This window comes from Delphinus delphis, chromosome 8, assembly GCF_949987515.2.
Source record: "Delphinus delphis chromosome 8, mDelDel1.2, whole genome shotgun sequence".
NCBI classification, from domain to species: domain Eukaryota; kingdom Metazoa; phylum Chordata; class Mammalia; order Artiodactyla; family Delphinidae; genus Delphinus; species Delphinus delphis.
The window spans coordinates 20,239,825-20,384,003 of NC_082690.1; the positions used below are offsets into that span (position 1 = coordinate 20,239,825).

General features: G+C 40.1%; 4 protein-coding genes and 1 pseudogene across 9 annotated transcripts in view; 3 read left to right on the forward strand and 2 right to left on the reverse strand.

The window, feature by feature from the left end:
- The first annotated feature begins 6,243 nt into the window (after nt 1-6,243).
- On the forward strand, nt 6,244-63,147 carry USP28 (ubiquitin specific peptidase 28). Of its 6 annotated transcripts, none has more exons than XM_069540913.1 (26): nt 6,244-6,448; nt 19,634-19,711; nt 20,724-20,856; nt 27,680-27,785; nt 28,702-28,861; nt 34,233-34,319; nt 35,028-35,165; nt 36,106-36,179; nt 37,719-37,795; nt 39,060-39,208; nt 40,953-41,080; nt 43,857-43,952; nt 46,969-47,148; nt 49,169-49,386; nt 50,580-50,650; nt 52,045-52,273; nt 54,138-54,332; nt 54,926-55,065; nt 55,227-55,412; nt 56,415-56,510; nt 57,195-57,373; nt 57,476-57,554; nt 58,362-58,441; nt 59,007-59,130; nt 60,581-60,776; nt 61,911-63,147. In XM_069540913.1, exons 1-26 carry the CDS (start codon nt 6,392-6,394, stop codon nt 62,084-62,086), a joined length of 3,432 nt encoding a protein of 1,143 aa, XP_069397014.1. In that variant the 5' UTR covers nt 6,244-6,391; the 3' UTR covers nt 62,087-63,147. The 6 variants fall into 6 exon arrangements, with proteins under 6 accessions (XP_069397014.1, XP_059873919.1, XP_059873916.1 ...); XM_060017937.2 differs by having other exon boundaries at nt 6,265-6,448; nt 37,716-37,795; XM_060017936.1 differs by lacking the exons at nt 55,227-55,412; nt 56,415-56,510 and adding an exon at nt 17,820-17,912 and having other exon boundaries at nt 37,716-37,795.
- An 11,315-nt stretch (nt 63,148-74,462) lies between these two features.
- On the reverse strand, nt 74,463-75,154 carry CLDN25 (claudin 25). Its single transcript, XM_060017165.1, is given in 2 exon segments — nt 74,463-74,833; nt 74,836-75,154. Coding segments are annotated over 2 exon segments (690 nt in total).
- A 6,991-nt stretch (nt 75,155-82,145) lies between these two features.
- ZW10 (zw10 kinetochore protein) lies at nt 82,146-115,060 on the forward strand. Its single transcript, XM_060017938.1, has 16 exons — nt 82,146-82,324; nt 84,971-85,105; nt 89,706-89,807; nt 89,998-90,075; nt 90,547-90,706; nt 92,221-92,373; nt 92,790-92,981; nt 99,990-100,153; nt 101,063-101,245; nt 103,945-104,183; nt 106,217-106,288; nt 108,344-108,513; nt 109,351-109,481; nt 110,049-110,180; nt 110,955-111,157; nt 113,856-115,060. The coding sequence occupies exons 1-16, from the start codon at nt 82,220-82,222 to the stop codon at nt 113,974-113,976; spliced, it is 2,340 nt and encodes a 779-aa protein (XP_059873921.1). The 5' UTR covers nt 82,146-82,219; the 3' UTR covers nt 113,977-115,060.
- On the reverse strand, nt 85,401-85,734 carry LOC132429332 (large ribosomal subunit protein eL42-like; annotated as a pseudogene).
- A 28,093-nt stretch (nt 115,061-143,153) lies between the features above and the next one.
- TMPRSS5 (transmembrane serine protease 5) overlaps nt 143,154-144,179 on the forward strand; it is a 10,491-nt gene continuing 9,465 nt past the window's right edge. The window contains exons 1-3 of the mRNA XM_060017609.1: nt 143,154-143,327; nt 143,519-143,642; nt 144,028-144,126. Of these exons, the coding sequence (XP_059873592.1) occupies nt 143,154-143,327; nt 143,519-143,642; nt 144,028-144,126 (397 nt within the window). The remainder of the gene's footprint in view (nt 143,328-143,518; nt 143,643-144,027; nt 144,127-144,179) is intronic.

The following is a 144,179-nucleotide window of genomic DNA, read 5'->3' on the forward strand; positions in this document are numbered from 1 at the left end:
CAAGAAAGGAAACAAAAATGTCACTTTAACAAACTTTTGCTTCAAGAAATATCTCTCAAGCAATCTCTAGAATTTGCTCTGAAGGTGTAGGCTTACTTGGTAATGTCCACAGGCTGATGGAATAGGGGCTCTTTACCCTATCCAGTTTGAGCAATGCATATTTAGCATTTGTAAAAATCAGAACATTCAAATGTCAGTTCATAATGTCACAATATTTTCATGTTCATCAGATGAGCTCAGAACCAGCTCATTCAGATACAAGTCAGAGTGTTGGTTTGCCCTCAGCCCATTCTCTTTGTCTTGCCAATGAAATAATGAGATTTAGCATAAAATAACACTCATTGGGATCACTGCTCATCTTTTCATAAAGCTGAAGGAACAAAACTTGAGAATCCTCTACTTCAAATAACATGACTAACAATTTTAAGCTGAAATACTTTCCTAAAGCTTTTTAACTCCTTGGTACTAGAGCTCCTTGATTTGCAGAAACCAGCTCTCTAATCTGCTGGCCCCAGTAATGCAATACTTAACCTGTACTCCCTAAAGACACTGTCACCCATTCTACAGGGCTGCAGCTCCTCACAAAAAATGGTTGGATTCCAGACAGTCTATTCAGCACCCCATTCTTTTGGTTTTAAGTTGCTTGCTATGGATTACTCTGGAGAAGTGTAAGAGACAATAAATACAATTGTTTCAGAGCTTCAGAGTTCCTACCTTTGACTCCTCAGGTCTGAAATTCTAAACTCTTCCTCCAACCAGATGGAAGTAAAGCCCCATTCAACTTCTGCCCTTAGCTTTTACCCCTCAGGCAGAGATCATCAATTATTACCTGCCCCCCCCCCACTCCCCCGCAACTCCACAAAGCTCCATCTCTTCGGGGATGGCCTTGAGGCACCTAGGCCTTAAGTGCCAGTAGAGGTTGGCTTACAAAAGTGAAAAAGCTACAGTCCCTTAAGGGCATGGGACTCAAGGCGGGGAATTCACTCACTCTAGGGTACCCTCCATTCCCTCTGGCTGTGTTCTTTAGAAATGAAACAAATTCTTGTGAATGAGGCATGCTTATCAGACTTAGCTAGTCTGAAACACTTTGGGAGATAACTATGGTAAAATTCTCTAGGATCACTGCTTAAATTAAGTTCAGGATAAAATGCTCCATAAGGAGGGTGAACACGTAATTTATCATCCAAACCTGGAAGTTTGAGGAGGGTGGAGCTACTAATAATCATGTGGGGAAAATAGGGGTAAATCAGAATTGCACCAGGCAAACTGGGACCTGTGCTTACCCCAACTATAACTGGTCTTCTGAGTGCCTGAACTCCCATTGTCTTTCTCGCAGCCTTCCCTGTCTTTCTCAATTCAAATAGCACCTCCTCAGAGAAGTCTTTAGAGGCTGTTTCTTCTCTAATTATTCATCTTTCCCAGACTGGGTTTCTCTAAGCCAGAATCTTCTTAACTTTTACCCAGGCTACAGAAAGAGAGCTAGATTGCTTTCGCTTAGAATCCTGGCTCTACCTTTATTAGTAGATAGACTTTGGGCAAATTAACCTTTCTGTGGTGGTTTTCTTATCTGTGAAGCAGGTAGTAAATAATAATAGTACTTACTTGTGAGGACAAAATGAGTTCATATATGCAAAGCACTCAGAACACCACCTAGGCTGTAAGTGCTCAGTACTGTTAGCTATCACTTCCTCTAAAAATATTTTTTTTTCCTACCAGAGTCAAGTATCAGATCACTAAAAAATTTGCATTTCTAAAGGCAAAATTGTATAAGTTACTTTTGCCTCATCTATTCTTTCAAATCCTAATATTTTGAGGAGCATATTTTCCTTCAGTGGTGGTCCTGAGTGAAAAAAAAAATTAAGTCACCTGGAGTCCCAATTTATGTCCCAGTATTTGCTACATTATACAAGTTTCTATTTGCTTTTCCTGGGTGGCTTTCTGGTTTTTATCCTAAGTCATGTCTTTGGTTTCTGTAGCAAGGCCCCAGCTTTGACACATGTGGAAAAGAAGGCCCCACCTGCCATTTCAGTAAACAAAGGATGTTGCAGCCATAAAGCCATCAGCCACTGTAGCCCCCCCCCCCCCCCCCCCGGTGTGCCCTCAGGGGAATTTAGGATGGAGGAAAACAGGGTACTGGCCCTAGATAGTTAAGATGTGTATCAGAGGAATAATTTCAGTGAGCCCAGACTTGCATCTTTCCATACCTAGAAAAGGACTAAAATCATCTTGAGATGTCTTTATTTTTAACTAAAGTAGAGTTGATTTACAATGCTGTGTTACTTTCAGGTTTACAACATAGTGATTCAATGGATTGTACTCCATTTAAAGTTATTACTAAATAATGGCTATGTTTCCCTGTGCTGTACAATATATCCTTGTTGCTTATTTATTTTATACATAGTAGTTTGTATCTCTTAATCCCCTTTTTTGCCCCTCTTCTCTTCACTCTCCCCACTAGTAACCACTAGTTTGTTCTCTATATCTGAATCTGTTTCTGTTTTGTTATATTCATTTGTTTTATTTTTTAGATTCCACATATAAGTGATAATGTAGAGCACTGGTCCCCAACCTTTTTGGCACCGGGGACCAGTTTCATGGAAGACAATTTTTCCACAGATGGGGGTGGGGCTGGTTCAGGCGGTAATACGAGCGATGGGGCGCGATGGGGAGCGGCAGATGAAGCTTCGCTCGCTTGCCCGCCACTCACCTCCTGCTGTAGCCGGGTTCCTAACAGGCCGCGACCGGTTGGGGACCCCTGACGTACAGTATCTGTCTTTGTCTGACTTATTTCATTTTTCACTTAGTTTAGATATGTGATTCTCAGCTGGAGGAGAGTTTCCTCCTTAGGAAACATTTGACAATGTCTGGAGACATTTTTAATGGTCCTACAACTTGGCAGGGGAGAGCTACTGGCATCTAATAAGTTGAGCCTCTACAACAAAGAATTATTGGGCCCAATATGTTAATCATGCCAAATGAAACCGGAGGTTTGTCCTAGATACTAATTTGTTACCAGTTATATGTATTGTAAATATTTTCTCTCTGTTAATATTTTCATTTTTCCTGTAGTACCTTTTGATGAAGAGAAATTCTTAATTTTAATGTAATTTAAGTTATCAACCTTTTCTTTTATGGACTGTGCTTTTGTCTGATTTAAGAAAGCTCCCCTCTGCCCTAAGGAGACGCCCCAATGAAGTGTCTCAAAAGTTTTAAATCTTGCTTTTTTACATTTAAGCCTTTCATTACATTTGTAATGAACTAATTTTTATACTAATTTTAAACTAATTTTATACTAATTTTAAACTAATTTTTATATGAAGAACTGAGGACCGTTTATTAAAAGTCCATCTTATCCCCACTGGGTTACAATGTTGTCAAAAATCAAGTTTACAAAAATGGACTTATTTCTAATTGTCTATTTTTACCTTTCCATCTGGAGGCTAAGGTTGTTTTCACTTTTTTATAAAAGGAAAATTGAATCCCAAGAGTTTAAGGTTTTCATGTATTTCATGAAAACATCTTTCGGTAGGTTTTTTTGTTTTTTTAGTGTTTCTCTATATTTTCTAGAGAAACAAAAGGAAGGAAACCTGATGTTATTTTGAATACCAGTGCCCAATACTTCTCAAATTAAAATGAACTCATTAACTTTACTGAAAGTTGTTTCAATTCTCCACAAAATACATTGCCTATAGTACACATTTCAGAAAGGTTGGAAACACATTTGTTTTGCAACCAGCAAAAGAGAGCCTTTTCTGAAACCTTTTTAACACCTATATTTAACCTTACACATCATCTAACTTTTTCATCTAGGGGTTATAACAGAAATACCCATATTCTTTCCTCCATAGTAAGAAAGGCCATTTTCCTAACTGCTGAGAAGCTGGCTCTAAGGACATTCCTGCCTAGATCATTCCTGGAAAGGAATCCATAGCTCCAACAACAGTCACACCTGTTAGTCAGCCTCAGCCATCAGCTTTCAAATCCAGTTGCTCTGAAGCCAGTGGCAAAACTATTTACGGAGTGAAGCAGAGAAGAAATGTAAGTACACATTGCTTTCTTTTCCCTTTTTTCCTTTCCTAACATTTCCCCTTCATTGTCATTTAGCCCACACAAGCTCCACACCAGTATTCAATAACATTGAAATGGGATCATTTCATTAAAACAAACTATACTTTGGAATTGAGGTAAATCAGAGGTAGAAATATAAATTCATTGACTCAGAAAATAATTTAGCATTGGGACGAGAAGATTTCCAGGAGAGGAAATTTTCTCTTTGGGAAAATACTCTGGAAACGATTCCTTTTTTAAACAAGTCAATTATTTGCTACTGCTTGTTATTCTTTTTTTCCTGAATAGTCTTCAAATGATTATCAACTAACAATGCAATTATTCTGGAGCCTTCAAGTATGGTTTTAAGGACAAATGAGAAGGGGTTTTCTGTAGTGACATTCCATGATAGCTACTTTTTATATTTGATCACCATGAAGATTGCCAACTGATGGCCAAGCAATGACATAGAGTATTCCTTAAATACTCTGGTTGGACAGGGGGTCTCTAGCTGATTACCACATCCAGGACCAAGTGGTAGTTAAACCCAAGGGGGCTAAGAGGATTTACCAGATCTACGGCTCTCAGATTATAACAAATTTATTAGATCTGGAGCCCTGTTTAGAACCATATAGCAGAAAGACACTTAATCAAAACTCAGGGGCCTGTATTTACAAAATGGCTATGCATACCTCTTTCAGATATATGGGTGTAGAAGGTCTCTGGAGGTCTTTTAAGGAAATTTTCATAAACAAGAGTTATAGGTTTCCACTGCATTTAAACACATTAAATAAGCAATTTCCTAAAATGAATGTGCAAAGGCAAACGAGTTGCTCCAGAGACATGGTAAAGACACACGGAAATAGAGCTTTCTGGCAATGTAGAAGTATGCAATGCTGCAAAGAAAGTGGACTGAGAAATCAGCTTATTTTGCTATGACCCCCCAGGTTGAGGCCAGGAACACACGTTTTGATTGCCCAGGAGAAAAAAAAAAAAAAGTCAAAGCCACAAGCATAAAGAGTCCTACAACCATCAGACATAAACACATAGCCTGCTGAACGTGGAAGATTATGATCACGCTGCCAGTTTACCTGCCAGGGAAAAGAGACCCCCTGAATCTCCAGGTGAAGGAAGTAGCAGCAGTCCTGGTCTAGGCTCCTGAGAATAATCAGGTCTCCCATGGGAGCTGCACCTGCTCTGTACCTGTTTCCTTATGCCTCAAGCTGTGCTTCCATGCAGACTAGAAACGCCTGCAGGTGAAACATCACAATCACATGAGCACAGGAAAGACCACCATCCACATAAAATTCACACTGAAGGTGCTGCCCAAGGGCTAGACCAGGGCAACCAGATAAGCACTACCCTCTAAAAGAGGCCCTTCCCTACCCAGCCTCCACACAGATTTGGACCAAAGTGTGCCAAGTGGATCGTCATTGCGATACATGTGAATAAACGTGAGACAGGGTTTAGCAGTTACAATTTCCATCAAATTGTTGAAAACACGACCCAATTGAGGACACCTTAGCTCTTAATGTGCCATCATAAGCATCTGGCTCAAACTTAAAACCCTATAAAATTTTAGTTTGAACGCCATAAAATCTAAAATGGGGAAACTGGGCAATTCTTGCTCCCCATGCCCAGGTCGGTGTTAGGGCACTTCCCTGAGCACCAGTGAATCCAGGCTCTGGTCCGTTTGGTTAGCTTTACCCGTCAGACCACTCCATTCAGCCTCTGCCTTTCCTTTTCTCAAGGATGATAAATTTTTCGTGTCACTGGACTTGGAAATGGCTCCACCGCCAGGTGGAAAACCCTCTATTACGCGGTCCCTAGACAGGTTCCCCAAATGCGGAGCAGCCTGAACTCGTCTGTGAGGAGTCTTGAGCCGGTGGTGAGTCCTAGAAATGAGCAGGTTTGAGGGACGACGGCAGAGAAGGAGACTTGCGAAAACAGTGTCCACAACCCACACCACCACTTCCTGGGCGTCAACCGCCCAGAACACACCGCTCGGGGGCAGACGCTGACCGTTAGGCGCGGGCGGGGCCTGGGTCACGTGACCGGCGCCGGGTCATATGCCGGCGTATGCGGGAGCACGTAAAGAGCGGCTCGGCCCTCGGCCGCGCGCTTGGCGTGCGCGCGCAGGCCGGGGGCGGAGCGTGTGGGCTGAGCCGCCGGCGCGCGGCGGGGTGGAGGCGGGGCCCTAGCGGGGTGGAGGGCGGAGGCAGGACCACCTCCTCCACCTCCTCCTCCTTCTTCTCTTCCTCCTCCTCCTCCTCCTCCTCCTCCGGCGAGGCTGGGCTGGCCGCGGCGGCGGGAGGCGGGTGACCTGCGGAGGGGCGCCTCGGCCATGACTGCGGAGCTGCAGCAGGACGACGCGGCCGGAGCAGCCGACCGCCACGGCTCGGTGGGCCCCGCGGCGGCGGGCGGGAGCCGGGGGGGCTGGCTCCGGGTCCCGCGGGAGTAGGGGGTGCGGGGCCGGGGCGGGAGCGGCGCGGGGCGCGGGCGGGCGGGCCTGCGGGGCTCCGGCGCGGGGCCAGGCGGGAGGGGGCTGCGGAGGGCTCCCGGGCCCGGCTGGGGAGAGGGCGGCGCGCCGGCCGGGGTGAGCCCCGGGGCTCGAGGAGGAGGGTGAAGTCTCTGCAAGGTTCGGTGGCAGAGATTGAGGACTCTCTTCGGGTTCGGGGACGGGCTGAAGTTCGAGGGAGATTAGCTAATTTGGAAAATCAAATATAAAGGGCTGGACGTGGGCTGTCTGCATCAGGGATCTCTAAGAAGAGCGCTCCTGGCCCCCGACCAAGGGTGAGAAACTTCCGAAAGGGGCAGCTTTGGTGGTTTTTGTTTTTTGTTTTTGTTTTCGAATCCGTTTTAGGGCAGTGCTGTTCTAAGAGTCTAAAGCAGACCGAAGTTACCTAAGTTAAAGCCAGGATTTATCTACACCGTGTGAAAGACCAGGGGTCCTTGTTACCACTTCATGCCTTCCACACACACCCCTATTTTTTTAAGCAGAAAGCAGCATTCCCAATTACTGCATTCATCACTCTAGATTTTTAAGGAAGGGGGAGGAACAGAACAGCGCGATGAATACAAGGTATGCTGATAATGCTTTCCCTTTTCTATTATCTAAGAAGATTGAAATCAATACGAGGATTTCTGGGCTAAGGTGGTGAGAGTAAAAGAATACTGGTTTGAGAGAAAATCAAACGGCTAATGTCTGTGCGAAAAAAAACTTGGGAAGTGGGCAATTTGAGAAAGTCTTCTAATGTTACTTTGGAATGTTATAACTTAAGACTACCCGTCACCCATCAAGTGTTAAGCTGTTTCAAGACAGAATTGGAATCCTGTACCACGTATTTAAATGCGAGTTTGGAAGTGGGGAATTTCATAAAATATTTACAGTACAGAGCTGTCAGATACTTCCACGTGAGAAACCTTTTATGCCTTTTTGTTTTTCCTCTTCAGGCACTCGGGAGACCAATAGTGTGTAAAGTGACCGCACTTACTTTTTAAACTCCTGTAGTAAAAGATACCTCTGGGTCGTGGACTCAAAAATGAAAGTAGGCAGATGGTGTTTCATGTGCTGATTTGTAATAGAAAAATTGTTAGGTGTTTACCAATGCCTGTTGGAACCTGAGTCAGGATTTTCTTTGGTTTCAGAGATCAGTTCTATTTGTTTTTAGGACAGTGAGTTAAAAACAGGTGGGAAAATCTTAGCTTTGAGACAGTCATGTTGATTTGGAGAAGAGACTATTTTAAGGGAGAGCAAGTCATTTAAATTCGTTGGTTGACACCATGTGCCTTTTGGTCAGCAGCAACTGCATTTACCTCTGCCGCAGTTTGATAGGTGACCATTGTCTCAGCACTCTCTGTTTAAGAGTTCGTATGTGAGGTGTTTGATGAACACTTGTATATAAGTCATAGCTATTTTTGGAAAGATTTGGAACTCCAGTGGCTGTGGCTAGCTGGAGGACCCTGATTCCTGGCAACCTGCAGAGTGATGACATTTACTGTTCTTCTCAGTGATTCGCCCCATACAGACAGATGATAAGCTTGGAATGCTTGATAATGTTTGCCCTTTTTGTTTTTGCTAATGTAAAATGCTTGAAGTTAGCAGGCTAGGCTGAAGGAGTCTTATATGAGGAAATTACCTTTCACATCTCAGAGGAAAGATTTTAATATCTTCTTCCTAATCTTCATAAATTTCATGTTAGAGTGGACTCTATTTTGAATTCTCTGAAGCATTCTACATTGCCCTTAAAGGATCTTTCATTGCTGTAATTGAGGGGAGCTCTCCTCCCCTGACACTAAATCTATTTAAAACCTAGAATGCTTCCCTTCCATTATTGGTCATTTGTACATGGAACAGGCAGAACCCATTATAGCCGTCCAAGATTCGAGTGCAAGAAAAACGTAGTACTCTTGAAATATGTTCTCAGTACGTACTCGAGTCTAAAAGAGGGTACTATTTCAATCAATTCTTGACTTAGATGAAAGCCAGCAGCAATGTTTACTGTTATTGTAGTTTACAACTTGAGGTCAGGTTGGCTCTTAGAAACCTGTGGTCCTTGGCAGCTAAACTAGGGCTCATCACACGTTCTGCTAACTGAAGCCCTGTGAAAACCTGTCAGTTTCCGTGAAAATTTAATGCTTTCTTTTGATTTTTTGGCTTTACACCCTCTTTTTTTTTGCGGTACGCGGGCCTCTCACTGTTGTGGCCTCTCCCGTTGCGGAGCACAGGCTCCGGACGCGCAGGCTCAGCGGCTGTGGCTCACGGGCCCAGCCGCTCCGCGGCATGTGGGATCCACCCGGACCGGGGCACGAACCCGTGTCCCATGCATCGGCAGGCGGACTCTCAACCACTGCGCCACCAGGGAAGCCCTTTACACCCTCTTTTACCTTGTCTCATTAATTGTGATTTTTGGAACATCAATAAGTCAGTGCTTGGTTGGCTTCCACAACTCTCATGCCTCCAGCTACAAACAGTTCCTATTCACACAGTACTTTTAGTAAATTTATAAAACACATTGGCAAGTAACACCTCACCAGGCAAGATCTTCCATGTATTTTGTTTCATCCAAGAAATTTAAAGCAATAGCCAAGTGAAACATTTTTCAAGGAAAATAATGACGCTGATAATAGTAGTAGATAACATTAATTGATCATGTACTGTATGCCACACTCTGTGCTACGAATTTAACATATATTATCTTAGTACTTATGACAACTCCAGGAAATTTTGTTGTTAAATAATTTGCCGAAGGTCACCAAGCTAGTCAATGGTACAGCCAGGATTGAACCCAGGCACTTCTGACTCCACGGAGCCCAGGAAATCCCTGATCCTACTTCTTAGTCAGTGGACGCATTGTTTTGGGTCAGATCCTTTCTATTACTCTCTAGAACTCTCTTCCTGATGTTTTAAACTTTCAGTCCTCCCTGCACTCTTTCTAAATAGATAACCTTCCTTTCTACTTAACTGAGCTTGCTGATACCTTAAGAGCTCTCTGTCTCATATTTGGGGTTTTTTTCCCCCCTCTTCAGCATCCCTTTTTCTCTCAGTGGAAGAGATACCCTTCCCTTCTCCCTTCATTTCTTAGAGATGAATCTAAATCACTGGTGTCTAGAGACCTTTTTGACTGTGACTACTGGGGGAGAATGCCCCAGTAGAAGCCCGGGATGCTGCTAAACATCCTACAGTGTACAGGAGAGTCCCCCCTAAACAAAAAGCTGTCTGGCCCAAAATGTCAATAATTTTGAGCTTAAGAAACCCTGATTTAGATGTCTCTCCTCACATGCCTAAGTTTTCTTACATCTTCCTTATCCGAACCTAACCCCCAGGCACCTTCACTGACTTCTGCTCCCTTGCGACTCAGAACATGGTCCATGGACCAGCAGCATCCACATCACCTAGGAGTTTGTTAGAAATGTAGAAATTTTGGGTGTGGTGTAGCCACCTTGTACTTGTCCTGCTTCCAGACTTTTTGACAGTTTATGAAGCACTTTAACATTTATTCTCATTGACTCCATGTAGCAACCCTATGAAGTAAAACTTAGTGCGACTAGGAAGTAGAATTTGCAAAGTGACACAGCTAGGAAGTGCTAAAACCAAAACCCTGGCACAGGCAGTTTTCTCCTAGGATATCAGTATTTTTACTACAACCTCTAGATGAGTTTTGTTAGATGGGCAGGTCACAATAGTTTACATTTAAAAATCATTTTTTCATTTTAGTAACAATTACTGTATGCATTACTTCACTTCATAGTCACACCAGTGCTGTCAAGGCTTATGGTATACTTTAGTTTCCAGGTGTGGAAATTGATGCTCAAGAAAGTTGAAATTTGCCTAGAGGCTAATGTGTGCTAAGAATCTGGGCTACTTAGTGCTATTTCCACCATCAAGGCTTTATAATAAAAAGGGAGGTCAAAATACCAGACATTCAAAGGCAAATTAAAGATCTGCGGGAATAGGTGCTGGCAGCTGCTGCGTGATGGTTGCTAGTCAGGTTAGACTTGAGATGCCCTAAACAAATATGTCCTTTTTCAGTATTCCAGCCCAGGTTAGTACTTTCCTGCTGTCTTTTTTCTTCTTGTGTGTGTGTGTGTGTGTGTGTGTGTGTGTGTGTGTGTGTGTGTACGTGCGTGCGCGCGATTGTGCAAAGCTTTCCCTTTTTATTCAGTTGAATAAATTCATATAAAACTATTTTAAAGTGTACATTTAGTATATTCACAGTATTGCACAACCACCACTTCTGTCTAGTTCCAAAATATTTTTAACACCCCAAAAGAAAACCCACTAAGCTGTCACTCCGTATTCCCGCTCCCCCTGGCAACACCAGTCTGCTTTCTGTCTCTGCATTTACCTGTTCTGGATGTTTCATGTAAATGGAATTGTATAGTACGTGACCTTTTGTGTCTGGCTTCTTTGACTTAGTTTAATGTTTTCGAGGTTCATCCAAGTTATAGCATGTATCAGTACTTCATTCCTTTCAATAATGGCTAATATTCAACTCTATGTATCTATTACATCTTGTCTGTTTTCCCATTGGTGGACATTTGAGTTGTTCCTACCTTTTGTTTTTTATGAATAGTCCTTCTGTGAACATTCACGTACGAATATTTTGAGTACCTGCTTCCAATTATTTTGGATATATACCTAAAAGTAGAATTGCTGGATTATAGGGTAATTCTATGTTTAATATTTTGAGGAACTGCCACACTTTTCCACAGCAGCTGTACCGTTTTACATTCCCACCAGCAATGCACAAGGGTTCCAGTTTCTCCACATCCTCCCCAAACACTTGTTATTGTACATTTTTGCTTTTTTTTTTTAACATCTTTATTGGAGTATAATTGCTTTACAATGGTGTGTTAGCTTCTGCTTTATAACAAAGTGAATCAGCTCGGTACATATACATATATCCCCATATCTCCTCCCTCTTGTGTCTCCCTCCCACCCCTCTAGGTGGTCACAAAGCACTGAGCTGATCTCCCTGTGCTATGTGGCTGCTTCCCACTAGCTATCTGTTTTACATTTGGTAGTATATATAAGTCCATGCCACTCTCTCACTTCCTCATTTAGTTTTGATTTGCATTTTCCCAATGGCTAATGTTGTTAAGCATCTTTTCTTATGCTTATTGGCCATTTGTATCTCTTCTTTGGAGAAATGGCTGTTCAGGTCCTCTGCTCCTTTTTGAATTGGGTTTGTTTGTCTTTGGTGGTTTGAATTGTAAGAATTTTAATATAATCTGGATGCTAGACCCTTATCAGATTTATGATTCGAAAATATTTTCTCCTATCCTGTAGGTTGTCATTTCACTTTCTTGATAACGTCCTTGGATGCACAAAAGTTTTTAATTTTGATGAAGTGCCACTTACCTATTTTTTCTTCTGTTGCTTGTGCTTTTGGTATAATATAAAAAGAATCCATTGCCAAATTCAAGATAATGAAGATTTACCTTTAACTTTCTTCTAAGAGTTTTATAGTTTTAGCTCTTATATTTAGGTTGTTAATCCATTTTGAGTAAGTTTTTGAATATTGTGTGAAGTAGGGGTCAAACTTTACTCTTTTGGAAATGGATATCTAGTTGTCCTAGCACCATTTTTGTTTGTGGTGTGTGTAAATTTAAGGTGTACATCATGTTACTTTGGAAAATTTGTATATTATCATATGTTTGCTCCTGTAATGATATTTATCATATAATATAGTGCAATATTATTGTCTACATTCAATAAACTGTACATTAAATCTCTGTGACTATTTTAGTACTTGTTACAAGTTTGTACTCTTAAACACCATCAATCTTATCCCTACAGCACCCCCAGTACCATTTTTTGAAGAGAATATTTTTTCCCCATCAAATGGTTTTGACACCCTTGTCAAGAATCAGTTGACCATAGATGTATAGTTTTTTTCTGGACTCCCACTTCTTATTCATTTGTCCATATGCCTGTCCTTATGCCAGTACTACACTGTCACGATTACTGTAGTTTTGTAGTAGGTTTTGAAATCTTAAAGTGTGAGTCCTCTAACTTTGTTCTTTTTCAGTATTGTTTTGGCTCTTCAGGGTCCATTGAAATTCCATATGAATTTGAGGATCAGCTTTTCCATTTCTGCAAAAAAGGTCATTGGAATTTTGATAGGGATTACACTGAATTTGTAGATCACTTTGGGTAGTATTGATATCTTAACAGTATTAAATCTTTGTAATGATTCGTTTTATGTGTCAGCTTGACTAGACCAGAAGGTGCCCAGACATTTAGTCAAACATTATTCTGGGTATGTCTTCGAGGGTGCTTCTGGATGACATCAGCGTTTGAATTGGTAGGCTGAGTAAGGCTGATTGCCCTCCCTAGTGTCTGTGGGCCTTACCCCTTCAGTTGAAAACCTGAATAGAACAAAAAGGCTGAGTAAGAGGAAACTTTACCCACCTGACTGGGTGCAGGTCTTCTCCTGCCCTCAGACTGGAACTTATATCATCAGCTCTCCTGGTTTTCAGGCTTTCCAGATCTGACTGGAATGACACCCTTGGCTGGTTCTCCAACTTGCCAACTGCAGATCTTGGGACTTCTCAGCTTCCATAATCCCTAGAGCCAATTTCTAATAATAAATTTCTTAATTCATACGCACAGGAAACTAGGAATACAGGGTCTCTTCATGTGCTTGCACACACATGTGCCCTATTGGTTCTGTTTTTCTGGAGAACTCTGACTGATACAGTCTTCCAATCCATGAACTTGGATGTTTTTCCATTTATTAAGGTTTCCTTTAAGTTCTTTCTCAGTGTTATGTAGTTTTTAGTGTACAAGTCTTTCACCTTCTTGGTTAAATTTATTCCTAGGTATTTTATACTTTTGGATATTATTGTAAGTGTAATTGTTTTCTAAATTTCCTTTTCAGATTGTTCATTGCTGCTGTATAGAAACACAACTGATTTTTGCCTGTTGATCCTGTACTCTGCAACTTTGCTGAATTTATTTATTAGCTCTAGTGACTTTTTTGTGGATTCTCTGGAATTTTACATATCATGTCATCTGTGAATAGAGATAGTTTTACTTTCTCCTTTCCAGTATGGGTGTCTTTTATTTATTTTTCTTGCCTAATTGCTCTGGCTAGAACCTCTAGTATAATGTTGAATAACATTGGTGAAAGTGGGCTTCTTTGTATTCATACTGATTTTAGGGGGAACTCTTTCAGTCCTTCACCATTGTGAATGATGTTAACTGCGAGTTTTTTTAAATAAAGGCTCTTTATCACGTTGAGGAAATGACCTTCTCTTCCTAGTTTCCTGATTGTTTTTATCATCAAAGGGTGTTGGATTTTTTCTGCATCGACCAAGATAACTGTGTTTTTATCCCCTTCATTCTGTTAGTGTGGCATATTACATTGGTTGGTTTTCACTTGTTTCCTTTCATGTCTTCATCAGTCATGTTTTCTTAGGCATCCATTTTCAAATATTTGGCTAAGCTTTATCTCTTCATTCTTTGAGATGTGCAGAGTATACTCTACCTTTCCATTTCTCCTGCCAGCTTCCTACCTCTGTCATCACACTTGGTTTATTCAGTACCCCTATAACTCATGGTTAAGCTTTCTTTCCCTAGTCTCATCCCACTTTAAACTAGTTGTTGACATGTGCTAGATGAATCCCCTTAAAGTACCTTTTTTACCCCTCATATTTCTTCCCTGCTGAGGAACCTGTAATAATTTTTTATTGTTCATTAGATCAAGTCTAAACTCATCCTGACATTTAGAACCCTTCATAATCCAATCCCACATCACCTCTCTGGTCCCTGTTATTTACCTTAAATGGAAACTACACACTGAGGCCCATCTAATAATAACTTAAAATTTTACTGTTAGATTTCTAAAATTATAACCATGTAAACTTGATTTCTTATATCTTTTCCCATATTTTCTTAGTTTCTCAATAAACCTTAGCTGTAGATTGCTGAATGACATTTTCTTTAATTTTTGAAGATACATTTCATAAGACCTTATTGTAACAGTTTCCTGGCCTCGTTTCTTGTATTTAGTTGGGGCACATATGTATTTAAAGAAGTGAAAAAAATATTGTCTTAATGTATTCAAAAGTAAGAAAAAAACAAGGTGCAAGACATGATATATAGTATGAAAGAATATATTTGTGTGCATAGACCATTTCTGGAAAGATATGTCAGAAACTATTAATAGTGATTACTCCTGGGAAATGGGACTGGATGGGAGGAAGAGGGAAATTTCCCTTTCATTTTATATCTTTTTGTGCTGTTAGAATTTCCTACTCAGTGAATGTGAAAAAAAAAAAAGATGAAAAAATTTGAGTAAATAATGATCAGTTCTTTTTTTTTCTTGCTTTTAATTTTAGTTTAAACCCCACTATACCATTTAGAATTAGCTAACTTTTAAAAACTTTTAATGCTTTTTAAAAACTTTAAGCCAGTTGATGAACTGAAACAGTGATTTTCATCATGTACCTAATTTTTTGCACCATTAAAATAAGTTATCAAGTAGCCCATTTTGGGAGATTTAGTTTCATCCACTAAAGAAATGCTATTTGTCAATTGTAGAGTCATAAGGCACTTTAGATTTCTACGTTATGAGTAAATTGGACCAACATGGAGTTGTTGCTGGGAGAAAAACTGAAAAAATACCAGGGCTTTTGTGGACTTGTTCCTTGTTTCGTGGAAGTTGGAAAGGTTAGTGACAGTCTCAGACTGTTGTTAAGACCCTGTTGTATAAGTTGGGTTTCTGGAGTTGCTGCTGTATATTTTCTTTGACTCCTAAAGTTATTCCTTTGCTTTCCTTGGGTATTTAAGTTTTATTTTAAAATTAGAAAACCAGATCTTTAACTTTGGAGGGAATTTTATTAGGCACACCTTGGTAGTTCTTTGGAGTAAAGTAACATTTATCAATTATGTACTTAGTTTTAAATTTAGAAATGGCTTTGTAAAAAGAGACAGTTGAGATCAGGAAATGTGTGCATGAGAATGATGAAAATAGCATCCCTGTTTGAAGGAATGGAATAATCTAGAAATTATAATAAGAAATAACTATAGCATCACAGTGCTAAACTGGGTATTTGAAGATTGTGAGATTAGTAATCTCACTAATTTGCTGATCAAAGAGTTTTAGTTTAGTTGCAGTAGGATTAGGACTATAAAACTTCATAGTTTAATGTTTCACTGGGTGACTAATCCTGTTTATTGCTTACTAGAAGGTGAGTTATTGTCTTTGCTTTAAGAAAACCTCAGTCCTGAGAAGTTTTGCACCAAAACCACGGAGTAGTTGAGGTCGGAAAGCTTGAGTTCCTTCTTTCTAGAGATTTCTGTGTGCCTGTCTTTTTTCACTGCCTCTGGGCAAGAAAAGAGAGTACTCTTTGTTTTATGAAAATAATGTGTATTTAGCTATAGGGAAGTGCAAACATGTTGGCTCTTGCCAGTTATTTGACCTCATTATGACTGGAGCACAGGCTTTGTCTTGTCTCATGTTGGGTGTGTACTTTATGTGTAGCATCATAGTTAGGGTGAAGTTAATATTTAAATCAGCTTCCTGTAAAGTTCCAGAAGAAACTGTGAGTTAGTAATACCGTAGGATCCTAATGAGCTTAGCTTGTCTGTTGTGGTAAAATTAACATGTCATATATAGTACTGATTGCGTTGTCTGTGTGAGAATTTAGGTTTACCTGAATATTTATAAAACTGAGTCATGTCATAGCAGTTGTTCATGTGTATCACTAGCATAGCTTAATCCTTGTGAAACTTGTTATTCAGACTCTTAAGTTATTTTTGATTAATCTTTTAATTCAAGACACTTGATGACAAAATAGGTTTTGTAAACCTTAGTTTTCTAATTTGCACAATGAAGATAATGATTCTTAACTTTTTTAGGGTTGTTCCAAGGATTTCATGTGTGTGTGAGGCATCTAAGGTTCCTGACAGAAAGGCGTTCAGTAAGTGTTAGTCACAGTTGTTAATAGCACTGTCCTATGGCTAATTCAAATCAGCTAGTGTGTTGTGTGATTCTTGCCTTTACAGAGGCAGGAATTTCACTTAAAACAGTTAGGAAACCACATGGTTTCCAGATAAAGCCAGTAAGTCCTATTCCTTTGCAGGCTCATTCGTTCCCTCAACATGGGAGGGGGAGAGGATAGTGAGGGACCAGAGTTCTTGAAGGAGGTAAGATGAATATAATGTCGTTCTTGACACTGTACAAAATGATTTTATGTAGCTGTCATCTCTGCCCAATAGCTTTTAAAAAAGGGAAACGAAGAGTTTATTTTCCTTTCCTGAGTGTATTATTCTAGATGTGTTAATGTCCACTGCTACCTGTTACAAAGTGGAGACAGAGGAGTGGGACTTTAACCCACAGCCAAATGTAATGGTTAGTAAATTATTTATCATTTCCATACCGTCTTTCATTGATTAGCATTTACTTGGCATTCTGAGATCTCTGAAATTGAGATGGTCCTTACATTTACTATCACCCAAGCAGCACATGTGGTGTAGTTACCATAGTCTGCACATGTGTGGGCTTAGTCATAGCTAATCCTGCCGTCATGGCAGTCGGGTTATATGCACTCTTGGTACCGCGGGGTTAGTTTACTTGCCATTTAAAAGGGCTTTAAAAAGATCGAAAAAACTATGAAGAAAGGCATAGAAATAGAACAGCAGGGTACAGATTTGATTTCATGTGAAGTAAAATATTTGTCATTGGAGGAATGATTGCAGTTTCAAATTTTCTTGCAAAGCTACAATCAAGTGCATTATGGGACCTCAGAAAGGAAGATACTATAGGTGTTTTAAGCTTTTTTTTGTTTTTGCTGAGAAATATGCCAAAGAATTATCTATTGCATGCCAGGCAGTGCACCTGGAAGTAGGGTGAATTGCTCTATTTCTCAACATAAATGAGACATTTTGGAGCTACAAGAAGCTGATGTGACCAGTTCATGTGTCTCCTAGGACTGTCATGAAGGACTTCGTCACACTTCACTGTCATGAAGGCATTTAAGTGGCAGCCGTTTTTGTCTTTGGTGGTGCATAAAATAATGGTGCTTTTTATAACTGATGGCACCTTAGATTCTGTCCATTATAGTGTTTACCTCTCTACTTCCTGATGGTAGCTTATTTGGAACTGATTGTACTACTAAGTAATCAAAATTGTGATTATATAAGGGCAGCTAAAATAGGAAACTTGTTAAGATGCAGAGATCAAGGTCAAAATATAAGAATAAAATGTTTGCATTGTTTTGCATTAAATAGGTATTCTTGCCTGTTTTCTTTGTTTTCTCAGATACAGCATGGCATAGAGGTTAGAGTGCAGACTCTGGAGTCAGGCAGCCTGGGGTCAAATCCCAGCTCCACCCCTTACTAGCAATAACTTTGTGTAAGTTACTTAACATCTCTATGCCTCAGTTTTCTGTCAAATGGGCGCAGTGTCTATCTCACAGGTTTGTTATGAGGGTTAAATGAGTTAATACATATGAAGTGTTTTGAACAGCACCTGGCTAAAAGTAAGCAGTGGGTGTGAGCTATTATTTTAACCGGGATTGTCTTCTGTGACTCCTGCATCAGTTGGTACACAGAGTAATTTGAGGTGAAGATGTGATTGTCTATCCCACTCTTACCTTCTTGGTTCCAGTGCAGGGCTGATATGCTACCCATTTCCTCTTCCTTTTATTCCACCCTTTTTTGGGTACATTGATTTGGATTTTTTAGAAAATTGGTTATGATTGACCTATATAGATTCACACACTTACACAATACGATCAGTGGAATTAGAATTTATTTGGAAACAAACTTTTTAATACTTTATTTTTCTAAAAATCATATGCTGTGTTTTCAGTGTTTTCCAAGGTTAAATCTGGATACCTCTTAGTGTGAGAGTCACTCTAGCAGTGCCCAGGCGGTGACTGCCTTTGACAGACTCACAGCCTCCAGGGCTGCTGGGCTCAGCAGGGTAGGGTTCCATTTCTAGCCTATGACGATGACCTGTGACTAGAACAGAAAGACTGTTGATGCTTTTCCAAGGACTGTACAGGGGTGTTTCAGTTCGTTATTTCTAGTGGTGTGCTGCTTGAGTGTTGCATTGGGCCCTCAGCTGTTGAAGAACAGAGGATACTGTTTCTGTTACAGCTGGCAGTGAACTAGACTGCCTACTGCCTCTTGGAGACATAGTACTAACTGAAAGACAGTTAATGGTCAAGCATCAAGTATTGAATGGGGGCTTCATTCTAGTACAATGTTAAGAATAAATTAGATTTCTTCTCGCTGGATTAAATTTGAGCTATTTCGTTTTCAGTATTCATCTGTAAGATCACTGTGTCTTCACTTGGGCCAGCCAATTGTTTAAATTGTTGAAAAGCTTACTTGTAAATAGGTGTTTTGTGTTAACTTGTCTGTGTTAACTTGTCAGTTGAAGACTTTAAGGCTGAAAAGGGTTATAAACTGATCTTGTAGCTGGAAGTTAATAAGAAAGGTTTTTCCATGATTCAGATTAATGAAGAGAAAACATTCCATACTTTATTCCCTCTGCAATTGTATTTATAATTCAGAAAATTCTAGCTTTATCTATACATTTTTTTAAGCAATCAAACCTAAAGTTTCAAATGTAACATTGGTGGTATCGTTTGTTAATTACATGATTGGAAACTTAATGTCAGTGAAAAATGACACACACAAATGGCATGTGCAGTGAAGCTTAAAATAGCACATCTTCACATCCATGCAAATTCCCTGGACTCCTCATAATGACCTACTTACGTACTGCTCACAGAGAGAAACCTGAGGCACTTGAAGCATCCATTAAAGCTGGAATATTACATTTAAATGTTTTATGTATTTGTAGTTTTGCTATTTACTCATGTTTCGTCCACAAATGCCAAAAGCATTTTCCATGATTAAGCTTTTAAAAGAGCAATACATTTGGCATTTCAGAATGTGTCTGACAGTCAAGTACCTTGTTCCTTGGAGCTTGTTGGTTTTTTAAAGTAAACAATGCAAGTCTCAAGCCTGTTTACCCAAGATGCCGGTGTCTATTCTTTAAACGTGTCCAGGTTTACTTTCCGATTGACACGTGTGTGTGTTCTTTCTGTTTCTCAAATACAGAGCTGCCAAATGCTGTTAAATCAACTGAGGGAGATCACAGGCATTCAGGACCCTTCTTTTCTTCACGAAGCTCTGAAGGTTAGTCTCAAGGCCTCTCTTCAGCAGGTTTTAAAGCTGTTGTTCATATCATAGTTATGTCAGTTCAAGCTATATTTATGCCAAGATGAATGTGCATACGTATAGGACGGAAGTTCTAAAGGTCAAATGACCCAGTATCTTCAACATGTAAATTATAAGAGCAGGAAAAAGTTGAGGAGGGGAGAGACTCATAGTGCGGGGGGAAACCTACAGAGATTTAAGGTACCTGTCAACTAACTGCACCGTATGGACCTTTTTTGGATCCTGATTCGAACTAAAAAGTATTTGAGTCAGGGAAATTTGAACTGGTTATTTGTGTGAGGATAGCATTATGGGTTATATTTTAAAATATATTAAAAAGATACATTCTGAAATGTTGACTGATGAGATGATAAGACACTTAGAGTTTGCTTCAGAGTATCTGGGGGAGGAGAGGCAGAATAGGTAAAATAAGACTGACCAGGGCTCGGTAATTATCGAAGCTGAGTGATGGGCACATGGGGTTCAATTATACATTCCCTCTCCTGTTGTGTATGTTAGAATTTTTTCCTAAGAAAAGTTTAAAAAGTTAAGATGAAATAGAAGTGTGGTCATCACTTCATCACTATAGAATATGATAACTGTTTGGCACCTTTACCGTAGGGGCTGACTTCACTTAGAATCTCTGTGTTAATCGCCAGCCCCCTTCTTGATACATCATGCCGTAATTCTGTGAAATCAGGCGGCACAGTATCCAAAGCAGTGAGATTTCATTCTCGTTTGCATGTTGTGGGAAATCAGAGCATGGCAACTCCCTTCCTGTAACTAGGAGTTTAATGGCAGTGCTTTAAGCATAATAGACCTACTATCCTCCACTGTACTCTGTTTCCTCCTTTATACCCTAGAATTATGCCTAGACTTATTCAGTATGTCACCAGGGTAGTAAGAGTTATAACCCCCAGACTAACTTGCTGCTTATTTTAAATGCTGTGATGCTTTACTTTTGAAATTTCTATTTTTTTCCTCCCCTCAGGCCAGTAATGGTGACATCACCCAGGCAGTCAGCCTTCTCACTGATGAAAGAGTTAAAGAGCCCAGCCAGGAGACTGCTGCTACAGAACCATCTGAAGTAGCGGGCAGTGCTGCCAACAAAGAAGAATTAGCAAGTAGGTATATCCTGGCTTGGTCCCGCTCTGAACTAGCGGAGAGTAAGAGATGAGTTTACGTGAGTGTCCTTTCCATCGCATCAACCCTTCGGAAATAGTAGTAATAATGACTAATTACTGAGCCATTACTAGGCGCCAGGCACAATTCTCAGCGCTTAAATGGTTCCATTCATTCAGCACTTATTTAATGAACCCCTATTATGTGCCAAGCACTCTTTTAGGCACTGGAGATGAACAAAAGAAACAGGAATTGCTGCCCTGTGAGAGATGAGGCCATTGAGGGAACAAATGGGAGGCAGATCTTGCAGAGCCTTCATAGCTGCTTGGCATTTACTCTGACTTAAGAGGACTAGCCATTGGAGAGTTTGGTGCAGAGGAATGCTGTAAACGGGTTTCCTTTGGCTAAAGATCATTCTGGCTGCTCTGTTGAGAACAGAATGTGTGGGAGGGAATAGCGAGCGTGGGGCAGAGCAGGGAGCCCAGGACGACTCAGGAAGCTATTGCAGATGAAGGCGGTGTGGGCCAGGATGCAGTAGTGGAAGGGTGACAAGTGCTTGCTCTACATGATTTGCTTACAAAGGATCTGAGAGTTGTGAAAGAGAGAGGGGTTAAAGATGACTCCAGGTTTGTTTCCTAAGGAGCTGAAAGGATGGAGCTGCACTTAACTGACGTGGGAATAATTGCAGATGGAGCAGATTTGGGGTGGAAAATGAGATCGGTTTTGGCAATATTAAGTTTGAGATGCCTGTTAGACATCCAGGTGGAATACCAAAAAGGCAGTGGAGGTCCAACTGTGCAGTTCAAGGGAGAGATCTGGGCTGGAGGTGGATAAAACCTGGAATCATAAACCTGTAAATGGTACTTAAAGTTATGAGAAGGGATGAGCTCTCCAAGGGAGTGGGTATAGAAAACAGGAAAGGTTCAGTGACTCAGCAGTAGATCTTCCAGTGTTGAGATGTCTGGGCGGGGGGCAGGGGAGTAGGAGGAAGACCAGGAGAGTGGTGCTATGGAGGCCAAAGAGGCTTCCAGGAGGAGGGATCTATCAGCTGCGCAAGGTGGTGTTAATGGATATTTGAGCTGTTGGCAATTTTGAACTATTCTGAATAATGCTGCTGTGAATATTCTTGTGTATGTCTTTCGGTGCACGTAGTGACTTTTTCAATCCACATTTTTCTTTTCTAGACGCATCCATGTTGGTTGTACCTGTAGTTATTTCTTTTGACTGATGTGTAGTATTTCTTGGTCAGAATATACAACAGAATTGATATATTTGTTGATTGACTTTGGGGTTGTTTTGAATTTTTTTTGCTGTTGTAAACAAGGCTGCTGTGAGCTTTTTTGATTTATGTTTCTTGTGCATGTATGCAAGAGTTTCTTTAGTGTATATGCCTAGCAGTGTAATTGGTGAGTATTAAGATGTGCTCATCTTCAACTTAGTAGCTATTATTAGTGACATTATTTTCCAAAGTGATTTTTTAAAAAAATATTTATTTGGTTGTGCCGTGTCTCAGTCGCGGCATGTAGGCTCCTTAGTTGCAGCCCGTGGGCTCCTTTAGTTGCGGCAGGCAGGCTCCTTAGTTGTGGCACACAACCTCTTAGTTGCGGCATGCATGTGGGATCTGTTTCCCTGGCCGGGGATCGAACCTGGGCCCCCTGCATTGGGAGTGCGGAGCCTTAGCCACTGTGCCACCAGGGAAGTCCCCAAAGTGATTTTTTTACATATTTATACTCCCACTAACAGGGTTTGAGAGTAACTCTTGCTCTCAAATTTGTTAGATTGTAAAATTGTTGCCTGTCTTTTTGATATGAAATGATAATCTTGTTTTTAATTAGAATTTTTAAAAATTAAATTATGAGATTGAACATCTTTTCCCTTTTGACTATTCATGTTTCCTCATGTGAAGTTTCTTTTCATGTCTTCTGCCGGTTTGTCTGTTTGTTTGCCTCTTTTTATTGATTCTTGATATTCTTATTGATAATGACTTTATATTCTTGATATTAACCCATTTTTCTGGACTTGGGTGTTGCAGATATCATCTCCTTATTGATGACTTGTGTTTTTACACTATGGTGACGAACTAACAAATAGCTTTCATTTATTAATCTTCTGCTATGGTTTGTGTTTTTTGTTTAAGAACTCCTACACTGTGAAGTTATAGGATATTCTGTTATATTTTCTTCTAAAATTGTAATGTTTTGCTTTTCACATTTAAATCTTTAATTCATCTGAAATGGATTATCTTGGTAAGCCATAAGATAGAAACATAGTTCGATCCACCTCCTCACTTCCTCCAGCTATTCAGTTGGTTCAGGACCTTTTATTGAAAAGACTATACTTACCCACTGATTTACAGTATTAGCTCTGTGTTATATCAGATTTTCATATTTTCCATTCTATTTCATTGAGTATCTGTTTTTAATTCTTTGGGATATATACCTAGGAGTGGAATTGCTAGGTCATATAACAATTCTGTGTTTAACTTAAAAAAAAAATTCTAAAACAGGACTCCTTTTTCATAACTGCAACAATATTATCACACCTAAAAATTAATAACAATTTCTTAATCTCATCAAATACCAGTGTAGAAATTTCCCTGATTGTCTCACTAACAATATGTTTGTAATTGGTTTGTGAGACTAATGATCCACATAAAATGAAAACATTAAAGTATGTTTGAAATGGTTTTTTAAGATCCCTTTTATCTATATAGTCCCCCTCTCTTTTTTTCTTGCAGTTTAATGTTTGAAGAAATAAAGTCCTTTGTTTCAGGATTTTATTTGACAGGATTTGCATGATACCACATGATTGCATTCCTGTGGTATCCTTTAGTGGATTTTTATGTCCTCTGTGTTTCCTATTAATTTAGATGCTTATCTGGCATGATAAAGTCATAGGTAGTGTTGTGTGTATTTCTTCTATTTTGTTGTATCAAGAAGTAAATAATGTCTGGTCCCCGTCTTTTTGTGTTGTTAAAATTGTTAGTGTGTTCAGATTGTTAGTTTGATTAATTTATCATAAAATTCCCTACCTAGTATTTCCAGCCACCATTGGTGATTATTGCTTAGATTCTTTATTTTACTGGAGATTTCAAAATGGTAGTATTTTATCTATCATTACTTAATAATTTATTAGTTGGAATTCTTTTTTTTAATTGTAGTTAAAAAACACATTAACATAAAATTTATATTTTAATCTTTAAAAAAATTTTTTCATCATGGATATTTTGGGGGGGGCATCAATTTTAATTTATTTATTTATTTATTTATTGGCCACACCACGTGTCATGCTGGGTCTTAGTTCCCTGAGCAGGGATTGAACCCTGCCCGCTTCAGTGGAAGCAGAGTCTTAACCACTGGACCGCTAGGGAAGTCCCACATTTTAACCATTTTTAAGTGTACAGTTCAGTAGTGTTAAGTATATTCACATTATTGTATAAAAGATCTCTAGAACTTTTTCATCTTATAAATCTGAAACTTTATTCCCATTAAACAACCCTTTTCTCCCTCCCCGCCCCCAGTAACAGCCTTCTACTTTCTGTTTCTGTGAATCTGACTACCTTAGGGACCTCATATAAGTGGAATCATACAGGATTTATTTTTTTGTGACTAGCTTATTTCACCTAACATAATGTCCTCAATATTCATCCATGCAATGGCATGTGACAGGATTTCCTTTTTTTTTTCTTTTCAATTTTTTAAATTATGGTAAAATGCACATCACATAAAAGTTACTGTCATAACCATCTTTAAGTTCAGTGGTATTATGTACATTCATGTCATTGTGCAACCATCACCACCATTCATCTCCAGAACTCTTTTTTTGTCTTGCAGGACTGAAACTCTCTACCCATTAAACAGTAACTCCCCATTACCCCATCCCCCAGCTCCTAGCAACCACCGTTCTACTTTCTGTTTTCTATGATTTTGACTACTCTCAGTACCTTATGTAAGTGGAATCATACAGTATTTGTTCTTTAGTAGCTGGCTTATTTCACTTAGCATAATGTCTTCAAAGTTCATTCAGATTGTAGCACGTTAGAATTTCCTTCCTATTTAAGGTTGAATAATATTCCATCGTATGTATATACCAAATTTTGTTTATCCATTTATCCATCAATGGATATTTGGGTTGCTTCCACCTCTTGGCTTTTGTGAATAGTGCCATTTGAACGTGGATGTGCAAAAAGCTCTTTGAGACCCTGGTTTTTCATTTTGGATATATCCCCTGAAGTGAGATTGCTCGATGATATGGTAGTTCCACTTTTAATTTTTTAAAAAGTGTGGGAACCTCCACACTGTTTCCCGTAGCATTTGCACTATTTTATAATCCTGCCAACAGTGCAAAAGGGTTCCAATTTCTCCACATCCTCGCCAGTACTTGTTATTTTCTGGTTTTTGTTTTTTGATAGCCATTCTAATGGATGTGAGGCATTATCACATGGTGGTTTTAATTTGCATTTTCTCTGATGATTAGTGACATTGAGCATGTTTTCATATGTCTGTTATCCATATTATATCGTCTTTGGAGAAATGTCTCTTCAAGCCTTGTGCCCATTTTAAAATCAGATTAGTTGATTTTTTGTTGTTGTTTATATACTCTGGATATTAACCCTTTATCAGATACATGATTGGCAATTATTTTCTCCTATTCCGTAGGTTGCCTTTTGACTCTGTTGATTGTGTCCTTTCATGCTTTAAAGTTTTTAAGTTTGATTTAGTCCCATTTGTTGATTTTTGTTTTTGTTTGTTGGTGCTTTTGATGTCATATCCAAGAAATCAATGTCATGAAACTTTTTATGTTTAACTTTTTGAAGAACTGCCAGCCTCCATTCTTCTAACTTCCACAACAGCTGCGCCATTTTACATTCCCACCAGCACTACACAGGGTTCTAACTTCTCTACGTCTTCACCAACATTTGTTAGTTAGCCATCCAAGTGGGTGTGAAATGATAATCTCATTGTGGCTTTGATTTGCATTTCCTTAATGGCTAATGGTGTGGAGCATCTTTTCATGTGCTGATTGGCCATTTGTGTATCTTCTTTGGTGAAATGTCTAATGAAATTCTTTTCCTATTTTTAAAGTTGGGCTGTTTGTCTTTTTATTATTCAGTTGCAGGAGTTTATGTAGTCTGTATATAGGTTCCTTACTAGATACATGGTTTGCAAAATTTTTCTTTCATTCTGTGGGCTGTCTTTTCACTATCCTGATGGTGTCCTTTGAAGCCCAAAGATTTTTATTTGACGATGTCAGATTTACCAATCTTTTCTTTCACTGCTTGTGCTTTGATTGTCATCTCGAAGATGCCATTGTCTAATCCAAGGTCATGAAGTTATACCTGTTTACTTCTAAGAGTTTTGTAGTTTTAGCTCTTATCTTGAGGGCTTGATCCACTTTTGAGTTCCTTGTTGTAAATGATGGGAAGGAGGGGTTAAAAGCCACTCTTGCCCTATTGAATTGTCTTGGTACCTGTGTTGAAAATCAGTTGACTATAACTGTGAGGTTTATTCCTGGACTGTCAGTTCAGTCCCACTCATTCTGTTCCATCGATCCATATGTTAGTTCTTATGCCAGTAGCACAAGGTCTTGATTTTTTGTTTTGTGTTCTTTGTGGTTTTTTTCCTTTATAAATTAAGTATTTCATTGCTCATATATAGAAATTCATTCAACTTTTGTTCATTGATCTTTTATCTAACCATCTCTTATTTTTTTTTACATCTTTATTGGAGTATAATTGCTTTACAATGGTGTTAACCATCTCTTATTAATTATAACTGTTTTCTATAGATTATTTTGGGTTTCCCTTGTAGGTGATCATTATCTGTGAATTATGACAGATTTGTTTCTTATTTTGCAATCTTTATTATTTTTAAAAATTTATTTTATTTTGTTATCACACTGCCTGGAACTTTCAGAACCATGGTGAATAAAAGCCCTCAACAACAGACATCTTTGTCTTAGTCTTGGTTTTAAAGGAAATGCATGTAACATTTCACGATTAAGTGTAAAGTTTGCTGTGGGCTTTCCATGGATATTCTTTCTCAGTCTAAAAATACTCTTTTCTCTTTCTACTTGGCTTGGAGTTTTTATTCCTTAATGGAGGTTGAATGTTATAAAATACTTTTTCTGTATCTATTGAGATGATCATTTTTTCCTTTAACTGTTAAGATAGTGGATTTTACTGGTCTGTTTTCTAACATTAACTCAGTATTTCCTTCCTACAGTGAACTCAGCTTGGTCTTAATATATAATCTTTTTTGGTGTGTTAGCAGGATTCTGTTTGCTTTTGTTCAGGCTCTTTGCATCTGTGATCATGCGTGAGTTTGTCATTTTTCCTCTCTCTTACTGTTCTTGATTGGTTTGTGATATACCAAGGTGTTATGCTGACTTCGTAAAATGAGTTGAGGAGTATATCCTCTGTTCTCTAGAATAGTTTGTGTGAGATTGAAAGTATCCATTCTTTGAATGTTCAACTTTTAGCTGATAGTTTACAATGGTAAGTAAAGAGACTGTTTAACCTACAGGTACGGGATATATTTCTGACTCTGTGAAGTAAGGCTGCAAAAGGGGGTATTTGACTCATTGCATTTTAGCAGCTTGTTATTACTGCACTGTTAGCTAATCATAAGGTTACAGCGTAGCTGTAAGTTATTCATTTGATTCTAGCATAGAGTAATAAAGTTGTTTTTACACAGAAGAGCCATTGTATTGAGAGTTAGGGAGTGTATCTAATTTTGTGAATGCTTTTACCTTTTTTCCTACAATACGAACAGAAAGGCAATGTTTCCTGCATGTAGACTGATTAAATTTCTATTTATCTTACAGAAGTAATAGACCTTACTCATGATAACAAAGATGATCTTCAGGCCGCCATTGCTTTGAGTCTGCTGGAGTCCCCCAAAATTCAAGCTGATGGAAGAGATCTTAACAGGTTATTGATTTAATTTATAGTCTTTGCTCTGCACATTAGTGTGTAGGTCAAAGGCAGTATCTCTGTGAAACAGTTCTGCCAAGCTTCTTTAATTGCACCTAAATGAAATCTCTTTTATGAGAAAATTTAAATTCACATTCGCTTACTTACTCTTTGGTTCACTTTTGAAGAAGCTAAATATGATAAGGGTCTTATTGCAGCCTGTGGTCTTTGAGTAGAAGCCTGCAAGGTTTTGTAGTTCATATATGCTCGTGGGAAAAAACTGCCTAGGGCAAATATCCGATAAATATGTATTCTCTGTATTAACTTTGAGCCTTTGTAAACTTTGAATGTTTTGTTGTTGGCTATTGAAAATGAAAGTTATCACTCAGCTCCCCTAGGACTAGGAGGATATATGTTTTGAATTGGTACTGATTTGGTGCTTGTCTGGTATTGTTCACAGATACCCAGTTCCAGTGGTGCCCAGTCAGTTTCCAGACACGTTTATCCCCTCATACTGCCAGGTTGTTTCTTTCAGGGAAACATAGGGCCATGGTTTGTGTGCTAAGCAATTTCGAGGCCCTCATCTTTAGCAGAGTGTCTCTCTTGCCTCTTTCAATGGCAAGGGCTGAGATAAGGCACTATTGTTGAAATGTAAAACTTTTAATATGGTAGCCATAAATAGTCTTGAGTCTCAACTCAGTTCCATCAGGGCCCTTGTTAGTAATAATCTCTGTTATGGCAGGATTAACAACTCGATGTTTAAACCTTTTCACTTATGTTGCAACCTTATAGTTATTATATAGCCAGTGGTTACCCAGTAAATAGTGTATCTGGCATTTTGAGTTACCTGTGAAAGCTTACCTGCATCCTCCATACAGTAGATTGTTGTTTAACTCTTTTCTTTTTTGATGTGTGATACGTTGGCACAATATAGGATGCACGAGGCAACCTCTGCAGAAACTAAACGCTCAAAGAGAAAACGCTGTGAAGTCTGGGGAGAAAATCCCAATCCCAATGACTGGAGGCGAGTTGATGGTTGGCCCGTTGGGCTGAAAAATGTTGGCAATACATGTTGGTTTAGTGCTGTTATTCAGGTATGGTATTAAGAGACAACTGTGTCTTCTGGAAACGATTTTGTAATTTATTAAACTGAAATGTGAGGAACATAGCTTTAAAAAAAAGGAAACAGATAAATAAAACTGGAGGGTTTTCCCCATGGCATTATTGTGTTTTGGTTGCTTTCTTGTGTTTTCGACCTAGATGCTCTTGTGTCTAACTTGGTCAGTACTGAAAACAGAATCTTCTGTGGTTATAAATAGGTTGAGGAGGTGTTTTGGTGAATGCTGTATTACAGCAGAGCAAGAGCTAATAAGGAGAAATCAGTCTTTGGGAGGCTATCATAAATGACCAGGCAGGAAGGAAATGATGGTGGCCTGGAACAGAGAAGTGGCATAAGCCATGGAAGGGAGGAGTCAAAGCATTCACGAGGTATTTAGGAGATCAGATCTATAGGATTTGATAAACAACCGGGTAGGGATATGTGCAGGAGGGGCTGAGAAAGACTGCAAGGTTTCTAGCTTGAGGTACCAGGTGGACGATAGTGCCATTTAACACTGGAGGAGGAATAATTTGCGTGAGTGTTAAACGCGGGATTTCAGTTCGTTTTATACATGCTGAGTTTGAGGGTCCACGTGGAGATACCGTGTAGGCAGTTATCTATGTGAATCTGTTGTTCAGTAAAAAGATCTGGGCTGCAGATATAGTTCTGGGAATCAGTAGCATGTAGATGGTGATAAACCCAAGCTAGAGGATGAATTCCCCTGGGGAGCGTGTTGCCTCTTAAACTTAACGTGGCTGCAGTGTAGCACTTGATCCTGCCCTGCCGGCTTCTCCTTCACAGTACTTGACACCGACCCAGCTGCTTAGCCAAAAATGGAACCCTCCGTTTACACACATAAAATCCATGGGTTCCTTCAGCTTACTCTGTGCCTGGACTGTTTTAGCACTGGGGAAACAGCAGTGGATAAAACAAAGCCCTAACTCCCATGGAGTTTACTTGGAAAAGAGTGGGACCGACAGGAAACAAAATATATATCAGATGGCAGTAAGTGCTATAAAGATGAATGAATGGGGGCAAGAGGGGCTAGAACGGGTTCAGCTAGAGAGGGAAGGGGTGCTGTTTATATAGGGGGGTTACATATGGCCTTTCTGCTAAGGCGGGCATCTGAGTAGAGGCCTGACTTAGGCGAGGGAATGAGCCATGTAGTTCCATGAAGAATGTTTCATATAATTATATAGAGGACACTGCAGACAGGGAACAGCAAGTTCAGAGACTCAGGTCAGGAGCTGAGAAATAGGGAGAAGGCTGGAATTGAGTGACCGAGGAGGGGGAACAGACAGCTGTGAGTGCAGGGAGGTGGTGGAGGCGGGGCGGGGGAGGGGGAGCGTGGAGTCACGATGAGGGTTCAGGAATCACGTGAGGTGGGAAAGTATTGGAAGGTTTGGCGCAGACAAGTGCTGCGATCCTACTTCCATTTTAAGAGGCTCACTGGCCTCTGCATTAAGAATAGGATGTAGGAAGGTCTTGGGGAATGAGGGACACGAGTCAGTTCTTTTCCTTTTGAGAGAGAGGGAGAGATTGAGATTGAGACCGAGACCCTTCCCTGGATTCACTTCCCTCCTGTGAGAGATGGTGAAAGGAGCGAGCCTATGGAGGGGATGACTGAGAAAGGCTTCTGAGAAAGCATGGGAGGACAGGACAGAGAGCAGGGCGTGTGGGGAGGGCTTGGCCTCCGACAGCAAGAGGGCAAGAGGGTAACAGGGGAGAGGACAAGGAGGAAATGATGACTGCCAGTTAAAGTAGAAATAGTTCCTAGTAGTCGTTTTTTCCTCTGAAATAAGCAGCCATTTTTTGAGGCAGAGTGCAAGAGTGACAGAATCAGGTTTTAAAGGGAGTGAAAGTTTAAATGGTTGTTGTAAACAGCGGGAAACCAGTTGGCGCCAGAATACAGTGGTAGGATTTCTGAAAATGTGAAGGTCTCCTTGAGGTTGTAGACCTTAAATGTATAGTGGTACCCACATGTCCTGTTTGATCGGGACTACTTCTCTTAGCAGTTCTCCAAAACGCTTAAGTGGAAAATTAAATTCATTTAAGTTGGAGGATTTGCTGGGTATGGTGAAAGGACAAAAGAGCAGTTTGAGGGACTTCCCTGGTGGCACAGCGCAGTGGATGAGACTCCGCGCTCCCAAAGCAGGGGGTCCGGGTTCAATCCCTGGTCTGGGGAACTAGATCCCACATGCATGCTGCAACTAGGAGTTCGCATACCATAGCTAAGGAGCCTACATGCTGCAACTAAGACCTAGTGCAACCAAATAAATAAATACATAAATAAATAAAAACTAAGAGATTGTTTCAAAAAAAAAGAGCAGTTTGAGAATTTAATGAAAGATGGGTAGAGACCACGGAATCAAAGCTGGGGAGAGGGAGAAATGAAGACAGAAAGGGAGGACAGGAAAGAGGTCTGTTTGCTTGGGTTCCTGATGACGTCAAAGTACAGGTGTCCTGTGGGTCATTGAACAAATGAGCCAGAAGACAGGTTATGGTTCAAGAGGAGGTTTTTCTGAATTTGTGATCTGAGAAGCGGCAGTGTTTCCAGTATTGACATATCCTGGGTATGTAGAGATGGAGTGGAGGAATAGGTCATGAGACGTAAGATGCTCATGGGAGCCGGGGGGGGGGTCCCTCGGCTGAACAAAAGTACCTGTGTTCCCTCAGAAAATGTGAATTGGACTCCTGCTGTGTGCCTAGCACTGTTCTAAGCCCTTGAGATATAGGAGTGAACCAAACCAAGACAGAGACTTGCCCTTAGGGATTTAGATTCTTGTGAGGCAAGACAGACAAGGAACAATAAATAGAAAATAAATAGTTGAAATAGGAATCAATAAATAGTTGAAAAACTAACTAGTTAACTACATAGATGTTTATATAGTATGTTAAACTCTGGTCAGTGTGATAGAAAAGAGAGCAGGGTATGGGAGATCGGAATTGCCGCAGGAGGAACGGGAGCAGGTTCCAACATAAACTACGATGTTAGGTTAGGCCGCGTGAGGGGATGAGATTGGAGCAGTTGCCCTGGACGCAGCAGGCGAGGGAGTGAGCCAGGCGACTGTCGGGGGAGAGCATTCCATATAGAAGGGGAAGCACCAAACAATGGCCACAAGGTGGGAGTGAGCTTGGCGTGTTCACAGGACGTCAGAGTCCCCAGTGGCAGGAATGCTAGGAGCGGAAGCAAGGATCACTGGAGGTGGGGCTGGAGAGGTAACTTGTCTTTTGCTCTGAGTGAGATGGGGAGTCATGAGGGTTCTGAGCAGAGGAGTAATGGACTCTGACTCGAGTTTTAAAAGGCTCCCTCGGGCCACTGTGAGGAGAGCAGAATGGAGGGGCGCGGATACAAGTGGAGAGACCTATGAAGGGGGCCGCTGCAGTCATCACTGAGAGGCCGTGCTGCCCTGGACCAGGCTGGTAGCCGTGGAAATAGAGAAGAGGTTGGAATCTTGATTTATTCCCAAGGCAGAGCTGACAGGATGTCCTGTGGATTGGGTACTGACCAAAGTCACCGAGTAAGGATGGCAGAGCTCTCAGCATATGACAGTCTTCAGTGAATCAGGTGCTTTATTTTGGTTACATTAGAAAGATAGTTAGAAGGAGCTGTGTGGAGAGTGGGCTGATACAGAGGAGGTTCTAGAGGCAGGGAGACGATGTGCCGTGATCCAGGTGAGCAGTGATGGGAGTTTGATTAGAGCAGGTGATAGGGACTGAGAGAGGAGGTGGTTATGAATAAAATAGCGCCCCAGAGGCAGAGTGCAAGGGACTTCTTACTGGATGTAAATGGTTGATAAAGGGAAAGGAGTCAACGATTATTCTGAAGTTCTAAACTTTGATGCCTGGAGGAGGAGGATGTAATTAGTGATACAGAGACTACAGGAGAAGAAGCAGATGTTGGAGGATCAAGTTGATATTGGTTTGGGAAATGAGTAACATCAGCTCACACTGTTGTAGTTTTTAAGAATAATAGCATCTTTGGGAAAAGCCAGATTTTGGTGAAGGTGAGGAAGTGGAGTGAAGGGACTTGAGAACGTAAGGCCAGTTTTCTCAAGGTAGACCAGAAGTGCTGGAACATGTTACGGGATAGTCAGCCGAGTAGGGATGAAACCAGGAGGAATGGAGATGCGCTAGGTAGACATGGGAGGTGGGAAGAGAAGAGATGGGGCTGCTTGTAGAGCTGAGCATCCCAGCCCCGGCTCCAGATAGAACTTTGGTATCACATCCTAACCCGACGTAAGTTCCCAGTCCAGGTGTACACTCCTCCTATTGGCTGAATCCCGGTAGAGCTTGCCGTGGAGTGGGGGAAGTCGGAGGCTTATAGTCCACCCAGGATGCTGCTTCAAGAGTTCCAGTCTGTGGGCTGGAGGGCTTTTCATCTGAGGATTATGTTGGGATGAGGAGTTATATTCATACAAGGGGTTTTTTTTTTTTTTTTTTTTTGCTGTTCGCGGGCCTCTCACTGTTGTGGCCTCTCCCATTGCGGAGCATAGGCTCCGGATGCGCAGGCTCAGCGGCCATGGCTCATGGACCCACAGCCACTCTGCGTCATGTGGGATCCTCCCAGACCGGGGCACAAACCCATGTCCCCTGCATGGGCAGGGGGACTCCCAACCACTGCGCCACCAGGGAAGCCCATAAAGAGATTTTTTAAAACATTAACTTTCAAAAGATATTCGTAGTTGGAAAAATGTATGATTTACAAACAGTAAAAAGGAATTCCTTTCCCTAATTCTGCTAGCCAGAGATATCTGTTAAAATTTCTTAAAATACAGTATTTAAGGCAAAGAGTGGAGAACAGTAAAGCTTTAGAAAGAAATGTTTCAAATCCCTGTACTGTTAAGTCCCCATTGTACCCATCGCCCGTCATACCACCACCCCCTTCACACAGATACAACCACAGGTGTATGTAACCCTAAACAGTGTATCATGTTGTTTTATATGATTAAACTTCTTATGAACAATATAATACTCTATCTTTCTACACCTTTTTCTCACACAGAATATTTCTGAGATACATCTGTGTTGATACATGTAGCTCTTGATCACTCATTTTTACTGTGTAGTTGTCCTTCTATGAAAGCATTGTTTCTACAGTATTATTTTAATGACTATATAATAATCCGTTATACAGATGTACTGTAGTTTATTTAATCTTTTCCTGCTAGCCATTAGGTTTTTTCTAGTTTTTTCCTAAAAAGGATTAACATCCTTTTGGCGAAATTTTTATGTGTAGCCATTATTATTTCCTTAGACATAGTAGAATTACTAGGTTGACAGTTATACATACTTTTAAGGTAAAAAATATTTTTTTGCTGCAGTTATTTTGAAAGAAAGGCTATTAATCCATTTCTTTATTTCAGTCTCTGTTTCAATTGCCTGAATTCCGAAGACTTGTCCTCAGCTATAGCCTACCACAGAACGTACTTGAAAATTGTCCAAGTCACACGGTAAATTGGTGTCAAGGAATCTTCACTGTTGTTTAGTCCCATTCTTCCCAAAGGCCTTTTAATTTTGGTTAAAGCTGGTTACTGTGATGCTCTTTGGCTTGTGCAACATTTGTTTTCATTTCCAAATGGCTCTTTTTCTTTCTTTGTGACAAGAAATAATGTAAAGTTAAGCAGGAATAAAATTAGGAAAACAGTTCTAAGAAAGGGGCAGGTCACCCTGATGGCCTCAGCTTTTCTGCCTCTGGGTGGGAGATTTAGAAACCCCTGTCTGTCTGCGCCTTCTCCAGGCTCCTTTAGTCGCTTGCGCTGAGGGATGCGAGTGGATGACATCATGCCGGGAGGCCTGGGCCTTCTTAGAAGAGTCTTTAGTCCACTCTTGCCAAAGGATATAGCCTCCTGCTGAGATGTAACCCTTCCCAGGATTTCCCTTGGTGATGCCTTTCCCAAAAGGAGGGATGGCAGCGGTTTTAGAAAATAAACACTTTTGCTTTCTGACATTATTCTCTCTCTGGCTTCTACATAGATATTCTCGAGTTTAGGGCAGTCCCCTACACAGACTTTATCAGAGTACCTATAACAGTTTGAGACCTGATTCCAATCTAGAACTTTGTAAATATAAATTAGAGATTGTTGACCACTTTTTTCTTTATGTGTTCAAATTTTCCAAATATGAGGTCATAAGAGTACACATCGCTATCTTTCCTGCAGGAAAAGAGAAATATCGTGTTTATGCAGGAGCTTCAGTATTTGTTTGCTCTGATGATGGGATCAAATCGCAAGTTTGTAGACCCTTCAGCAGCCCTGGACCTCTTAAAGGGAGCATTCCGATCGCCTGAGGAGCAGCAGGTACAGGAAGCCCATAGTCCTCCTTCTTTCCCTCGACTCTGGAGTTTGCAATGATGCCTTGTTACTACTACTGTGATGTTGCCTTGTTTCAGCTGTGTAATAAGCTACGAACGTGACTATGCAGGACTCCGGGTGCCTGCTTTTGCCCTTTGTAATGCCTAAGGAACAAGTAAAAAAAAGTGTGTGCATGTACGTGTTGTGTGGGGGAGGCTGGCTGTTTTAAAGGAAAGAAGAAAAAATAGTAGAAAGAATAGAATTTTCCAGGGGCTGTTGAAGTAGAAAGGAGGAGATTGGAAAATATCTCAGTAAATCATGGCAGAGGGTCACCGAGAAAAGGAAAGTCTGTCCTTTGTCTGCACCTTTGTCTTGGGATGGCCCAAATAGAAATCCTATTTTTAAAACGATCTAAACCTGAGTTCAGTAGCTTTTCTGAGCAGTCTTTCTCTTCTAGACTCTAGTACGTTCCTTTCCCTACCTCTTATTCAGATCAAAGCTATCACTATTAGAGCAGCTTCTTCTTCATAAAATTACATTTTTTATCTATTTGTCTAAAGGTCCTGCAGTTCTACAAAATTCTCAAAACATTTCATAAAGGTTTCCTTTCTCCATTCAGATCTCATATTGTTCTAGAGAACTTCAGTCTGTTCTTTGGACCTTTTTTTCAAGGCCTAACTGGAAGATTTTGTTAGTTTGTTACAAATAGATGTGGCTGGAAGGGGTAGTGTTCCCATTTCCTTCTAATCAGAAATCGCCCAATGGGTCTTGTGTGTTGTCTGCAGCAGCTGGGTTCCAATGTTCCTTGTATCTTCACGACATTTGGACCTAAAAAAGAAGTCCTTTGTAGTAATAGAATCTTAACCATTGGTGGGATAAGGGCATATTTTCATTTCCCTAAGTATACTGTTGGGTCTAACTCATGCAATTTGTGCGTCTGTTACAGCAAGATGTGAGTGAATTCACACACAAGCTCCTGGATTGGCTAGAAGACGCATTCCAGCTAGCTGTTAATGTTAAGTGAGTGTTGAGGATTTGTTTCTACATCCTTCCTACTCACAGCGGGCCAGTGAGAATTATGATTTGGGGGGAAATTCTTCTTCTCAATTAGAAATTGCTGATTTTTACCAAACCCTGTGGGGTAACCACTCATATTTGTCATTGTTTATCCCCCTTGCCCTTGGTTTTCCCCCTGTAGATAATCATATTAATCTGTAACTTTTTTTCTAAAAGGGTCATAACTGTTAACTTTTTAAAAGTCATCACCTGTGCTGTAAAAGTATTGAAAGATAGAAATCAATCCTTGATGTAAGAATGGAGGTATAATATGAATACATTTAATTTAATTATTTCAATCACTGACAGAAGTAAAATTCAAAGCAAAGAATATAAATAGCCCTTGCCAAATACAGATGCAGAGATACTTGCTTCCTAAGTTTTTTTTTTAAACTCATAAAACAGCTTTACAAATAGCATCTTACATAGTTAATTTAAGATAGGCTTATAGAAATAGGCTGTTTTCGTTCCATCTCTATTGTGCCACCAGGAAAACATTTTCATATTCATTTGGAAAACTGAACAAGAGGGTTCATTCTTACCTTTATATGACTTCTATACCTTATATATTTCTGTCACTGGATATAGATGTATATATTGAATGTACACACACACATGTATTTGCATGTATGACTCCCCTGTTAGACTTGCAGTTCTGTAAGGCCAGGGATCATGCCTGTATTGCCTTTGTGTCTCCAGAATTTGGTACAGTGCTGGGTATATACTTGTTTAATGAGGGGTTTTTTTGTTTTTTCATTTTCTTTAACATCTTTATTGGAGTATAATGGCTTTACAATGGTGTGCTAGTTTCTGCTTTATAACAAAGTGAATCAGCTATACATATACATATATCCCCATATCTCTTGCCTCTTGCGTCTCCCTCCCACCCTCCCTATCCCACCCCTCTAGGTGGTCACAAAGCACCAAGCTGATCTCCCTGTGCTATGCGGCTGCTTCCCACTAGCTATCTATTTTGGTAGTATATATAAGTCCATGCCACTCTGTCACTTCGTCCCATCTTACCCTTCCCCCTCCCCGTGTCCTCAAGTCCATTCCCTACATCTGCATCTTTATTCCTGTCCTGCCCCTCGGTTCTTCAGAACCATTTTATTTTTTTCTTTAGATTCCATATATAATGTGTTACCATATGGTATTTGTTTTTCTCTTTCTGACTTGCTTCACTGTATGACAGACTCTAGGTCCATCCACCTCACTACAAATAACTCAATTTCATTTCTTTTTATGGGTGAGTAATATTCCATTCTATATATGTGTCACATCTTCTTTATCCATTCATCTGTCGATGGAAACTTAGGTTGCTTCCATGCCCTGGCTATTCAATGAGTTCTTGAACTGAACTAATCCGTTACTTATTTTAGAGCATACTTAGATCTTTGAGGGTTGATGAAAATGTATTATTTTTGCTTTTGAATGCTGGTTTGGCTTAATGTATTGCTTATCTGATCCAAATGATACAGAATTGTTTCCTTGTTTTAAAAGCAGCAATCCCAGGAACAAATCTGAAAATCCAATGGTGCAGCTATTCTACGGTACTTTCCTCACTGAAGGGATTCATGAAGGTAAATTCTCTGCTCTAAATGTTAATTCTAGACTTGTGACCACATCTGTATTACTGTGAAATGGCTTGAGAGTCAGACAAATGCAGGTCTGAATACTGGTTCTGCCTCTTAGTATGTGTGTGATCGTGGACAAATTACATGAGATCCTGGATCCTCAGTCTCTTCATCTGTAAAACGGGCACAGTGTTCGTCTCAGAGTTGCTATATTGAATTGTGTAATATTTGCACAGCCTAAATCTGGTATTAATGTCAGACACACACTGATGTTAATCAGTTTTCTCTGTTGTTTTATCTAATCTCAAGGTTTCATTGAGTCAGGCTGCCAAAAGTGTGTCTACTCTAGGGGCTTATCTAAGCTGCATGTTGGACACATGGCCAGTCATTCTCCATCTAACACCTGTCTTCTTTTACCCCTCTGATAGGCTTTGTAAAACAGTCTAATCCAGGGACTTCCCTGGTGGTCCAGAGGTTAAGACTCTGTGCTTCCACTGCAGGGGGCATCGGTTCAATCCCTGGTCAGGGAACTAAGATTCTGCATGCCATGCCGTGTGGCCAAAAAAAAAAAAATCCAATCCACCGTCACTCCCAAAAAACAGCATTTCTTGATATCATATAACTAGTCAAGTGTTCAAACGCCCAATTCGTTTTACAATTTCATGTGTATATAAATATATAATTTTACATATGTAAAAATAAATACACTTCCCCATATGTATACTTTTTTACAGTTTGTTTTAATCAGGATGCAAATGTGGTTCATTTATGATTGGTCTTTTAAGTTCTTTTCAAAATCTGCAGACTGTCCCTTCCATCCATTCTTTCTTCCTTGAAATACATTTTTTAAGAAATTAGGTTGTTTGTTCTCTTATATTCTCTACAGAATAAAATTTTGCTGCTTGCGTATCTGTGATATAGTTTAACATGTTCCTCTTTGCTCCTCTTTTTGTAACTTGATAGTTGGATCTAGAGTTTGACCAGATTCAGGTAAGGCTTTTTAATTAGTCAAGACTAACTCACAGGTGGTGGGACAGTCTTTGACTAGGAGGCATAGTTGGTTGTCTTTCTTTTTGTGATGTTAGCAGTTGTTAATGATCTATGCCTGGATCCGCTGGTTCATTAGAGGTAGCCATCCCGGCTAAGTATACTTGTAACCAGTTCTCAGCAAGTTGCTGAATTAAGAAGATACTGTCTGTGTGGTGCCAGGAAAAAAGCTTTCGATAGCAGTAGTGATGTCTTTTAAAAAGCAATCTGTTTCTTTGCCTAGGGAAGCCCTTTTGTAACAATGAGACCTTCGGCCAGTATCCCCTTCAGGTAAATGGTTATCGCAACTTAGACGAATGTTTGGAAGGGGCCATGGTGGAGGGTGACATTGAGCTGCTTCCTTCCGATCATTCAGTGAAATATGGACAAGAGGTGAGTTGGATATTTTTATTTGCTTTGCCAAGACAAAGCCAGTTAAATAGGACTGAGCTTTTGGGCAAAATGTTTTCACATCACATATTAAATAACTTTACACTAACAGGACTTGAACTAGTCTGAAGTCTCTCATGAGTTGATAAGAGTTAGTGAGTCTTAGTGTTTGATGAATAAATTCTTGTATGAATTTGAGTTAATCGTATAAAGGTTGTATGCTGCTTCTGACGTTTTAAGTATGATCAAGTTTCTCTCTTTCTGTTGAAGCCTACCTGTACCTGAGTAGGGAGAACCACTGCCTCCATATTTTCGGAGGGTAAAAGTACAGTGATTAACTCCTATGGTATGCCATTTAGAATATTTTCCCTATTATAGTGTTTACTTTTCTCAGTTGTAAATTCTGCCTTTGCTTTAAAATTTTTTAAATGTAAGATTCATTTATTTATTTTTGTGGGTTGGAAAGAAAGGGGGAATTACAAGCAAGGGTAATTAATATCTCAAAGTTCCCGTTAAGAATTAGTTACATTGTAGCATAATTGCCAACACCACACAGCTTGCATTATTCTCCTTTCATCATACATTTTGAACAGAATTGTGCCTTATATGAGTCCAACTCAGTAATTACTTATAAGAGAAAGAAAATCTTTCTTGAATTAAATAGGGAGCCTGACTTGAGCCTTGTTAAAAGTGTATTAGCTGTAGAGCAGTGTTGGAACTGGGAGAGAGCTACTGCCTCCCTAGCTTTCCAAGGAAAGTATTAATTCCTGATTGGGAGGCATATCATCTGTGCCATCTGTGCAGAGCTGATGCTTGCTCTTACAAAAGGCAAGGAGTGTTCATTAGCGACTTAGACCTCTGGAGACCTCTATTCAAGAATGGGACCTCTCTATTAAAAAAAAAAAAAAGAAAATTGTGCATATTTAGGTATAGCTCTGAGGTGGCCAGACAGGCTGTCTGGATTCTCCTCATGCTGACAAGGGTATGTGGAGGGAATATAGCTATTTGCATCTTTGGTAAAGGGAACATTTTAAAGCTGTTCATACAGACCTCTGGCATACAGGTGAATTGAACAGAAATGCCTTTCCGGGTTTAGCTTCTTCCTCATCTACTATCAGTGACAGTTGAGATCTTCTTTATATTTTAGTGCTTTCTGTTCTTGAAACTCAAGGCAACATTATAGGTTGATTTGACTAAGTCCTTTGTGAGATCTGTAAATTCTTGGAATCCAGAGATTTTCTCAGAAACTTCAGAACTCATAATCATGAAGCTATTTCAAGTTTCCTTTTTAGAAATAAAGGGGATTCAAATTATGGTTAATAGACTGTAAATAAATAGTATATAGTATATGTACACATATTAATCTTTCTGGACAATTTCTAATTCTTTGGTTAGGCTAGCCATTTTCTCCAGGTTTTAAACCTCTTGAATACTGATGGTGCAGTGAATGATGTGTAGATTCTTGGTGAAGTTCACATATTTAAGGGTCGTCATATCTGAGGATGATAGTTGAGTTGAAATGTTGTTCACTGGCTTGTAAATTTGGAGTCTTGAGAAGTGTTTAACCATATTCTCTAAGAAGGCATGATTCTAAGTGGTCATTTTACTGTTTGGAGTAAAAAAAAAAGAACTCTAGTATGAGTTTGATTTACCAAAGGAAGAAAGTCTGGTGAGGGATAGTTTAAATCTGGCTGTTGCTATTTCCTAAAATTAACTTTTCTCTCCCGCATTTCTACGCCTGACATAGCGTTGGTTTACAAAACTACCTCCAGTGTTGACCTTTGAACTCTCAAGATTTGAGTTCAATCAGTCCCTTGGTCAGCCAGAGAAAATTCACAACAAACTGGAATTTCCTCAGATCATTTATATGGACAGGTGAGTTCTGTGGTTGATTGTCTTCTTAATGTGTTGTAGCAGTAGCAGTGAGCATATACTGAGTGTATTGTACATAGGACTCACCTGCAGCTCTTGATAATATACATATTTGGATTCAGTGGATCTAGGTTGCGACCTAAGAGTTTGCATTTCTAAGAAGCTCTCAGGGCAATGCTGTTTGATGCTTCTGATCTCTGGACCACAATTTGAGTAGCTAGGCTTCAGGTGAAAGCCCTGCTGTCTGGTGAACAGTATCTGGAGTAGCTGCTGTGTATTTCTTTCTCATTTAATACTGTTTGTATTCCTGAAAAAAGAAAAAAATCCTAGACAGACTTACATTATAGAATTTTAATCTTCTTAAAGTCTGTTTTATTGACATATAGTTCACATACAAAGAAATGTTACCATTCTTAGGTGTACAGCTGATGAATTTCAACGAATGTATACAGCCAAGTAATATCACCATCACCCGGAAGGTGATATAGATATAGAACATTTCCATCGCCCAGGAGGTTCCCTCGTGCCCCTTTGCAGTCAGTCCCTTCCCTCCACCTTCAGGCAACCACTTGTTTTCTGGCCCTGTACTTTTGTCATTTTTAGAATGTCATAATTAGGGACATTAATATTCAGTATGAGCCCTCTTGTGGCCGTCATCTTTCACTTAGAATAATGTATTTGGAATTCATCCATGTTGTTGCATATATCAGTGATTTCTTTCTTAATGTTATTGAGTAGTATTACATTGTATGGAGGTACCACAATATTTTTTCCATCAACTAGTTGATGGACATTTCATATGTATCCAGTTTTAGGCTATTATGAATAAAGCTGCTGTGAACTTTCACATAGAAGTCTTGGTGTGGTTTTTAGTGCTTCTGGGTAAAATACCTGGGAGTGAGATTGCTGTTGTATGAAAAGTATATTTTTAACTTTATAAGAAATTACCAAACTTTTCTAAAGTGGCTGTACAGTTTTGCGTTCCTATCAGCAGTGTATGAGAGTTAACATTTGCTCCAAATCCTCAACAATACTTGGAATTATCGGTCTTTTAAGTTTTAGCCATTCTCTTGGGTTTGTAGGATTTTATTTTTCTTTTGATTTATAGTTCCCTGATAACTAACAATGTTGACCATATTTTCATGTGCTTAATTAATGGTCATTTGTATATTTTTCTTAGGTGAAGTGTCTGTTCATATCTTTTGTCCACTTTTTAATTTGGTTGGTTGTGTTCATACTGAGTTGTAAGAGTTCTTTATATATTTTAGATACAAATCCAAATATTTTCTAACTCTACTTGTCTCTTCCATTTCTTTACTGGTATTTTTAGAAGAGTAGGGGTTTTTGGTTTTGATGAAGTCTAATGTATCAAGTGCCCTTTTATAGTTTGTGGGGTTTTGTGTTCTAATTAAGAAATCTGCCAACCCAAGGTCACAAAGGTTTTCTTCGATATTTTTCCAGAAATTTTGTAATTTTAACTCTTATGTTTATGTCTATGACCCATTTAGAGTTCATTTTCATATATGGTATGAGGTAAGGGGATTTTTTTTGCAGGGTGCGTAAGGCGGCATGCGGATGTCCAATTATTCCAGCATCATTTGCTGAAAAGACTCTTTTCCCCCATTGAATTACCTTGGTACTTTTTTCAAAAATTAGTTGAACTTGTATTTGTAGGCCTTTTTCTGGAGGTTTTATTCTGTCTATTGTATAATCTTATGCCAGTGCTACATTGTCTTGACTACTGTGATTTTTTTTTAACATCTTTATTGGAATATAATTGCTTTACAATGGTGTGTTAGTTTCTGCTTTATAACAAAGTGAATCAGTTATACATATACATATGTTCCCATATCTCTTCCCTCTTGCGTCTCCCTCTCTCCCACCCTCCCTATTCCACCCTTCTAGGTGGTCACAAACCACCTGACTACTGTGATTTTATTGTAAATCTTGACATCAGATAGTGTAAACCTCCCACTTTGCTATTCTTTTTAAAAAATTGTTTGGGCTATTCTGATCCATTTCTATCTAAATATTAGAAGCAGCTTGTCAAAACCCCTAATAGCTATTAGGATTTTGATTGGGACTGTGTTGAACCTATAGATCAATTTGGGGAAATTGACATCTTAACAATTTTTAGTCCTTCAATCTATGAATATGATATAGCTCCATTTACTTGAGTCTTTGCTAATTTCTCTCAACAGTGATTTATAATTTTTTGTGTACAGTTCTTGAACATATCCGATTGTTTATCCCTAAATAATTATTGCTTTTGATGTTATTATAAGGCTTTTTAAAAAACTTTACTTTTTGTTTGCTCTTTACAAGTATACAGAAATGCAATAGATTTTTTTCCCCTTTCTTTTTAAATTGACTTTGCATCTTTTGACCTTACTAAGAAATTCACTTATTAGTTCTGATGCATTTTCATAGATTCCTTGACTTTTCCTATGTAGATGATCATGTTATCTGCAACTAAAGGCAGCTTTACTTCTTCCTTTTCTATCTGTATGACTTTTACTTCTTTTTTTTACCTTACTGCACTGGCTATGCCTCCAGTAAAACATTGAATAGAAGAGGCAAGAGTGGGCATTCTTGGATTGTTCCTGATACTAGGGGAAAGCTTTCAGTCTTTCACCATTAAATATGATGTTAGCTCTGTGTTTTCATAGATATCCTTTGTCTGATTAAGACAGTTTCCTTGTATCCCAAGTTTGCTGAAACTTTGTGTCATTAATGTTTTTAAATGTAAATTGTGTTTGTGGGATTATTATTTGCTTAGGTACATGTACAGGAGCAAAGAGCTTGTTCGAAGTAAAAGAGAGTGTATTCGAAAGTTGAAAGAGGAAATAAAAGTTCTGCAGCAAAAACTGGAAAGGTAAGTCATAGACAGCTTTGTACTTAGAAATGTGAAAGATAGAGTAGGATATTCAAATCGGATAATTTGCTTTTATCTAAAAATTCAGAGTTATAAGTATTAACTAGTGTTATTTTATAAAATAGATAAGAAAAATGTGTTTCTACGTGTGAAACTGTCTTTAAGATGTGCAGTAGTAGTCCCAGGGAACATTAGTGTCCCAAGTCACACAATTGGCAGCGTACTGAAGGGCACCCAAGTTCTGATTTCACAGCTCTTTACTTTTTCTGCTCTCCTTGCCATCTTTTTCACAAACACAGGAGAGGTGACTGCCACAAAACTCTAATCGCTTTGTCTTGGGAAAGCGGTTTTGAGGTGCCTGGGGAAGGTAAAACAATGGTGTTCTCTCTAGAGTGGTGCTGACTCAAACTGAAGGCTTGTATTTGTGACACATACCAAGTCCTTTCTCCTGTGGAGGGATCTTTCCCTTTTTGTTCTTCTGTTCTTCAAGGACTGTTTCTGTGGACTTGCCACGTGACTTCCTAAGGAGGAGTCATTGTCATTTCTCTCTAGTAGAAGAGAGCCCATTGATTTAATGTGCAGGAAGGAAATCATAAGTACACTGTCAGTGGCTTTTCCCCCTTTATCTACTTAGCATTTTTGCTGCTACCACCCCACCTCTACCCACTTCATTGCTAGCTCAGTAATTTCCCTGACGGGCAGAACCTTCCATACCAGCCCGAGAAAGACCCTGTACCTATAGGTGCCCCTCTCCAGCTCCCTCTCTCTCACGTAGGAAGAACTTATCCAAGAGGTATTATGATCCATCATCTAGTTGTCTAAATACAGACTTAAGCTGGGGATTGATTCCTCACATACTCCTGGAAGTGACTTATGGGACTTTATACCTGTGGCAATATTTTACTTTTAAGATTTTAGTGATACTTTGTAAGATTGGAAAGTTCTGTGTTTATACAACCAGATATACGTGATGCATTATAGCTCGACAATGCTCAATTTTCCAGTAACCAGCAAGGCATTCTGGCTTATTTAGATTTTAAAATAGTGTACAGGAGCATTTTCTATAGTATGATACTACTTTCTTTTTAAAATAAAGTGACTTAAAATTTCAGATAATTTTACTTGGGTAATTTTTTTAAAAATTGCTTGTCTGTGTGTGACATAATCCTGGGAATCTATACAAGACACTATTAATGGATACCATTAGGTGGTAGAAGTGAGATGGGGGTGGATGGCTTTTGTGGTTTGTTTTACACATTTTTGTAATTGTTTTCTTACCAGGTGCATGCATGACTTTTACTATTTAAAAAAATAAAAATGTTCACCATTTCTTCTATAAGGTACTCTAATATTAAAAATGAGATTTCTTGTGTACAGTGTAGACATCTTCTTTGAAACTACTTTTGCTCTGATTCTACTAAATTAATACAAGTGCTGCATTGTATGAAGTAGTTGGCCTAGAGGAATTCAGAAGAAGAACAGAAAAATGATTGTCATAAAATTGAAGATAAGTTTCTTAGAGAAAATTTTTTCCTGAAATTTTGTAGAAGTATCACGTTGAAATGCAGCAAACCTGAGAAGAGTTACAGATGTAAAAGAATGACTTAAAATCTTATGAGATTATCAATGCTGCAGTGCCAGTAAGAAGATGTTTCTTTTGGTCCAAGCCAGTGCTGTATTAATAACTTCTTTCAACAAACACTGAAAGCTTAAGAAGACATGTTAACCATGTCTATGGGATAGACAAGAGGTTTAGTTCACGTACTGTAGGAGTTCAGAGAGGGGAGATCTTCCTTTGGCATTTGGGGGCATGGCATATGGAGGGGAGACTTCATGGAGAAAGTATATCTTGAAAGACCAGCTGAGTTTAGGTAAACTGATAGCTGCAATTAAGCCAAGGAAATAGGAATGTAAGGAATGGAACAGTTCTTCAAAGTTCTTCTAGTTTTACATATTTAATATCCTTTTCAGTGAAAGCTGTAACTCTCTGTGGCAGGCAGGTCCACAGGAGAAATCATTCTAATTCTCCTTTCAATTAGAGTAGCTGAAGTGTCTTTGCTGCATACCCTCTAACGTGGTTGATTTTGAGTCGCATAATATTTTTTTTTTATTTCATAATGTCCTTTTTGATATAGAAACAGACAATTTTCCTTCTTCCTAGTTTTATGCCTGTTTCTTTTTTCACTTTCTTTAGAGAAGTGTGAAGTGACTCTATCCTTTTATAAATGGAATCCCAGGATTATAGTTTATCTGTACCAATGAGTCAGCTTAATTACGTACCATTTAGACTGTCTTCTGCAGTGAGCTGTAGAATTCACTGAAGTAAATCTCTTTACTGAGTGTAGCATGTGCTAGTAATGGCTGAACATTGGGTATTATTAAAATAATTAATTAGTTGTTTTGGTTACATATTGAAGGCATTTATTATTTACTAATCCCAAAGAAATCTTCAATAATTTATTCCTGGCCTGGCCTGTTGAATGAGTATGTGAATAATAGGGTACGTAGGACTCAGGCAGAAGAAAGATTTGCGTTTTCTTATCTCTGACCTTTGTCAATACCTGCTTCCCATTTCCAGATTTCTCTCTCTCATTTTTCCTGATTGCAGAGTACTTGATCTAAAGGGCAGTAGAGAAGAAACCGTTGGATACTAGTTCACCAGCATTATTTTCAGATTTGAGTAATGATAATGTATCCCTTTTGCTTTAAGAAACAGAATTTACTTTTATGACAAGAGCCTAAATGTGATATGAATCAAGAGGAAGCGTCACTGGCGTGGCTTTGACTAGAGCCCATTTTAAATGCTTTTTGCCAGGTGTAAAAATTTAGGTGATTGTCAGTTTTCACTGTTGTAGTTAGAGAACTTTTTGCTCTATAGATTAACGTATTAAATATTGTGTGGCATTTAGGAATAAGCCTTTCCATTGACTCTTCAGAAAATAACAGATCTTTTGTCAGCGAGCCTGGAAATACAAGGCAGCCTTGGCAGTAGAGTACCATTGTCTCTGCCTCCTAGGTATGTGAAGTACGGCTCGGGCCCGGCTCGGTTCCCACTCCCGGACATGTTGAAATATGTTATTGAATTTGCTAGTACAAAACCTGCCTCAGAAAACTCTGCATCTCAAAGTGATGCACGCATGACGTTACCACTTTCTTCTGAGCACTGCCCGGCTTCTGACCTGATATCCAAGGAAAGGTAATGCAAACAAGTTTTAAAAATAGTATGTAATGGGTTTTTTGGTTTAATTTGAACTGTGCACCATCTTTCCACCTGATTAACACTCACCCCGTAAGAGCTCAAAGGCCGTGAGCGCTTTGTCTTAAAGGGAAGGATTTTGCCAACTGTCACTTGGGTGAATTTTTCATAATTCCCACCGGTGCCTTCGTCTTGCCCACACGATAGTTGGGATTATTTCAGAGGCGTTTTGAGCTGTTTGGAATAGTGTTCATTCTCCAGCAGGCCCAGCTTGCTTTGAGCTTGCTATAAGCTAGGTGCCACAAAAGGCCTTCCTCAGAGGAAACCTCAGCCCCTGAACTTCTAAAACATCTCATTTTCTCTCGTTTGCTGAAGAAGTGTGCATGACTAAGTAAACATCAAGGGAAGGGGAACTTACTCACAAATAGAAAATTAAGATAAGGACAAGAACTGGCTGGAAATCGAAGAGGACAGCCTAGAGGGGTTTATCCAGTAAAGAGACAGGGAGGCCGCGTCACGTGAGCCCTTGATTCTCTTGCGGCTCAGCCGTGTACAGCACCCTCTGTGGCCTGGAGGAGCCACTGGGGCCAGCGTGGATCAAATTTGATGTGTGGGTCCTGGGTAACAAAACACTAGAACCTATAGAAAAGGTTAGACTCTGATGTTAAAAAAACAAAACAAAATAATCATTCTTCCAGCTCCCCCCGCCGCACACACACGTATTAATACTCATTCATTGATGTGTGTGCAGAAGTGCCTATGTGGATAGAACATACCAAATGGTAGGAGTGATTATCTCCAGGGGACGGCATGAGGCAAGGGGTGGGGGGTTCTTTTACTTTTATTCTCTACCTATGCGTATTTCTTTGGGCTTTTGTAGAATGTTTTTATGTCCTTTGTAAAATATAAACGGTTTTAATTTTTTAAAAGTGGTTTAATCTGTTTAATAACATAAAATAGGACTGCCTATATTAGATTTTAAAGTGCTCTGTGTGTGTGTGATCTTTTCTGAGATTGAGATGTCTGCTCGTTTGCTTATGTTGGGCTTATTTTTCCATCTGTATGGGTCCTTAGGGAAAAGAGGTTTTCTCCATTACTCTGTGTATGGGAGAAAGGCAGGTGGGAAAGGGAGAGAGGGTTGCTTTTAAGTCAGAGGTAGGAAGTTTATATTCTTCAGTTTTGGTGTGAAACAGAAACCTAAGTACAGTCACAGGCTTAGTTTATATTCCTGCTGGTTTGTCTATGTGCAGTTTGTTTGGCATTAGTTAATTAGTAGATAAATTAACATTTACTTTACATACTTTATTCTTGGTTTACAACAATGATGTAAAGAAGTTAACATCCCACATTTCATAGCTGAGGTATTAGATTACTTGCCTGAGGCTACTAACTTTTCCTTGGGTATTTGGCTAAGGCGCGGTAGAGCTGAGATTGTCTGCCTGTAAGTCCTGCACCCTGTGCTCTCCCAGGGGGCCACCTATTTGCATTCCTGTGAGTTGGATGTTGAGCTGATACTATTTTTCCTCTGTGTATTTTGTTCCTGCATCTGTCTATCCATCTCACTTTAGTCAGTTGCATCTTGGAAACACTATAGTTGATTCCTTGATTATTCCAGTCCCAATCTTCTCTTCTCCATGTTCCTTCTCATCCTTTCTTCAAGAAAAGGCAAGTGGTTAGAGAGCAGGAGGCATAGACTCTTAAACCCAGGCGGATCTGGGTGTAAATCCCTCTCTGTCATTTACTAGCTGGGTGAACTTGGATACGTTGCTTTATTTCTCTAAATCTTAGGTTTGTAGTTGGTAAAATAGGGATGGTCATAGTACCTGCCTCATGAGCAAGTTGTGTTAAATGAGATGATGCATGTAAAGGAAAGGTTTGGCTCAGTAACTCTGAAGAGTAAACGCTCACTAAGTTATAGGTGTACTTCTCCACGTAGCAGCTTGCTTTAGAAAGTGCGTTAATTTAGGCCAAGGCGTATTTTGGAAATCATCATCTGAGCATGTTTTTTATCTTCCTTCAGTACAAGTAAAGAGAGCACGTCTCAAGATGCTGAAAGTACCTTTTCTTCTGAAGGTTCTCTACACAAGTCTAAGGTGGCGAATCAGCCACTTACACCTTCCCGATCTTCCATGGAAATGCCCTCACACCCAGCTCCTCGAACGGTCACAGATGAGGAGATAAACTTTGTTAAGGCCTGCCTTCAGAGGTGGAGGAGCGAGATTGAACAAGATATACAAGGTTGGCTCTTTCAACACTTCCCAGTTACTCTTTGCCTTTTCTGTTTGTTTGAATATGTGGAAGTTAGGCACCTTGGGTACATGTCCTGCCATTGCCATGTATACTGTTGAATTTTGGGGATTGTGACCTCTTTGGTACTTTTTGTTCCCTGTGAGATTGGGTCACACACATCTGTTTTACAACCATGAAAAGATTCCCCCCCCCTGGATTCCCTCCTCAGAATTTCTGGGAAATCCTGGGTAGCTTGGACGCTCATGACACTTAGCTTTGGCTGAGAATTTTCTGCGTCTGCTGATTTTCTTTTCCCATAGTTTATCTGAACTCTGGCTTCAGTTGACCCAAACTTAGAATTTTGTTTTCCTGAATTACCACTTTTAAAGTCTTTTCCACATGAAGTATGCTTTATTGAAGGTTAATGAAGCAAAGGATATGTGAGTAATGCACGCAGTGTAAAATCGTATTGCTCAGATTCTGTTCCGAAAATCCTGTGGCCTCGTTGTCTTGTTGCTCAGACTTCCCCTCCTCCCCTTCTTTCTCCTTTTATCTAGGGAGCAGTAAATAAAGAAATAATACAAATCTAGATTCCTCCCAGGTTCTTATTCATAGAAACCTGGCCCTGCCTTTTGTTGTGCCTTCTCCTTTCACGTCCTGTCCCTGGGACATATATTGTACACCCAAGTGCCCCATTAAGGTCTTTTTCTAGAAACTGTTTTCTCGCTAAGAAATTCTGGTGTGAATTATAAGAGGTGATTTTTAAAAAATCTTAATGTAGTTATATTAAACTAAAAGCCTTTGTAACCTAAAGCTCCACCTACTTTAAAACTGCGTCCTGGGCTTCCCTGGTGGCGCCGTGGTTGAGAGTCTCCCTGCCGATGCAGGGGACACGGGTTCGTGCCCCGGTCAGGGAAGATCCCACATGCCGCGGAGCGGCTGGGCCCGTGAGCCATGGCCGCTGAGCCTGCGCGTCCGGAACCTGTGCTCTGCAGCAGGAGAAGCCAGAGCAGTGAGAGGCCCACGTACCGCAAAACAAAAACAAAAACAAAAAAAAAACTGCGTCGTTCTTCGTGGTTCATAGAGTGAAGTTGAACTGGTCAGAACCCCAGGTGCAGAGAAGCAGTACTCTTTGCAGAGCTAAAGCTGCCTGGGTGACGTGTAATGAAACCATTTTAACTAAGTATTCTTTTTCTTAACAGATTTAAAGAACTGTATTGCAAGCACTACCCAGACTATTGAGCAGATGTACTGTGATGCTCTCCTCCGTCAGGTAGAATGAAAATTGATGGGAAGGTAGTCAAGGCATGTTCTAATGGTGCTAATGGTAGATACAAAAAGAAAAGTTGATGGTTTTCTTTGAAACTGAATGGAAACTTCCCTGAGATATAAAAATAACTTTAGGAAAGAAATAGCTATTATTCTATATTTTAGGCTAAAAAAAAGCAATGTATCTTCTGTCACCAACAGAACCTAAAATGTATTTGTTTTGATTCTGCCACATGGTATTTTTTTCATGTATTTGAAAAGTTTGTCATTAAATATTAATAAAAACTTCTCATAAAATGGTTAATTTAAGTAGTGCAGTGGGGGAAACCTGACCAGGGACTGGTTCCCCATCCTTTCCAAAGTACCATGGTCCTTAGTGATCCTTTGTTTAGCAGCGTGCTTTCAAGCTTTATATCTCTAGTAGTTCCAAAAGGGAGGTAGGCAGGGCAGAAATTTTAGTTTCCACATATGTTTTTGTTTAGAGTCACATTCTGGGCAGAGAGGGGAAAGAGGCCCCAGTTAGGGGCACGCCCTCCACTGGCTTCTGTGTGAACGATAGGCCGCGGGAGGAGAGCTCTGTTTCTAGGGTCGCGTGGAGGCACAGTTGTGTTGCACAGCAGGAATGCATCATGTAAATCTTGGCTGTTCCCCATTTTCTCTCTTCTATTATTTAAAAAATTTCACCACCAGTAAAAACATGTCAAGGTACTGATTAAATGTAAGTTCACTTTGGTTCGATGGCTGACTTTCTTTCACCAGTACTTACTTGGCACTTAAGCATTGCTCTATTTTCCCCATATTGGGGGAAAAAAAGGCTTTTCACATGTTGAAACAAACAAGTATGTCGTTAAAAGGGTCTTCACCCCCAGATAAGTGGATGATAACTTGCAAGAAGAAATATAGAGACCACGAGACCGACTAATAATGAAATATGCTAACTTAGATTTTGTTAACAAATAAAATAGGCATAGAACAAGATAGCTGCTAAAGTTGTTGTAGGTACCAAGTGTGGTAAACATCTTCTCAACATGAGTAGTCACGGTGATTCTGTTTTTAGATAAACTGAGTTTAGAACTCAGGGGATAAATAGGTCTCAGTTATCTTTCGTTTTAGATGTATAATCATAGGAGTTTAGAGTTGAAAGAGGCCTCAACGAGGTCATCTGGTTCAATTGTCCGATTTTAAAGGTTCAGGAACCAAGACGTAATTAGGAGATTCCAAGGCTGTGTTTTTGTTAGTTCATCTTGAATCAACAAGATGTTTTGATGTGAACCTAACATCAAACACATGTATAAACAGGCAGTTTTCTGATGTCTGATGGTTGCGTATACTTTTGAATTTTAGTAATCTAAGTCTTGTCAGATTATTTTGCTTAACCTGATGCTTTGTGATTTGCAGGTGCCTTATCGTTTGCATGCAGTTCTTGTTCATGAAGGACAAGCAAATGCAGGACACTACTGGGCCTATATCTATAATCAGCCCCGACAAGTCTGGCTCAAGTACAACGACATCTCTGTTACCGAGTCTTCCTGGGAAGAACTTGAAAGAGATTCCTATGGGGGCCTGAGAAATGTTAGTGCTTACTGCCTGATGTACATTAATGACAAGCTACCCCACTTCAGTGCAGGTAAAAACACCTTAACAGAAGCCAGGGGTGGGGGAAATCTGTACTGCTCAGGGAAGGGAACAATCTTGTCGTTTAAAATAAAAATTTTAACTCAGATTTATTATAAAGTAATAATGTATTTAAAAAATACAAATAGTATAAAGGAGACTAAAAAGGAAAAATATATTTGCTCTCCTACTTCCGTCCTCGAGCCCAACGAGTATCCATTCTTAGGTTTCATGTGTAGTTTTCAAGAAGTGTTCTATGCAGAGGCTAGATTTTATTTATCGGTATCTCTCCCACACCCAATTTTTCCCCCCAAAGGGGATATTTTTCCATTCTGTTCTGCCTCTTTTTCATTAATTGTTTTTCTTAGTGATCTGTATATTTTTATAAATAGAACCAACTTATTCTTTTTAACAACTGCATAATAATTCCATTGCATGGAATATGTATATAATCTGTTAGACCAGCCTCCCATTGACAGACTTTTCAGTTGCCTCTAGTTTTTTTTTTCTTTTAGTGACATTCTTGCACACATATTTTTACACCCTTTGGAGAATAGCTAGATGTTACAGGTGGATTTGCCTGAACAGTTTCATACTTCTCATAATACTGCTGTTAATGCTAAGAGCAATCATAATTATCATTTATGTTGGTACTTTACTCCTTATTGCACACTTTCAAACTTTATTTCTCTAATAACTTATAACTCTAAAAGGGAGGTAGGCAGGGCAGGAATTCTTATCACCCACATTTTCCAGCTGAGGTTCTGCACTTGTCTGGAGTCTTATAGCCAGGAAATATTCTGATTCCAGGTTCTGTGCTGTTTTCCATTTATATTACTCTCTCTTTCTTTCTTCCTTTCACATCTGAGATCATGGAAGGCATCTTCTTTTAGCGTTCAAACTTCACTGTGTTGCATAAGTAAGAAAACACATAAGGCATTTTGTCCGGGCAGCAAATGATCTTTCTGATTTGTTAGCGTGTGCTTGAGGGATAAGCGATGGAGAGAATGATCACTTAATGGTAACTGATCTTCGTAATTGCATGTTTGCAGTGTGAAAGCAGGAACAGCTGCTCGTGGGAGTTACTGTACAAATAATTGTGCTGGCTGTTGGTGGTATCTAGGAGCCTTGTTGTTACACGTATGGCTCATTTTTATATTACAGAAACAGACAAAAAGTGGAAACTGTCATTTGCTTAGTGAAAAGACTAGTTAATAGCAACCAGTACATGGATGTGCTATTCTGCTGTAGGTTTTTATGTTTTGTTTTGGTCACAGGGTTAGAGATGAGATTTAATATGTCCTTGCTATCCTTGCCATTTTTCATCATAGCCTTTAGTGAACCAGGTATTACTGACCATCTAACCTTTGTATCAGTTTGCTTTCTTACAGCACTTGATTGTGTGAAACTTAAGGAGGTATAAGTGTCTTGGAATTCATCTCTAACCGTCTTGAGATGGATATTCTTATCAGTAATAGGAGCATTGGTTACACCGATAACACTATCTACCTTGAAATATCCATTGGATCTAATGATTTTCTCAATTTCCAAGAAATGTTTGGTTTGTTCTTGCTACTTTGTCACTGATTGGCCTCTATTCCAAATCCTTAGTCATGATCGTCGATTGATTCGTTTAACAGATATTCAGTGTGCCTGCCTACTAATATGCCAGGCACTGTTACTGGGGTGCTGTGACTGTTGGCCTGATATTGTCAGTACTTCAGATGGATTATGTACGTGTGTATGTATTTTTCATTAGGAGTAAGAAAAAAAGGCAAAGTGTCTTATTTTCTTTCTTTCTAGAAAGGACCTTTGGATTCCTTGAGACCTTTTGCTTGGTGGAACTTCGTTTAAACTCCGTCTTTGTTCTTCCTCAGAGGCGGCCCCGAATGAATTAGATCAGATGTCAGGAGAAGTGGAAGCCCTCTCTGTTGAACTGAAGCATTACATTCAGGAAGATAACTGGAGGTTTGAGCAGGAAGTAGAGGAGTGGGAAGAAGAGCAGTCTTGCAAAATCCCTCAAATGGAGTCTTCCACCAGCTCAGCATCACAGGATTTCTCTTCATCGCAAGGTACCTGAGAAGGGCATCTATGCCGGTGATCTGGTGGGATTCATGCTGCACTCCAGTAGCCAGTCCCGTGCACTTCATCTGAGTGAGCCGTGCCACGGTCTGCCCACTGGAGTTCAGATAGAGTTGGTGTTGCACAACCTGACGGCCTAGCCTGTGGCTCTAGACTGTCATTTCTGCTGAGCAGAAGTAAGAGCAGAAAGACTAGCTGCCTGTACTTTCACTCTGTTTAGTTTTTTGCTTATTTCCCAGGTTGCAGGAGAAACTACGTAGGATTAATAGGTAGATTTTATGAAAACTATTCTCCACAGGTGATCTTCCTAACAGATGGTTGTTTGTAGGAAGGCTTCTTGGCATAAAGAAATATGACAGCATCAGGAGCACATTAAACTTTACAGCATCATCAGTGGCTTCTTGCTAAAATAGCCATTTCTTTTAGTCACTAGTTTCTAGGGGAAATTTGCATAGGTTTTTTTAAAAAGGTTTGTTAGAAGGTTTGCACATGAAACTTTGAATCAATCCTGCTTGCCGTTTACAGAGTGTTCTAGAGGTTACTTCTCATCAGATGCTAATTCCTTTGTGTGGTTCTTTATCAGAGTCTTCAGTCGCCTCTTCCCACGGGGCTCGCTGCTTGTCCTCCGAGCATGCCGTGATCGTGAAGGAGCAGACCGCCCAGGCTATTGCAAACACGGCACGCGCCTACGAGAAGAGTGGTGTGGAAGCAGCGTTGAGTGAGGTGAGAATGGCTTAGAAGCCCAAGTGCAAGAGGGGTGGGCTCTTGGCAATAACGACCACAGTTTCTCGCATTTCTGTTATCCTGTGCCTGCTGCATTTAACCAATCCCTCTTTATTTCTTCTGTTTTTTTCTTACTCTTTCTCTCCATTCTGCTGCCACAGCTTAAGGAAGCTGAACCCCAGAAGCCCATGTCCCCGGAAACAGACCTTGCAGAGCAGCCCGAGCAGCCCGCACAGGCTCATGACGCAGAGTCTGCTGCCCAGCCTAATGCTGAGGTCTCTGAAGTCGAGATTCCCAGTGTGGGAAGGATTCTGGTTAGATCTGATGCAGATGGATATGATGAGGAGGTACAGAGATGAGTCAGGGTTTAGCTGTCTGTCGTCAGTCTTGTATTTCCTTCTCACGTGACTGAATATAGTTGTGTGAGGTGTTTGGCAATAGTTACTGTTTTCTCATTGACGCAAATAATGGGCGAGAGGGCCTATCTCAGTTACCACTGTACACTGCTGCCAGTATATATCTACCCAGACCTGTCCTTATGAGGGCCGCTGCAGAGTCCAGAGGGCTCAGAAAGGCAGAATTTAGTTTTTTGTTTGGTATTATGAGCAAAGAAATTGCCTTTAGGAGTCTTTGTCTTTGGTCATGTTAGTCCATTGTGTCTCCTCCAAATATAAAGTTTTCAGTTGTCCAGTGAGCAAAAAAACAGATGTGACTTGAAGGTGTTTTTAATTCTGAAGCTTTAGGGAGAAGCTGTAGAATCCCAGGTGGTTCATTGTCTGCCGCCTGTACAGTTGTCACCACACACTAACTGTTGGGAATCCTGTCCTCAGGTTTCTGTTTTTTCCTGTGGGGCATTTTTTTAATCATTGTAAGAGTTTCACTTTGTAAAGTGTTATTTGTGTATCCCCTAGTTTCCAGACTGTTTAAAATGTGCTCTTCATCCTAGTAAAACTCCAAAATACTGGTGTATTTAGGATATTCACCCAAATTATAGAACTCAGTTGGAACTCTCGCCTCAGACGCTTCCCCTCCGAGAGTTGTAATTTAACTCGATTCTGTAGCAGCGCCACAGCGCAGGTATTTTTAGACATACATCTTTATCCATTGGCTAAATTAGAGAGAATATGTAGGAATAGCTTGTCTTGGGCAAAGTCTTGACATTGTGCAGAGGGCCAGGGCTGTGAATGTGTGTAGGACCCGGTGTGTGAGCCTTGCCTCGCAGTGGGTTCCAGCCACGGAGCACGCTGCCATGCTTCCCTGCAGCTGTCTGTTCACCTTTCCTTCATACAGTCTTCTTTTGAACCTTTCTTCTCTCCTTTTTCTCTCTGTTTTGTGCCCTCTTGTGGTAGGTGATGCTGAGCCCTGCCATGCAAGGGGTCATCCTGGCCATAGCTAAAGCCCGTCAGACCTTTGACCGAGATGGGTCTGAAGCAGGGCTTATTAAGGTATCTCTGTTTTTTGAATTCTCATCCTTATGCCACAGGTATCATAACACGGGGCAGTAATTTCCTTAGATGCTAAAAAATGGGATTAAAAGGTTTTCATCGAAGTAAAACATAGAACTTCCTTTCCTGCCCAGCTAACGACCCAGCCATCTCACAGCACTGATGGCTTCTCCTCTCTTGGCACTGACGCGGCTTTGGTGTTCTGTGTTACACCTGGCCTGGAGGGCTTCTTGTTGTTCTTAGGAGCCATCTGTTCATAAAGCTGTGAATGGGACCTTGCCTTTGTAATTTGGGGGCCATAATATAAGAATGAAGGCCATGCTTTTTAAGGTACTTGAATAAAATTTAAGGTACTTGAAGAAATTGCATTCATGTCGGTTTTTAAATTTCAGGTCCTTGGTACTCAAGGATATGCCTGAAACAATTAAAACTAAATATTTGTTTTTCTGAGAACTTGATGAGGAAGATGAGTTTCTTGTGAGTATGTCTTTGGTGCCAGAGGAGTTTTATCCTTATGAAATGAAAGAAACTTTCAGATTCCATAGTTGCCTCTGTCATGTCTCAGTAAGGACTTCTCAAAAGTCTTCTTAGAGTGATGAAAACCTCTGTAGCGCTTAGGCGTCAGTTTCTGTGTGTAGAAGGTCACAGTGTGCGCTTTTCTAACCACAGTTCTGTCTTCAACAGGCATTCCATGAAGAGTACTCCAGGCTCTATCAGCTCGCCAAAGAGACCCCCACCTCTCACAGTGATCCTCGACTTCAGCATGTGCTTGTCTACTTCTTCCAGAATGAAGCGCCGAAAAGGGTAGTAGAGCGGACCCTTCTGGAACAATTTGCAGACAAAAATCTTAGCTATGATGAAAGGTGAGGAGGGGCTACTTCGGTGAACCACCCTTCCTTCTGGGTCTGGCTTGACTAACTCCTCTGAAGGGGGAGCTTTCATTGCTTTCTGAACTTCGTTCACAGGTCAATCAGTATTATGAAGGTGGCTCAAGCGAAATTGAAGGAGATTGGTCCAGATGACATGAATATGGAGGAGTACAAGGTGAGATCTTCTCTTTACGTCTACAAAGCAAACACATTAAGGCCAAACCAACAATTTTATATTATCACAGACTGACCACCCGCCGCCCACCCCCCAAAGAAAGCTGGGTGAGAATGAATGAATGATCTTTTCTTACCCTTAGAATGGCCAGTTTCTTTATTCCATTGTTCTGTTAGACTGAATCAGCACTTCATTTCTCTTAAATACCCACTTTAGCCCTGTTCTGGGCAGTAAAATTCTTGAATTCATGGCTTTGGTTTGCTTTAAATAATTTAGTTCTCTAACATTTCTATATCTGAAATTAGATTTTTACACATTAAAATGCATGCATGACTACAGATTTTCAAAAAAGGCATCGTGTTGTAGGAAAGACACTGTCCTGTGCCACCTAAAGTATGTCACCACCCCCACTGAGCTTAGTGTTGTTCTGTGAGGTTGGAATGGCCGTGTCCCTCCGTCTTCCGTCATCTGGATGGTTTTGTCAGAACTCGGGAGGCCGTTCATTTATACCAGAACTGAATGACTTTGACGTGGGTGTTGGAAATTAAGATCCTAAATTCTAAAGCTCATATGAAATGAGTATTTCTGTTCCTTGGTGGAAGGAGCAAGACATGGAAAATTAAGGTCGGCGGTAGACGTTAATTCTAAATGTCGAATACTTTATTATCTGAAAGCCTTTGTGTCTCCTGTTTTTGTGCCTGGCCACATGTGCTCAATGAGTATTTGTACTGAGTTTGAAGTTTACTGTGGCGGAAAGGGTACAAGTAGTCATGGTCATAATCATGAATGGCTGTCATTCCTTTTCAGAAGTGGCATGAAGATTACAGTTTGTTTCGAAAGGTGTCTGTGTATCTCCTGACAGGCCTGGAACTCTATCAGAAAGGAAAGTAAGTTGGCCTCTTATGTCACTGAGATTACTGGTCAGGACACTTATTTATTGATGCCTACCAGGAATTCAGAAGGTCACAGCACCTTCACCCCCCTTCTCACATGTACCCTGTGCCTCTACCTTTTTCCAGTGTTTCACTTCACTTTTGCTCTGAACATCACACATGTTTTTTCATCCTTTACATAATGATAGATTTCTTAGTTGAGAGATATAATGGCCAGGTTTTCTTTGTGATAAATGAAAATGAACTCAGAAAGTGAATTTTAAGAGTTGGTGTGGACCTTAGTGAGCCTCTCGTCCACTTCTTTGTTTTAGAGTTGGGAGAAACAGAAGCCCGGGGAAGTTCCATGATTTGCCTTGGGTTTCTCGGCCAGTTTGCAGAGGAGCTGAGACTGGCTGTGGTCTTTGGCCCTCAGGCTTTTCCCAGTGCTCCATGCTGCCTCCATCATTAAGACTTTTCCATCATTTCAGCCAGTTGCATTCTTGTATTAGGGAACAGTGGGGACTAAGCCCTGGATTCGGGGAAGGAGCACTGAGCTGTTTTTTATCTACCGCTTTCTAAGGTACCAAGAGGCGCTTTCCTACCTGGTGTACGCCTACCAGAGCAATGCCGCTCTGCTGATGAAGGGGCCCCGGCGGGGCGTGAAAGAGTCGGTGATCGCTTTATACCGAAGAAAATGCCTTCTGGTTTGTACTGATTGTAAAGCCTTACGACTTTTTAATTATCTATTGTGTTTACCTCTGCTCCTTGAAGCCGTGAAGAAATACAACTTAAAAAAAATCTCCAACAGGTTTTAGATTTTTCCAAACTCTGAAGAGTAGTTTTACATGGAAACAAATTATTTTAAGTTACTTCAGTGAATGTCATTCTTCTTCCACCCCTGGTAGAAGTTAGGTGAGAATCACTTATCCCCATTTCGGTGCCCTTTCTATGTACTGCATGATAGCTTTTATCACATGGCCTGTCTACTAGATTGTGAGTTCCTGAGCACAGATCCTCTTCTTATTCAGCTGTTTACTTGGTGTCTGGCCCAGAGTAAACATGTAAGAAATGTGTGTTTTTCCTGTGTTCCCTGCTAAGCTAGTAGATGAGCATTTTAGTGACTTCTAAAGAGATTCCAGTTTTTTTTTAAAAGGTATGAACCATCAGGATCGGTCCTGCCATTCTGTTAATATCCTCGTCATACACCACTGGAGATCTATCCTGACCTATTTTGCATTTGGCCGCCACGTGGGAAGGAGACCCATGTCCCCTCTGCCTCCTCAGGGGTTCCTGCAGGTGCTTGTCCTTCAGAAACTACAGAGGCGGCTTTCCCAGACCCACGTGCTTGCCTTTAGCCTCTCTGACACCCGGCAGGATCACCCTTCACGGGAGGAGTCAGGCCAGCATTTCTCCCACTGCTTCTGTTAATACCAAGTGGAGGAGATTTAAGTCATGACATGTATTTATCTCAGAAGCTTCATTTTCTGATTAGACTTCGGTTCCTGCATCAGTTATAGGTATGACAGGGCACTTTGAAGCTGAAAAAAGGGCCTTGTAGATTTGATGGACCCAAATTTTAGTAAAGACATGATTTTATTTTTTAAATCACCAAATACAGATTACATTTTGAACATCCCACTCAGCTGCCACAGGGAGACAGTACTAGGGATTTAGAGTCTTTCCACCTCTGGCTCTCAACCTCCAGTGTGCGTCAGAATCGCCTAAGGAGCTTTCAGAAGGTTGGGACCCAGGCGTCTCCCCAGACAGTTAAACCAGTCTCCTAGGGAGGCGCCTGGGCACCAGCTTGCCTTCTGCAGGTGATTCTGATGTTCAGTGAAGATTGAGAACCATTGAATAGGCCTTTTGATAGAAGCGGGTGTTAAATATGACCTTGACTTGTAAGTTTAGGCCACTGGGTCAGAGACTTTGCTGCATTCGGGTCACCTTGGGAGCATTAAAAAAAAAAAATCCCAGCGCCCAGGTCACCCAAATACCAGTCAGTCAGCTTGCTTGGGTTGGGGCATCGGTACTTTTTAAAGATCCCCAGGCATTTCCAGTGTACAGTGGAGTTTGGGAAGTACTTGTTTAGGCTCTTCTAAAATAGATATTCTCTTTCAGACTTTTATTTTTGTTCACTCTGTTTTTTATCTATAGGAGCTGAATGCCAAAGCGGCTTCTCTCTTTGAAACAAATGATGAGCACTCTGTAACAGAGGGTATTAATGTGATGAATGAGTTGATCATTCCCTGCATTCACCTTATCATTAATAACGACATCTCCAAGGATGACTTGGATGCCATTGAGATCATGAGAAACCACTGGTGCTCTTACCTCGGGCAAGATATTGCAGGTGTGCTGTTGTTGCCACTTCCAGTAATTTCTAAGGCCCTTGAGAATTCTAGAAGTTGCAGTGGACTCAGTTTGTAGTACCGGTTGTCAAACCATTTTAAGGCACTGGAATCCCCTAGAATATACAAGAGTCAAAAGTACATCTACTCTATTGAAACAAGGAATGGGAGCCTGCACCCCTGTCCTTCTTAGCCTCCCCTTACCTCCTCTGGGGCTGCTGAATCACCTCCACAGCCAGCCAGCCAGCTCTGTTTGAAATAAGTCACTGCTCTCCAGGAATGTCAGACTGCTCTTACTTTTTCGTCTGCCGAAATCTGAACTTTAATTTTATAGTTTAAAAATAAAAATCTTATTTATGCAGCTTGATTACCTGTTGGTGCCGTAATCAAATTTTCCTGTGACTTGAAGTTGCAAGACATAAACATATTATTAACTATGATGCCTTCAAGGTTAACAAATTAGTAAATGAAACATCTGTGCATGTCCAAAGCATTTTGGAGAGGGAGCCTAAAACTAGGTATTTTTAGGTGAGTTTGATAGATTTAGAAAGTTGCTACGTATCCTAATACGAATCCTCTTTGTTAGTTTCTCACTGATGTAGAGATATTCTGTTGACTTGTTAAAGTTCATAATATTTATTGAAAAATTCTATAATAATTAGTAGCTATGAATTTTGTTTTAATGTCTTCAGTTTTTACTTAGACCATGTGTGATACATAGCTTTACATAATGCCGTGTACACACTAGTATATTTTAATTACTTGAAGGAAAAGAGCAGCATTTTATTTACGGCAATAGTATATTTACGGTACATTATATTTATGGTACTTTCTCAAATTTTAAAGGATGATTGATTGGAAGACGTGTCCATAATGAAGTGAATATATAGTGTTATTCTGCCACACGTCACATGGCTTAAAACAGTGACCTAAAACTTTGGTATATTTGGCAAATAGGTCTTTGCTACTGGTTTGGCCTGAAGGAATCATCATTTGTCATTAGCTGACCAGAACAATGCTTTAACCTTTCAGGTTGGGTGATGGCTGTATGAAAGACCGTCTCCTATCATTGCAGACTTAGTTTTTACTCAGAGATTTATTTAGCTGTATAGTAACCATCCATTTTTCCTCCACAGAAAATCTGCAGCTGTGCTTAGGGGAGTTTCTACCCAGACTTCTAGATCCTTCTGCAGAAATCATTGTCTTAAAGGAGCCTCCGACTATTCGACCCAATTCGCCCTATGACCTTTGTAGCAGGTTTGCAGCTGTCATGGAGTCAATTCAAGGGGTGTCAACTGTGACAGTGAAATAAGCCCCCACGTGTTCAAATCCCATCCTGGTCTTTGGTTGACTGCCTGTTGCACAGAAGTCTGTTGTCACAGTGTTTACCTTGGGAAGGGGATTAGGTGGAAAAGTAAGATTCAGATCCAGACCCCAACCATACTGTGTATGTAAAGAAGGATTGAAAATAAAATTGCACTTTTTAGGTACAGAATCATAAAAGCGATTTCACTAAAAAAGGCAGGAACCAGTGTATTAAGGTATTGATTTATGGCAGAAGACCTGAAATGCCTCTTGTACCTACAGGCGTGCTTGGGCTTTTCTAAGCCTCTTGACACTTTTAAAATTATCCTTCAGGCATAAGTGTTTTTGACAGCAGAGTAGAAGGGTGATTCATCAGAACCTGAACCATATGAACAGCTACTAGTTATTTTATCAAATACAGATGACATTAAAAAATTCTTAACTGCAAGAGAGGAGAAGCATACACCTTGCCTGGCTCTTGACAGGAGATGACAAGATAGGTTGTTGATGAACCACTACCCTTTCACACGTGGGTAGAACATAAGGTCATGCATGTGGCAGTAAGATGTTCAAAAGTCAAAAGAAAGCTGCCTCTCCTTCCTTTCTTCTCTCTCTTTTACTTTATATTTTTAAATAAACCAGAAAACCTCATACTCAGTCCTGAGTGAAAGAAAGGAAGGCATTAAGGACGTCAGACGGAGTAACAACATTGTGAAACTTGACTAAAGATCACGTTTTCATAGTTAACCATTTAGGTAAAAATTTCTAGTGTCTGAAAATTGTCAAAACCCATGTCTAAGGCTGCTGCTGGCCCAGAAGAACATTTTGATGCCCCTCCCCTTTTTTGCTTCTAAAAAATAAGGGATGTGGGTTTGTAAAAAGAAAAAAAAAATCTATATATATATGTATATGTAGAGAGAGAAATATCCCCTCTTGATAATTTTTAAAAGGCTCCAAATTGGGTATCCAAATTTTAAGATTAATGAGGGAATCGTGGGAGGGAAAAACACTTACTACAACAATGCAGATTTTATAAATGTGCAATAAAAGTATTTGTTTTACCTTTGGTATGCAGTATGGCCTTTATTTAAATATATATTTTCTGTTTTGGAAATGGATGGACTCAATAAGCGTTTCTCACGTTTCAGTTTTTCTTCTTGAAAAGAGAAATGCAGATTAGAGCATTGAGAAGCTTGATGGGGATGAAAGGCAGTGGTCACTTCTTGAGCAGCACCTAGTGGTGACTGATCTCTTTTCATCTCATTTGCTAGTTGTATTGCATGTAAGTGTATCCACTTTGTAATTTTTCTGATTTAGAAGGCAAAAAAATTATTTTCTTGAAACCAAATTCTTATATTTTGGTTAAATTAATGGTTAGGCCGTCTTTTACAGATATTCAGGGGTGCTTTTGTGTTTTAAAGCTCACTGCAAAGATCTGTTTCATGGGAAATTAATCACTTTTCTTACCCATTGATTACCTTTTACTATTTAAAATTCTAGGCAGTAGCACCATTTGCCTTCTGCTTTTAAATACCTGTCATTACTGATTACTGTGCACAGTTATATAACAACCCTGGGATGAAAATGGGGACTGTGGTTTGTCCAAGGTCATAGGTGTCCTAAGTAGTGGAGCCAGGACACTAACCCTTGGTGTGTCTCACTTCATAGCCTGTGCTATATTAACAACTGCTTGACTGCCCTTGGGAGTCTTGTAAAATCTTTTGCTTTGTACCTTTCCACATTAGTTATTTCCTGATGAGCTTTTGAGAACCTGTAGTTGGTGAAGAAAGGAACAGCTGTACATCTGTAGTGTTGGATTCACTCAGACCACCATGGCGGGTACTGGTGCTGCCTTAGGTACAGCTTAGTTTCTTTCAGGGTCAGCAAACTGTCTCAAGCTAAGAGTGGCTTTACTTATTTAAAGGGTTGTGAAAAAGAAGGATGAGGGGAAGGGATGTTGGGGGTGGGGTGGGAGAAAGAACCAGTGTGACCCTTAACCAGAAGTGATTTCAAGAGTTTGGGCAGGGTACTTGACCTCAGCATAAATTCCCTGGAGACTGGGTTTAGCCTTTCCCTGGTTAACTGGAATTGGCAATCCTTTTCCATTTGGATTTGTTAATTAGCTCTTTCAAGAAGTATGGAGCATATAAACTCATTGTTATCCTACCCACTTCAAGAAAGAGGTGTGAAGTGGATACATAGAACAATTTAAATAATGAATGAAGAAGAGGCAAGGGTTGAATGAAGGGCTGGGATGTAGCAGGGGTAGGATAGAAGGGAGAATTAACTGCAGCTGTAGTTTACTCATTTTCCTTGCTCGGTTTATTATATCTCATTGAATGAATATACCTTACAATTTATTATGCTAATTGTCATTTGAGTGTTTCCAGTTTTTGGTTGCTACCCATAATGCTACCAGGAACATTCATGTACATGTCTTTTGATGCGCCCAAGAATGCGTTTCTGTTGGTATGTAATTCTGAGTGGAATTACTGGGTCCTTAGAATATATGGGTCATAGGAATAGGTAGATGTATCTTTATTAGGTTCTACCAAACAGTTTTCCGAAGCAGTTATACCAATTTAAACTCCTACCAGCAGTTTATAAGAGTTCCAGTTGCCCCATATCCTTGTCAAGATTTGATTTTGTCAGTATTTTTAATATAGCCATTCTGGTAGACATGTGATGATATCATTTTGATTTGCACTTCCCTGTGTCAGCTGAAGAAAAATGCACAACCTACAAGTTGCAAGTTATGTTTTATTTAGGGACCTTACTGAGGACTGTGGCCCTGGAGGCATCCTCTCAGATAGCTCTGAGGAACTGTTCCAAAGAGGTAAGGGAGGGAAAAACATGTAGTTGAACATTAAAAGACTGCTACTAATCTCAAAAACACCAGACATTTCAAGTTAATGATTTTAGTGCTTTTCTACCTATGAGAAGATGCGAGCCTCATTGAAATGATTCCTTAGATATGTACTTTAACCATCTAGGGCCAGTATCCTGTTTTTCTCTGTCCTGAATTCCCCTCAGGGTGCACCATCAGGGCTGGCTGCAGTGGCTGATGGCTTGATGGTAGGCAACATTCCTTTTTTTCCTGGGATGGCAGGCAACATTCCTTTGTCCACATCTGTGTCCTAAGGATGTCCAGCATCTCTTAATATACTTATTGGCCTTTGGCTATTCTGTTTTTTGAAATACGTATATAAGTCTTTTGCCCACTTTTTTTTTTCTTTTCCTTAGTGATTTATAGGAGTTTTTTGAAAATATAGTCCAGTTATGGAAGCTTTTTTGGTTATATGCATTGCCTATATCTTCTCCCACTCTGGCCTTTCATTTGATGTCTTTGGGTGAAAACAAGTTTTTAATGTTAAGGTTGTCTAGTTTATCAGTCTTTTCCTTCATGGTTAGTGCTACTGTGCCCTATTGAGGAAATTATTTCCAAGGTCATAAAGATATTCTGTGTTATCTTCCAGAAGTTTCACTGTTTTACCCTTCACATTTAGTGGACTGACCCTCACCATTTATTGAAAACATTTTGTGTTTCCCAGTGCTATGCCTTTGTCATAAGGTGTCTACGTAGGGTTCTGCTTCTGGGCTCTTTTGTCTGTTCTATCGGCCTGTTGGTCTGCTTGTACCAATATCACATTGTCCTAATTAGTGTAGCTTTATAAGTCTTGATATCTGGTACAATAAATTGTCCAGTTTGGGACATCTTCAATATCATCTTGGCTATTCTTGATTTTTTTATATTTCCATATAAACTTTAGAATCAGTTTGTCAATTTCACACATGCATACACAAATCTCCAGGGATTTTGATGTGGTTTATAGTGACTATAGATAATTTGAAGAGAATTGACATCTGATCTATGAACATTGTGTATACTGTTTATTTAGGTTTTCCTCAGTTCCTGTATAAAGGTCTTCCACCTCTTTCATAAGATTTATTCCTGGATCTTTGATGTTTTTCAACCTATTGTAAATGCTGTGATTTTTTTAAATTCCATTTTTAATTGTTTGTTGCTGACATCTGGAAACAAATGGATGTTTTTATATCAAGCCTGTAAGTTTATTAATTCCAATAGTTTATCAGGTTTTTTTTAGGTCTTCTGTATACACTATGTTATCTGTGAATGATGACTATTATTTCAAGTCCTTACAACGTTTCTTTTTCTTGACTGGTCACACTAGGACCTCTGGTATAATGCTGAATAGAAGTGGTGATAGTGGGTGTCATTATCCCCCCCCCATATCAGGGAGAATGTTTTCAGTATTTCACCATACTGTAGGCTTTTTATAAATTCCGTTTATTAGATAAAGAAAGATTCCTTTTATTCTGAGTTTGAGTTTTTTTAAAATTATGAATGGGTGTTGAAATTTATCAAATGCTTTTTCTTTATCTATTGAAATGATTACATGGGTCTTTTCCTTTACTCTGTTCATGTGTGAATTACATTTAGTAATTTTAAACCAACCATGTTGCCAGAAGAAACTGAATTTGATTGTGATATATTTTTTATATGCATATGGAATTTTTTCATATTCTATTTAGGACTTTTGCGTGTATATTCATGAGAGAGATTGGCCTTTAATTTTCTTTTCTTGTAATGTTCTTATCAAAGTTTTGCTGTAGATTATTCTGGCCTTATTGCATGAGTTGGGATGTTCTCTCAATTTCTATGCTCTGAAAGAGTTTGTATAAGATAGGATTCCTTAATTTCTGGCAGAATTCATTGTTGAAGCCATCTGATCCCAGAGTTGTTTTTTTGTGTGTTTTGAAAAGATGCTTTTAATTATAGATTCAGCTTCTTTTATACATTTAGGGTTTTCAGACTTTTGGTTACTCCTTGTGTCAGTTTTGGAAAATTATTAGAAATTCGTCCAAAAAAAGAGAAATATGTCCATTTTGTCTAAAATTTAAAATTTACTTGGCAAAACGTTTATAATAACGCCTTGTGTGTGTGTGTGTGTGTGTGTGTGTGTGTGTGTGTGTGTGTGTTTAATGGCTCCAGGAGCTTAGTAATGTCCCCCTTTTCATTACTGATACTGGGTGACACGTATCTTCTTTTCTTTTTGGTTAGTATTTCCAGAGGTTTATTGGTCTTTTCAAACAACTTTATTTTGTTTTTATTTATTTTTCTCTTGTGTAAGTTTTTTCCTGCCTTTTTATTTATTTATTTTTGGCCATGCCATGAGGCTTGTGGGATCTTAGTTCCCCGACCAGGGATCAAACCCGTGTCCCCTGTAGTGGAAGCACAGAGTGTAACCACTGGACCTCCAGGGAATTCCCTTTTCTACCTTTTTAATTCAGAGCTCTTCAGCAGTGATTCCTAACCCTGGTCACCAATCCAGAATCAGCTGTCACTTTAAAAATCCCGGTTGCCAAGGCCTCAACCCTGCAGGTATGGACTAATTAGACTTCCCTGGACCCCAGATGCTTTTATGCTTGGAAAGCATCACAGGTGATTCTGATAAACATACAGTCACAGCTTAGAACTACTTCTTCATAGAACTTCCATGCCTACTAGTAAGGTGGCTTTTACATTGTCCTCAACACACTGAGTTCTGTGGTTTCATAAAGTCTGTAGAATCTTCTGCAATGATAGTTTACCGGCTTTTATGCTTTCTGAATTAATGTATTATAACTTTGGTGTATTCCTCATGTTGTGAAGCTCAACTCTGATGGAGATATAGAAAAATATATTTTTTTCTGTGTAATTAACCTTTCTTTTAATTACCATAAACACATCAGTTCCTTAAAGTTCGCTCACAGGCTCAGCATCTCAGCTATTCAGTCATTACACTGCTTTTCCCTGAACCTTTAAAACAATTATCCACATTCTCTTAGGCTATTAAACACTAAATTGACATAGTAATCTACTACACATCAGAGTGGAACTGCCTTAAGAGATTTTCAGGGCACTTTCATGTCCTCCTCCTTTCAGCCCTCTTGTTTGCTGCATTGCCCAATAGGCTGCTGGCTAGTTTACCTGATTCCACAACCTCCTTGTTGTGTATAACTGATTGGCCATTTACAGACAAGTGAATGGGTCTTACAAGGTAGAGACCTGGTCTCCTCCCTTCTCAGATAAGATAAGCCTGGATTGTTCCTGCTATGAGGAAGACAAGAAATTGTGACATTAAGCAATGAAGCAGGAATATTAACTTTGAGTAGGAGAAGGGGACAGAAACCTTCTAAAGAATCTAGGTGACTTGGGTGACGAAGAGCAGCCCCCACTCGACACAACTAGAGAAAGCCCGCACACAGCAGCGAAGACCCAGTGCAGACAAAGACAAAGTAAATTAAAAAAAAGAATTTAGGTCACTTGGAATTGATAAGCTGCTACCTAGGTACTGAGGGATTGCCAAGAGTGTGTGCTGGTCCTTGTATTAATCATGTTCATGGAGGTATGACCAGTTTTCTATCTAGAGCCCTAACGGTGGGCTAGAGGTATCACTCATGCCAAAGATGGTCTTCCCAAATGAGCATTTAGATTTTAACAGTAAGGATGGAACCCCCAATGATGACAGGAGTAGCATCATCATTCACTAAGTCATCTTGACCGTCTCTACTTAGGGAATAACCAGACCTCACTCATGAGGTGAACAGTTTTACAGCTTTCCTGATTTATAAACTACTGCTGAATCAGTGTGTCTCATGAAGATGTAGTTCATGGAAAGAATATTGGCATCGTTAGCTAACAACTGAGTTCCAATACTGGCTAAACCTACTTTCCTGGTCTATAAAACCAAAAAATCCTTAACCTTGCTGTTATGTTCTAAGGGTTAAAAGAAACAATAGATGCAGCAATGACTTGGTATAAAGTATTGTTAGCTGCAGGTCTCGTGTGGAAATGTCTTGTGGGGCAAGGTCTTTAAGGCTTCTCCTTGGCCTATGTAGGGCTCACAGGTGGATGCTAAATAACTGGGACGTAATGTAGACATCCAGGGTGCTGTAGGTCTCTGGCAAGCGGATGTGATCATATTTTAGCCAGTCTGACTGGAAGAGAGATGCTGAAGGGATCTGGGCCTATGCTGGATAGAAAAATTACAGTATCTCCTGTCGGATTCTTTTCTTGCTTTGGGTATATTTTTTCTTTAATCATTTTATTGAATGGCCTAAACTTGATAGGGAACAGTGAGTCAATAGCTTTCTTTTTGTTTCCATGGCTACCTTCCAGTATGATCCTTTGGCTGTCCTTTCCCTGAGAACTTGATTGCCCCGTTTGAGTATGAAAAGAATAATTTTCATGTATTATAGCGTCTGGACCAGTCTAGATCAAAAGTTCACTCTCATCCATTTGCTTCAGTGCTTCTCCCCTCATCTTAGTCCAGGCCTCAGCCTGAAGTTCGGGGCTAGCAGTAAGGAAGGAGCCGTGGGATGTTTTTCTACTCCCCTGCTCCGTTCCCCTCCTAACCCCCAGCTCTGGCAGCCCTAGAGCCTGGGGGAGGAGAGTTTATAGCAGAAGAAGGCAAAGGACAGTGTTTATTTTTTTGTTTGTTTGGTTGGTTGGGTTTTTTGTTGTTTTTTTTTTTTTGCGGTACGCGGGCCTCTCAGTGCTGTGGCCTCTCCTGTTGCGGAGCACATGCTCCGGACACGCAGGCTCAACGGCCATGGCTCATGGGCCCAGCCGCTCCGTGGCATGTGGGATCTTCCCGGACCCGGGCACGAACCCGTGTCCCCCTGCATCGGCAGGTGGACTCTCAACCACTGCGCCACCAGGGAAGCCCCAGTGTTTACTTTTTAAAGAAATAGCTTTGTTTCTAATACACTCTTGTTCTTTGTTATGGCAAGAATCCAGTTACTAGCTCTTGGGTGGGGTATTTTATGGGTTCTTCAGAGAGCTCTGTAGAAAACTTCCAGATCATTCCCTGATATGGCTTTTGGACTTCCTGGCTGGCCTCTTCCAGTCCCTCTCAGCTCCTGCTCTAGTCATTCACACCGTCCAGCAGCGCTCTAGGACAGTGTCACCCAGACTGCCTGCCCAGCACCCATCTGGGCTACAGAAAGCTTACCATCCTTGCCCCAGTAAAAGGCAGAAGGGCGGGTGCTGCCACTCTGCCCCACTCGAGCCAGCCCCCTGCTGCAGGCTGCTCCGGTGGTGGTCAGGCACCCTCCTCTGTGCCTCCATAGCCCAGGAGTGTCTGCAGCTCAGCACAGGTGTGATGGGTGTGTTTCAGATACCCATCTTCCCTGCTGGGAACTGCTCCATCTGTGAGTGGTTCTTCTGAGGTCCATCTCCACCCCACTCCTCACAGGGAAGGGTAGAGACACCACAGTCCTCCCAACTGTTACGAACTCCCTTCCGGGAAGCCTCCCTAGTGAGTCTGGGTGTTTCTCTCATGTAGGTGTTGGGTGTGAAGGCTGACCACCAGTTTGGTTACTTCTTAGCAGCAGTGGGGTGAGCCCCTGTCTTTAGAATCCAGGGCATGTATCACCCATGGGATTTGGCTTTGAGGCACTATTCAAAATTCTGGGCAACAACAAAACAGTCTGTACACATACTATAAATGTGGCAAGGTAGCAAGAACAACTGGCTTAAAAAAATAAATCCATCAGTTAGTAGAGTAGAATGTGATCCCAGCTTCTTTCAGTTCCATATCAGAGGCCAGTGACTGCAAACATTTCCCTAACTCTGAGTTTTGTATTATCCTAACCCTCCCTGGCTGCTAAGACACACGTCTCCTGTCCAGAAGCCCATAAAACTATTTCTTACTTTCCTCCCATCCCAAAATGTGTCTAACCCTTGGGACTTTTCCCTTAGAGCTAGTCTCAGAGGCTCAGAAGGGTAACAGATGAATGTTTTGATACGGACCTTCTGGAATGCCTTCTCTGCTAATGATGAAATGTTCAGACCCAAAGGAAGGCCGGTGGAGAAGACAGCACCGAACATATCAAATTCTAACTGCATCACGTTTGGCGAGTCCCCGGGTTATTTTCTTACAATGCTTTGCACATAATAAAAGCTTTTGCCTTGAAACATCGATTGATTGATGTCCCTTTCTGTTCCTAATACATATGACAACACACCTCTCCATGTGTAACCACAATAAAGAAATGTTTTTGATGTTAATTTGCCACAAATGCATGAGAAAAGGCTGAACTGAAGCTAAGATTTAATTAGTTCTATTTTTATTTCTCATTATTTTCCCTACAATGCAGGTAGATAAAAACAGTGGCAGTTTTTGGTGAAAAGCATCTTATTCCTCAGACTCTTTCTATAAAAGTAGCTTCTGGCCAGAATGCAGATCACCTTTCCTTCAGGGGATGACATGCTATTGACTGCTTGGGAATCAATCAACAGTCCCTGCCCCACCCCTATCGTTTTAAAAAATGCCTTTGGGGACTTCCTTGGCGGTCCTGTGGGTAAGACTCCGAGCTCCCAATGCAGGGGGCCCGGGTTCAATCCCTGGTCCAGGAACTAGATTCCACATGCATGCTGAAACTAAGTAGTCCACATGCTGCAACTAAAAGATCCTGCGTGCCACAAGTAAGACCTGCCACAGCCAAAATAATAAGTAAATATTAAAAAAATGCAGACCTTGGGGGGCTTCCCTGGTGGCGCAATGGTTGAGAGTCCACCTGCCGATGCAGGGGACACGGGTTCGTGCCCCAGTCCGGGAAGATCCCACATGCCGCGGAGCGGCTGGGCCCGTGAGCCATGGCCGGTGAGCCTGCGCGTCCGGAGCCTGTGCTCCACAACGGGAGAGGCCACAGCAGTGAGAGGCCCGCGTAATGCAAAAAAAAAAAAAAAAAGTGCAGAGCTTTAAAAAATTTTTTTCAATGCCTTTGTGTCCTTTATAAAGGAGAGTTAGGAAAACAGGCTATTTTTTTTCTTAATAAACCTTTAGTTTGTGTCCAGTTTCCTTGCAGAGGAAGCCATAATCACATGCTGATGAAAAATGCCATCAGCACCTGCACACATGGGATTAGGATGAGGGCTGCAGGTCACCAGCAGGACCAGGTGAGCCACCTGGCAACAAAGATCCTGTTTAGACCTCAACAAACGCACGGAGCACAAGATTTTTCTTTTAGGTCTTTGGTTTTTTCTTCTGCTTGGGTGCTAGTTTTTCCTTTGGTCTGGTAGATTGTCTCAGTCACCCATCCCCATGAAGCAACAGGATGGGGTGGGTGACAAAAGCCTGCCATGGCATCCAAGCCTTGGATTCAAGTCTCATCCAGCTAATTACTCACCGTGGGCATGTTGCCTAAATTCTTCATTTTCTCATTAGCAAAACAAATAACATCTGTTCTCCCAATCTCAAAAAAAAAAAAAAACCCTCAATATAACAGTAAATAAAACACAAGATATGTGAAAGTGCGTTGTCATCTCTTAAACCCTACATAACTGTGTGGTAGGGATATGGCCCAGGGACAAGGTGTTAGGAAAGGTGGAGCAGGCTACTGTTTCGGTCAGCTGACCTCCTGTTCCTGGCCTCATGCTTGGCTTCCCTTGGTTCTGAGAACAGAGACAACATGCTCCTTCCTACTTCACCAGCCTTGTCTTTTACTTTTTTCTCTCTCTGTCTAGAATTGCTATCCATCATTTAGCTTGTAGGCAGTTATCATTCCCTTAGGGTACCCGCTCATTTAACCTGACTAGGTTAAATTGTTCCTATTGCATGATCTTATAGAACCATGTACCTTTCAGGATTTGTAAAGTTTGTTACAACTACAATTAGCATTAATGTGATTTCCCATTAATATTTGTCTCCCCTAATTGCCTATATGAGGGGCAGGGATACATTTTGTCCTACTGTTTTATTCCTGGTTGCTAGCACAATGCCTAGCACATGGTAGGTGCTCAATAAATATTTGTTCAAAGAGTGAATAAACGGCCAGATGGATGAATAACAAAATGAGTCCTTCTTGTAGATCCTATGGGATCCAAGGATCACTCTTGGATATTTGAGCTTCACCCCTGAATGAAACTTGGCCTAAAGATCCTTGAAACATAATCAAGAAGGGGTAGTTGATAAAATGGGCATTGGAACCAGAGAAGGCCGGAATACAAATTTGATGCAAACTGCTCTTTTATACTCAAAAATTTATTTACCTCAGAGTCATTTGGATTTGTGTATGTCAAGTGGACATATACAAAAGGACATACTGGGAAAGGAACTTTCTGGAGAAACTGTGACTCCTAGAGGATGCTATTCTGGGTGAGAAGGTAACTGAGTCAGGTGCTGAAGACGAAGTTGCACCTGAGCAGACTCATTTCCTCAGGAAAAAAAAAGAAGGGAACTGGTCTGGGCTGTGCCGGCAAACTTGTTTATTCTTGTGTTGGTGTGTGCACATTCTGTGGTGGCTACCTCAAGATGCCAGGGCTATGCCAATGTTGTTTAATTGAGAAGGAGAGGCATCTGAGCACAAGCAGTACAGCCTCAAGGCAAAGCACAGTACCAGCGTGTGGAGGGAGGGAGCTCCTCAGTCCTGTGAGCAAAAGGTGCCTCTGAACTTGGAAAAGGGACATATCTGGGGACACTGGGAACCATCACCCTTAGTTGTTCTCCTGTGGGAATTGTCAACGGGGTCAGTGGTGACTCTCAACTGATTAAGGCAGTGGGAGGCAGATGGTAGCCAGAGGATCAGGGTGGACACGCAGGGTAGTTTCAGCTGATGAGCAGGTTTTTGAGCAAGCGGGAGGCTCCTCCTTGAGGACTTGCAGAAATGCCTGAGGAAGACCTGGCCCAGGCGGTCAGGAAGCAAAGGAACTTGGGTCATTGTTGTGAAAAGGACTTTACTGGTTGCCACAGCCTAGGTAGTTCTGCTGACATTTAGGTTAAAATTTAAGGGATTTATAATGTGATTTTGCATATGGTAAAAGACATTTCCGAGTAGCTGATAATTCTCTCCACATGTACGCCCACATTGGGCAGTCCTTGGGTACAGCCACAAGGACTGATATATTGTGAAGCTCCCTTTCAAATCATGCACCCGAGACTGAAAATGAACCCAAGGAGGGTCCCTGTCCTGAGGTGATATAATATCACCAATAATTCATTTTCATTTGCAAAGGCATATCTTTAGCTTTTCTGTCTTCATATCCAGTAGACTAGGTTTTCTAGGTTGAACGCTATTTTGTAATATGTTTTCCCTAGTAATAAAAGAATCAAGTATATAATTAATGTTATGAGTTTAAAAGTATTTTATGTAAATAAAATCTAAATCAGATAAACATGTCTTTAGAAACTGTGCCTTGATTTTTCATTCTGAAATTAGGATCACCATATCACCAAGATAGTCAAATTCTTGAACAAATGAGACAGTGACTACCACCTCTAAAATGAGGCAAGCAAATATAGAGTGATGGAGGATAAGGAAGAGAGAGGATTCTCCTGACATTCCTCTGTTCCATAGATTTCTTGGCAAAGCTTGTCCTAGATGAACAGGATCCTAGGTCTTGGCATTAGGTGGAACGAGCGATCGAACTTCTCCGCTGGAGCACAGGATGGTGGGGCTGCTGTAGGGACAGCCATCTGGACAGAGGGCACATCTTCTTTTCCCAGGCAGGCCGAGGAGATAAGGAGTAACCCACCAAGGGCCAGGAAAACACCAGCAGCCCAGCCCAGCTAGAGGGCATCTCCAAACTCCCACCAAGGCACAATCTCAGGGACGCTGTCATCCCAGAAGTCTTGGATTGTGGCGCAGGCCACCCAGGAGACTGGAAAGAGGGGAGTGGCCAAAGCTGATGCCTCCAAAGTCCCTCCCAGGAGGCAAAGCCACCTCTGGAATACCCATCTGATCCTTGAAACCGGAAGCATTGGGCCCCAAAACCAGAGAGCAGAAGCCCCAGTAGTCCCAGCCCATGGGAGGCTACCATGAGGATGCGGGATGCCTGGAGCTCCAGGGGCAGAGACGAGAAGGACTCAAAGGCCTTACACACAGTGGTAACTTCCTCTTGATCTACGCAGACCTCCCAAAGTCCTATGATCCAGGTCTCCATTTCGTTCAGCTCCAGACTGAGAGTTTTCCATTGGGGCAGGACGGTGGTGACACATGAACAGACCCAGCCAAGCAGAGAGAGGAGCAGTCCCCCAAGCTGGGCTTTCCCACGGAAACTCCAGGCCATGGTTGCTCCCACCACAAAGGAAAGGCAGAAAGGAAAGGAGGACAGGCGGCTTGGTGACTGGTCAGCAGGCAGGACTTCTGGGGAGCTGAGTGGAGTCCACTCAGCAACTGAGGCAGGTGCCAGGAACTTGGCAAACTTTGGGTTTAGAGGGTGTGCCCAAGATTGGATGTGGGTGTGGATTCTGGGGGAGGGTCCCATGAGAGGCAAAAAAGCCAGACAGTAAGCCATCAATACATATTTGATGAGTGAATTCATACGCTTAAATCACTCCCCAGTTCCGAGAAGACAAGAATGATGTTCTGGGAATATACATTGATGTAATCTTTCTGGAGGGTAACATGGCTTCATGTTTTACACTTTTAAATATCTGCATACTTTGACCCAGCACCCTACGTCCAAGAACTTACCTTAATTTACTGTGAATATATACCAATATTTATGAAAATATCCACTGAACTAGTGTTAATAATTATATATTATTATGTACAATTTAGGCAGCTGTTTTAAATTGATGTAGAAGAAATTTTAATGACATGAAAAATGCTTTTGAGGCTTCCCTGGTGGCGCAGTGGTTGAGAGTCCGCCTGCCGATGCAGGGGACACGGGTTCGTGCCCCGGTCCGGGAAGATCCCACATGCCGCGGAGCGGCTGGGCCCGTGAGCCATGGCCGCTGAGCCTGCGCGTCCAGAGCCTGTGCTCTGCAACGGGAGAGGCCACGGCAGTGAGAGGCCCACGTATGGCAGAAAAAAAAAAAAAAAAAAAATGCTTTTGATACGTTGTTAAGTGAGAAAAGCAGTGACCAAACAGTATATAGAGTATATAGAATGCAGTTTCACTTTCACAAAAAAGCGCATATATCTGTATCTATGTGTGTGTATCTACCACAACATGTTAACCATGGTTATTTTACTGGAAGGATTATGGATAGTTCTTATTTTCTTTTGTTTTTGTCTTGTGCTTGTCTATGTATTTTATACATTTTTACAAATTTATCATTTAGTATTTTTGTAAACAGAAGAAAAAAATTCCCAAATCCAAGGAACCTATCCAGACCCAGAATATACCAGGAGGAAAAGCCCTTCCTCCCCAGTCCCCTGCTGCTGCTGGGACAACAGCTATAAATAGATGGTAGTCACACCAGCTTCCATTCCTATTTGTTGCTGCTGCCAAGAGGCAGGTTCCGACAGGAAAGGCAATAATTTGCATTTACTGAGTGAGGCTAAATACCAGACTTTTGGCCAGATTCTTTTTTTTTTTTTAACATCTTTATTGGAGTATAATTGCTTTACAATGGTGTGTTAGTTTCTGCTTTATAACAAAGTGAATCAGTTATACATATACATATGTTCCCATATCTCTTCCCTCTTGCGTCTCTCTCCCTCCCACCCTCCCTATCCCACCCCTCTAGGTGGTCACAAAGCACTGAGCTGATCTCCCTGTGCTATGCGGCTGCTTCCCACTAGCTATCTATTTTACGTTTGGTAGTGTACATATGTCCATGCCACTCTCTCACTTTGTCACAGCTTATCCTTCCCCCTCCCCATATCCTCAAGTCCATTCTCTAGTAGGTCTATGTCTTTATTTCCATCTTACCCCTAGGTTCTTCATGACCTTTTTTTTTTTCTTAGATTCCATATATATGTGTTAGCATACTGTATTTGTTTTTCTCTTTCTGACTTACTTCACTCTGTATGACAGACTCTAGGTCCGTCCACCTCACTACAAATATCTCAATTTCGTTTCTTTTTATGGCTGAGTAATATTCCATTGTATATACGTGCCACATCTTCTTTATCCATTCACCTGTTGATGGACACTTAGGTTGCTTCCATGTCCTGGCTATTGTAAATAGAGCTGCAGTGAACATTGTTGTAATGACTCTTTTTGAATTATGGTTTTCTCAGGGTATATGCCCAGTAGTGGGATTGCTGGGTTGTATGGTAATTCTATTTTCAGTTTTTTAAGGAACCTCCATACTGTTCTCCATTTATAAGCAGCTCATGCAGCTCAATAGCAAAAAAACAAACAACCCAATCCAAAAATGGGCAGAAGACCTAAACAGACATTTCTCCAAAGAAGATATACAGACTTCCAACAAACACATGAAAGAATGCTCAACATCATTAATCATTAGAGAAATGCAAATCAAAACTACAATGAGATATCATCTCACACCGGTCAGAATGGCCATCATCAAAAAATATAGAAACAATAAATGCTGGAGAGGGTGTGGAGAAAAGGGAACACTCTTGCACTGTTGGTGGGAATGTAAATTGGCTAGATTCTTTATCCTTATTTAATTTTCACACCACCGCTGTGAGATACATGTCAGGTAACTTGCCAAGGTGCACCAGCTGGCAAGCAACAGATCCAACTCCTGAGCCAGGAGGCTCGGACTGTGACGTTTCCTATTCTTGTCTCCAGCACCAGAACAGAGATGCCTCCTGCGCTGCGCCTGCCCACTGGTGACACAGCATGCAGGCATGGGCTCCTCTTTATGGCAAAATATGGAAGAAAATTGGGATTTATTATATTGAAGACATAGATGTTGACCGATGTATTCTCCTGTACATATTTTAACCTACTGATTGCCCTGTGGTACACTACGATGTGAAAAAGGGACATGGGATAGTCAGCAAGGAGGAAGCGTCTGAAAAAGCAGTATCTTGACTTTACCCAAATGACGTCTCAACAACTAAGCGGCCTGATTAGCTTATCAGTCTTGTAGGGGTGGAAGGAGGTGAGCAGAAACTTCTGGAATGCCTTTTTTCTTTCATGTTTTATTATAGAAAATTTCAAACACATACGAAAGGAGAGCAAATGGTATAAAGAAATCTGATGTACTATCACCCAGCTTCAGAAATTATCCACTCATACCAATCTGTTTTCACCCATACCTGCATCCACCACTCCCCCTCCCTCCCTTAATCCTATCTTGAAGCAAATGGGATGCTCTTTTAAATTGTAGGCTCCTTCTGCTGCTTTTATAACAAGCGCATGTTCTAATCAAAACGATGGCAAAATATTATGCATCTCTGGAAAGTGTCTGCTTGTACTATATCCATCCAGATTTGTGTCTGTTACTTAGCTTCCTGAATCCAGGCATGCCACATGTGTGTGAGACATGATTGGTCAGGAGGAATCCTTTCAGACATTGTTCCTTATTTCTTCGGCTTTTCTTCAGAGCCCTTTCTTGGTAATTTATGAAAATCTGTGAGTCAGGAGAGATACAAACCACAATAAGCGTGGAATATGAAGGAGGTCAGATTAGTGAGGGAAAACAGAACCCATTCATTTGTTAATTTCTTTTTTAAATTTTAATTTATTTTTTATTGAAGTATACTTGATTTACAATGTTGTGTTAGTTTCTGGTGTACAGCAAAGTGATTCAGGTTTATATCTACCTATATATATATATATATATATATAAATATATATATATATATAAATTCTTTTCCATTATAGTTTATTACAAGATATTGAATATAGTTCCCTGTGCTATACAGTAGGTGCTTGTTGTTTATCTGTTTTATACACAGTTTGTATCTGCTAAACCCAAACTCCTAATTTTTCCCTCCATAGCTTTCCCCTTTGGTAACCATAAGTTTGTTTTCTATCTCTGTGAGTTTGTTTCTCTCTTGTAAATAAGTTCATTTGTAACATTTTTTTAGATTCCACATATAATTGATATCATATGATATTTGTCTTTGTCTGACTTACTTCACTCAGTATGATAATCTCTAGGTCCATCCATGTTGCTGCAAAAGGCATTATTTCATTCCTTTTTATGGCTTTTTATCCCACTGTGTGTGTGTGTGTGTGTGTGTATATATATATATATATATATATATATATATATATATATATATATATATATATATATATCTCACATCTTCTTTATCCGTTCATCTGTCAGTGGGCATTTAGGTTGCTTCTATGTCTTGACTATTGTAAATAGTGCTGCTGCGAACATTGGAGTGCATATACCTTTTCGTATATTAGTGTTTTCTCCAGATATATGCCTAGGAGTGGGATTGCTGGATCATATGGTAACTCTAGTTTTAGTTTTTTAAGGAACCTCCATACTGTTCTCCATAGTGGCTGCACCAATTTACATTCCCACCAATGTAAAGGAGGGTTCCCTTTTCTCCACATCCTCTCCAACATTTGTTATTTGTAGACTTTTTGTTGATGGTCATTCTGACCAGTGTGAGGTGACACCTCATTGTAGTTTTGATTTGCATTTCTCTAATAATTAGCGTTGCTGAACATCTTTTGATGTGCTTTTTGGCCATCTGTATGTCTTCTTTGGAGAAATGTCTATTTAGGTCTTCTGCCCATTTTTTGATTGGGTTTTTTTGTTTTTGTTGTTGAGTTGTATGAGCTCTTTGTGTACTTTGGAAATTAAGCCCTTGTTGGTTGCATTGTTTGCAAATACTTTCTCTGAGTCTGTAGGTTGTCTTTTCATTTTGTTTACGGTTTACTTTGCTGTGCAAAAACTTGTAAGTTTGATTAGGTCCCATTTGTTTCTTTTTGCTTTTATTTCTGCTGCCTTGGGAGACTGACCTAAGAAAATATTGCTATGATTTATGTCAGAGAATGTTTCGCCTATGTTCCCTTCTGTGAGTTTTATAGCATCATGTCTCATATTTAAGTCTTTAAGCCATTTTGAGTTTATTTTTTGTATGGTATGAGGGAGTGTTCTCACTGCATTGATTTACATGTGGCTGTCCAGCTTTCCCAATACCACTTGCTGAAGAGACTTTTTTTCTCCATTGTATATTCCTGCCTTCTTTGTAAAAGATTAGTTGACCGTATAGGTGAGTGGGTTTATTTCTAGGCTCTCTATTCTGTTCCATTGATCCATATGTCTCTTTCTGTGCCAGTACCATGCTGTTTTGATTACTGTAGCTTTGTAGTATTGTCTGAAGTCTGGGAGGGTTGGGCCTCCAGCTTTGTTCTTTTTCCTCAGGATTGCTTTGGCAATTCTGGGCCTTTTGTGGTTCCATATAAACTTTAGCATTATTTGTTCTAGTTCTGTGAAAAATTTTGTGGGTAATTGGATAGTGATCTCATTAAATCTGTAGATTGCTTTGGATAGTATGGCCATTTTAACAATATTAATTCTTCTAATCCAAGAGCTTTTAATTTCTTTTTATTTACTCAAGTGTTCATTCATGCCTGCATGCATTGTCTGTCTGTGTGTAGCAATCCTACTCCATTCCCTATGCTCTTTTTTCTCCTTCCTAAGTCTGGCTCTCCCCTGTCTCTTCCTGGAAACTTGAGGGATAGTCCTTAGCTTATCCAGTGCTCAGGGAGAGGTGGAGCTTCTGCAGTTGTGTTTGTGGGTATTCATGGCTTAATTTCCTGGAGGAAGATTCCAGAACCTCAACCTGACACCTCCTTCCATTCTTAGTTCAGATTACTTATTACTGTGGAACCTCCCTGATTCAATCAGTGACTGGGTGCTCCTCCCCCAATATTTCCTCTGCCCTTTGTACCTCCTTAGAGGTGGATTAAGCTTCCAGGCCTGTTACTTGCACAGACTCCTTCCAAGGCCTGCACTTAATTTTGTATTTGTTATTTTATATTCTTTTCCTTAAAGAGTCCTCCGCCTCCTGGCAAGTGTATAAAATTTAGGCCCTACCACATCTGGATCAATCCCTCATCTACCTCAAAGATAGTAATGATCATATTTTCCTGAGATTATTTATTCACATATTTTGGATTCCCAGCCTAGCACAGTGTCCATCATATAATAGTTGCTCAATAAATATGTGATACAAATTTTCAGGAATTTCATTTGCATGTCCTTCTTTCTCACTGGGCATTTATTATTAGTAGCATTTAGAATTCAAAGAGAGGCTGACAGGTCTACCAAACAGAAGTTTGGTTGGTTTTCTAGGGAGAGGCGATTCCCAAGATGTTATGGCTTCCCGTCTCAACCCCCTTTGCTCATGTCACAGGAAGCTGCCCCTGCATCACTAGGATAAGCAGATTGTTCCACAGGCACTTAAAATTGACAGGAACCTTAGTGTCAGCATCTACTTGGGGGTCCACCGTCACAAGGTACCTTTAAAAAAATTTTAAAAAGCATTTTAATCAAGGCAGTACATGTTTATTGTAGAAAAATAGAAAAAAACAGGGAAAGAAGAGAATAAATACCATAAATTCACCACTAAGAGAGTTAAATTGGTGTACTTCCTTTACCTTTACCTCTATATATGTATCTATATCTATCTATTTTTTAATACTGTACATAGTATATTGTGAAAATCTTTTAGTATGTAACGCATTTATATGCATATATGTATACATACATACATATATCTTATAGTATGTATGTAACACATTTAAATAATGAAACAATTTTTTTAAAGTTTTGATAAAATTGATTTGTAATCGCTGATAGAAAGTGCTAAGTATCATGTTCCAGTCCATACAGTACTAATGTTATTTATACCTAGGTAATATAAATAATATAAACTTATAATATATTTAATAGATGTTATATATGTATATATATATACTATATATAAAAGGAGTGCAATTATGAGCATACTTTTGTTTATAATGAGGTGATTCCACTTCCTTACACAACTGCAGAGGGCACCATTCACATAAACTCTGACGGCCACTGAGGCCCATGAGAATGAATATTTAACGAAAAAAGATCAAGATGGGCTCGTTAGGTCTTCAGGGTAGATAAATTTCACAGGTAAACGTTTTGAAGCTGAGAAAAATTCAGTTGTGACTGGTTATTAAATAAAAACATTTTTCTTCTAGTGAAAACCCGGCGGGGAAAGGCAAGCTATTTGAAAATGAGCAAGGAGAAAACGCGTCTCCGCACAGTTTGCCAACTACGGGACACCGTGAAAAGTCCACGCTAGGATAGCCGCGGTGCCTACTGGGAGTTGTAGTACGGGCCTCGCTTTTCGTGCGGAGGTCTGGGCCCCGCGAGACTCCGTTTCCCGGCAGGCCGCGCGCCAAGGCCTCCGGCGGGACTGGAGCTGCCGCGCTGGCTACAAGAGAGTGACTCTGCCCGGGTTGCTTCTTGTGGTAGCGATGGCCTCGTTCGTGACGGAAGTCCTGGCACACTCGGGGAGGCTGGAAAAGGAGGATCTGTGCACTCGGATCAGCCGCCTGACCCAGCGGGTGGAGGAGATTAAGGTGAAGCCGGGGCAGCTGGCGGCTGGCTATAAAGGGACGGAGGGAGGAGTAGAGCCATGGCAGCCAGAGTGGATGCCAGCGGTCAGGCGTGGAAGCCGAGTGGGAGGAATGAGGAGTGGGAGGGCTGGGAGGTGTGTGGGCCGAGGAGGGGGCTTAGAGGGAAGCCCAGACCGGGGTTGGGGACTGCGGAGGAAAGGAGGCGGGACAGTGGAGAGGAAGAGGCGGTGACTGGGGCAGCGTTGGGAGTGGGGTTAGGCTGGGGAGGGATTGGGGGGTCGAGGGCGAAGGCCGAGGAGACAAGCAGAGCAGGGGAAGTGGGACTGGAAGCACGAGGTTTCTAGGGAGGGAGAATAGGAGCGGGATAAAAATGAGGGCAGTCCCGCCCACCCCTCATCGGTGTGTGATTTCCTCCTCTGTCCGATTTGTGGATGAGTATAATGGCTTTGGGAGGATTGTGCCGTTCTCCTCCATCCCTGAAATTTTTGTTATTAAAACCTATCGATATTTTATTAAACTCTCTTCTCCACCTCCAGGCCCTTGAGACTACGATGTTATAAAACACGTGAATAGCACTTCTTTGGACCCTGCTGTCTTGAGATTGATACAAAAACAAAAGGCACAAACCACACGCAGTTCCACTTTGTACTGCTATCTTTACCCTACATTTGTATTTGCCCACATCTTTGTTACTTTCATTTAAAAAGATGTGCACATATATATGGAGTCTAAAAAAAAAAATGGGTCTCACAAACTTAGGGGCAGGACAGGAATAGACACAGATGTAGAGAATGGACTTGAGGACGCGGGGAAGGGGAAGGGTTAGCTGGGACAAAGTGAGAGTGGCATGGACATATATACACTACCAAACGTAAAATCGATAGCTAGTGGGAAGCAGCCGAATAGCACAGGGAGATCAGCTCAGTGCTTTGTGACCACCTAGAGGGGTGGGATAGGGAGGGTGGGAGGGAGGGAGATGCAAGAGGGAAGAGATATGGGGACATATGTATATATATAACTGAGTCACTTTGTTATTGTAAAGCAATTATACTACAATAAAGATGTTAAAAAAATAAAATAAAAATAAAAAGATATGTACCGTGTAGGTCTGGATTTAAGGAAGCCATTTTGGCACTGTACCATACAGGCACAAAAATATTTTCATTTTACCAAAATGATTTACTAAATGTTAAGTATTCATGTCACTGGCATCTCTTCTGTAATATGGCTTCAGAATTTTTCATCACTTTTTTATTTTTATTTTTTCGATACGCGGGCCTCTCACTGTTGTGGCCTCTCCCGTTGCGGAGCACAGGCTCGGAACGCGCAGGCCCAGCGGCCATGGCTCACGGGCCCAGCCACTCCGCGGCATGTGGGATCTTCCCGGACCGGGACACGAACCCGTGTCCCCTGCATCGGCAGGCGGACTCTCAACCACTGCGCCACCAGGGAAGCCCCATCACTTTTTATATGATGGAAAGAGGGCAGGCTATTAAGCTACTTTAACATGGCACTCAAGGCTCCTCCCTGTTCTGGACCTAACTTTCCTTTCACTAGTTTATTTTCCCTGACTTGAATCTTCAGACAGTTGGGAATTACTTTTTATACTCCAAACAGGCCCACTTTTTTCCTAGTTCCCAGATTTTACTTATGTTGCCGTTTCTCCATCTTTAACCTATTAGTATTTCTACTCATTTTTCAAGTTCCATCTCAAATATAGTTCTCTGCATGAAAAATATCCCCATTTTCCCTCAGGCAGAGGTGCTCTGTTTCCCAGTTGTGCTCCTGGAGGACATTAACTCTGTTGCTATATTACATTTCTCTATTCTGTATTCTGAATACTTAAGTGCATACTGTCTTTCCTACCTGAAAGGAATTTATTTGTGTGCAAGCATAATTTATTCCTGTGTCTTTCAAAGCATTGACTAATTCAGTGCAAAGTATTCAATAATTTGTTTGCATTAAAGGAGATAATGGAACTCAAATCAGTTTAGGGTTTTAAGGGACTTCCCTGGCGGTCCAGTGGTTGAGACTTCGCCTTCCAATGCAGAGGGTGCAGGTTCAATCCCTGGTTGGGGAGCCAAGATCCCACATGCCTCGCAGCCAAAAAACCAAAATATAAAACAGAAGGAGTATTGTAACAAATTCAATAAAGACTTTAAAATGGTCCATATCAAAAAAAAATCTTAAAAGAAAATTTAGGGTTTTAAGATTAGGCCTTACAATTTTATAAGCAAGAGAATAGAAATTCATAAATCCCTTGAGGTATACAGATTATGGGTTTAATTTATCCATTTACTTTTTTTTCTATTAGGTGTGATTAAAATTAGTGGCTATAGTCCGAGCTGATAATAGTTCAAAATGAGAATTTTTGTCTCTTCGTTTCTCTTTTTCAGTGTTTGTACAACTCTTGGGCACTGTTGGCATTTGGTGATCATTGCCTTCTTGCACCCTAGTCGTGTTATGGGACTCTTAATGGTGGGAGAAATGTGTTTTTTGAGGAAACCCGTTGGCTTGGAGGGAAAGTGAATGGGTGTGGGTAACTGGCAAGAAGGCCCTAACTTGGAAGATACCTAATAGAAGATGAGCTATGTATTTTAACAGAGTTCCCTACTCATCTCATTGTAATTTTTCCATCCTATATAATAGGGCGAGGTATGCAGTATGATCAGCAAGAAGTACAGTGAATTCCTGCCTAGCATGCAAAGTGCACAGGACCTGGTTACCCAAGTGGATAAGCTATCTGATGACATTGACCTGCTGAAATCCAGGATAGAGAGTGAGGTAAGAATAGTTTGTTATATAGGGTAGGTTTGTAGGGAGGCAGTTCAACTTCCTGATTTCTAAGACAATTCAGTTTTATACAACTTTTAAAGACCTCGCTTTCCTTATTGGTAAATGGAAGTTGAATTAGATGATTTTAGGGTAACGTCCGGTTTTAAAATACAAATATTTTCCAAAACTATACTTTAAACAATTTCTTTTTTATGGTAAAAAAACATTTTAAGCTATAATAATAATGTCTTGCATTTTAATAGCACTTTATAAATTAAAAAATAATCTCAGGATTTTATTGTCTTCATAATAAAACAAAAACAGATGAAGCATAGAAGTGTATAATTTGGCCTTTTCCCTTATCTCCTACTTTAAAATGCTTATCTCTCTTAATGGCCAGCATTCTCTTATATCTGCAGCTGGCCTCAGCATATTAAAGCTTCAGCACAATCTTTTCTTCCGGCCTTCTTCTGGAAAATTGGCTCAGATCGCCAATCAAAACCACTCTACTTCCTGTCAAAAAGCCACTTTCCCTGGACATGCAGAAAATCCCTGCCCGTCTTGTACTGTGTCACTTTGTGGGGCTAGTGCTTGCTATACTTCTTATGGAAAGTCTGGCAGGTTTTAAGAATGTTCATCACGTTTGCCAGAGCGCTGTCATCGCAAAGAAGTAAGCCTGTCTGGAAACAGGAATATCCATTTTATAATTTAAAAAATATTTTTCACATATATTATCTCACCAGGATTTTTCCCTTGCTGTTTCCTTTTAGGAAAAAAAAAGCAGTTGAAAAAAATCAAGCTGATATTAGAGATTTAAATAAAGTAGGTGTCTTGTACTTCAATTTCTAAATTATCAGTCAGGGTGCATTGATATCCAAAATCAGGATGTTGAGGTATTCTCAAGGTCCTAAAGGAAAGACACCAAGTCTCTTCTCTATGTGATAGTTACCAAAGAAGGAAAGAGAACAGATGTATTTTTAAAAATTCTCTATAAAAACTTATCACAAGTGGGGAAACCACTAGCTACCTAGAAAATCTATTTAACAGTGAGTTTACCAGTCATTCTGGTTAGAGGTTTGAATAAAAATAATTCCATTACTCTACAACTCTGGCGCAGTTCAAATAGTAGTTTCGAAGTGTATTGTCAGACAAATGAGTCAACAGTGCAATCTTAGACTGTGCTGTTAGAAATGAAGTGTCTGGAACCAGAGAGTAATGGGCTCTTTGTACGTTTTGCTGGCCAGATTATGGCTGGTGAAATTTATTCAGTTCTGGTTGTTACGTTTTGAAAGTGACTGGTCTCGATGAGAGGGTCCAGGCCTGAACACTGTACCATCTGAAGAACAATGACGAAACTCAGGGTGTTTAGCTTCAATGAAAAACACTTCCAATATTTGCAGCCCAGTATTTTCATATGGGAGAAAGATTCAAATTTATGGCTAGAGAAGGGGAATTAGATTCAATAGGTGGACATTATAAAGGTGTTTATTGAGTTTATATATATATTTGATATATTTATTGAGCATCTGCAAGGTGCCAGATACTGTGGTAGTTGGTGAACTAGACAGTGTTTTATTTCAAAATGTGAATCTTATGCCTGTTATAGATGAATAAAATAGTGTGATATACACTAAAATTGGAATAATCCAGTTAAAGAGAGCAGATATAGCTAAGGATGGCTTTCTGTAGGAAGTAGTGTCCAAACCAGAATCTGAAGTGGCAGGTAATTAAGCAAAAGATGAAGGAGGAATGTTTAGGCAGGCATAGGGGACAGCATGGTAGAGGCATGGAGGTAGTGGAGAGGTGTCACTTTTGGAGAGCTGCAAGTATTCCATATGACAGATATTTAGAGAGTATGGCGGGAGGAGACATGAGATGAGATTAAAAAGGTAAGCAAGGACTGTGTGTATCAGTTTAAGTAGTAAGGACGTTATCTTGATTGCCCTGTGGAAGCCATGGAAGAGTTTAAGCAGGAGAGTGATGTCAGATTTGAGTTTTAGGAATCCCATTCTGCTTGCAGTCTGAAGAAAGGACTTGAGGGAAAAGAGACTGGGAAATGAGAAGGCACTTAAAGCATTAGGAGGCAGTAAAAGTAATCGGGGAAGACAGGATGCAACGTGCTCCATCGTCAATGGCAGTGGGGGTGGAGAAAAGTGGACGAATCCTAGGGACTTTGAAAAGCTATAGGATCTCTGGGAGTTGTTGATATGGGGGGTGAAAGACTACGGAGTCAAAGATAACTGGGGAACTAGGTCATTGATGTGTCATTCACTGAAACAATCTAGAGGAGGAGTAGGTTTTTGTTCAGTTTAAATATGGGGTGCCTGTGGGGTATACAAATGGAGCTGCACAGTTGGATTGTATGAAGATGGAGGCTAGACTGTTGTAAAGAAAGATGGGGGCCGGGCGGGAACTTGAAATGCAGTGGCTTAAACAAGATACATATTTTTCAATCGTAGTGTCTAGGCTAGCAGGCTGATTCTACAACCCAGGGCCTGGCTACTGTAGTGTAGTCTGTGTCAAGAACTGTGAAGGACAGTTTATTACTCACAGCGGTAGCCAGAGGATGAACGTTTTTGCACAGTGCTGCAAGCCCCAGTTTCTACAGGGCGGTGTGCAGTGGACTGTATGGATGGAAGAGAATTTCTGTGCTTAGGGAACCTGAACCTTTTCTAACGGGTAGTGAGCATGCTGGCTTTTTGCTACGGAGGAAAACGCCATCTCTATTTTTCAAGCTGTTTACTACACAAACATTTTTGAAAAGATAGTCCAGAACAAAAGACAGTCAATTGCTTCACTTGCAAGATAGTGCAGAAATGTGAGAGACTCCTAAAGAATTGTCTTCCAACAGTCTGTAGGCAGCGGAATTGGCAACACCTGGTGGCTTGTTAGACGTGGAGGATCTCAGGCCCCATCCCAGACCTACTGAATCAGAATCTGCACTTTAATAAGATTCACCAAGCAATATGTATGTATGTATGTTATAGTTTGAGAAACACTGCTCTAGGATTTTGTTGTTTGCATGGTTGATGTTGGTCTCTCCCCACGTCCAGTTATAGCTGCAGGTTAAGGTCAAATAGAGGGAATAGAGGAGACACATCTGTTTTCTTAAGACTTGGAAATGGTACACATCACTTCTGCTTATATTGCATTGGTGGGATCTTAGACACGTGGTCACACCTGACTGTGCAGGGCACTAGTACCTATAGTCTAGCTGCGTAGCCTTGCGCTGTTACTGTGGGAGAGTGGGAGAATGGATTTTAGAGGATAGTTTGCATGTCACGCCATCCATATACATATTTGGATGTTAGGAAAATGGTGTGGTCATGAGGTAGCTGCACTTAGAAGTTGAAGCTATGGGAATGGATGAGATTGCCCAGAGAGAGCGTGGAGAGGAGGGCTTTTCAGTACAGGCACAGCTGGTATTTGGGGCCGGATGTTCTTTGCTGTGGGGGCCTATCCGGTACCCTGGAAGGTGTTCAGTACTAACCCTGGCCTCTACTCACTAGGTGCTAGTAGAGCGCCCTCGATCGTGGCACGCCAGATGTCTCTAGACATTGCCAAACGACCCTGGATCAGGGTGGGGTAAAAAAAACGTCTATTTTTTGAGAACTGTTGGTTCAGAGTAATGAGAGGGCCAGGGAGAAAGGAATATCAGCGTGTGTGAAGTGATCAGAGGGGAAATTTCTCTCCCAAAAGAAGATGAAAAGGAATGGCCAAAGAAGCAGGAGGAAAATGAGTAGATATGGGTGTCATAGAACTAAGGGAAGGTGAGTAGCAGTGTACTGATGCAAGGTAATACTGGTGACATAGGCTTTGGATTTAGCAGCAAGGATTTGCTTGGTATTTTGGCACCAACTGCTTTGGAACAGCTTTGGTGGAATGGCGGGGGTAGAAGCCAGATCACGTGAGTTATAGAGTGAATGAGAGGTGAGAAAGTAAAGACAGCGAGTATGGATCACTCTTGCAAGAAGCTTGTTTGTGAGAGGGAGGAGAGAAATCAAGTAGCTACCGAGAAATAGGGTGGTTGCTAAGGTGGAGGATACTTTTTCATAGAGTTGGGGGAGATTTTAAATCATATTTAAATCTGATGGGAGGAGCCACGCTCTAATAGGTATTCACATAATTGGAATGGAGCATGACTTAGGGAGAAGTAAAAGATAGAGAAGAGAGGAAATAATTGATAGTGCAAAGTCCCTGAAAAGGTGGGACAGAATGGGAGGCGGATTCTCACTCAATGTAGAGAAATCTTTCTATTAGTTAGAACTATTCAGCTGAAGAATGAATTATCACTTGGCAGTGGGGATACCAGTAATCCAGGTGGATGAGTTCTTTGATGAAAGATAACTGCTTAAACTAAGAATACATGGTGACACGAGGATATTATGTTGATGGGAACGGGTATTCCTGCATAGGATAAGGGTTTGGGCTAAGTGGATCACTTAAAGTCTCTTCCTACTACATTCTGTGATTTTTATTCCAGTCTTAACCAGCATTTAAATTTCATCATGAATTATATTCACCTAATAAAGCTTATTGATTACAGTAAAAGTTTCATTTCTCAAGTATAGTATAGCTTAAAAGTACTTGTCTTTGGTGTGTGACTTAGGTCCGCCGGGATCTTCACGTATCAACTGCTGAATTTACAGACTTGAAGCAACAGTTGGAAAGAGACTCGGTAGTCCTAAGTTTACTTAGACAGCTACACGAGGTCAGTATACTCAAATTAAACTTTAGTGTTTTGGTGGTGAGAAAGTTATTTTTTTTTTCCAATTGTCTTATCATTCAATGGGTATCCCCTATGTGGTATTTTTTCATAGTTTAAAAATAAACAAGCAGACAGACTTGAAATAGTAGGATGTATAAAATAAAATACCTGATAACTATACTTATCTTTTCAGTTTTCTACTGCTATTGAGGAATATAATTGTGCATTGGCAGAGAAGAAGTATGTTACTGCTGCTCAGCGTCTAGAAGAGGTATTAAACACTTTCTCTAAAGCATAAGCAATTAGTACTATTCTTTTTTTAAAAAATTAATTAATTTATTTATTGGCTGTATTGGGTCTTTGTTGCTGCGTGCGGGCTTTCTCTAGTTGTGGCGAGCGGGGCCTACTTTTCATTGCAGTGGCTTCCCTCGCTGTGGAGCACGGGCTCTAGGTGCGCGGGTTTCAGTAGTTGTGGCACGCGGGCTCTAGAGCACAGGCTCAGTAGTTGTAGCGCACGGGCTTAGTTGCTCCACTGCATGTGGCATCTTCCCGGACCAGGGCTCGAACCCATGTACCCTGCATTGGCAGGCGGATTCTTAACCACTGTACCACCAGAGAAGTCCAGTACTATTCTTGTTTTAAGTAAATTTTGTGTTGCATGTATTCCTTATCATTATACAAATATATTCTAATTGCCTAGAGTCCAGATGAAATGTTAACAATGATTCCATTTCACTACCAGGCACAGACATGCTTGAAGTTATTAAAATCCAGAAAATGCTTTGATTTAAAAATACTGAAATCTCTCAGCATGGAGCTTACAATACAGAAACAGAACATACTTTATCACCTTGGAGAAGAGTGGCAGAAGCTGATTGTATGGAAGTTCCCACCATCAAAAGGTGCTGCTGACCTCAGGTGGACTGCTTTGCTTAATCTGCCTGAACCAGTTTGGCCTCTGAATATATTCCAAATATTTTATGTTGGGAGAGAGGAAGGTTTCATTTATTAATCTCCCAATTCTATATTGAGTTCTCATGTTAAGCAGAATGCTTGTTAGGACCAAAATGCTTGTTACTTCCCGTGCATTTCTCTTTCTGTCCCTTTCACTGGGAAGGAGCAGAGAAGAGAGAAGATGATTGGAAGGGGTCCAGGTGGCGCGGCTGTGGTAGAGGAGGTGGTAGCACATTAAGACCACACAGTTTCCACTGCATCGTAAGATGTGCCCGTTCCCAAAGCTCTAATCCCAACAGTTTATCTTTTCTAGAAAGCTTAAAGAAGCTGTTCAACCATTCTTTCTCTCTTGCTAAGGAAAGGGATAGGAGTTTGGCCCAGTTTTTTTCAGTCGTTGGAGAAAAATGGTGACAAAATCATGAGATGGGGGATGCTTTGCAAGATGAAGAAATAGGATAACTCTGGCCCTGGCTTTTATTTATACTACTTGGCTCTCAGCCCCTCTGCCCACCTCTGGGTGTGAGCCCTCTTTGATATCTTGTTTACACAAAGTAAAACCTCTGAGGGTATATGGGAAGGACATGCCATTAAACCTGGTATATTTTCCAGCATTTAATCTTGAAATTTAGTCTGTTTCAGGGGAAACCTCACAGTCTCCCCTTGCTCCCTTTCCCATATCCACTATGGCCTTCAAATACATTGTATATGTATGTGTGTACACACACGCATGCGTGCGCACACACACATACACACACTCACACACACATACCCCACCCTGTATGTATTAGGTATTTTCAAGGAAGTCATCTAGAAAATTTTAGATTCTATTTCCAAGCAGACTGTAAAATTAAGAGGAGGTGGCAGGTGTGTTAATTCTTTGTTGTAACACACCCTGTTAAACTTGTTTGGCAGGCTGTTCTCTTTACTTCATAAGAGGGAACATAGAATAGGAGGCCTTAATTGAAACTAGGATCTCACTTTTTATTCTTTGCCTTCATTCTGTCATTCAGCACATTCTTTTTTTAAATTGAAGTATGGTTGATTTACAATGTTGTGTTAATTTCTGCTGTACAGCAAAGTGATTCAGTTATAAATATAAATACGTACGTTTTTATATTCTGTTCCATATGGTTTATCACAGGATATTGAATATAGTTCCCTGTGCTATACAGTAGGACCTTGTGGTTTATCCATTCTCAACACATATTTAGTAAGCAGTTATTGTATGCACATCATCTTACTTTGGCACTCAGTTTGATTCTTTGAACATACCAAAGGAAGTAATTTCCTGTTTTAGAGTGATGCCAAGGACATGTATGTAGTAATTCACATTTGATTGCATTAGAAGTGTATTGTAGTGTCCCACATATTTAGGACTCTTAGTAGACGGTGGGCTCTCAGGGATAGAAATGGGAACATCTTGTATTGCTGAGACAGCTGATATTTTTTCCCTTTTTCTTAGATACCAGCAACTTGGAATCTTGCCTACAAACAGAACTTCATTTATGCACTGAACCATCTCAGAAAGAAGAGAAGACCCCCGTGCCACCCATCAGTTGTGTCCTCTTGGCATTTTCTCTTCTTGGGGAGCTACATACCAAGCTTAAGTCATTTGGTAAGGCATAATACTTTGTTTCATTTACATGAAATTTCAGAAGGTCCATTGTTAAAGGAATGACAGAAAAATGATCAGTATTCTCTGAATAATATTGATGATGGATCATAGGGTTTGGCCTCATGATTTATCAAGTGGAATTGTATAAATATTACACTTTTCATTAAGGGCTTAGATCCTTTCCTTTTTTCTTTTCTTTTTCTTTTTTTTAAAGTAGCTGCTGGTATTTATTTTATTTGATTTTTTGAATAATTTAAATAAAAATCTGTAGACAATCTGGGAAACTTCAGTGGGAAAACCTGCAGTGCGTAATGGGTGTTGTGTAATGTCATGGTATATGTATTTTTGTTGTCAGGCTCAAAGATCTTTTTTTTTTGACGTGATTTATTTTTTATGAGTGTTCATAAAACTTTCAGGTCAGATGCTGCTGAAGTATATCCTTAGGCCTCTGGCATCTTGCCCATCCCTTTTTGCTGTGATAGAAAGCCAGCCTAACATCATTATCATTCGTTTTGAATCTGTGATGACTGACTTGGAACATCCATCACCATCTGAAGTTTTTGCCAAGATCAGACTGGTACTGGAAGTGGTCCAGAAACAACTTCTAGGTATGTATCCCCAAGGCAGCGCTTTTATATTTTAGAGAAGTTGATATTTATTTTAACGTGGATAAAAATGTCAGCAATCTGAGTGAATGGCAGATCAGACGTGAGTAAATTATGTCATGGGAACAAAGTAGTTACCTTTTTATTTCTTGCTCTATTTTGCATTCCTTCTCTGCCCTGTGTTGACAAATAGGGTCTTTAGTGGTGCCCTAGAGTCTGTGTTTGTAATATTTAGTTGAATTTTGGGATGCAATTCCCTCATGGGACTTCTAGGAACATCACATTTTGGGACTCTTGCTTTAGTTATAGGAGAAGCAGAAATGAACTAAGTGCTGTTTTATATCTTTTGATGGGAAAATCCCCGTCAACCTAGTTGATATAAACAAAATAGGTTTAACATAGGCAATGAATTTCATTCCATCTCAACCTACTGGTTAGATCTTTATATATTCACCCTTGAAATAGTTTCTATGTTGCTTGAATCATTTTTTGGCTGTCACACTACTAAAAGTAAAATTTCTTCTGATGTTTTGTTATAATACTGTTGGTTTTAGTCTATTTGACTTACCTTCTTTTTGCTTTTCTCAGTTGTCTTATTGAATAGTCAAATTAAGCATTCTTGCTGTGGAGAAAATGAAAAAGAGATGCTGCTATTGTTTGTATGCCTTCCTGGCAGTCAACATAATTTATTTATATATAAATTTATTTTTTTTTAAATCGAAGTACAGTTGATTTACGATGTTTTGCCAATCTCTGCTGTACAGCAAAGTGACTCAGTTATACACATACAGGCATTCTTTATTTATATCTAAATAATTTATATGTAGAGCAAGGAATTCTTTCTAGTTTTGACAGCAGAGAATAAAAAATTCTAAGACTTGCATAAATTACAAAAATCCAAGGTAGTTTTCTTCTTATTCCTTTACTTAGGGAGATAATACACCCTTATTTTTATTAGATATAAAAAAAGAGTTGTAAGCAAAGTATCCAAGGATTGGAAGGAACTAGAAAGGTGACGCAATACAGATATCTCTGATGCTCAACTCTCCTCTGTAACACTCCCATCAATTAGTCATATAACAAACTTGAGCACCTTTAGTGAGAGGGAACTCATTTCCTCTTGAGGCATTCCATTCCTACCTCTGGACAACTCTGAGTACTATGAAGTTTTTGTTTGTTGGTTTTTAAAAAAAATTGTATCTTCTTTCTTAAATGCTATTGCCCAAATGACCATTTTGGAACTTAAATCTTTAGGGTAGTTGTTTAAAAACTATGTTCAAAATATATGCCCTGTAATATCTGCTTTACTGATGCTGTTTCTAGTATGTGGAGCTATATAGAAGTCTAATTCTTATTACGCATGATGGACTTTCAGATTCTTTATAGTAGCTGTTATTATGTTGCCTACATCTTATCACCAATATAAAACATCTTTAGTTTTATTTTTTTAATGAAATAGTTTTTTAAGTTCCTCTTATCTTCGCTGATCTTCTGTGAATATATTCCATTTCTTCCATAGTCCTTTTATTAAAGTAGGGTGTTCAAGACAGAACAAAGTATTCTAAGTATAGTCCGAACCAATTCAGAATAGTATGGGATTGTTCACACCCTCATTCTCAGTTTCATGCTTCTGTTAGTATAGCTATATAGTATAGCTATTATTACACAGTTAACTTATTGAGCTTGATGTCAGTGAAAATCCTATGTCATACTCAGTGCAAACTGCTGCTTTCCCATCTTGTACTTGATTTTTTGGCATTAACATTAATCTTTGTTAAATTTTACTTGATAAAATTTTACAATATCCTTTCTACTTCATATCGAATGCATAATTGATAATCATGTTTTCTTACAGTTTAATCTGAGTCAGTGATGGTACTATTACCTAGGATAGGGCTAGATCAGAGGGTGCTCTGGGGAATTCCTGTAGAAACCTCTTTCCAGTTTGACGTTGGTCCATTTAAGTATTCAACCTAGTGTTTTATTTGTAAGTTTTCTTAGTACCTAGGATATTCAGAGCAGAAGACAACTCACTGTTGCTAGGTGCTCTTCTAATCTCTTTACTATCTTTCAGTCGGTATTCCCTTCCTTCATCTTCTTGCCCTAAATAAAACCTGAGGATCATATTTTGTGGCCTTAGTTCTTTTTGGAATCCTCTACTTTCTTTGGATTTTAGTTATTCTGAAACTTCATAAAGATTTTTATGTCTTATGTTTGTCTTATGTCTTTTGTCTTATGTTTGTCTTTGGTTTTATGCTCTTTTCATCTTTTAAATATGTATTTTTTTCTCCCAAGTTTTCTGTATTACTAAGCATCATTGTACCAACAGCAAAGGGGCTTTTAAAAGAGGAGAAAAAAAATTCTTTTGGAAATACTTTGGCAAAATATATAAAAAGCCTTAAAATGTTTATATCCTTTAAACCAAGGTTTCAACTTCTAGGAGTCTTCCTTGAAGAAATAATCTTAAATATATAAAACCATTTATGTATAAGGATGTTCATCATAATGTTACTTATAATATTGAAATACTGGAAAGTCATGAAATCTTGAAGAATAGGGAAATGATGAAGTAAAGTATACAGCTGTATAATAGACCACTTTGCGTAATTATGTTATACTTTATTGATTTTTTTTAAAGTAATTAATTTTGAAGCTAATTGCTTCTAAAAAGCCAGCAACAAGCATCTATTAAAGGATTAAAAACTTTATTTCCATTAAAATCAGTTTTAAGTCAGGAATGCACATTATTATTAATATTCGTTAACATTGTTTCAGGGGTTATGGCTGATGCAAAGAAGAGAAAATAAGTATGAATATTAAAATAAGGAGAAGAATTTATCTTTACTTGTAAATGATGTAATTGTATACCTAAAAAAACAAAAGGCTACTAAAACTTTAATAATTAGTAAGACATTTACTAAGTTGTCTAGGTACAGTATAAATCTATAGAAATCAGTTTCTCTCCAAGCTAGTAACAGTCAGTTATAAATTAAAATATAAAGATATCTTATTTATAATGGCAATAAAATCTATGAAATTCTTAAAAGATAAATTTAATGAGAATGGGAAGAATACATGTAAGGGAAAGCATAAAACTTATTGAGGGCATAAAGTAAGGGGAGGCTATCGTGGATTAGAAGACAGTCTCAAAAAATTGTCAGCTCATTCCAAAATAATGTATAAATTTAAAACATTCCCAATCAGATTCTTGTTATATATTTTTCCAACTTGACAAATTAAGTACTCTAGAGCTTACATCAAAAAATACATTTATGAGACTTGCTAATAAAGATTTGCAAAACACTAGTTGGAGAATTTTATAATTAAAACTATGTTCTTCACATAAGAAGATCAGTGGAATGAAAAAGCGTCCAGAAGTAGAGTCAAGAATAAATGAGAATTTACCATTTGGTCAAAGTCACATTTCAGTTTAGTGAGACAGTGCTAGCAAAATTGGCTATATGGAATAAGACAAAGTTAGATTCCTGCTTCGTACTTCATACAGAGATACATTCCAGATAAATTAAATCCCTATATGCAAAAGGTAAAACAATAAAAATGTTAGAAGAAAATTTACAAGAAGACTTAAATATTCTCAGGAAGCTCAGAATGCATAAAGGAAATGATTGATAAATTTGACTACATATAAATGTTAAATTCTGTATGGTAAACAATGCCATAAACAAAGTCAAAAGATAACATTATACTGGGAGAAAATATTTGCAGTACATTGGCAGACAAGGAGCTAATACAAAGATTTTTTTTACAAAGAAAAAGAGAACATAATAACAGAAAAAGGGTAAAAAATATGAATAGGCAGTTTATGGAAGAAAAGGTACAAGTTGTTAATAAACATAAAAATATGTATTGCTTAATCTCCCTAATAGTGGAATGAAAATCACACCATCAAAGTAGAACTTTTCACCCCTAGGGTTGACAGAATTCAAAGATTTGTGTAAGACACTTTCGGTAAGAAAATGCAAAGGTAGTCTCCTTCATCACTTTAGTGAGTTTTTTAGAAAGTAATCTGCAGCTCTATAGTTATGCTAAAATATACATCGCTTTGACCCAGGTGTCCCACTTTTTAATTCCTTACTATGTGATATCAACAGTGTATATGTTTGCATGTATGAGTACTGTATATACTTGCATACTGGAATGTGCATCATTTGAAGAATGGTGCAGCTATTGAAAAGAAATGAAGTGGAGCTAGATATAGTGACCTCAGAGATGGCCACAATCTATTTTTAAGGGATAAAAAAGTTACATGTAAAATCTGTAGCATAAACCCATTTTATAAAAAAGGAAGTAGCCCCTTATATGAATGTTATATTAGTTTGCTAGGGCTTCCATAACAAAATTCCACAGGCTCTGTGGCTTAAACAATAGAAATTTATTCTCTCACAGTTTTGGAGGCTGGAAGTCCAAGATCAAGGTGTTAGTAGATTTGGTTTCTCCTGAGCCCTGTCTCCTTGCCTTGCAGACAGCCTTCTTACTGTCCTCACATGGCCTTTCTTCTCTGCATGCTTATCCCTGGTGTCTCTCCTTTTCTTAAAAGGACACTAGTCATAGTGGATTAGGGCTCCACCGTTATGACCTATTTAAAGGCGAGCCCTGTCTCCGAGTACAGTCACACTGGGGACGAGGGCTTCAACATATGAATTGTGGGGGTCACAGTTTAGTCTATATCATGTGTCTGCGTGCGTGCATGCATGTGTGCGTGTGTGTATTATTAATGTAAGGGAGGAAGAATACAAACCAAACTCTTAACTCTGGTTACTTGGACACAGAGAGAGAGAGAGAGAAGCTTGTGGGTATGGAGAGGGAAAATTAGGCTTTCTCTTTGTAAACTACCGTGGTGTTGGCTTTGTCACAAGAAGCATATTTTGCTTTTGCCATGAATGATTTTCTAGAAAGTATACACTACTAAAATTTACCAAGAAATAGAGACTCTGAACATACAAGTAGTTGTAGAAGAAATTTGAAAGGTTGTTAAAGATTTTCCGCTAAAAAGGCCACCATCAGGCACGTATGGTTTGTGGCTACATTCTAGGTACTCTTCAAATTACAGATAATCCCTTTGATAATCAAGCTCTTTTGGTCAATAGAAAAAGATGGATAAGTGCCCTAATTAATTTTTTAAAAACCAGCATAAATTTGCTACCAAAATGTATGGAATGATTTTACCAAGTCATTTTATCGCTAGCTAAATTTACAAGCTCAGATCCCCTTAAAATCACAGTTTGGGTTGGACATTTAATTGTGATTTCAGGTGACTAATTTTGTCAATTCTTCTTTGAGAGGAAACTTGACAAATTCCTAATGTATTTGTTGAAATTTCTCTTAATATCGTCTGCTTTATCATCTTAAAAATTTTTTGGCACAGCAGGAAAAGTTTTGTTTTGCTCTGTTTTAGCAAGCTGCAGCTGCCATTTATTGTAAAATTTGTGGCGTATTTTCTTCCAGTCTGTAGTTTCCTTTACTGTTCTGCCAGTTCTTCTAGCTTCTGCACCTTCACTTGATTCTGCATCAATAGTGTACCTTAGTTTTAATTTAAAAGTTTGTTTATAATCATTTTCTTAAGCTAGAAAAATATATCATAGTGAAAATAATAAGCATTTCAATTTTACTACCGTTTTCAGTTTATTATAGGTATCACTGTAACCTGTGCTGTATGTGAAAAATATTCAAATAAATGCATTACAATGTTACACTGGTGCATAGGAAAACAAAGTCATTCCAGTGGAATGAATCTGTTTACACTGACTACATCGAAGGTGTGTTTATAAGAAATACTAGAAGTGATACACATGCCTGATGTGAGCACTGCAGTACACATAATAGCTTATATGATGTGATGGTTAAAGTGAGGCATAGTCTTTTCAAAGCAACAAAACTGTGTTTAACAGAAAAGTATTTTACGCTACTTCCTCTTTTTTTTTTTTAGTTTAAAATTTTAATTCAAAAAACGTACAGAGGTCCCATGTACTCTTCACCCAGTTTTCCCCAATGTTAGCATCTTGTGTAACCATAGTATAGTATCAGAACCAGGAAATGGACTTTGTTATGATTCACAGAGCTTATTCAGATTTCTCCAGTTTTACTTGCACTCATTTGTATGTGTGAATAGTTCCGTGCAATTTTGTTACATGTGTAGATTCATGTAACTACCACCACAATCAAGATATAGAACTGTTCTATCACCACAAGGCTCCCTTGTGCTACCCGTTATAACCACACACCCTTGCTTCCATTTTTAAACTTAATTTGAAATTGCTTAAAATTGAAAAAAAATTGAGTTCGTCAGTCACACCAGCCCCATTTCAAGTGCTCAGTAGCAAAATGTGGCTGGTTGCTATCATATCGGACAGTGCAGGCCTAGACTTCAGATATTGTAAGATATCTCAAGGCTCCGAGGTAATATGGTCACTTTCTTTTAAGGTTCTTATATATTGTTTAGTTAATTAATGGTATGTTCTAAATATAACTCCCTCAAAATGTGTTAGAAAAAGCCACCCTAAAATATACCATGGAAGAGACACTGAAGTATTGTGTTTGGTAGGCTAGATATTATGCTATAATGTAAGGTGTTTATTGATATTTTACTTAGGATAAACACTCAGATCCTTTGCAGAGATGAAAGAAATATATTTATTATTGGAGAACTTGTTATTCTAAACTAGTTTCAACGTGGTATGCAGAACTTCTGAGTGCTTCATATAATCACATCTGTAGATTAGCAGTAGATGATTATAATGTAGGTGGCTTAATACCTTATTGTTATAGAGAACAGGCAGTCATACAGTGCAGATGATTCATTTGAGCAGTGAAAATAAAATAATAATTGTGTCATGCTTTTCCCATGTAGTCTGTTGAGAGAGCTATAGAATTATTCGTGCTGTTTTCTTCCCTGTCATCTTAAAATTAAAGAATTCTAGAAAACTAGGGAATTTGAGAATATGTCCAGACTGTGAAGAGTTTCTTGTTTAAAACTTTTTCTTTTGAATTCAGATTTGCCTCTTGTTGCTGATGTAGAAAATGAGAAAACATGCAAGATCGTATTGGCTGAGATGCTTGGTGACATGATCTGGGAGGACTTGTCCGAGTGCCTCATTAAAAATTGTTTGGTTTATTCTATCCCAACAAATAGCAGCAAGTTACAGCAGTATGAGGAGGTAAGAGCAGAGGTGTCACAGAGGGTTTGAAGAGACCGTAGGTTACTGTTGGCGTCACTTGTTTACCTTGGAGATCTTTTGTTCTTTAGTGACATCTTTAAGAAAATTATTCATGAAGTGTGGAGGCAAATTCCCTCTGACTTCATGTCTCTTCAGGCTTCCTACCTTTTGATTGGGTGGGGAAGTATGTTTCGTTATTAAGTATGTTTTCTTTAGTAAGATACTTTTGAAAAACAATTGTTTTTCTATTGGTGTCAGCTATAGTAGCTACTATGTGACGCTTTACTTTTCGGCTTCTTTTTAGTGTTTCCTCAAACACTACAGTAAGCACAGTAGTCCCCCTTTATCTCTGGGGCTACGTTCCAGTTCCCCCAGCGAAGGCCTGAACCTGTGGATAGTACTGAACCACATATGTCCTATGTTTTTTCCTATACTAATGGGCAGGTAGTGTATATAGCATGGATATGCTGGACAAAAGGATGATTCCTATCCTGGGCAAGACAGAGCAGGACGGCGCAATATTTCATCATGCTACTCAGAACAGCACACAGTTTAAAACGTAGGAATTGTTTGTTTCTAGAATTTTCCATTTAATATTTTCAGACCATGGTTGACTGTGGGTAACTGAAGCCGAGGATAAGGGGGGACTTACTGTCTATTTATTTAAAAATGTTTGCACCTTTACTAAGCAGAGTCAAAAACTTCTAATGAAGATGCTCTTCCTAATGAATTTAAGGCTAGAAAAAATGAATAATATTTTTATACCTAGTAACTGATGGTCTTTTCTAAAACTTAAATGACCAGCTGGTCCTTGTTCTTTCCTATACATTGGATTTGAAATTTTAATATTGGAAAGGAACATATGTATTTGATTCTTTTACTTTTTTTTCTCTTGCGTTTCTTTCTCAGATCATACAGTCCACTGAAGAATTTGAAAATGCCTTAAAGGAGATGAGGTTTCTAAAAGGAAATACTACAGATTTGCTGAAATATGCCCGTAACATCAACTCTCATTTTGCTAACAAGAAGTGTCAGGATGTGATTGTGGCAGCTAGAAACCTAATGACCTCTGAAATTCACAACACTGTGAAGGTATTGGGGGTTACAGGGTGTTACCTTGTATTAGGAAGCAGCTCATTTTTGAGATGATTATGATAGAGTGGAAGAGCACTGACAGTTGCTGAGCTCATTGAGGCGAGTTATTAATCTTCTTAAACATTAGTTTTCTCATCTTTAAAGGGGTCCTAATTCCTACGTCTTTTATAGGGTATTGTGGGGTCCAGATGAGATAATGCACATAAAAGCATTGTATAAATTTAAAAAGTCTACGTGAATGTAATAGATTACTGTTGTTGAAATCAGAGAGTATATCAACCTATAGAGTTTTCTCAACTTTATCACTTGAATTTTTAGTACACAGTTTCGTGACAGGTATTGTTATATCCAGAGATTATATCCTGTTGTGAAATGTTGACTTTATTGCTTACGCTAATAGAGGTGCTAGTTTTGAAGTTAATAAAAACAAACAAAAAGATGTGATCTTTGTATAGTATAAACAATTACCTGTAAAATCCGTGGACAAATTAATTTGCATTGAGGGTAATTTACTCCTTTGACCTTAAATAATTCTGTGTATTTTTTTAACGTCTTACATATATAAAATAATATTTGACAAATGTAAGGTGTTACTTAGATTAAAAGAAGACATACACTAAAGTAATCCCTTAATAGAAAATTCCTCAGCCATTTATCTGTTATCGCTGAGAGGACTGCGCTCTTCCTCCCTCTGTCCTTTCTGTCATCCCCCGTTTTCCTGGGGCTAGGTACCCTGTTATAGTGTCCACTTCAGTAAAATATTAAATTAGCCATTTGAGGTGCACAGATCTTAGCACATTTTGATGTAATCTTGGGTGGTTAAGGGAGCCGAAATGCACTCAGTACCGGGAACTGGGCTGCAGGTGTTTTTCACACGAATATCACTTATGTCACTCTTGTGCACAGAATCCAGTGGCTTCCCGTCTCATTCAGAGAAAGACCCAGTAGCCTTGCAGTGGCCTGCACGGCCTCCTGTGAACTGTCCCCTTGTTGCCTCTCTGACTCCATCTCCTGTTGCATTCCTCTTCAGTCACTCTGCTCATTTGCCAGGCCGACTCGGCTGCAGGACTTTTGAACCTCTTTTTCCCTCTGCTTGGGATATTACCACCGATGTGCTCCCTTTCCTGACCACTCTTTTAAGATTGTGACTTCCCGCTATCTCCTGTACTCTTTCCTTGCTTTATTTTTCTTCATACCACTTATTATCATTAAATAGTCTATATGAATTATTTATTGTTTTTCCCCTCTAGAAAATAAGCTCTATGAGGGCAGGGTTGGTTTTTCTTTTTCCTGTTTGTTTTGTTCTTTACTGTTTGGTTTACTGTTGTATCTGTAGCATCAAGAAAATACCTGGTGCATACTACTATGTACTTAGTAAATATTTGGTAAATGAATTAATATATATCCCATTAACTCTGTTATAACTCCTTGTTATAAATAGGATTGTTACTGGATCACTTTGTGGCTCTGGGCTAAATCTTTTAACCTTGTTGGACCTCATTTTCCTCTTCTGTAATATGACAGAATTGAACTAGATAATCTCTGAACTCCCTATTCAACTAGTTCTGACATTTTATAAGACTGTATTTTCCCCCCAAGTACCCAAATCCTAATGATGTAGCCTCCTCTAGATCAGAGTTTCTCAGCAGTGCCACTGTTGACATTTGCGGCCAGATAATTCTTTGCTCTGGGGGCCTGTCCTGTAGGATGTTTAGTAGCATCCCTAATCTCTACCCACTAGATGCCAGTAGCACCTCTCCCAGTTGTGATGTTTGTATTCTCATTTAAATGTCATTAACAGCCCTATGAAGTAGACATTATTATACCATTTTACAGATGGCAAGTCTCATGACTTAAACATTTTTATTAGAATTGGAGCTTCTTCTGTCAGAAATTTTCCATAGAGGTCCAGTATGTGCAGAGCAGAGCTGTTCTTCTTGCAGTAGGAACCTGCTGCTTCCACCTGCTTAATCTCTCCTTTTATTGGTCCCTGAGGCATCTTCGAGAAGCAAGGTTTGAAAACCATTATTGTAGTGCAGTTTCTTCATATTACAATGAGAAAATTGAGGTCAAGAGAGGTTAAATGACTTTGTTAAAAGTTAGGGTAGAAAATATCACTGATGTTTCCAAACTAGAAGCCTAGTGTTCTTTCCTTTAGTCTTGACCAAGTCTGGGAATTTTCATTCTGTATAAATGTTAGGGAAGCTTTTTTGGTTTTTGTTTGGCATTTTGCTTTTAAGAGCAGTATAAGCTAGCCTGAATGTGTTGTTTCTTTGAGTAAGCCAACACGTGTTTCTGGTGGGAAATAATTTGTTTAATGACAGTGGAACACAAGTCATACTGGTGTGTGTTAATCTAATAGTCTCATCTGAGAAAGAGGATTTTTGAAGGTCCTTTCATTTACCTAAAATCTTGGGCCAGTTTCACAGCTTTGCTGTTTCCACCAAGAGTGAGAGTGCACAGAAGAACTAGAAGAATGGCACAGTAAAGGGATTGCTTATTTCTTATGACGTGCTTTCACCCAAGATTGAGTAGTCATTCAAGTACTGTCATGTTTACTCAAATCTTTTAATTATTCTGTAGATCCACAGCTTAATCATCATGGAAGCAACTGGTATCTTATTCCTCACTGGATGCTTGCATTTGGATTATTCTGAGGACAGTGCATTTTCTTTGTTTCTGTATTTGACCCTTAGATTACTCCTGCTTCTAAGATAAGTGTGCCAGATTTACCTAGTCCTGCTGAGGGTGACAAGCTACAAGTACAGAAAGTGTCCACAACTCAGTACAACGAAGTGATGAATTTAGAGCCTGAAAATACGTTGGACCAACATTCCTTTTCTTTGCCCACATGCCGCATCAGTGAATCTGTGAAGAAATTAATGGAACTCGCCTATCAGACTTTACTGGAGGCAACAACTAGCAGTGATCAATGGTACGAGTTCTGAGTCCTCTGGAAATGGCAATGACTTGGTTAAATGTATATCTAAACTAGACATTTATTAAGAAAATTAACTGGAATTCTTTGGGTTTTCTTATCTTATTAGTTAATATTTTTTTCCCTAGAGAAAAGTATAGTACACACGTATGTATTGACAATTAACTTTTATTTTCAATAACATACAATCTTACAACAAGGTATGAGCAGTAAAAGCATTGTATGGATGGACAGATGGGTTTGACATTAAAAATTGTTAATCACTTTTTAACAAAAAGCCCTTTAATTTTTGTTTACTTTTAACTTTATTTGACTTCAGTGATATTACATGAGAAAGTGCTTGTGAAGAACTTAGAATGCTACCTGGGAAATAATCGATACTCAGATGTTTATCAGTATTGGTGGCGGTGGTCTTAGTGATAGTTGTACTGTTTCAGCATGCTCTGGCCCTTTAGCCTAATGTCCATTTTACCTTTTGAAATCTAGGCCCTAATTAATTTACATTTTAAATGTTAATTTTAAAGCAATAATAGTTTATTGGGTAGCCAAAGGTAGAAGGAAAAGAATGGAATGCACCAAAGTTCTGATTTCTCCCTTTCAAGAAGCTTTCTCCTAATCAATATTGTATTCAAGGTACCCAAACTCAATCCATATACTTGCACATTTGTACTGAATCTCTTTTTGTTTAGTAGGCTCTTCCCATACTCCTAAACTTTATAAATTGAGGAGAAAATGGTAGCCAGTAGCTCAAATTGATTATAGAGCAGATTTTAAAAAGCCTCTTTAATTTGAATCTGTGTGTAGTAGTATTTTTACTTTTCATCCTCATATAGAAAACAGTTTCAGTTAGGGCTTGACTTAAATTGTGTCTTCCGATGGGCTTCTGGAGTTTCAGTTTTTATCTCCATGTACAAACTAACCCCTTTATTTCATTCTGCTCTAGAAAGAACATGTTCACTAAGATACTTCCTTGACTTGAATGAATCATTATATTCACAAGTCCATCCAGTTTTAAATCTAAGTAGGAAGAAAAATACATGTAAAAGGAATTATGCACTCCTTTGGCAGAATAATATAGGAGTGACTGTTTCATTACATGGCATTCACCTGAAACGTACCAGACCAGAAGTTAGGGATGCAAGGCAATTTTTCCTAAGAGAATACCAAACAATATTTTTGTATACTGAATGTCTATGGACATTCTTCCCACCAAAAAAATAGTTTCAACAGGATAAACAAAAACACAACTACATTACAACAACTCACTTTTCCTATTATCAAACTTCAAACAGCAACACATGAAATAATCTAGTCCGGTATCATAGTAATCAAGTTGTAACAGTGTTTCGGGGTATAGTGATCATGACTAATTTTTAAAAGTTATTTGTGGAATTCCTGTGATGTATTCAAGGTACATAATTTAAAATATTCTTATGTAGAAGTAAGCTACACAAACCTTATATTTGCTCTTCCTAAGTGCTTTTTAATAATGATCTTTGGTGTTCTAAGACCAGATTTAAAGGGCAAGAAAACTTGAGGTTGGATTCTGTCCTAGAAATGTTGATTCATCTCCTTGCATTGGGGTGAGAAGGAGGGAAGGTGGAGGCTGAAAGGCAGGCTGGTTCCGACAGCACCAGTGAGTGCCTTTATTGATACCTTGCCCTTTGCACAGTGTGTCAGTGAGGAGGTGACATTTGCTCGAGGCTTAGCTCCATTTGTCACTGAAGGGGTACTCTGGGTACTGGCAGAACACAAACTGACAAATGGAAAAGAGGCTTTGGGTTGAATGCTGCTATTCTTAATATTATTAATGGGTCCAGGTTTTTAGACCTGTAGTCTATTTAGTGAATAACCGCTGAGAATCTATGCCATCTAGAGGAATGGTGTTCTCAGCAGTGACCAAGGCATCTGTTCTCTCCAGCTGTAGTTTTTGCTGCTGACTCTCCCTTCAGGTGCACTGAGTTTGAATTTTTTTTCTCATTGCCAATATATCCTTCTGCATTTCTGTTGAAACTGTGTTTTCCTTTTAGTGCTGTTCAACTTTTCTACTCAGTGAGGAATATCTTCCATTTGTTCCATGATGTTGTACCAACATATCACAAGTATGTGCCACTGTGTCTGACTTCTGTGTAATATTGTAGGTCTAAAATGTTTGTGAGTCAGGTTAAAACCAGTAATTTTATATTCCCACCAAAGATAATTGGTTACTAAAATTCACAATGAAATGCAGTAAACATTTACATTACATGTTTAAAGGACATGGGTCATTTATTAATAAATTAATAAGGGTACTATAATCTTGCAGTATAGTAGGTGACACAGATTTAAAGACTCAAAAGGACTTTACCCTGTTACTGATGGTAGGTGCTTGCAGAACTGCCTCACTTTATTTGGTTACAAAACAAAAGGTCATCCATGACTCCATATTGCTATCCAGTAAACATCCCACATTTTCCCTTGGCATTCATAGCTTTGCAGACTGAATACCACAAGAGATTGCTATTTAACTGTCGATCAGCCGCTCTTAGCAATCTTAAGCTGTATTTACCTAATGTCTTGGTTTTTTAAGGTTTCTCTTAATATTAATCTCAGAAGTTACTCATAACTTTAAGTCTCCAGGAGTTCTCTCTGTTATCCAAATTAAGTGTTTTGGATACCTTTTACAAATGTTTTAAATAAATATGTCAACAAAGCTATTCCTTAGTCAAGGACTCTGGTTTCAAAGAAAAAAATCAGTTTATTGTTTGTAGTACTTTTTAGTTCAGATTGAGATGTTTTTAAGTAGGGCCAGTTATTGTTTTTATTCTAAAAGACAGCTTATTTATTGTAAACATTATTTTTATTTGTATTCTCTTTGCTGTGGCTTAAAACTTTTATTTCACTTTCTACTTAGGTAAAGGAAAAAAAACATCTTCGGGTCAGTTAATAGCCACGTCCTTGGGGATTCAGAGACAGTTGGCTTAGGGGTTTTCCTGCTTAGAAACATTTTTCACACTGGTGTGGAGTTAGATTTGCCTCTTTTTCCGCATTGTATGATCTGGGAACTTTATGCTAGACCAGTGGTTTATAAACTTCAGTGTGTATCAGAATCACCAGGAAACCTTGTTAAACTACAGATGCTGGGTCCCATGCCTGAGGTGTCTGATCAGTAGGGCTGGGGTAAAGCCTAGAATTTTTAACAGATTTCCAGGTGATGCTGATGTTGCTTGTCAGGGGACCACACTTTGAGAACCACCGTTCTAGATTAGCGTTCACAGCTTTGGCAGTAGTTTAGACTCTTTTATGGACCTTGAAGAATATATATGCTTAGGCCCTACCCCTAGAGATTTTTGATTTATAGGTATGGTTTAAGATTAAACATATCTCTGTTTTTTAAAGCCCTACAATGATTCTGATGTGTAGCCCAAAGTGAGGACAACTGTCTGAAGATTGTTAGTTTCCAATTTTATATATTCTAGCCTGACATTGAATCAGCAAACTAGGAAGTATTAATTGAATGGCTGCTAGTGGATATGTAGCAGAGGTATAAGACAAGATCTCTTCCCAAGCTGGGTAGGTAGACCAATATGTGCAGAAGAATTAGAGCAGTGATTTTCAATCTTTTATGAAAATTTAAAATCACATGGGAAGATTTTAAAACATATAAATGCCCTGGCTTCACTCAGAGGTTGTGATTTAATTTGTTTGGGGTGAAGTCTAAGCGTCTCTATATTAAAATTTCTCAGGTGACCCTAATCTGTAGCCAGCTTTGAAAACTAGTGAATTAGAAAATAGTTGAGTGCTTCATTGTACAAATGAAATGGGGATTTGGAGAAAGGGGAAGCAAACATTTCCACAGACTTATCAGTGTTAGATTTCAAGGGAATTATTACGTACAGCTATGCCAGGTTTCTAGTATAAAGAGTTGACACAGGTAACATCTTGATTCCCTTGTTGTTTTTTGTTAATCACTAGGATAGTTTTAAAGGATAAGGTCCCATGCAGGCAGAACAACCTCAGTGACTGAGTGGGCGTGCTGAGGTTATGCCTTGTTAGGTACAGCATTTATACAGTAGACAATGATTAACACCTAGAAATACATTAAAAGAGTAACTTCATCAACCCCAACTTCAATAACAGGAGATTTCTTTCTTTTCCTACGCTTCCTCCTGACCTAGGGAGAACCTTCAAAAACTGCCCCAGTTGGCTGCCATTCACCTCAACAACTGTATGTATATCGCTCACCACTTGCTGACCCTCGGGCATCAGTTCAGATTGCGTCTTGCCCCCATTCTGTGTGATGGCACTACTACTTTTGTGGATCTTGTACCTGGCTTCAGGAGACTTGGTAACTGATGCTTTAAATTTAGGAAGCATATTGATAATGCAGCTTATCAGACTAGTATCTTTGTAATTTACGAATGCAGCAGTTAGAAATTAGGTGGTGGTCCTGAGCTGTATTGGAAAGTGGGAGGGCATTTAATTTGCAGGTGTTCCCAGTTACTTAGTTTTAAAAAGTGAATGCAGTCTTTTGAAAGCATTACTTTTTCATGACGTGATTTCATGGTACATTAGTGTTCCAGACTGCATTTCTGGTGTGCAGTGAATTCACCAAATCAGAGTTATGTCAGTAGAGTGACACATACTAAGATGTAGTGTGACAATTCTGTTAACATTATTGGTAAGAGCTCACTAATGACAGTGCTTATTCTTTTGCAAAACCTCAAACTAGCTCCCTTCTCTTCTACCTCCTTTAGCTTTACTTCTGATTATTAAAAATCAAAAGAAATGTGGGGTAAGTCAATAATGATAGCCTAAGAAAAGCAGAGAATCTATATGATTTGCTTAGCTTTTCAATTCCTGACTTTTCCCTTAGGTGGTGTAGATATATCAGAAAAATAAGCAGTTACTTCTACTGTACAAGCAGTTTTTCTTATCTGACTCTGGACAAACTGTTGGAAAAGACTTACTATCCTGAGGGTGGGCTTGGAGGGACCGGCTAATGTATTAGCAGTGATGTTTCTAGTAACCTTAGGGCAACCTTATGATGTTATCTAACAAGCAGTTGTTTTCAAATAGGCAGAATCAGATATTCAGTTCATGCTTGTCTCTCCTCTTCCACCCTGGTTTTGCATTGTGTAATTGAACAACTTTTAGAATTCTTTATTCTCTTTTCTTATTATAGGGACAGAGTGTTTTTTGGCCCAAATGCGGGCACAGAAAGGAGAACTTCTGGAAAGATTATCAAGTGCTAGAAACTTTTCAAACATGGACGATGAGGACAATTACTCTGCAGCAAGTAAAGCAGTCCGACAGGTGGGGGCTGTTGTTCCCTCTGGAATTTGTACTCTTCCTTTAGATGCTCCCCCACCTTGTTTTTTAAGCAGCAAAGAATATGTAACAGGTAGCTCAGTTCATTCCCCAGAACTCCCATTGGAAAATGTGGCTACCTTTTACAGTCTTGTATACGATCTTTCCCTTCCCCTACCCCACCAAGTCAACAGGAAGCTATCTTCCCATCAAGCCACTAGTGATGGGAATAATAAGTCTGTCATAGCAAGTATTTAACCCATGAACTTAGGTTTGGGAAATTTGAAATACTAGCTTTCATCTCAGAAAAATGCCTCTCTCTCCTAAGTGACTTATCTTTTTACTAGTTTTCCCATCCTCAGAATAAGTCAGTTTTTCATCTAGCAGAGATATCACTAGGGTGAAATATTCAAGAAGCACATGTTCTTGATTACTTTACCTCACCGTCATATAACACTTCTTCTCACACACACACACACACACACACACACACACACACAATAAATGTAAATCTAGAAAAATGTGAGTTGTAACAATCTCTCTTCCATGTAAATATCTGTATTCTTCTGACAGGTACTGCACCAACTAAAGAGACTTGGAATTGTGTGGCAGGATGTCCTGCCAGTGAACATATATTGCAAGGCTATGGGGACTTTACTCAGTACAACAATTTCTGAGATCATTGGCAGAATCACTGCCCTAGAGGTAAGGGCCATTAGATGCCTCACCAGACTTGAGATGCAGTTCTTGTTCCAGATTGTCACTTTCCTAAGGAAGTGATGTTGAAGTCTCATCTTTAGTCAACACAGATGGTAGAAGAAATTGTTCATGTGTCATGTCTAACTCATTATACTGTTATTTTTTTCACTTTTATCTTAATTCTGTTTTGCTGGAGACTTGCTAATCTCTATCTTTCATACCTGTATAAGAAAGCAGGGTTATGCTGCTTCTCCATCTAGCATCTGTGTAAATTATGAATGAGGAAGTTGGAAATGGGGCAGTGCTCCCAAAATGTAAAGTGTGAAGTCATATATACTTAACATGTACGTGAACTAAATAATTTAGTAAAGTGAAATGCAGCCTTGTGCAGGTACCACTTTACCAACACACATGTGTGATCCTACAGGAAAGTTGCCTGGACTCTGCCAGCTGATACCTCTAAAGTATAGATAGGCTAAACCCTTGTGATAACACTCCCTGCTTTGCAGCAAACTGCACCACATTCTATTGGAGAAATGGATTTTTTCATGCAGGCAAACTAAATTACCGACAATCTGTTGAAACATATTTTGTGTCATTCTAGCTTTAGGAGTATTGTCAGAACTGATGAAATCTAGTGTCTAGTAAGGTGTGCTAAATTGGTTGGAAAACATCTTGCTGTGGCTGACCCCCTGAATAGTATACACCAAAGGTCTGCTTTTTACTTACTGCTAAGCTGGCCCAATTCTGTTCTGTTGTGTTCCCTTTGTGCAAAATCAGGACATCTCTACTGAAGATGGTGATAGATTGTATTCCTTATGCAAAACAGTGATGGATGAAGGACCTCAAGTATTTGCACCTCTGTCTGAAGAAAACAAGAACAAGAAGTATCAAGAAGAGGTTCCGGTCTACGTGCCAAAATGGATGCCATTCAAAGAATTGATGATAATGTTACAAGCCAGCCTGCAAGAAATTGGGGATCGGTGGGTAAAATCCTTCTATAGGATTTATATATCTCTTCACAGCTATAAAAGAGTATTAGTGCCACTGAGAGCAGTGCTTCTCTCTGTTTCTTAATATTACTCAGGAAAGTTTCATATTGAGTAGCAGTAGGTGGGGCCTTTGCATGGTCTATCATAGTGTGGATCTCATGACCATTTTCTCATATTTGATAGCGTAAAGACTTCTTGTTTCTATTATTTTGGTCTTGAGCATGTTGTTTTGTCATGCTGTACGTGATCTTGTACTTCTTGCACTTACAAGGAGTACAACCATCTGACACCTGGATGGAAATTCTTGCCCATTTTAATCAACAGTGGATGCATTTTAAGATTGGCTTTGATATGTTAACAGAGAAGTGACTTTTATCTGTAAGAATATTCAGCATCAAACCATTGTTTGATTGACCAGCAGTTTTTCTACAGGGAGTAAAGTAGTTTTAGAGATTCAGCACCACACACGTAGAAAGGATTCATATTTTCTTAAATATAGTAGATGATGTTTTCTCTCAATACCATCAGTTAATGTTGCTGTGCTCTGTAATTGTATGCTATGTCGTATCATACTGAGTGTGTGAAGGTCATTAATACTATGCAAAAACTGGATAGATGTGGGCTAGTTATACATCCTTGGACGCTTTTATTATTGTCTTGGTATATTTTTAACAAGCATGCATACCTTGTATAGGGAACTCACTGAGTAGGCATTAAGGTCCATATCCATCCCTATAGCTACTTGTCTATCTACTTTGGCTTGGTTTATTATAGATGCCCAATTACATTAGACTAGTTGTCCTAGATGTGTCTGAGTTGTTCCCAGCAAATACTATCCATTCTAAAACAAGGTAAATGAGATTTTTTTGCTTGAAAAAAAAAATCACATCAAAATACCTCTAACTACATTTAGTATAAAATTTGATTTATTCATTTGTTATTTACAAGTCCTTAGTGAGTTATGTCTTCAGGTAAGACTCCAGAGGGCAGCAGATAAGAATTTTTCTTTCGGCTGTTAAAGGGCCTTCTTGCAACCCAAGAATGATCGTTAATTCTTCGTTATGAGAAAAATTACAATACTGATATGTCTCAGCTTCTTTTCTTCTGCCTAGGAAGATTTTTTTTCGTCCTAGAGATTTCAGTAAATATAAGGATAATAACTAATTGAGAAAATTTTTTTACCAAGGAAACTATCTCCAGTTGTGTAGTTTAAACATTTAAAAATTATAAAATATACATGTGAAAGAGTACAGTATATATAACATATATTCACAGTTTAAAGAAAGAGTGAAATAAATGTTCATGTACCTATTGCTCAGCTTAAAAATATTACCACTACCTTTGAAGACCCTTATGTACCCTTTTCCAAATCGTCCTTGCCAGAGGGGTAACCACTATCTTGAATTTTGTGTTATTTATCTCCTTGCTTTTCTTTATAGTTTTACCACATTTGCACATATCCCTAAATGGAGTCTTCTATAACTTGCTTCTTTTGTTCAGAAAATTCTTTCGTGAAGGTATCTGTAGCTGCAGTTCATTTTCACTGCTGTATCATATTCCATTATATAAATATTTCATAGTTTTTTAAAAAACTAAGTTATAATTAACATACAATATTATATTAGTTTCAGGTGTACAACATAGTGATTTGATATTTTTATACATTATGAAAAGATCACAGCAGTAAGATCAGTTACCTTCCATCACCAAACTTGTTACAATATTATTGACTATATTCCTCATGTGTATGTTACATCCCTGCTTGTGACTTATTTATTTTATAGATGCACATTTCATGGTTTATCCTGTTGCTTCACATTTTCACCAGTATTTGGTATTATCAGACTTTAAAATTTTTGCTAGTCTAGTTGCTATGAAATGGTAGCTCGTTGTCATTTTAATTTGTATTTCCCTAAATTCTAATGACATTGAGCATCTTTTTAGTGATCATTTTTCTTCTATTGTAAAATGCCTGTTTACATTTTTTTTATATTGGGACTCTGTGTGTTTTTCTTTTTGAAGTATAGTTGATGCACAATATTATTAAGTTACAGGTATACAATATAGTGATTCACAATTTTTCAAGGTTATACTCTCTTTATAGTTGTTATTGGCTATATTTCCTGTTGTACAATATAGCCTTGAGGCTTATTTTATACATAATAGTTTGTACCTCTTAGTCCCCTACCTCTAAATTCCCCCTCCCCGCTTCCGTCTCCCCACTGGTAACCACTGGCTTGTTCTCTGTAGCTCTGAGCTATTCATATTTTTTACCCTTTATTCTACGGGGTTGTTTGTGATTTCATATGTATTTTTTGTACTTATCCTTTGTCAGTTAAAATGTGTTGCCTGTGGTTCACTTTTTAAAGTAGTTACAGATCCCATTACTCTGTATAACCATGTGAGGATCGTAATTGTCAAGTTCAAACGGGCTTAGTGAGTATAGAATGAGGGAGAACAGTTTTATCTTCCTAACTTGGTCTCTTTGTCTGTCTATGCTGTTACCAAAATGCAGCCAAGAAGTAGAAGATGTCAAAGATACTGACTGGTAGATTCGTAAAGAAGGGGAAGAATGCCAGAATTTGTTTTATTTCCATTTTAAACAAATACACTCTTGGGATCAAATACGCAATTTAAAAATCTGGCTTATACTTAATAGGAAATAGAAATTGTGTTTTTCATTTTGCAGGTGGGCAGATGGAAAAGGGCCCTTGGCAGCTGCGTTCTCTTCCAGTGAAGTAAAAGCTTTAATTCGTGCCTTGTTCCAGAACACAGAAAGAAGAGCAGCTGCCCTTGCCAAGATTAAATAGCTCCATCTTCCTGAGAAAGCCATTTCTTGAGCAGGTGGATTCCTTTCTTGGCGTAATTAGTCTTTAAAGACTTCTTGGAATCACCCGTTGGTTTTGGTGAACTGATATATCATGGAAGTTTGATTTCACCTAAGAACGCCTTACCTCCTGGCCTGTATGAGGCTTTGTTGAAGAACTGGTTGTTAGGATCAGATGTCAAATGAAGCACCTCAATTTGTTGACTTTTTAGCCACCCTCCCTTAATAAGAAACTGTAGGGTGACATTGTTTCATGTTGCTTCCAGGGCCCTCTGGGAACTGTGTCCATTGAAAATATAAGCCCTGGCCTTGGATCAAGGAATCCAGGTCATTCCAAGAGTCAGGATAAAGAATTTGTGAGAGATGGGAGATATATTTTGGAGGGCAAGGGAACCATAAATTGGTCTTGCAGGAATTAAGAAGACTTCCTTCAATATTTCTTTCCAATAAATAATGCTTTTCAGAGTTAAGGGTGAGTGTCTTTAATAACATGGGAACTTCGACGAAAGAGACCATCAAGTTTTCCTATCTTTCATGCCATTCTTTTTATCAACATTTATGATCCTCACAGAGGACTCAATGACTTACCGTCTTTCTTCATGACACTATCTGATAATTTAACATTTCTTTCAGTATAAAGTTTTGGCACTTTTTGCTATTTCTACTAAATTATATATTTTTTCTGGCTGAGCCACGTGGCTTGCAGGATCTTAGTTCTCCTACCAGGGATTGAACCCGGGCCCTCAGCAGTGAAAGCAAGGAGTCCTAACCACTGGACTGCCAGGGAATTCCCGGACTAAATTCTATTTTATTGGTTGGATTTTTTTTTTTTGTCTTCTCAAATTCCACTGTTTCTGTACCTTATCCAATGGCAAAGCTTTAAAATTTCAGTGTTCCTTTGGTATGTATGTGCCATGAGATGCTAACTGTGGGTTTGGTAGCCTGATCTTTTATTTGGTGGATGTGGGTAATCCTTCAGCTCAACTTTCTGTGTTTTTAACTCTTTGCAGCCATTGGAGGTTTATATTCTATTAAAATTATTCTCGGTAGGACTCTGGATTGTCTCTCTTCACCCTGAAATGTGGAATTCCGCTTGTGAAAAGAGGTAAAGAGTGCGATCGATCTTTGTGTGCCTCGGAGGAGATGCTGTCTGGAGGATGTTTTCAGTACAGTGGGCCTGCTTCCTTAGGCGTCAACCCCTGATCCCTGGCACACATTCTGCCTTCACCTTCTTGTTCTTAGTTTGAGCTCAGCCCCTACATTCTGGTTGCTTAGTTTTTCTTTTACCAATTTAGGGGTCATAGAAGAAAGAATTAGAAAGAAGATTGGTTTCTTTTTATAAGAGAACTCAGCTGTGGTTAGTGACAACCTATCTGTCTATACTCAGCATATCCTACTATGAGAACGCACAGAAAAAAGACTTGCCTGAACCAACTTTAGTTTTTTGAGAACAAAGTAGTTGTCTTTCTTGAGAGGGGGAAGGGACTATTTGCACAGGTGAAGAAAATACCTGTTTTGGAAAATCCACACCATTTCAGCTAGCATTCTTTTTTCAGCAATTGAGGGGATGGGGAACTAAGAACAGAACTGAACTAAATGCCTTGCAGGACTGTTGCACACATAGCGTATTTCTTTTGTTCATAGAAGCTATTCCTGTTGCTTGACAGGTAGAGCAATTGGGGGGTGGGATCTCTTGTAACTGGAAAGCACACTCCTCTCTCCTTCCCTTCCTTCCCCCATTAGCACAGAAAACTGCATCATAGTTCTTCTGAGGCCCTTAGACTCCATCCCTCGGGACTCCTTCCTCTGATGAATAGTTTGTATGTCATGGCACACAGAGTGGGCAGACTCCATCCTCTTCCCTGGCCAAGGCAATTGACAGCTGGTGGTTAAGTGGATATTCGTTCTGGTTAGGGACGAGCCATCTGGCTTAGCAACATGGGAGTTGGGTCTGGCAGCTCTTACAGGGACCTTGAAGGTACCTATTCAGATAGGGAACCTGAGATGGACCGGGAGGGGAGCCTGCTTCCTCTAGAAAGAGCGTGCGGATTATGTGAGTAAGGGAAACTTACGAGGCTTGACTCATTCAGTGGATCTGTAGGCCAACGGAAAGAAACCTCTTCCCAAATTACACCCAGAACTATACAAATGACTGGGAAATGAAATTCCAGAAAGGGTCCCCAAGATATTAGTAAAAAGGAAAGTTTTTGTTAAAAAGAACCTAAATCCCTTAGGTGACTTAATAGTGGCTGCTGTTACATTGTGGATCCTGAATTGTTGGAGACCCATTCGTGGTCAGTTTTGCACTGGATTTCTCTCTGAAATGGGGATCCTCCAGATGGCATCTTTCCTCAGGCCTGGGAGCAGCACAAGGCATCTAGGCCTAGTCTGTGGAAATGGAAGCAGGGAGCCTGTCCATTTTACCCTGGGCTTACATTCTGGCCTTGATCAGCCCAGGAGGGTCATCCAGGCTCTGCATGCATCTATATTATAAACGGTGACATATCACTGAACAATCACTTGTGAATAGATCAAACAGTATTTTCTTTGATTAATAACATTGTTAAAAAGGATACGGATAATCCTCTTCCCATGCCTGCCAATACTCATGCTATCACTTAAGGCAACGCCTCCCAGCCTTTTGTGGGGTTTCATTCTGTTGTTTATTTGATTTCCGAAGATTATGTCTATCTTCTGAAAGTTCTGAGAGGTACACACACATCCTCTGGGGGTGTTTTTGTTATCAGAAAACTGGCCCAAAGGAGTAGTTTGCCCAAGCTCCACAGCTAGTTTGTGCCACGGAGAAATGAAGGCATGTATAGGAGTGACTTCTTAGTGAAGGAGGTAGCTGTAAATTCAGGAAGGAATAAGGCTTTTGGAAATTGCCTCCCATATAAAAAGTCTTGGCACAAAGTAGCCTTTTTAAATTGGGTTTTGATGCCCACGTTCTTCCTAATCATGGAACTGATTTTGAACATTTGTTTTGTGATAACTTCCTCCTAAAAATAGGCATTTAGCTAAAGCCTAAAGTTTCCTGAAAGTTACAAAGCCCCAATTTTGAGAAGTTTTTCAATTATACGGTTTAGACAGAAATTCCTCTCCTTGTCATGAGGAGTTTGGTTGAGAAGTTTGTGATGTCACGTGACATAACTGGAGCTAGGCTTAGATGTCTCAAAACCATGTTATGAAATCTCTGCCTCAAGTCTGGGGAGGAGGGCAATGATTCTGAGGAGCTATGTATAAGTTCTGCACTCCTCAGCAATCGGGTGCCCCAGATTTCTTGCGTAGTGCGAGAGAGCGAGGCGGGAGTGGATGGGTCTTAGCTACTCCTGCTGTTGAAGTAGGCACTAGTACCAGGGCCGAAGACACCTTCTCCCTCCCTTGTCTCAGCTTTGTAAGTGGTTCTAAAACTTGCTACGTTTATTCTACTTACATTTACTGGGTGCCAGGCATTGTTCCAGTCACTCAACACCCCCCCCCAAAAAAAACCCCACAAAAATTATTTTTCTCTGGTGATTTAAATTCTGGTGCTAAAGACAGATAATAAACATGAAGTAAGTAAATTAGATAGTATGTCTGAAGATTTTAAGTGTATGGAAAAAATAAACATAGGGTGATAAATCTGAACTCCTCTGGAATTCCAGGGCTGGAGGAAAGGGGAGTGAGCTGACATTCTGAATGGGATGGTCAGAGGACACCTCCTCGAGACAGTGGGTAAGCCATGTGGATGTCTGGGTGCAGACAACTCTGAGCAGAGAGACCAGCCCTTGCAAAGCGCTAAGGTGGGAGGAGTGTGTCTGGTGAAGGAATAGCAGAGAATGAGGGAGAGAGGAGGAGGAAAGGTGGTGAGAGATATAACAGGAGAGGAGGGGGCAAGATTGTGTAGGCCATTAGAAGGATTTTGGTTTTTTTTTACTCTGAGTCAGATGGGAAACTAGTAGCTTAGAAAAAAAAAAAAAAAAGGAAATGTATAAAAGAAGAGAAAATAGCGTGGTGAACCCCTAGGTACCCACCACCCATCTTCAGCAATTGTGGTCATACAGCCAATCTTGTTTCATCTGTGCCCCCTGGTCACCCCCACCCCATTGCTCCTGCAAACACACACTGAATTGTTGAAGCAAATGCCAGACAGCATATCATTTTAAACCCAGGGCTCATTCCTGTGAAAAGTGTGAATGTTGTTTCTTGCGAAGCTTTCTTTTTCCATCTCTCTTTCAGCTCCTGTCATCCCCCCTCTCCTCTGCCGGCAGGAGTTGTCCTCTAGCTGCCCGCCTCCCTCCCTTTTTCCCCAACCTCAGTTCCCCACTCAGGCTCAGCCTGTATCCACTCCACTCCCATCCCCTGAACACTGGGTATCAAATAACAAACATCTTAAATGCAGTTGACAGCTGACTCACTACCACTTCCCCTTTGCATCCTCCTTCCCTCTGCTCAGCCACTTGCTCCAGCTAACCCAATCCCATGGTTTCTGGGTGTTCATCAGTTGCCCAGGGGGCTTCCCTGGTGGCGCAGTGGTTGAGAATCTGCCTGCCAATGCAGGGGACACGGGTTCGAGCCCTGGTCTGGGGGGATCCCACATGCCGCAGAGCAACTAGGTCCGTGAGCCACAACTACTGAGCCTGTGCGTCTGGAGCCTGTGCTCCGCAACAAGAGAGGCTGTGATAGTCAGAGGCCCGCGCACCGCGATGAAGAGTGGCCCCCGCTCGCTGCAACTAGAGAAAGCCCTCACACAGAAACGAAGACCCAACACAGCAAAAATAAATAAATTACTAAACTACTACCCCCAACATCTTCTTTAAAAAAAAAAAAGTTGCCCAGGAAAGGATTCCTCTTACTGATTGTTTCATCAGAAAGGATATCTCCTGCCCCCTTAGAATCAGATTCTCCTGGGTTCCTCTCACAGAGAATCCCAGTAGACATGGTGACCCAGCGCCAGCTATTGGATGTTGGCTGGAGTCTGGGACTGCCTTGGTTTAAGGCAGAGCAACCGCCTTCCCTAAGGGGTGTCTGGGTGGAGTGTTGGGAGTGGAGCAGCTGCTGGCTGGCTTCTGTTTCCCAACCCCACTCTCTGACTTTAGAAATGCTGCCTCAAAAGAATATTAATTATTTTCATGTGCATGAAGGGCTCCATTTATGCTTGATTACCATGCAGCATGATAAAAATTATGCATAGCATTAAGTATGTCAGGTTAACTTTGTTATAAATTTCACTTACTTTCCGTACTAAGTTCTGTTCCTAAATGCATACTCTAGTTTGTTTGCCATATCCATATCTACATTATTATTATTCAAAACTAAAAAATTAGGACTTCTTGTTCACCCTCTATCAATTTAGTAATCTTTTCTTTTGTAATATTAACTTTAATCGCATTGGTCTGAAGTAGCAGTAGGTCTTTTGCCCCCTTTTTGAAAACTGGGACACTTGCTCATCTCAAGGACTATGTAACTTGGATTTGTGATTACATCTGAAGTTTCTAAGTCCCATGAGATATAATTCCCCTGAGTGTAGAACTGTGAACTCATTTAAAATCCAGGTTTTCTTTTTCTATCTTTTCACCTATCTTAGCTTTCATTTTCCTCTCAAATGTTTGTTCCAGCCTTTCCGGGTGGAAGATAATTCTCCTTGATAGGAACAGGGAAGCAAAATAGTGTTTGAGTTGTTCAGTTCTCTTTGTGTCATTTTTTTTAACATCACATTGTCAACTTCGAGTATAGCCAAATCCTTTTTGTTCCTTTTCTTTCACTGACCATCCTCTTTCCCTGTGCCCCTAAATTCCTTGAGATCATGTTTTTCATAAACTTCATCATATTCTGGGCTTTGATCTTTCTGACACTATTTTTTCATGTCCAGGCCATTCTTATATTTTTGCTTATGAAGGGCCTGTTTTTGTTGAACCCATCACTTGTTTTCATTTGCAGCCACACTTCTGTTTTTTTAATTGTGTTGTCATATTTATTATATAGTCAGATTTTCAGTTTTTAAATACACCCCTCCTCTTTCATTTATAGTATGATGTCTTTTTTTTTTTTGCGGTACGCGGGCCTCTCACTGTTGTGGCCTCTCCCGTTGCGGAGCACAGGCTCCGGACGCGCAGGCTCAGCAGCCATGGCTCACGGGTCCAGCCGCTCTGCGGCATGTGGGATCTTCCCGGACCGGGGCACGAACCCGTGTCCCCTGCATCAGCAGGCGGACTGTCAACCACTACGCCACCAGGGAAGCCCGTATAGTATGATGTCTTTTTATTTTTATTTTATTTATTAAGCTCTAGTTGATATACAATATTGTGTTTGTTTCAGGTGTACAGCTTCAGATTCTTTTCCATTATGGGTTATTATAAGATATTTAATTTAGTTCCCTGTGCTATACAGTAAATCCCTGTTGTTTATCTGTTTTACATATAGTGGTGTGTATCTGTTAATTCCATACTCCTAATTTAATCCCTCCCCTTCCCTTTTCCTCTTTGGTAACCGTATGTTTGTTTTCTATGTCTGTGAGTTTGTTTCTGTTTTGTAAATAAGTTGATTTTATTATATTTTTAGATTCCACATATAAGTGCTAGATGATGTCTTTCTTTTAGAGTCTGTGGCCGTGAGATTATTTCTGGCATTTTTTGGTGCTCTTTGAAATATGCTTTCCTAAAGCCAGGGCCTGTGCCTAGGCCAAATCATTTCTTCCTCGCCTGTTGTGAAATTTGCAGTCATTCTCTAACTGATGTTTTGGATAAAAAGTTCCCCTCTTTGCTTCTTTGGCTTTCTGAAAAGCGATTATTAGCAAGGCAATTAAAAAACTCATGGGACATTCTGGTTTTTAGCAGAGTGGGACCTCTAACAGACTTATGGAAAGCTGAAATCCCCTATATCCCTGTGTCAACCCCTTATTTATTAAAAAAAAATATCAGCCACCTCTTCCATCTGGCTGGGTGGTGCCATGGTGCATGCACGTGGAGTATTATTTCTAATTTTCTGTTTCTCTTTACTCCAAGTGCCTGGTTGTTTAGCATTCACTTTATTAACCTATGAGAATTGAACTTGGGATTCCCTGAGAACTCAATGAAATCTTTCTGGTTTTGTTTTTTGTTAATTTCTGCCCGCAAATCAGTAAGAAGCAAAGGGTAGCTCATTTAGAGGAGAAGCAGACCTATATGACAACTAATTTTTTATAAAGTCACGGTCTCATTAAGAAAGTAATGTTATTCTTCCATGAAGCAAAAACAGTAAAAACCTTTTTTGATTTGCACTGAAGTGTATTTCCCCTTGGAGTTTGCTTCAGAGTATAAGAAAGGGGCTCCTGAGAAGCCCCTAATCTTGGTTCTCTGCTTTTTTGTTTTGCTTTTCTGGGAAAAGAGTAGTAGGAGCTATGGGTGAGTATGTGGGGATGAAAAGGGAAGGGAAGGAAGAGCTCTGATCGTTTGGAGGATCTTTGTGGCAGCCAGCTGGTCGACCGAGACTTGGATAAGAGGAAGGGCAGAGGAGGCAGGGTTGGGGGGTGAAGAGCCAGCGTGGGCTGTGGAGTCACACAGACCTGGGATTCATATCCAAGTCCACATTTACTTAGTTCTGTGACATAATTTATGTAAAACACATAGCATAGGGCCTGGCACAGAGGAATGATCTGTGTTAACATGTTAACTCTAGTGTCTAGCGCTTCAAGCTCAGTGCACTCAATTTAGAGTTTAATTATGTACGTGGTTCTCTAACTAAATTGCAGCTTTTTGAGGGTAGGAATGGTGTCGAATGCTTTTCTTGGACAGAGTAAACTTAATAATTATGGATTGGTTTGAATTCAGCCCCACACAATGTGTGACAATGTGGCCCAAATGAAGAGAGAAGTGGGGCATCTTTGTGGCGTGAGCTGGAGTGTCCTTGTAAGGAGCCCATGAGATCTCTAACATTGGAAATGTTTGATTTTGGTCCCAAGGAGAGCTTCTTCCCTTGGCTGTGCGTGGATATTTGTATTTTTGTACATGTATAAAAGCCTGTTTGCTTAGAATTTATACCACCTGGAGATACAGTTCTTGTTATCAGGACTCTTCAGCACTAACCGAAGGCCTGAGAGTGTCCCTAAAACACTGCCAAATTCTGCAAGGCTTCTGAAACAGGAAAGAGCCAACCATCCCAGTGCACTTGGAATTTAGCATATTTGATTTACATTCTAATTCTCTGGAAATTGGTCTTCAGCTGTGACAGGATAACTTTTATTTTTTTATTATTTTTTAAATTTAATTTTATTTATTTTTTTATACAGCAGGTTCTTATTAGTCATCAGTTTTATACACATCAGTGTATACATGTCAATCCCAATCACCCAATTCATCACACACACACCCACCCCCCGCCGCTTTCCCCGCTTGGTGTCCACACGTTTGTTCTCTACATCTGTGTCTCTATTTCTCTCCTGCAAACTGGTTAATGTGTACCACTTTTCTACGTTCCACATATATGCATTAATATACGATATTTGTTTTTCTCTTTCTGACTTACTTCACTCTGTATGACAGACTCTAGATCCAACCACGTCTCAACAAATGACCCATTTTCTTTCCTTTTTATGGCTGGGTAATATTCCACTGTATATGTGTACCACATCTCCTTTATCCATTCGTCTCTCGACGGGCATTTAGGTTGCTTCCATGACCTGGCTATTGCAAATAGTGCTGCAATGAACACTGGGGTGCATGTGTCTTTTTGAATTATGATTTTCTCTGGGTATATGCCCAGTAGTGGAATTGCTGGGTCGTATGGTAGTTCTATTTTTAGTTTTTTAAGGAACCTCCATACTGTTCTCCATAGTGGCTGTATCAATTTACATTCCCACCAACAGTGCAAGAGGGTTCCCTTTTCTCCACACCCTCTCCAGCATTTGTTGTTTGTAGATTTTCTGATGATGCCCATTCTAACTGGTGTGAGGTGATACCTCATTGTAGTTTTGATTTGCATTTCTCTAATAATTAGTGATGTTGAGAAGCTTTTCATGTGCTTCTTGGTCATCTGTATGTCTTCTTTGGAGAAACATCTATTGAGGTGTTCTGCCCATGTTTTGATTAGGTTGTTTGTTTTTTTAATATTGAGCTGCATGAGTTGCTTATATATTTTGGATATTAATCCTTTGTCTGTTAATTCGTTTGCAAATATTTTCTCCCATTCTGAGGGCTGTCTTTTTGTCTTGTTTATGGTTTCCTTTGCTGTGCAAAAGCTTTGAAGTTTCATTAAGTCCCATTTGTTTATTTTTGTTTTTATTTTCATTACTCTCAGAGGTGGATCAAAAAAGATCTTTCTGTGATTTATGTCAAAGAGTGATCTTCCTATGTTTTCCTCTAACGGTTTTTTAGTGTCTGGTCTTACATTTAGGTCTCGAATCCATTTTGAGTTTATTTTTGTGTATTGTGTTAGGGAGTGTTCTAATTTCATTCTTTTACATGTAGCTGTCCAGTTTTCCCAGCACCACTTATTGAAGAGACTGTCTTTTCTCCATTGTATATGCTTGCCTCCTTTGTCATTGATTAGTTGACCATAGGTGCGTGGGTTTATCTCTGGGCTTTCTATCTTGTTCCATTGATCTATGTTTCTGTTTTTGTGCCAGTACCATATTGTCTTGACTACTGTAGCTTTGTAGTATAGTCTGAAGTCAGGGAGTCTGATTCCTCCAGCTCCGTTTTCTTTCCTCAAGACTGCTTTGGCTATTCGGGGTCTTTTGGGTCTCCATACAAATTTTAAGATTTTTTGTTCTAGCTCCACAAAAAATGCCATTGGTAATTTGATAGGGATTGCATTGAATCTGTAGATTGCTTTGGGTAGTATAGTCATTTTCACAATATTGATTCTTCCAATCCAAGTACATGGTATATCTCTCCATCTGTTGGTATCATCTTTAATTTCTTTCATTAGTGTCATAGTTTTCTGCATACAGGTCTTTTGTCTCCCTAGGTAGGTTTATTCCTAGGTATTTTATTCATTTTGTTGCAATGGTAAATGGGAGTGTTTCCATAATTTATCTTTCAGATTTTTCATCATTAGTGTATAGGAATGCAAGAGATTTCTGTGCATTAATTTTGTATCCTGCAACTTTACCGAATTCATTGATTAGCTCTAGTAGTTTTCTGGTAGCATCTTTAGGATTCTCTATGTAGAGTATCATGTCATCTGCAAACAGTGACAGTTTTACTTTTTCTTTTCCAATTTGTATTCCTTGTATTTCTTTTTCTTCTCTGATTGCTGTGGCTAAAACTTCCAGAACTATGTTGAATAATAGTGGTGAGAGTGGACATCCTGTCTTCTTCCTGATCTTAGAGGAAATGCTTTCACTTTTTCACCATTGAGAATGATGTTTTCTGTGGGTTTGTTGTATATGGCCTTTATTATTTTGAGGTAGGTTCCCTCTATGCCCACTTTCTGGAGAGTTTTTTCATAAATGGGTGTTGAATTTTGTCAAAAGCTTTCTCTGTATCTATTGAGATGATCATATGGTTTTTATTCTTCAATTTGTTAATATGGTGTATCACATTGATTGATTTGTGTATATTGAAGAATCCTTGCATCCCTGGGATAAATCCCACTTGATCATGGTGTATGATCCTTTTAATGTGTTGTTGGATTCTGTTTGCTAGTATTTTGTTGAGGATTTTTGCATTTATATTCATCAGTGATACTGGTCTGTAATTTTCTTTTTTTGTAGTATCTTTGTCTTATTTTGGTATCAGGGTGATGGTGGCCTCATAAATAAGTTTGGGAGTGTTCCTTCCTCCACAATTTTTTGGAAGAGTTTGAGAAGGATGGGTGTTAGCTCTTCTCTAAATGTTTGATAGAATTCACCTGTGAAGCCATCTGGTCCTGGACTTTTGTTTGTTGGAAGATTTTTAATCACAGTTTCAATTTCATTCCTTGTGATTGGTCTGTTCATATTTTCTATTTCTTCCTGGTTCAGTATTGGAAGGTTATACCTTTCTAAGAATTTGTCCATTTCTTCCAGCTTGTCCATTTTATTGGCATAGAGTTTTTTGTAGTAGTCTCTTAGGATGCTTTGTATTTCTGCGGTGTCTGTTGTAACTTCTCCTTTTTCACTTCTAATTTTATTGATTTGTGTCCTCTCCCTCTTTTTCTTGATGAGTCTGGCTAATGGTTTGTCAATTTTGTTTATTTTCTCAAAGAACCAGCTTTTAGTTTTATTAATCTTTGCTATTGTTTTCTTTGTTTCTATTTCATTTATTTCTGCTCTGATCTTTATGATTTCTTTTCTTCTGCTAACTTTGGGTTTTGTTTGTTTTTCTTTCTCTAGTTCCTTCAGGTGTAAGGTTGGATTGGTTATTTGAGATTTTTCTTGTTTCTTGAGGTAGGCTTGTATAGCTATAAACGTCCCTCTTAGAACTGCTTTTGCTGCATCCCATAGGTTTTGGATCATCATGTTTTCATTGTCATTTTTCTCTAGGTATTTTTTGATTTCCTCTTTGATTTCTTCAGTGATCTCTTGGTTATTTAGTAACGTATTGTTTAGCCTCGATGTGTTTGTGTTTTTACGTTTTTTTCCCTGCAATTGATTTCTAATTTCATAGCATTGTGGTCAGAAAAGATGCTTGATATGATTTCAATTTTCTTGACTTTACTGAGGCTTGATTTGTGACCCAAGATGTGATCTATCCTGGAGAATGTTCCATGCGCACTTGAGAAGAAAGTGTAATCTGCTATTTTTGCATGGAATGTCCTATAAATATCAATTAAATCTATCTGGTCTATTGTGTCATTTAAAGCTTCTGTTTCCTTATTTATTTTCATTTTGGATGATCTGTTCATTGGTGTAAGTGAGGTGTTAAATTCCCCACTATTATTGTGTTACTGTCAATTTCCTCTTTTATAGCTGTTAGCAGTTGCCTTATGTATTGAGGTGCTCCTATGTTGAGTGCATATATATTTATAATTGTTATATTTTCTTCTTGGATTGATCCCCTGATCATTATGTACTGTCCTTCCTTGTCTCCTGTAACATTCTTTATTTTAAAGTCTATTTTATCTGATATGAGTATTGCTACTCCAGCTTTCTTTTGATTTCCCTTTGCATGGAATATCTTTCCATCCCCTCACTTTCAGTCTGAATGTGTCCCTAGGTCTGAAGTGGGTCTCTTGTAGACAGCATATATATGGGTCTTGTTTTTGTATACATTCAGCAAGCCTGTGTCTTTTGGGTGGAGCATTTAATCCATTTACATTTAAGGTAATTATCAATATGTATGTTCCTATGACTATTTTCTTAATTGTTTTGGGTTTGTTTTTGTTGGTCCTTTTCTTCTCTTGTGTTTCCCACTTAGAGAAGTTTCTTTAGCATTTGTTGTAGAGCTGGTTTGGTGGTGCTGAATTCTCTTAGCTTTTGCTTGTCTGTAAAGCTTTTGATTTCTCCATCAAATCTGAATGAGATCCTTGGCGGGTAGAGTAATCTTGGTTGTAGGTTCTTCCCTTTCATCACTTTAAGTATATCATGCCATTCCTTCTGGCTTGTAGAGTTTCTGCTGAGCAATCAGCTGTTAACCTTATGGGAGTTCCCTTGTATGTTATTTGTTGTTTTTCCCTTGCTGCTTTTAATAATTTTTCTTTGTCTTTAATTTTTGCCAATTTGATTACTATGCGTCTTGGCATGTTTCTCCTTGGGTTTATCCTGTATGGGACTCTCTGTGCTTCCTGTACTTGGGTGGCTATTTCCTTTCCCATGTTAGGGAAGTTTTTGACTATAATCTCTTCAAATATTTTCTCTGGTCCTTTCTCTCTCTCTTCTCCTTCTGGGACCCCTATAATGCGAATGTTGTTGTGTTTAATGTTGTCCCAGAGGTCTCTTAGGCTGTCTACATTTCTTTTCATTCTTTTTTCTTTATTCTGTTCAGCAGCAGTGAATTCCACCATTCTGTCTTCCAGGTCACTTATCCGTTCTTTTGCCTCAGTTATTCTGCTATTGATTCCTTCTAGAGTAATTTTCATTTCAGTTATTGTATTGTTTATCTCTGTTTGTTTGTTCTTTAATTCTTCTAGGTCTTTGTTAAACATTTCTTGCATCTTCTCGATCTTTGCCTCCATTCTTTTTCCGAGGTCCTGGATCATCTTCACTATCATTATTCTGAATTCTTTTTCTGGAAGGTTGCCTATCTCCACTTCATTTAGTTGTTTTTTGAGGGTTTATCTTGTCCCTTCATCTGGTACATAGCCCTCTGCCTTTTCATCTTGTCTATCTTTCTGTGAATGTGGTTTTTATTCCACAGGCTGCAGGATTGTAGTTCTTCTTGTTTCTGCTGTCTGCCCTCTCCAGGATAACTTTTAAATAGAATGGGCAGTTAACCAAAACAGCCAATCTCCCAAGAAATCTGGACAAATAGGGCTTTACTAATATATGACCTTATTGTTACTGGAAGTTGTTTTCCATTTGATTTTGTTATGATGATTATTATTTTGGGGTGGAGGTGGAAGGGTTTAAGTAAAAGCTTTTTATTTTTTCTAAAACCAGGCAACCGAAAAGGCAAATCAAAATGCATTCTTTTTCTCAAAATCTATTGGCTGTCTGCAGGAGTGAGCTCAAGAGTGAAGTGGTGAGAGGCAGGCCCTGGGGGCTGCTGAATGAACTCTCTCCTCTGGCCCAAGTCTGGCAGGAGAAGAGAAGGAGAGGGACTTCTGAGCATAAATCTGAAGTCTCCAGTCAGAGAGAGAGGGAGAAAGAGCAAGTGTGTGATAAATATAGTGGGGCAGAAAAAACAGAGAAGGGAAGCATTCATCATAATGTTCACAGAATCCCATAGAGGGTGTGGTGATATCAGGCTCTTGTCCACTTTGTAGTTATTTTATACAAGTGACTCACGTCCATTATCATCTTTGTTGTTAGCTGGTCAGAATTTATGCTGGTGGCTGCACCTAGTTGCTGAGGGGCCATGTGCGACCTAGATCTGTAGAGGCCAAAGACTACGTTTTCACATTTAATCTTAAGAACACTCCTTTGAGAAAGATACTACTGTCCTGATTTTACAGATGAGGAATCAAGGCACAGAGAGGTTAAGTGTCATGCCCAAGGACACACAGTGGGTAATACAAAGTCAGGGTTCCAACACGAGTTTGTTTGATTCCAGAGCTGATGCTCTTTTCATTGTTCTCATGCAACTTCCTTCTCACCCAGAGGTCTTTCTGCCTCTCATATGTCCCCAGATATATTAGTTGGTGAGGGCTGCTATAACAAAGCACCAGAAATTTGGTGGCTTAAATAACAGAAATGTATCATCTCATAGTTCTGGAGGCAAGAAATCTAAAATCAAGGTGTTGGCAGCATTGCTGCCTTCTGAGGGCTTTGAGAGAAAGATCTGTTCCAGGTCTCTCTCCTTGGCCATCTTCTCTCCATGTCTCTCATATGGTCTTCCCTCTGTCCAAGATTCCCCCACTTTTACAGACACCAGTCATATTGGATCAGGGCCCATCCTAATGACCTTATTTTAACTTGGTTACCTGTATAAAGACACTGTCTCCAAATAAGGTCACGGTCTGAGGCACTGGGGTTAGGATTTCAACATTTGAAGTATTTTTATTTGCGGGGGGGGGGGGGGGTTGTACAATTCAACCCATAACATCAGGTAAATCACCTACAAGTCACACTATAGCTGCTGCATTTTAGGTGCTTTGTTTACAGTGAGGTGACTCTTCCCATCACTCTTTATTGTCTGTGACCATTCTATTTAATCTGTTAACCAACAGCCATGAACATCGTCACCTTCCAAGTGGGCCTGCTCACTGGAGTGAGCTTGAGGTCAATAAAGCATTCAGTGGGCTCTAATTTAATTAGCCAAGTTAGTGGGACAGCTGCTTCATAACTCTGGCTCATGAACTGGCAGAGATCAGAGATGAGACTGGCAGAGCTCGTTGTTGATCCCAGGCATCCCTGATGCAGCTCCAAGCCCTAAGAACTTCGCTCCTAAGCCCTAAGAACTTCGCAGGAAAAGAGAGGGAAGATGAACTGGCATTTGGCATTTCCTACCCTGGATGTATCTTTTAAAAGTATATGGGAACCACAGTCGAAGTCAAGGCCCTGCATTTTCATCTGCCTCTTTCCTCATCTTGCCACATAGCAAGTACGTTCTCTTCCATAATTTAAAAGGTTTCTGAAAATCCCCTTCAACTGGATTTGTCAGCTGCTTCCACCCTGCCTGTCCAAACTGGCCAAGTTCTTCAAGCCTCTTCCTGTCTCCCCCACCTAAACCCCAGCCCTAGACCTGCCTCTTACTCCAAGGGCACTGATGTTGTCAGTCTCTCTGTGGTCTTTCCAGGTCTGTGGGAGGCAGCCCTGGAGAGCGGGGAGAGAGCTCTGGATCTAAAGTCATAAGATTCTGGCTTACCTGTTGCCCCCGTCACTTGGCCCACCAGCGTGACCTTGAAATGGTCAGAATGGCCATAATCAAAAAAATCTACAAACAATAAATGCTGGAGAGGGTGTGGAGAAAAGGGAACCCTCTTGCACTGTTGGTGGGAATGTAAATTGATGCAGATACTATGGAGAACAGTATGGAGGTTCCTTAAAAAACTGAAAATAGAATTACCCTATGACCCAGCAATCCCACTACTGGGCATATACCCTGAGAAAATCATAATTCAAAAAGAGTCATGTACCACAATGTTCACTGCAGCACTATTTACAATAGCCAGGACATGGAAGCAACCTAAGTGTCCATCGACAGATGAATGTCTAAAGAAGATGTGTCACATATATACAATGGAATATTACTCAGCCATAAAAAGGAACGAAATTGGGTCATTTGTAGAGACGTGGATGAATCTAGAGACTGTCATACAGAGTGAAATAAGTCAGAAAAAGAAAAACAAATATCGTATATTAACGCATATATGAGGAATCTAGAAAAATGGTATAGATGATCTTATTAGCAAAGCAGAAATAGAGACACAGACATAGAGAACAAAGATATGGATACCAAGGGGGAAAGTAGGGGGAGATGAATTGGGAGATTGGGATTGACATATATACATTATTGACACTATGTATAAAATAGATAATTAATGAGAACATACTGTATAGTGCAGGGAACTCTACTCGATGCTCTGCGGTGACCTAAACGGGAAGGAAAACCAAAGAAGGGGGGGATATGTGTATACAGATAGCTGATTCACTTTGCTGTATAGTAGAAACTAACACAACGTTGTAAATCAACTATACTCCAATAAAAATTACTTAAAAATATAACAACAAAAAAAATGGAGATAGAAGTCCCTTCTTAACTTACCTCCCAGGGTGGTCATGTAAACAAAATAAAGTTCAAAGGAGCTGTCTCCACACATGATGATGTAAAAACAAAGAAAAATCTGATTTTGCAGGTGTACAATATGACATATTACTGGGGCCATTTTGTTGACTCTGTTCTGCATGTGCGTGTCTGCGTTGGACTGTGAATTCCAAGAGAGCAGAGAACTTTGCTCAGCGCCCCACCCCCATTGCATGCAGTCAGCCATTGATGGGCTTTGGATAATTGATGAAAGCCAGTCTTGGAGAAGAAAAGACCAGTGGGTGCCAAAGTGGGTATCAAAGAAAGTTGCACATGGAGAGAGTGACTTATTTTCTCTGCACGAGATTTTACAGTCATGTCAGTCATTAAACATTGATTTAAAGTGTTAGTTATTGCTGACCTGGAGCAGATGTTTAGGAAAGTACTTTTAATCAACCACATAATTGATATTTTTTGCTACTCCTTTGTGTCTTAATTAAAGCAGATGAAAAATGCCCTTTGTGTCCAATAGTGACAGCACTGACTCACCCTGTGGGGAATTCTCCTCACAGTCCATATTCAGCTGAGCATTTAGGTTTAGTTTAGGTCTTCAGATATAAATTTGAACAGCTCCCAAAGTAAATGACTTTTAAACAAAGTGAAAAAGAAGTCTTTGCTAAACAAAATGAGCAATTTGGGGGTGTCACTTTTATTTATAGTGTGTAAATTACAAACTTGGTATTTTATTTCTGAGCTTGAGAAATCGTTCAGAAACAATGGATGGTTCTTTGTAGACTTCGAAATCATTTCCTAGAATATGGGTTGGGTCATTTTTTTTTGTCTGAAGATTTGAACAAGGGTGGCTTTGTTTCTCTTTCCTCCTAGGAATGCAGGATCCCACATGGGGAGAGAGAGCTGCTTTCCTGTCCTTCCCACTCTTCAGGACTGCCTTAGTGGCTGATGAGGGAGAGTGCAGAGCAGGGACAGAATGGGACTGTGATGTGTTGGTTACTGGGCCTGGTGCTAGGAATAACTCTATTTATACAAAAAAGAAGCCATTCATTTTGGATTTGGGGGATGAGAGGAGAAGCTTTGTGATAGGTTAGCAGTTGAGCTATATCTTAAAGCACCAGCAGTTTTCCAATTATGAAAACATGAGGGAAGCACAGCCCAAGCAGAGACATGGGGGTGGGAGTGGAGGTCTGCTTAAGGAGTATTCTAGGATTTTGATTGTAGTTGGAATATAGGGTCCAGGGAAGGAAGGATGCAATGAAACATGAGGCCCGAAAGATTAGTTTGAGATTAGATCATGAAGTGCATTGAATAGTTAGCCTAAAGAATTTGAATTTGATCCTGCAGGCAATGGGGAATCAGTGAAGGCTTATGCAAGGAGCAGAGTGGGCTGGTCTGACCTTTGTTTAGGAAGGAAACCTGGTAGCCACTTGGAGGATGGATTGTGAGGGGGAAAGAAGGGAGGCAGGGAGATTGCTTAGGTGAGGGATCATAGGAGTCTGAACTAAGGCAGTAGGGTAGAACCTTCCTGGCTGGGCAGGACGGTAGAGGGGAGGAAATAAAATTGGCAACTACACATGTTGATTGGTTGATTGCCGCAACAAGTCTTTACTGAGTACTTACCATGTGCTAGACATGTGTGCAGCTGTGAGGACAAAGATGAAGAGGACAGGGTCCCTGATGTTGAGGACTTGCCACTGAGCAACCCTCACATGTCACATGTGCGCATGGTGCATGGGCTGCTAGAGGGGCGATCCAGGGTGGGGACTGTCTGGGGTGTTGGGACATCTGACTTGGGTCTTAAAGGATGGTGGCAAGCTGATCATGTCCCTGGGCTGCTTTTTAAAAATGATTGCCATTGCTCTGGGGATAAGGACCGATCTTTACCTTGGCTCTAAAGGCTCTGCCTAATCTGGCCTACCCATCGCTCCAGCCTCTGCTCATCTCTTCTCTTCACTCACCCACTCTGGCTTCTTTCAGTTCCTTGAGGGCACCTCACTCTCTCCTGCCACAGGGAATTTGCCTGTTGCCTTTGCTTGGAGCCCTCTCGCCACCCCCAGATCCCAGCCCAATCGCCCCTTCCTTGGAGAAGTCTTTGCTGAGTCTTCAGACTCAGTAATACGTCTGTTACATGCTCTCATTAGCACCTTGTACCTCTCATAGCACTTCTTCAGAGCTGTAACTGTGCACTTTCTGTGGTCCTTTGATTCATGTGGGTCTCCTCCCACTAACCGGCAAACTCCAGCCAGGCAGGGATCGTGTCTGGTTTTGCTCAGCATTGCATCTTTGGTGTTTGCACAGTGCCTGGCACATAGAACATTCTCAATAAATATACATTGGCTGACTGATGGACTAAAATAATTAGTTAGTAAAAGGGGGAAGGGTATTTCAGGAATAGGGGACCGCATGAACACAGGTACTGTGGTTTAGTCTAAGAAGGACTAGTGATTGGCTTAAGGCGAGGAAAAAGATGAGGCTAGAAAAGTACTTTGGGTAAACTTGGAAAGAACCCTCCGTGCCATGCAAGGACACCCAGGGTGCAAGTTAGGTGCTCCCACCACACCCTGTTCTTCCCCATCAGAGACTGCACTCTAATTGTTGGCTTGACGGAGCTAGACTATAAATTCCTTGAGGGCAGGGGCTCTGCCTGACTCATTCATTAATGTAACTCCAGAATCTAGAACAGTGCCTGGCACTTGGTAGGACCCACAAACACTTGCTGAATTAATGAATGAGTAAATGAATGAATGCTTTTATCATGGGAGCTTGGGGAGCCATGGAAGGTTTTTCATCTATTTAGACTTGCTCTAGGAGATGTTACTTTGGCAGTATGGTAGAAAAAAGAAGGGTCCATTTTCATTTAGTTTATCCTTCCATATTGATACCTGAGCATCTGGATAGGCTGAAAAGAAGTAAAGGTACAGACTGATTAGAATGGAATAGACTGGAGGCAGGAGATCAACTGGGTGGCTGTTACAGTCATTCTGGGGAAGATCCTGGTGGCTGGTCATGCAGGGGGCTGTGGGTCTGGGAGAGGGGTAGATTTGAGAGATGACCAGTTTGAATGACTGATGGAAGGTGAGGAGTTGGGAGCAGGCAAAGATGAGCCCAAGATATTCCAGATTTCTACTTGCCAAGAAAAATTCAAACTTCTTGCCAGTGGGGTCTTGCTGGAGAGGGAAGGGGGCAGTGAGGGGAGAAGACTGAGTAGGTGTCACCTCCAAGCCCTTTAGGACCCTTCTGAGGGGCTGCCCTCCACACTTCCTTGGGCATCCCCATTCTAGACTTCAGTCAGAATAACAAGACAGAAGAGAGTGCTCAGAGACAGTATGCTAATGACTAAGCAGCTGATTACCATATGAGACCACAGAGATTTCTTTTCCTTCTAAATACACTTTTATCCATTTCTTTGTATCCAAAGGAAGCAATATGGCAACAGACACTTGGGGTTTCTTCACTGCTTATCGATATGCAGTAATGGTCTGGAATAAGGTAACTGGATCTAGCATTTTCCGAATTTGCACTCATTAAAGCTTCCCTCTTATTAGACTTAGGAGTCATTCATTTCTTCACTGAGAAAACCACTCTCCAGAGGGCTGGATAGAAAGGGTATGTGCTGTGCCTGGGCCTCATTAGGCTGTGGGATGGCATTAGAGGGCCTGTGGCTTGAACTAACCTCAGTGGGATGACCCAAACTGAACTTGAAGGAGGTGGGGGCTGTTTGAGGGGATCCAGGGGTACTGTGCATACATGCTATAGATAGACTGGATGAAGATGGGGGATGTATTGTTGGTAGACAAAGCCAAAGAAGAGAGTAGGATGGCACTGAGGGGGATGTACAGAGTGTTCCAGAATCTCTAGACTGCATCTTACATCATGCATGCTTTCCACCTGGAGCACTAACATTTCCCTCTCCAGAGGATAAAGAGAGAGTGATTATGGAGGCTGTTTAAGCAAGTCTGAAAACCGTATGGGAGGCAGTCAGAGAAGATCACGGGCAGGCTTAAATCCACAAACAAGGATTGAAGCTGTCATTCACTGGCAGACATGAAGGGGAGATCATGATCACGATAGAACTCCATAGGCACTGGCCGGAGCTGTGGTCCACAGGCGGAATTTCTTCTCTCTAAGCCTGCCTGCTTAGTGAAAAAGTGGCTTGTGGGGCATGTATGGGAGTGGGGAAGACCCTGGACCAGGTGTCAGGAGACTTGGGCTTGGATGGCCTCCAATATGCTGTGGCTTGTTTACCTTTCAGAGCATCAGTTTTCTCCTCTGATAGGAGAGATGGTAGATTCAGTGGTCTCTTTAAAAGAACTTTATAGAGTCATTTTCACAATGTTGATTCTTCCAATCCAAGAACATGGTATATCTCTCCATCTGTTTGTATCATCTTTAATTTCTTTCATCAGTGTCATAATTTTCTGCATACAGGTCTTTTGTCTCCTTAGGTAGGTTTATTCCAAGATATTTTATTCTTTTTCTTGCAATGGTAAATGGGAGTGTTTTCTTAATTTCACTTACAGATTTTTCATCATTAGTGCATAGGAATGCCAGAGATTTCTGTGCATTAATTTTGTATCCTGCTACTTTACCAGATTCATTGATTAGCTCTAGTAGTTTTCTGATAGCATCTTTAGGATTCTCTATGTAGAGTATCATGTCATCTGCAAACAGTTACAGCTTTACTTCTTCTTTTCCGATTTGGATTCTTTTATTTCTTTTTCTTCTCTGATTGCTGTGGCTAAAACTTCCAAAACTATGTTGAATAATAGTGGTGAGAGTGGGCAATGCAACCCCTATCAAACTACCACTGGCATTTTTCACAGAACTAGAACAAAAAATTTCACAATTTGTATGGAAACACAAAAGACCCCAAATAGCCAAAGCAATCTTGAGAACAAAAAATGGAGCTGGAGGAATCAGGCTCCCTGACTTCAGAGTATACTACAAAGCTACAGTAATCAAGACAGTATGGTACTGGCACAAAAACAGAAAGATAGATCAATGGAACAGGATAGAAAGCCCAGAGATAAACCCATACACATAGGGTCACCTTATCTTTGATAAAGGAGGCAAGAATATACAGTGGAGAAAAGACAGCCTCTTCAATGGGAAAACTGGACAACTACATGTAAAAGTGTGAAATTAGAACACTCCCTAACACCATACACAAAAATAAACTCAAAATGGATTAAAGACCTAAATTAAGGCCAGACACTATAAAACTCTTAGAGGAAAACATAGGCAGAACACTCTATGATATTAATCACAGCAAGATCCTTTTTGACCCACCTCCTAGAGAAATGGAAATAAAAACAAAAATAAACAAATGGGACCTACTGAAACTTAAAAGCTTTTGCACAGCAAAGGAAACCATAAACAAGACCAAAAGACAACCCTCAGAATGGGAGAAAATATTTTCAAATGAAGCAACTGACAAAGGATTAATCTCCAAGATTTACAAGCAGCACATGCAGCTCAATAACAAAGAAACAGACAACCCAATCCAAAAATGGGCAGAAGACCTAAATAGACATTTCTCCAAAGAAGATATACAGATTGACAAGAAACACATGAAAGAATGCTCAGCATCATTAATCATTAGAGAAATGCAGATCTAAACTACAATGAGGTATCACCTCACACCAGTCAGAATGGCCATCATCAAAAAATCTACAAACAATAAATGCTGTAGAGCATGTGGAGAAAAGGGAATCCTGTTGCACTGTTAGTGGGAATGTAAATTGATACAGCCACTATGGAGAACAATATGGAGGTTCCTTAAAAACCTAAAAATAGAACTACCATACGACCCAGCAATCCCACTACTGGGCATATACCCTGAGAAAACCATAATTCAAAAAGAGTCATGTACCACAATGTTCATTGCAGCTCTATTTACAATAGCCAGGACATGGAAGCAACATAAGTGTCCATCGACGGATGAATGGATAAAGAAGATGTGGAACATATATACAATGGAATATTACTCAGCCATAAAAAGAAATGAAATTGAGATATTTGTAGTGAGGTGGATGGACCTAGAGTCTGTCATACAGAGTGAAGTAAGTCAGAAAGAGAAAAACAAATACCGTATACTAACACATATATATGGAATCTAAGAAAAAAAAAAAGGTCATGAAGAACCTAGGGGTAAGACGGGAATAAAGACACAGAACTACTAGAGAAGGGACTTGAGGATATGGGGAGGGGAAAGGATAAGCTGTGACAAAGTAAGAGAGTGGCATGGACATATATACACTACCAAACGTAAGGTAGATAGCTAGTGGGAAGCAGCCGCATAGCACAGGGAGATCAGCTCGGTGCTTTGTGACCACCTAGAGGGGTGGGATAGGGAGGGTGGGAGGGAGGGAGACCCAAGAGGGAAGAGATATGGGAACATATGTATATGTATAACTGATTCACTTTGTTATAAAGCAGAAACTAACACACCATTGTAAAGCAATTATACTCCATTAAAGATGTTAAAGAAAAAGAGAATTTTATAGGTCTGAGAATTCTGTATAACTTGCACGTGGGTCTTTCCATTTGGGTGGAGGAGAAAGATCACAGTGTTATCTGTTTGGAGGTGTCAGAGCACAGCTGAAGGGCAGTTGCAAATGGCCCTTGTTGTTTTTGAGAGTAGTGGCTGAAGAAGGAGAGAAAGCAAGGGTCTCAAGGCTCAGGAGTCGAGGCTCATCCGTAGAGGCAGTACTGGGGAGTCAGGGAGTATCAGTGGGGAGGAGGCCAGGGAGCAGGGACAGGACTAAGGTGAGACTGAATCTGAATTACCAGGGGAAGAACACAGAGGGGTTCTGCTTCAGCTGGTTTCCGATAAGGCACACTAGGGCACATGATTTAAGAAGGCATCACTCTTAAGGTAATCAAGGGCTGACAGTCCATTTGCTAGTGAGTGCCTCCTTAAATTTCGAACCCTAGGCTCCTGCTACCTCACTCTAGAGATGGATATTCTGTCCAAACCAGGGAAATGACCAGGGCAACCCAGAATGGCTCATCTTGGATGGAAGGAGTATCAGAGAGATAAATAAAAGAGACTTCTTGGACAGCCAGGCAGAGACAACAGCAAGGAAGAGGCTAACCTCAGTTTAATATAGAATCACTCTTTTAAAAAATGTCTTATTAAGGTACAATTGTCCAATAAAATTGTAAGATATTTAAAGTGTACCTCATGATTTGCTATCTGTATCTTCCATCTAGTTCATTAATACATCTATCACCTCATATATTTACCTTTTCATTTTTGGTGAGAACATTTAAGTTCTATTGTCTCAGCCAATTTCAGTTATATATTACATCGTTATAAGCTATAGTCATCCATGTTATAACTTACATTAATTATAAGAGGAATAAGATGCTCAGACCTTATTCATCGTATAACAGAAATTTTGTACACTTTTACTAAACTCTCCCTATTTCTCTGGAATCACTTTTCTACTCTGTTTCTGTGAGTTTGACTTTTTATTTAGATCCCACATGTAAGCGATACCATGCAGTGTTTGTCTTTCTCTGTCTGGCTTATGTCGCTTAGCGTAATGCCCTCAAGGTCCATTCCTGTTGTTGCAAATGTCAGGATTTCCTTCTTTCTCATGGCTGAGTAATATTCCATTGTATATATAGACCACATCTTCAGTATCCATTCATCCGTTGATGGACACAGGTTTCTCCACATCTTGGCTACAGTGACTAATGCTGCAGTGAACATGGGAGTGCAGACATGTCTTCCATACCCTGTTTTCATTTCCTTTGGGTATATAACCAAAAGCAGGACTGCTGGATCATACGGTAGTTCTCTTTTCAATTTTTTGAGAAACCTCCATACCATTTTCCGTAGTGGCTGCACCAATTTGCATTTCTGCCAACAGTGCACAAGTGTTCCATTTTCTCCACATCCTCGCCAACACTTGTTATCTCTTGTCTTTTTGATGCCTGCCATTCTAACAGGTGTGAGGTAATATCTTAGTGTGGTTTTGATTTGTATTTCCCTGATGATTAGTGATGTGGAACACATTTTCATGTACCTGTTGGCCATCTATATGTCTTCTTTGGAAAAATGCCTATTCAGATCCTCTTCCCACTTTAAAATTGGATTTTTTTTTCTTGGCCATTGAGTTGTATGAGTTCTTGTATATTTTGCATATTAACCTCCTATTAAATATATGATTTTCAAATTTTTTTCCCATTCTACATGTTGCCTTTTCATTTTATTGATGGTTTCTTTTGCTGTGCAGAGCCTTTTAATTTTCTGTAGTCCCACTTGTTTATTTTTGCTTCTGTTGCCTTTACTTTTGGTGTCAAATCCAAAAAATCATTGCCAAGACCAGTGGCAAGGAGCTCACTCCCTGTGTTTTCTTCTAGGAGTTTTACAGTATCATGTCTTAAATATAAGTCTATAATAAATTTTGAGTTGATTTTCCTGTATGGTGTAAGATAAAGGTCTGGTTTCATTCTTTTACATGTAGCTGTTCAGTTTTCCCAACACTATTTATTGAAGAGACTACCCTTCCTCATTGTATATTCTTGCCTCCTTTGTCACAAATGAATCAACCATGGGTTTATTGCTGGGCTCTCTATTCTGTTCCACTGATCTATGTGTCTGTTTTTATGCCAGTGCTATACTGTTTTGATTACTATAGCTTTGTAATATAGTTTGAAATCCAGTTTCGTTCTTCTTTCTGAAGATTGCTTTGATTATTTGAGAGTTTTTTGTAGTTCTGTACAAATTTTAGGATTGTTTGCTCTATTTCTGTGAAAAATACCATTGGAATTTTGATAGGGATTGTGTTGACTCTGTAGATTGCTTTGGGTAGTATGGACATTTTAACAATGTTAATTCTTCCTATCCATGAGCACAAAATATCTTTCCATTTATTTGTGTCTTCTACAATTTCTTGTATCAATGTCTTATGGTTTTCAGTGTACAGGTCTTTCACCTCCTTGGTTAAATTTATTCCTAGGCATTTTATTCTTTTTGATGCAATTGTAAATGGGATCATTTTCCTAATTTCTCTTTCTGATAGCTATTAGTCTATGGAAATACAACAGATTTTTGTTTATTGATTTTGTATCCTGAAACTTTACTGAATTCATTTATTTTAACAGCTTTTTGATGGAATCTTTAGAGCTTTCTAGATATAATATCATGTCATCTTCAAATAATGACAGTTTTTACTTCTTCCTTTCCAAGTTGGATGCCTTTAATTTTTTTTTTGCTTGCCCAGTTTGACTTGACTTGACTTCCAATATTATGTTGAATAAAAGTGGCAATAGTGGGCATCCTTGCCTTGTTCCTTATCTTCAAGGAAAAGTTTATAGCTTTACACCATTGAGTATGATGTTAGCTGTGGTCTGTCATTTTTCTCTAATAAACTCTTCCCATATTGTTATAAGCCTTTGGTTAATTTCCAGAGTTCTAAAAAAGTTAATTCTGACAAATTTTTTGCAGTTTTCTCATTGCTATGGAGGAGACAATTTGGGGGGGACTTTGCCCATTTTCACTGACATCTCTGCACTATATTTGAAATGCCCTTCTATGTGATTGCCTTCTCATTTCTCAAAACTGAGCTCAAATGTCTCCTCCACTGTGAAGGCTTCTCTGGGTCCTCTGAGCAAAGGAGTCAGCTATTCCTTTATTCTCCTATACCTCTGTGTTCAAGCTTCTGTTATTTCACTTTTTACAGAACAAAAACCAGAAAACAACAGTTCTTTATATCTGTTCCTGTCTCTCCTCCCAGCCTGCAAGCTCCTAGTCTGTGACTTATTCATTCCCCATGCCCAGGCTAGTTCATGACACACTGTAAGTATACAGATTTGTAGGCTGAAGAGTATTGTCCTAGGAGACCTCAGCACTTAGCCAAGAGCTTCTCAGCTCCAGCCACCATGTTCTCCTCCTGCTTCTATGACTCATAGCTGACCTCTGTCCCTTCATTGTGAGTGAGGTTCAACAGTAATCGTTAATAATAATAGCAGCTAATATTTACTGAATAGAGTCTGTGCTAGATACTAGCTATAAAGCTAAGAATTTTATATTCAATAGCTCATTTAATTCTAGCATAAACCCTATGAGGTAGGTAATATTATCATAACTTTACAGGTAAGGCTGAGTAAGGGAAGTGGCAGAACTGGGGTTGGATGAAGGCCTGACTCTAAAGCCCCTGTTCTTAACTGTCTCATCTGAGGGATCTATGAGAGGCATTTGGAGGAAGGAGAGCCACACCAGTCTTTCCCTTCCTTGGGACCTCTTCTTCCTCCTTGACTAAAGAGATATGGCTCCCAGGTGTGTTCAGCCCATCCCGGGCTCAGCTGGGCCACCTTGTGCTTTGAAGCAACATAGCACTGAGGTCTCCTATAGGAACTGGTCCCCAGGGCAGTGGGGTGGAGAGGCCCCATTTCCCTGGCATTGGAGTGAGCGGTGCAGCCCTGAGGAGACAGGTCACAAAGATCCCTCATCAACGTCCCAATTTCAACATGGTGATAGCCCCAGACTGCTGGAAAAGCCAACCCACACAGAACTGAGTTATCGTCCAGAGGACTCAAACATTTGAACAAATGCTAATATCAGTCTCTTGAATACAGCCCTGTCAGCAGGAAGTGGGGGGATTGTGCCAGCATGCATGCATGCATGCGGCACACTTTTTGGCACAAGGGATCTTGTTGCTAAGCAACAGTAGCTGGCTCCCCCTCCTCCTCCTAACCTTTTTCTCGGCTTCTAAGCTTCCAGTTAGCTGATGGGAGGGGCTGGGGCTGCCCAGCCCAGGCTAGCCCTTGACTCCCTTTCCTGCGACAAGGGATCTATTCATGGTTTCTGAGCAGAGTTCATTGTCTCTCTGGTGTGTGTGTGTGTGTGTGTGGAGGACGGTGAAGGGAGAAGCCATGTGTGAGCTAGGGAGCCCTCATCTTCTAACCAAGCTGGCCGGGCTATTTAATCAATGCTGATCCAAGAACAGGAGCAGAACGTTACCTAGCAGACCTTGAGGTTTTGCATTGGTGCCACGGACCCATATGGTAAGGCCATACCCTGCTCTGCCCTCTATTTCTTTCTACTCCCACCCCTGACCCCACCCTTGGAATTCTAGGCTCTTGGAAGGAATCTCCTCTGGCAGCTCTGGTGCAGAGGAGAGGGGGCTCTAGAGGGGACCCATGTGGTCAACCTCCTGGTTTGATTTTCCCCAGGTGTGGCTTTTATTTCCCACTCTTGTCCCCCATATGCCTAGCCAGGTACTTTGCCTGTAGGCAGCACTTAGCGAATCATTATTACATGAACTCCTCCTCACAAAAAGGACGAAGAAGTCCTGTACCATTAAAGACCATTTTTGCAGGCTACCACATGGCCTTGGACAGGTGAGTGTTGAGGTGGGGCAGCTCCCAGGGTGAGGCCAGTTTGTTCAGAGGCTGAACTTCAAGCCAGGCTCCGTTGATACTGGGACAGGAAGAAAGGCTGAGCACGCTCTGGAATTCTCTCTAGACCAGGCTGTGTTGACAGGGGAAGGTGGTCTGCAGGGGAGACGGGACTTACTTCAACTTTAAGGGACTCTTTCTACTTTACTGGATTATAAGTTCATTAAAGAAAGGACCCATAGTTTATATGTATTTCTTATTAATATATTATTTATTATACTTAATATTTGTGTTGTACTTTATAAAACCCTTGCAGCCACAAAATCTGTTCTCTTCCTCCCTCCCTCCCTCCCTCCCCTCCTTTCCTTCCTTTCTTCCTTCCTTCCTTCCTTCTTTCCTTCCTTCCTTCCTTCCTTCCTTCCTTCCTTCCTTTTATTCAGTGTGCATTAACTGAATTCCCACTTTGTTCTAGGCCTTGAGCTAGACTCTGGGATGCCTAGACCAGAGAGGAAGGAGAGAGAGAGAGAAGTAAATGAGCATAATAGAGGGTCACAATAGGTGCTACCTGGGTTGAAGAAAGCTTCCTGGAAAAATGACACTTAAGCTGAATCTTGCAAGGTCATAGGAGACAGTCTGCGGGGAAGGGGACAGCAGGTGCCATGCCTCCGTGGTGAGAGTGAGAGGATGCTGAGGACAGGCATGTGTGTTAGTATCACCCTGAGTTACGCGGTGGAGGAGTTAGTGCTGCCAGGTGAGGATGGAGAGGCGAGGAGGGGCGAGATCACAGAGGATGCTGTGAGCTATGCAAGGGAGATTTGGATTTACCCTGAAGGCTATGAAGATCATTAGATACTCTAAAGACGGTGTTAACTTGCTAATGTTTGCATTTTAGAAAGATTGCTCTGGCATGGAGAAGGAATGGAGACAAAGCTAGGTGGGGGAGACTCCTCAATGGGCAGCAGGGGTTATCAGTCTTATTTCATAAAGGAGAAAGTTGACATTTGGAGGGCTGATGAGTTACCAAGTTCATATAGTAGGCTGTATGTAGACTTAGCTTTGAACTGCTGGTCCAGTGTTTTTGCCGAGATCTTACTTTCCATTACTCTTCTTCATGGCACATGAATTTTAGGCAAATGTCTGACCTACCCCACTCTATGCTTTCTTACTCCCATTCCTTTGCCTCCTCAACACCTTTTTCCTGGAACACCCAATGACCATATATGTCAGTTCAAACCCTATTCATCTATGAGGGCCTGTCTCAGAGGCTGCCTCTTCCAGGAAGCCTTTCTTGATCTCCCCAACAAGAAGTAAGCTCTCCTTTGGAATTCCAATGTTAGTTAAACTGAACTCCTCTTCTGTCACTGAACCTGTGCTGCTTTGTTTACATGACTTATCTTCAGGACTCACAGGTAGGTTCTTTGAGGCGGTGGTTGTGGAGGTCCATGTTAATTTACCTTGGACTTACAGTATCCCCACCGTGGACTGTCCACTTGGGCTGAACACTATTTACTGGGTGAATGAATGCATGGTTCGTAGGGGAGGGGCAGTTTTTCCTCCAAAATAGGAGGGAATGAGGAAGGATGGGATCTTAGGATCTGAGGAGGGATGTTCAGGGATTCAGTGGATGTCTTCCATGCCACCATGTCACCACTTCCAAGGGGGTGGTGAAGAGTGCGGGCGTTGGAGTTGGCCCGATCTGGGCTCAGGTCTCTGCTCTGACACTTACTGGCTGTGTGAGAGAAAGGTGAGTGGGGCTAGGGGCTCCAGGAGAGCAGGGAGGCCCTAGGGGCATCTATGGGAACACACATGGAGTCCCCAAGATGAAAAAAGGCTCACAAGTGGCAACGAGGGCCCGGCTGGAGTTAGAGAGTGGGGACTTCTTGTGGTCGGTGGTGATTTCTCTCCTTGGTGAGTGACTGACAGCTATTTCCCCAGAGCCTGATGCTGGATGGCCAAGCCCCCATGGAGGCTCAGTATGCAGAGGAGAGTCCAGGATCCTGGATCTTCAGAGCAGAGCCAGGAGACCCACTGCGGAGGCCCGAGGCCCAGCAGCAACCCAGTAGGCCAGATTGGGCCATCGGGGAATGACGGGGTGGGGGCAGTGAAGGGACAATCTTCCTACATCCTCCAGATTCTTTTTCCCCAGATCTTCCCAGGTCCGCCTTAAATGACCGATGGTGAGAGGCTGTCTCACTATTTATCCCAGACCTGCTTTTGCTGTTTCCCATCTGGGAACTTGAGTGGGCTCCGAGGCGCCAGTGATCAGACCTCTGCCCCCTACCCACCCCAGGATGATGGGGCCGGGGGAGGCGGGCAGGTGCAGTGGGGCAAACTACCGCTGCGAGTCGGCGGCTGCCTGGTCCCGGGGTGGTGCCTCGGGGTGAAGAGCGGCTGGCAGGCGGAGGCAGGGTCCCCAGATGCTCCTCTGCCCTTCTCCCCCACAGTCTCTTGGGCAGGGCGCTGGTGCACAGGGCGGCGCGGCTGGGTGGCGTTCGGAGCCCTGGCGTTGCTGGCTGGTGCAAGCATTGGCTCCTGGCTTCTAGGTCAGTGCTGGGACCTTCAGTGGCAGGGGAGGGGCAACGAACAGGATCTGGGG

Excerpts from the sequence above, each read along its gene's own strand:
- USP28 (XM_060017937.2), top strand. The coding sequence starts at position 6,392 with ATGACTGCGGAGCTGCAGCAGGACGACGCGGCCGGAGCAGCCGACCGC. Across the intron at positions 55,413-56,414 it reads CAGATGGATATGATGAGGAG|GTGATGCTGAGCCCTGCCAT; the intron begins GTACAGAGATGA and ends CTCTTGTGGTAG. Across the intron at positions 58,442-59,006 it reads GAACTCTATCAGAAAGGAAA|GTACCAAGAGGCGCTTTCCT; the intron begins GTAAGTTGGCCT and ends CCGCTTTCTAAG.
- ZW10 (XM_060017938.1), top strand. The coding sequence starts at position 82,220 with ATGGCCTCGTTCGTGACGGAAGTCCTGGCACACTCGGGGAGGCTGGAA. Across the intron at positions 85,106-89,705 it reads AATCCAGGATAGAGAGTGAG|GTCCGCCGGGATCTTCACGT; the intron begins GTAAGAATAGTT and ends TGTGTGACTTAG. Across the intron at positions 89,808-89,997 it reads TACTTAGACAGCTACACGAG|TTTTCTACTGCTATTGAGGA; the intron begins GTCAGTATACTC and ends TTATCTTTTCAG.